This window comes from Mesoplodon densirostris, chromosome 12, assembly GCF_025265405.1.
Source record: "Mesoplodon densirostris isolate mMesDen1 chromosome 12, mMesDen1 primary haplotype, whole genome shotgun sequence".
Lineage (NCBI taxonomy): Eukaryota > Metazoa > Chordata > Mammalia > Artiodactyla > Ziphiidae > Mesoplodon > Mesoplodon densirostris.
Window position 1 is genome coordinate 99,747,753 of NC_082672.1, and position 122,487 is coordinate 99,870,239.

The 122,487-nt window shown below is 38.1% G+C and overlaps 1 pseudogene; it reads left to right on the plus strand.

Annotated features, from left to right (window-relative positions):
* The first annotated feature begins 21,657 nt into the window (after nt 1-21,657).
* Nucleotides 21,658-111,392, plus strand: LOC132499904 (ferritin light chain-like; annotated as a pseudogene).
* The last annotated feature ends 11,095 nt before the right edge of the window (nt 111,393-122,487 follow it).

Here is a 122,487-nt window from a genome sequence, read left to right on the forward strand (position 1 = left end):
TGCCCAATAATCTACTCACTGATGCCTGGCACTTGGTCAACTTTTGTAATTGCTGATTAAAATAAGTCCATCATGTCAATGTCTAGGGGGAAATGTTTCCAAGGGCTCTAAACACTTTGAGCAGTGATAAATGAAATCTCTGAGTTCACCATCTTCTAACTGGAACTAGAATTATTTTTCCAAAAATAAATTTCTTTACACTTATGCACAAAATGAGCCTCTGCCTCCAAGAGACTGTGAGTAGGCTCAAGTATCCACTCGTCCTAATAGCTTTATACTCGTTCTTTTGGTATTTCAATTATCTCAAGTGTTCAGAATCATGAATAAAGTTGGGAGCAATTCGTGATGATGTTAATCAACTATAAATTACTCAACAAGGGCTCCCCTTATTATACTCTCCATGAAGCTCCCTAGAGGATCAGCTCAGGTACTGGCCTCATGCACAGTCTACATTGAGAGGATTTCCAATAATTGATGGTTTTAGCCAAAATTTTGAATTCTACAAATGGATGGAAATTTGGAAATTCTAAATCAATCATAGCAAATTACAAATTATCATCAAGAAAGAATGCATAATAAAAATTTCTAAAGGTTACTGTAGAAATTAAGCTTAAATTCAAATTTAATTCTAAGGTAAATAAAAATATGTACTCCATTTTCTTTTTTTCATTATAAAATTTATAAAACCAGAATTTTCCTTCTAATGTGCGCATCGGGTGTACTTGCTTTTTCTTTCCAAAAAAAGTTTCACTAACTTAAGGACATATACAACATATGGCACCTTAGAATTAAGGAAATATGGGAGAATGATTTTGATTACCTCCTCATGCTACATGAAAACTCATTCCTTCAAACTTTCTTGAACAATTTTTTAAAAGATGCCAGTTATCTAACTCATACAAACAACCATATACATATGTACATCTTTCTTGTTGGGGAACAGACTTATATTAGTGTAAATAAGTGGTCATTAAAGTTAATGTGTTCATTTTATATAGTTATAATTTAAGATATAGTAGAAATTGGTTTGAACATGATATATACCTTTTTAAAATATATTAGAGACTTATAGAACCACCTCACAGTGACTGTATTTGTCCATTATGAGGTTTAGAATATACTTTACTACTTAAATGAGTTGAGTATGATATTTTATCATTATACCTTTGCTTTTATCATATATTGTGGATGTAGAGTCTTTGGTCAGAAACACCCTCTATATTATAAAAACATCATTATAGAAAAATGCAGTATTCTTTTAATATATAATTTAACATGAAACTAGGACAGATTTTCAGCAGGAGAAGGGAGCTGCATATATTTGGCTTTTACTGGCAGGCCTGTTTCTGCCCAGTAACTACCCAGTCTTTACATACATGTTACAGTTCAGTGCTTTTAAGGAAATCCACCTTTCTTTGCTCTCTGATCTTTTCTTCTCACAAAATACTTAGCAAACACATAGCTATTAGCTCCATAGGAAGTGGTTGTATATATCAGGTATTTTTCACAAGCCCACTTAACCAAGGTACCAAGTAATTTGACTAGAATCCAAACCAAATCAGTTGAAGAGCTAAGTGTGCAAAAAATCCTGTAACACACTAGATTCCAATGAGCCACAGTTTTATTAACACTGCATCATTTAGCAAACTCAGATGGGGTCTTTGGGTCTTTAGGTTGAGTTTCTTTAATTGGCAAATGCTTAACAGCACACTTTATTGATTGATTGATTGATTAAAGAATCATCTTTTTTTAAAATTTATTTATTTTGGGCTGTGTTGGGTCTTCATTGCTGTACGTGGACTTTCTCTAGTTGCGGGGAGTGGGGGCTACTGTTCATTGTGGTGCGCGGGCTTCTCATTGCGGTGCCTTCTCTTGTTGCAGAGCACAGGCTCTAGGCACGTGGGCTTCAGTAGTTGTGGCACATGGGCTCAGTAGTTGTGGTGCATGGGCTTAGTTGCTCCACGGCATGTGGGATCCTCCCGGACCAGGGATCGAACCTGTGTCCCCCGCATTGACGGGTGGATTCTTTTTTTTTTTTTTTTTTTTTGCTGTACGCAGGCCTCTCAATGCTGTGGCCTCTCCCGTTGTGGAGCACAGGCTCCGGATGCGCAGGCTCAGCAGCCATGGCTCACGGGCCCAGCCGCTCCCCGGCATGTGGGATCTTCCCGGACCGGGGCACGAACCCGTGTCCCCTGCATCGGCAGGCGGACTCTCAACCACTGTGCCACCAGGGAAGCCCCGACAGGTGGATTCTTAACCACTGTGCCACCAGGGAAGTCCCTAAGAGCCCACTTTAAATGCAGTTACACAATGACATCATGATAAGAAATGCTATAGGAATATAGGCATAGAAAAAAAATTATCATCACTCACATATGCCCTGAGCATTTTCTGCTGAAGAGAGAATCTGAACTCCATAATGAGGGTACTAATACATTACATGCTTCTGATAGTAAGTTCTTATCACTTGAGAAATATCATTAAACATTATATCTCTGCAGCTTAATCCTTCTTAACCTGAAATATACCTTTAGAAATAATATTTTAAGAGTTAGAGAAAATTCAGCTAATACATAGCTATTTATCTAAATATTTACGTGAGATAATTATGGAGGCATTCTATTAATAATTTTGTGAAGACATTGTAATAACAATTTAGTCTTAGAATTTTAGAAGAAAATAAACCAATAAAAAGGTACTTCTTCTGGTTCAAACTGTACAAATGAAAATTCTGAAGCTAAGTAAATTGGGCAAAGTATGTTGCTGTTTCATAAGTTAATGAAAGTAAATTTATTTATTAAATTTTTATTTATTTATAGTTTCATGGGTTTATAACACATAAGGTTCATGTGTATAATATTATATTTTGACATTTATATAAACTACAGTGTGCTCACCACCAAAAGGTTAGTTGTCAACTGTCATCATATTGTTGACCCCCTTTACCCATCTTGCCCTCCCTCCACCCCCTTCTCCTCTGCTAACCACTACTCTGTTCTCTGTATCTATTTGTTTCAGTTTGGTTTCTTCATTCATTCTGTTTTGCTTGTTTTTATATGCCACATATGAGTTAAATCATATGGTATTGGTCTTTCTCCATCTGGTTTATTTCACTTAACCTAATACCCACAAGGTCCATCCATGTTGTCCCAAATGCCAAGATTTCATCTTTTTATGGCTATTATTCCATTGTAAGTGTGTGTGTATCTTCTTTATCCATTCATCCATCAGTGAACACTTAGGTTGTCTCCACATCTTGTCTATTCTAAATAATGCTGTGATGAACACAGGGGTGCATATATCTTTTCAGATTAGTGTTTTTTTATTCCTTGGATAAACACCCACAAGTGGAATAGCTACATCATATGATAGTTCTAGTCTTAATTTTTTGAGGAATCTCCATGTGATTTACCATAGTGGCTGCACTAATTTACATTCCCACCAAAAGTGCACAAGGGTTCCCATTTCTTCACTTCCTCTCCAGCGCTTATTTCTTGTCTTTTTGATAATAGCCATTCTAATGGGTGTGAAGTGATATCTCCCTGTGGTTTTGATTTACATTTCCCTGATAATTAGTGATGTTGAACATTTTTCACATGCTTGTTGGCCATCTATATACCTTCTTTGGAAAAATATCTATTCAGTTTCTCTGCTCGTTTTTTAATTGGATTGTTAGCTTTTTTGTTGTTGAGTTGCTTGAATTCTTTATCTATTTTGGATATTAGATACATGATTTGTATATATCTTCTCCCATTTGGTAGGTTTTCACTTTGTTGATGTTTCCTTTGTTGTACAGAAGCTTTTTAGTTTGATAATAGTCCCATTTGTTTAGTTACGCTTTTGTCTCCTTGCCTGAGGAGGCATATGCAGAAAGATATTGCTAAAACCAAAGTCAAAGCGAATACTGCCTATGTTTTCTTCTAGGAGTTTTATTGTTTCAGATCTTACATTGGAGTCTCTAATCCATTTTGAGTTGATATCTATGCATGGTATAAGATAGTGGTCTAGTCTCATTCTTTTGTGTGTGGCTATCCAGAAAAACTAAATTTAGATGCTCTCCATCCTTTCATCAAATTTTCAACCCATTCAGATTAATCTGCAAAACTTCATCAAGAGGTTTGAAGGTAGAGAACTTTTTACTGTCTAGCTGATTTTTAAGAGTGATTAGGGCAGAGTTATAAATCAAATTACTGCAAAAAACGTTCTGGCTAGTCCATGTCAGTCACTTTCCTAAATTTCAAGGTTATTGACTGCTCAACTTATCTTATGACTTTAAATTTGAAAGCCTCAAATTAGCAACAAGTTTTCATAGGATTCAAAGCAGTAGGGGTTTTACAGAATGATTCTGTTAAATTAATCTTTTCCTCATTTGAAACGTAGATGATTAAGATACATATTAATTTATTCAGAAAAGTCATACATTTTTTCAATGGAAAAAGTCTTCCCTTCTGTGCTCCCTAGGGCTATTTGTGTGCAAAATTTAACAAATATTGTTTCAACTCTTTTTTTTTTCTGATTCAAAACTTCAGCATGAGTGATCATTAGTTGGATGGCTAACGAGACAGTAATCTCCTCAAACATCTTTTAACCCACTTGTACATTCTACATGAAGCAGCAGCTCAGTAACTGTTGAATGAACGAGTGGACAGATCCCACTTACCCAGAAGACTGAATTCTTCTTTAAGAATCTGAGTTTTAATTTTGTGGTCAAATGTTTAGAAATGGAAATAGAACTCAAAGTTCCACTTGACTTATAACGTGACTTCTGTCCTCAGCAGATGGTTAAAAAGGTTAGTTCTACCAGTGGCTTCAGAAAACGTACAAAAGGTGTTAGCAGAACCATGATATTTACGGTATATATTTGATTGTTTCAAGAACTGAGTGAACAGGTATTACTTGTAAGGGCAATCAGGTGCCAGTTTCAATGATCAGGCCTGAACTGCAGGGGTTTCACACTCAGCCCTGCTCCTTGTTAATTCTGACTTAACTCATTATGCTTCCTGATGCTGCCACACAGCTCCTTATTTTGAGGTAACAGGTGATCTGACTATGCTTTTTTGTTTGTTTGTTTTTCTAACGTTACACAGAAAGCTAGAGTCAAAAATTTGTGTGTAGTCTGAGAATGATACTTTGGATATATTGCTATTTATGATAAGCCCAGATTTACATGTTTACCTCGAACTGGAAAAAAATTGCTAACTAGAATTTCCCCCGTAAAAGTAATTACTGACAATGTCTTCCTCCTTAACCACATGGACCTATATCAAGGCTGCTTATCTGTGCAAGATACCAAAGTTGTTACCACAGGACTATGCTATCAGAAGCCGATTTTCTGCCAGTGGGCTGGGCCAGCTTTTGCAAACTACAGGAAACCTGGGTTCCTAAAATAACCTAAGGGACACTCCTGATCTAAACTCAAACAGAATGGGGTTAATACATAAATCCTTGCAGGAAGTTTGGACACTGAAAAGATCTGTCATTGAGGATGGCGATTCAGCTTAACAAATGAGGCAATGAGACTGATGGAATACGCCCTTTCCAAAGAAGTTACAATGATTTCCGTTGATACTATCAGTATTTCCACAGTCCTCTGTTTCCAGGAGGTTATATATAGTATCACAGAAGAACCCTGAGAACAGATAATCAAGCCTTTATAAAGAATCAGAGAAATATATTAAATGTCTCTTAACAAGGAGAATTGAACTATTTTACTAACAATAACCACTATTATCATTATAGAATTATTATATTGTTCTTAATATTTTATTATTAAATAAATATTATCCGCAGGGAAGGCAGATTGGCATCACATAAGTGTTACGTCACTGAAAACTAATCAATACACACACAAAATAATGTGCTAAGGCTACACTAGGGAGTCTCACTTCTGATCTCAAGGTTATGCCAGTTTATCCCAATTTCTCAACAAAACTCTTTATCAAACTCATTGTATCTTATCCCTCACTATATCGGAACTGTTTCAAAAGGGATCTTGTTAGTCATTTTCCTTAAAAAAAAAAGAGAAATCCAAGTCACGCCTTTTCCATGAAGTCTTTGGAGGGTACTCTGACAACGTTATTTGTGGCTCAGCCCACAATTCATATTCTTCAGCTTTTACCCAGAGTCCCCTGGTTCTGCTTGCTAGGTGTCATCTTCCAAGACTCCAAGACATATTGCCAAAGCTTTCTGCAGAGACTGGGATTGGAAAAATGACGGTATTATTAAATGCTGCACTTTACAAAAATCATTTCTATTTTGAGCACCCTAACATAGTTATCTTCATTTTGCATAATCCCTTTTTTTAAACAAGGATGTACATTTTTACATGGTTGCAATTACAGCAAACACAGGGTTTTGTGTTATTCCTTCACCATTTCCAATAACGAAAGCATTTTTCATATATTACAATTGGGGGATTATTTTAATGTTAAAGAATACATGATATTTAATGGATACAATCGATATTTAATTTAATCAGATTCCTATTACTAGCTATTTGTCTTCATTTTTTCCTTATTACAGATAGATTCACAAATAACATTATTATGAATATTTTTTTTCCTCTACAGAATTGTTTCTTTGAATGAGACAGGGGTTATGGTTTGTTTGGCTTGTATTGACAGTATTTATAAAAGTGTAAATCTGAATGTGTTTAGGTGAGGCAAGTACAGTAACCTGTATTCCCATTGCCTTCCCCCAGGCCAACATGGCACATTTAGATTACTTGCTTGACCCTGAAAGCATGTGAATTTTTGACTCCTGGATTACTGGGTCAAAGGTGTAAGTATCTTTATGACTTTCAATAACAATGATCATTTAACTCTTCTAAACCAGTTATACATGTATTTCAATGTCACCAACTTTCATTTATTTGAGTACTTTCCAAACGTTAGGTGCTGTATAGGCATTGGGGACACAATGAGCAAGTAAGACAATGAACAGGGAGTTACAATGCAGTCTGAATTAATAGAACTTAGAAGAGGGTACTAAGGGAACCCATAAGAGAAGCAGAAACAAGTCTTCTCCAAATCGGGTCATTACATGGGGAAGTGGTAGCAAGTAGAAGAACGGAGGAAGGAGAGAAGTCCAGGCAAAGAGAGCACCACATGCAATGGCCTGGAAAAAAAAAAAGCAAGCATATTTTAAGTATTATGAGAATGGAGAGGGTGAGGTTAGTGTTGAAAGACATGAATATATATGAAAAAGCATATATATATGACTTTATAATGTAGTCATCATTAGGTATCATTTAATAATTTTTTGTCAAATTTACTAACTATATAAGCATGTTATACATGTAAAGTAGATTTAGTATGCATCGCATCTAAGAAAATCCAATTCCTGACATAATCAGCAGAATGAAAAGTGACACAGAGATTAGAAAACTCCCCAGCACTTGAGAGAAGAGAGGTTTGTGCAGCTTGATGGCAGCACAGGCCCATGTGTAGGAGAAGGGGAGGTGATGGAGCAGCAGGGATAGGTTAGAACAGTTGGAGTGCCTGGAGGGCCAGGCCAAGGAGTTCACTTTGCATTAACTCAATGGTCAATGAAATTACATAGCCATTTTAGAGGAAACAAAATTATAATTAAAACTGTAGAGGAAACACTCATTCCTTTCACTAAAGCAAAATGCAGAACATCCTGGTGTCAGCACTGGAAAACAATCTCCAGGTAATTGAAGCAGGAAAACCACATCCATGTAGGGGTTCTCTCATTCTCATTATGACTGCTACCACCATAGCAGCCTCTAGGCTTCCATTCTAACACTTTTGTCCAGGTATGGAGCAATCAAAAACATCTTGCTTTGTTTCACTTTAGTACAAATGATATAGAAAAGACATCAAAAGAATTTATTAAGTGATAAGAGAGAATAACTGGGAAACAAAGCGTGTGTATGAAATATATAAACAGTCTAGTTTACAAAGAACTACTTTATTCTTTATAGAACATTGTTAGCCCATAGTCCATGTTATTCTACATTGGACACCAAGTATCTGTTAACCCTATGAAATAATATGTAAGACATTATGTGCACTTATATAGTCTTTGTATACAGGATGTGATGGAAGAGGACCTCTACCAATAGATAGAAAAGAAATTCTTGTAATTGTGTGTTATGCAAGCCAAAAGCGGATGGGGTAATTTGCCAGAAATAATACTATAAGGGATATAAGTAATTTGGTCCAAGTACTCCACTCTCTGGGTTGCATTATTCAAGAGTAAATTTTAGAATGTCTGGAAGCAGAGGTCTTACCCAGTGTTCGAGACATATGAGGTCTCTGAGAATTTCTCTGAAATCACACTGAACATCTTGTGTACATGTATGTGTGTGTGTATATCTCCTGGGAAGTCTTTAAAAGGCTCATAAGCTCTTTTATGGCACTTCTTCAATTCACTTCTGTGCTGGACCTCCCCATTTATGAAAGCAGAAGTTTCAGCTTCTGAGACTTTGGGCACAAGTCAGCAGGTGGTGACAGCTTTCTCTTCCAACACTGCATCTTTTAAGCATTCTTAAGAAAGCAAGCAGCCATCAGTTATGAACATCATTCAGGTGACGTTCTGTATTTATGAACTGTATTTGAGATTAAAAGACGGGAAAGAGATGGGAAGTGAGTAGACATGAGACTATTATAGGGCTCAGGAGAAAAGTGGCAGAATCTAATTACGATGGGATGAGTGGGAATACAGAAATGAGGATGGGCAGAGGATGCACATCTTGGTATTTGGTATATACCGCAGGGTTTTTTTCACCAAGTTGTCATTCTGTGTTTGGAAAACAAAATTGGGGGGAAAATGAAATCAAAGAGTAAGTCAGTGCTTGGCATATAATAGGAATGTAATAAATTTTGGAAAGACTCACACTACCATGGTGAAACTTTTAGTACTAAACATATATTTAGTATTAAACATATATTCATTTGCAGAACAGACAGAAGTTGGACTTTTATATTACTAATGCTTACAATACTTCAACTTCTGGTCATCTTATACAAGTTCATTAGACCACTGAGCGTTGTTGCAATGGAGTTCTGAAAGTTTAATTTTGAGATGTGAATGAGAAATGAGGTCATGGCATAGATGAAGACAGGCAATGAAACTATAAAATTGGTAAGCTTGGTCTATGAGAACCTATATGAGCAAAGAATCTGAAAAAGAATAGATATATGGATATGTATAACTGAATCACTTTGCTGTACACCTAAAACTAACACACTGTAAATCAACTATACTTCAATAAAATTAATTTTTAAAAAATTAATTAGTTAAAATTAAAAAACATTAAGCTTGGTGAAGTGTAGTTGACCTCATTCAGGAAAGTAGAAGTAGGCACTGGTTCTGGAGGATACAGGAGTGGTTTGAATAGAGAGAGGGCCAACTTGACTTCCTAACAGTAAGTTAAAATTAGGGCAATACAGAGATTATAGAATAATAATCAGAAAGTGGCATAAGTGTAAGAAGCAGGCTGGCTCTTCTTATACTAGAGAAAGAGAAAGCTAAATTTGTGGTGGAGATGGTAGGGGAATCATTTGAAACAATCCAGATTTCAATTGAAGTGAAGAGGTCAGAAAATATTAAGGATAAATAAAGCTTAGTTTATTCATTAGGAACATGGAAATTAGGAGCATGGAAGTTAGAGTTAGTAAAAACCAGTCTCAAAATGATAATTCTCTAATTTGATAATTCTGAACTAATCAGAAAAAAATATGAACTATAGTGCACATTAAGTCAATGTTGAGGAAAACGACGTATTTATTGGAGTACAATTCAGTTGTTATTTTACAATGCTTTAACAAAAGTACACACTAAATACATAGAATTTATATATACTATAGTATAAGTATACTTTTTAGCATAGAAAATTACAAAATTATCTAATCACTTAAAAGAAAATAGCATTATCCTTCTCACAAAGTTCTGAAATTAAAGAAAAAAATTATGAAGATATAAACTATTCACTGAAGTTTCTGAAATAATCAGAAAGCTTGAATCAAAGAGAGATTGCATTTAAGGAGGATGTGTTATTGTTTAATTCAATGGTTAAAGAAACAGAAAAATTAAATGGGAACACTTTTCTGTTAAACTTTCCCCTCGGGCAGCTGGTATAAATAAGGGAGCTAGTATGGACCCTCCATTTCCCTTGAACAGGTGTTAACTTCTTCCTGTTTAGAGGGTTTCACTTCATGGTTAAGAGCATGGCCTCTGGGCTCAAATCTTTTGTGCCTGAATCCTGGACATGTCACTTGTTAAGTGTGCAACTTTTGGCAAGTTTCTTACTTTCTCTAAGCCTCAATATTTAACTGTGTAATGTGGATAATATTTGTGAGGGTTAAATGCCACTGACAAACGGTAACTGGTATACATTTAAGCGCTCAATAAATGTGTCTATCAGGAGGAGTTTGGACATAGAGGGAGATGGTAGATAGATTCAGAAGGGAAATGTGAGAATCCGTTTAGAGTGAACAGTTTTGAGGAAGATGACAACTGCAAGGGGGGTCCTCCTTCCCATTCAGCTGCTAGAAAAAGAGGTGTGTTTAACAGAACAGAGAAAGCAGGCTGAAGACTGGTGGCCCTGTGGGCATTGGAGGAGGGGAAGCATGTTAGAAGTGTTTCACACACAGACCGAAGAAGCTAAATACTACACATCCAACAGAGCTGCGGATATCTATTTAAGTATGTCTGTGGGTCTATCTGTACAATGTTTCTCTTGAAAAGTCAGCAAGCGCTGTGAAGATAGAGCTCCAATCCTCTCTGACACTTGTTTAGGGGAGGGGAGGCAGCAGAGAAATCTCAGAGTGGAAGACAACCTACAAAGACCTGCAGGGACATACATGACTACTTTCCACTTTCCTCCTGGTATCAGAAGGCAAACATGCTAGCACCTCTGTCTTGGACTTCCCAGCCTCCAGAACTGTGAGCAATAATTGCTGTTGTTATAATCTACCCAGTTGGTGGTATTTTGTTATAGCAACATGATTGGAGTAAGATAGCATCTTTCTACCTTAGAGGAATAATTCCTAGACGAATTACCTAGTAAAATTTGTGCATTACCTCAACATACACCAAGTGATGCTGGATGAGGTAAAATCCAGAAACAAGGTTGCTGAAGAGTTCTGTCATGATCTACTCTCACATACTATCACATACCTCAGAGATACTACATATTTACTTGTGTTAGGAGCTTCACATGGCAGTGGTTTTCTTCATGGCAGTGTGAACACCAGCATCACTGCTACTTGCTACTCCTAAAGGAGCTTGAATGCCTCACTCCTCTTCCTTGAGAGCTATTCCAGTTTTCACTTGGCTGATCTTCAAGCTACTTATCATAAGTGTCCATTCTCTTGATTTTCAGGAACACTCATTACTATTATATCCCTCAGGGCAATTTTAGAAGTTTAAAGCAATGAAGAGCAGCTTCTTACAATAAGAAAAAAGAATAAGGTGGGTTGTTGTTCATTTATTGATCATTTATGAGTAGCTGTCATATGCCAGGCATTGGGGCATTGTGCTTTTGACGTCAGAAGCAGTCCCTGCTTTCAAGTGGTCTCTGGTAAAGCTGGGAGGAGTTTCAACTGGACAGAATAGTATAACATAATGAGTAGATAAGTGCCAGGACAGGGTGCCAGGGTGGGAAGGAGGACACAGAGAAAGAATGAGTTCATCATGAAATAGTTTTGAAGAACAGGACACCTGATTTGTGTTTTGAAGGAAATGTAGAAGTGTGAAAGACAACAAAAAAGTTTCAGAAGTGAACATTCTAGGCACAGGCTACAGCAAGATTTAAAAAGCAAGAGGGCACAAACCACAGAGCTGATCTCCCTGTGCTACGTGGCTGCTTCCCACTAGCTATCTATTTCACATTTGGTAGTGAGTGTATATATGTCCTGTGACCACCTAGAGGCGTGGGATAGGGAGGGTGGGAGGGAGACGCAAGAGGGACGAGATATGGGGATATATGTACATGTATAGCTGATTCACTTTGTTATAAAGCAGAAACTAACACACCATTGTAAAGCAATTATACTCCAATAAAGATGTTAAAAAATAAAATTAAATTTTAAAAAAGACACGAGGGCATACAGAGCAATGGTGGTCCTAAAGAACTGCCAATAGGTACGTATGACTGGAGTGTAAGATCATTTGAGCAAGTAATGCAAAGGATGCCAAAATGTGCAGTGGATAATCTAAGGTAAGGATATATCACCTTTCTTTTTTTCACCCTAGAAATATTTACTGAGTGACTCTTCTGTGCCAATGATTGTTGTAGGTTCTGCAGTGAAAAAATCATGACTCTACCTGCACGGAATTTGCATTCTACCTAGGGAAGAGACCGAAAATAAACCAATACCCAAATATTGATATATTGTTTGGCAGACGGGAACAAACATATGGAGAAAACTATATCAGAGATGGAATGGAGCATGTGTAGGTTAATGTGTGCACCTGCATGGGGATGCACAACAGCTGTTTTTTATAGGATGATCAAGGTCTCACTGATGTGGTGACATTTGACCAGAGACTTGAAGGTAGTCATATCCTATCTATTATCATAACCTCTAGTATCATATTCTATTTATATGTGTATGGATTACTTTTCTAGAACATTTCCAGAGGATGAAATCGTAAATGCAAGGGCCTTTGGATGGGAGAACGTTGAGTGTTGAAAGTACAAACTAAGAGGCTGGTGTTCCTGGTGTGGAAAGAGTGAGAAGAGCAGTGGATAAACTGGAGAGCTGGTGGTGGCGAAGGGGGTGCAGAAAAGATAGGGCTTTTTAGAGTCTCTTTAAGTACTTGTTCCCTTGTGGCTCCCCACCTCTTAGACAGAATCAAGGAACTGTCTAGTCACAGGCAGTGGAGAATAGGCATTTGATAGTTTTTGCTAAAGAGTTAAGCTTAAAAGCCTAAAATCTTTATGGACAGAGAGAAATTTTGCTAAATTTCTTCTTTACTACATCAGAGTAATAGATGGATAAATCCAAAGAATTTTCCACAAAGGGAAAGCACCATCAGGATTTGCGTATTTTTTGTTTTGTCTTGTTTTTTTAACAAGAGGGAAGGGAAATTACCGTTACTATTTTTAATCTAGAAAGACTGGGGTAAAGAGAGGTTAAATGGCTCATTCACTGCAAACCTGGGCTTAAGAGGACAGTCAAGAGTGTTCAACATGATGCCCTCGGAGGCATCTACTCAGAGGAGGGCCAATTACTTTTTAAATTAAATTAAATTAATTTATTTATTTATATAGCAAGTTCTTATTAGTTATCTATTTTATACATATTAGCGTATACATGTCAATCCCAATCTCCCAATTCATCCCACCACCACCACCCTTGCCCCGCTTTCCCCCCGTGGTGTCCATACGTTTCTTCTCTACATCTACGTCTCTATTTCTGCCTTGCAAACCGGTTCATCTGTACCATTTTTCTAGATTCTACATATGTGTGTTAATATATGATATTTGTTTTTCTCTTTCTGACTTACTTCACTCTGTATGACAGTCCCTAGGTCCATCCACGTCTCTACAAATTACCCAAGTTCATTCCATTTTATGTACGTACTACGTCTTTTTTATCCATTTGTCTGTCAATGGGCATTTAGGTTGCTTCCATGACCTGGCTATTGTAAATAGTGCTGCAATGAACATTGGGGTGCATGTGTCTTTTTGAATTATGGTTTTCTCTGCGTATGTGCCAGTAGTGGGATTGCTGGGTCATATGGTAATTCTATTTTTAGTTTTCTAAGGAACCTCCATACTGTTCTCCATAGTGGTTGTATCAATTTACATTCCCACCAACAGTGCAAGAGGGTTCCCTTTTCTCCACACCCTCTCCAGCATTGGTTGCTTGTAGATCTTCTGACCATGCCCATTCTAATCGGTGTGACTATCAATACGCTTCCCTGGGGCAGTAGTAATTATCTTCCCAATAGCTTGGGCAGATTGGTGAAGAAGATCAGAAGCTGACTTCAGCTTTTCATAGCTCTCCATCTTTCTACTTCCTAAATTCCCATTCCTTTTACTTGAGCAGTGGTTCATCAAATATGTAACAGCAGCAGAAGTTTCTCCTAGAAACTTGTTAGAAATGCAAATTCCCAGCTGAGGCTCTGGAAATCATTGTTTTGACAAGCCTTCTGATTCTAGCTAAAGCTTGAGACCCATTGCTCTTCTTCTGATCTGAGTGGGGGGGGGGAAGAGAGAGAAAGCTCAGGAAAGAATGCTGGAAAGTAAATTCAGAGAGCTTTTTATATGGGGCTTTTACTGTGGTAACTTACAAATAGTTGAAAAACACCCACAAATTGAAACATGTAGCTACTTTAAGGACTCTTTAGCAGAAATCAATCTTATTCCCAATCTATTACTTAATACGTCATTTCCTCATAGGGATGACTAACAGCAATTCAACAGAAAATGCTTTTTATATTTAAATAACACTTTCTGTTCCAAGATGTCAAAATGTTTGACAAGTGGTCAAAATGCAGCTCACTAATATTCTCAACCCCATGGTAGTAAATAACCCACATCTACCATCACTGCTGTTTACTGGTGATTGCTTTTCTGGGAAAGTTGAAGCGCCTTTGCTATCTCTGTAGAAAGTCAATGACTAAAGGAGGAAACGTCCTTCATCTTGGTTCCCATAGGAAACCAAATTGATAAATCACTCACTGACTTCTATTATTGCATCTCAAGGATAGTTAACAATGCTCATCAAGGAAAAATCCCAAAGAACACTCTTGCCCTATCTCTGATTAAACCTGATTTTGGAAAATCATCTGGCTCAATCTACATTTAATTACAATATGAATGCTACTTAATTCCCTATTACTTCTGGTTACACAGGATCAATGCCACTTGAAGAGTAAGAAGCAAAGGTTCACTACATTGGGGTCTCCTTGACAGCCAAGCCTGTGCCTTAGTCATTTTGACTCCCTAGTGACCAGCTTGGTATCTGGAATAGTATATGCGATCAGTAATTATTTCTTGAATGTATGATGTATGAATGAGTCAAGATATTTTGAGAGTTGGAGTCATGGGTCAAGAGGAGAAAACGTGGTTTAAAAAAACCCACTAAATTCTCAGAAGCCGGTGCTGCAATGAATGCTAATAACAACTTGACAATGTCCTCTGTCATTGCAAATAATGTGATACCAACATCTACTAATCAATCAAAAAAAGACTTTCAGAATTCAAATTTGCATAGGATTTTGAGCTGGGGATTCCTCTCACCCACCTTTTCTTATGATAAAACTTGGAACTGTAGTGTCAATAGATAATATGCCAGGTTTTCACTTAAAATTGGAAAATTTAATCTAATTTCGGAGGCATGAAATAAAACTGATGGGCAAATATTAGAATTTCCATCAATGAAAAAGCTTAATTTCTAAAATGCTGAAGGTTAGTTTATCAAAATACTGAAATTCCCTCATATCATAAGTCAAAGCACCCTCTCCTTACTAAATAAGGAGCTACAAAGTTGTACAATTACTGTCAATAATTTTTTTTACTTGGTTTGAAAAAGGTTGCTTGTTTTAAATAAAACAAAGTTCAACTGAAGTGACTATAATATCATCAGTCTTGTAAAACTCCTTGTGTTAGATTTCTTCTATCCCCAAGATGCCAACCATGCATATTAAACGGACTCTTGTTTTTTGCGTATGATTTCTGTACATCTTTCCTATATGAATTTTCATGTTAAGTACCCTTTCTTAGAGTGTGGATTGTAACCACTCTGTTTAAAACTCTATCACCAGTACCTAGAACAGTGCCTGCCACATAAGAAACACTTAATAAAATTTCTAAATTATCTTGATTAAAATCCATACTCATCCTAGCTTTAAGCACATGAAGACAGAAATAGGTTCCAACTGCATAAGAACACGTGACTAATCCAGAGTAAATGTTAACTATAAGTACAAATTATCTGTTGATTAAAATACAGAACGTGTCTGAGATTTGGAATTCCTTCCTAATAACCCTGAGTCAGAGCTGTGGTAAAGGCTTACTGGGGGCATGGTACCATTTTCTGAGGACACACTCAGAAGAGGAAGAAGTTGATGAGACAGCATGCAAGATTTTCCAGGCTCAAAATGGAACTTGACTCATCTGCATGGAACCATCCAGCGAAACACAGAAGAGCTCACTCTTCTGCTGGATTAAGCTCACCCTGGTGGAACGGAATGGAAAAGAAACAAGAGACTGAGGTCTAGGTTTTGAGGATCTTCACTCCACTTACCTGCTTTCACAGAACCAGGCAACGGACAAGAAGAAATGTGGAACTGTTGCTGTGTACCTCTAAACAAATACAGTCACCCTATGTAATAGAATGTGTCCTAAATCTGACCAATTAGAATAATTCCTCCATTCTTGGTGGAGTAGCTCTGATAGAAATGGACAGAGCTGGGCTCGGGGTGGGAAGGGGGTGGTTTCCTTCTGTTACAAGCTCTAAACTTTCTTCAAGTTTCCTATGATATAAGCCTAACTAAAAGTTATGGACTTTTGAAAAAGAGTAGGTACTAAAATTAAATAAGCTGAGAGTGTTGAGGGTGAAAAACATGATAACAAATTTAAGGAAATGTAGAATTATTACTATGAGAATTAACAGAATTGTGTTTGTTCCAAATATGAGCCTGCTATAGCATTTTAATTATGAATAGAATTAAACAGAAATTCACTTGCTGTCACCATCTGATAATATTACCAGAGACTTCCCTTAAGGAAATTTAAAATTATTTCTTCTATGTAAATCTCTACAAGTCCTTATTTTCAACCTTATTATAAGAAATAACACACAGTAGCAACAAGCTGGCAGAATTTTGACAATTCTCCTGCCTCCCTCCATTCCGCCTTCTTTTCCTCTTTCCCTCCCTCCCTTTCCCTCCTCTTCCCTCACTCCCTTTCTTTCCACAAAGCAAGTAAATGGGTACATAGAAAATAGTAGGGGTCACACGCTTTCATTACAGGGGTTGGGAATGTGGACTCTCACAAAAACAGACTTGATTTTAAATACTGTATCTGTGCCTTACTAGCTGTGTGACCATGAATAATTTAATCACTCTGTGCCTCAGTTTGTCCGGCTGTAAAATAGGTGCAAACAGTACCTACCTCTTAGGATTGTTGTCAGGGGGGATTCCAACTGGTTTTAAAATAGTATTTAGCACAGAGGAAGCATAATAATTATTATTTTTCACTTCTCTGAATATATAAAACATTTAGTATTGGGATTCATAGTCTCAAAATCTAACACTCACTGATGTGAATATCTGATTGGCTAAATGGAGAAAAACATTGTTATAGTAATTATTTCTTTAGTTTCTCATTTTGTTTTTTTAACTGAAAACCAGAATCACAATTTCTTGGTATTATCTGTTATCAATGAACAGTATAAGACTGTAATATTATTTTTGACAAGGCACTGAATATTTGAAATGAAGAAAACTAAGAAATAGTAGTAAATAAAACTTTTCTTGTACTAATCCCAAGTGAAAGATGAAATTAATGATGATATATATGTGAAAACTCTGGAGAAGTCATACAGAAAGAACCTCAAGTACTTGAGGCACACTTGAAATTCAAATGACATTAAATGACTAATTCTTAAATCAAGAACCCTTCACTAAAATTAAAAACACAAATGCTTTCTTTTTCTTGATTTCTTGTAGGAAGTGAAAGAGTACCCGGTAGGTGTCAGACTATTTTAAAAAGCAGGTTATAGAGATGATATTTCAGGAGTGTAAAAATACTAAGGCGGATCTCATAAATGATTGGTATATTATTTAATTCAGGTTAGCATCAGAATTGTCAATGTTTGTTTCTTAAGCAATGCAATCCTTTGGGTAGGAAGCATGGTTCTTTGGAGAAGTTGAGAGACACAAGATACACAAACTGGAATATGGTGCAAAAACAGACAGTATCGATTTTTTAAAATTAAACCTAGGAATTATTTAACATGGCCATTTCTTTGGGTTGAAGAAAGAAATTCATATAGATTTTCCTGGTTCAGGCTCCAGGTCTATAGGCAAATTTGAGGTCTATAGGCAAATTTGCAACTAGAGCAAGATTCAGACCTATTTCCATTTTTGTGCTTACCTCTTAAATATGTCCAGTTCCTACAGCATAGAGGAAAGCACTAGATTGGCCATGGCATGAATGGCCAGGTTAGGATTCTGGCCCTGCCACTTAATAACTGTGTACGGCTTAAATAGGCAATTTGCTAAACTTCATGAATTTCAATTCCAACTCTCCAACCCCCACCCTGGGCAAAATGAGTAGAATCTTTTTTCTACCAACTCTAGAGAGTTAGGATGGTCTGAGGAGAAAATGTACATAAAAATGCTTTGAAAATTATTTAATGCTTTAAAAATATTATTTATCATTATTATTTCAAGATGAGGGAAAACTCCCCCTCCACTAATATATTCAGCTTTTTATGGCCACCTAGATCTTCCAGAAAGCTACATAAAAACTGAACATTTTAACAATACTCGGCAATGTTTAGATGTTAAAAAAAATTATCCAAACTGGCACATTTCTTCTTAAACAGTTCTAAAAGTAATACATACATAGTGCAATGAATTTGGAAATACAGAATGAGAACGGGAGGAAGTAAAGGTCACCCTGACTCTCTTATTTCTTCAGTTAACCATGATAAATAATTTTTACATTTTCTTTGGGTCTTTTTTCTCTATGTGCGTGATATTCAAAACCAAGTGGTGAATATGCTGTATTTATTATTTAACATTCTTCTCTTCTCACTTGACATTTTACAAAAAACAATTTTAATTTGTTAACTTCTGTATTGTTTCCGATTCTAAGCATCATAAAATACTTAATAGTGAAGGTTACCTATGAGCTATTATGTAAAAATAAGTTCAGCATCTATAACCTAAATAAATATATTAGAAATTCATATGCATTAAAGCAGTGATCCCCAACTGTTTTGGAGCTAGGGACCGGTTTCGTGGAAGACAATTTTTCCACCAACAGGGTGGGTGGGGGGAGGATAGTTGGTTCAGGCTGTAATGCGAGCGATGGCGAGCTATGGGGAGCAGCAGATGAAACTTCGCTCGCTCGCTTGCTGGCCGCCCACCTCCTGCTGGGCGGCCCATTTCCTCACACAGCCAGGGGGTTGGGGACCCCTGCTTTAAAGGATATCCCTATGTTTTTATGTGATAGACCATTTCAAAAGTTTCATAGACAATTCCACTATTTATATTTAATTAAAGACCATGAAACTTGTTTTTAGTATTTGTAAATAAAAGATAAAGATGACTTCATTTAAAAGCTGATAACAAACCTCTAGAACACTTCCTTCTACTTAAGTGAGGTGTTAGATTAAAAAAGCACTATAGAAATATAGATTATACTTGACTTTAAATAAAAATCTGAATAAATACTATAGAATTGTTATCTCCCCTTTATTCTGTTAATAATTGCTAATAGGAATATTATGGAGAATGATTGAAGCTTAATAGTCATATGTCAATTACCAAGATCACATTTGTGTGGTACAATGAATTTGCAAAGGTAGACTATCAAATGTATTTTATTGTCAAAGGTGGTCTGCCGACCGGCAAGTCATTTCGTAAGTTATGCTCTAAAATATATCATTTACCGATACCCAAGAGACATCTCGGTATGTCATTAATAGTGCAGAAACTCTAAGCCAGGGATATTTTTGTCTTTATAATTAATTTGAGACAGCAGCTAATAAAAACCAGAATAATAACACTAATAACCTTCAAATTAATTTTGACCCTAAGCTATAGCAATTTCAACAGAAGTTAGTATATTTACATACCAAATTAAGATTCCTAAACTTGTATTACAATTGATGCAATGTTTTTATGAAATACTACCTATATAATATTTCATTAAAATAATAAAATGAGAACAATATAGAAATGTCATAAATGTTTGTGTCCTAGAAAGGATTTAGAGGGAATTTCTGGTAGTATAAATTAATACATGATTAATCATATTACTTTTATTTATAAAGCATCCAAACATACACATCTGTAATCTTATATGTCTTTACCATCAAGAGAAATATATTCCAGAATTAATTTTAAAAACACTGCTTTTACTGTGCTTATGTATTCTAGTTGAGAAGTCTGGACTTTAAGCATTTTTAAATTATAGAACTCATCAGAAAGCAGGAGGAAACCAACAATACAACTGATGGCATTTGTTAATATAAACCTTTGTGTAAAAATGTTATGAAACTAAGAATGGAAAAAGAGTAGAATTATTAAGCAACAAATGGCTGTTTTAAAAAATCTAGTTAATAGTATATACTACCTGGGTTATTCTTTTACTTGAAAAAATTACAGTATATTAGGTTGTCCTAATTTGGAACTATGTAACTGCCACTCTCATGTTTCTAGTTTTACTAGAAGAGTGCATTTTTTTGGTATAAGCGTAAGAAAAAAAAAAAAACTGGAACGTTCCATACTGCAGTTTCCTTCCTCCCTTTCCCCAACAGAAAAAAATAAGAAATACTGTACCTAACCAACAGATCTGATGATTCCAAAAGGGACAAGTCTCTATTCTGAAACACTATTCAAGTCAGAACATTCCAAATTATGATTTTGTGAGACACTGGAAAATTATGGCATGAAAAATAGAAGAATATTTCTAATGCACTATAAAATGTATTCCTCAAAGCAAAAGAGCTAATGGAAGGCCAGAGCACTTAATGGATAAAATAGAATCAAATGAAACAGAAGCATGTTCCAAGCTGAAAGGCAACAATCTCACTATTCTCACATAATTGGATAGTAGACATAACCCAGTAAGATCAGGTTTAAAAACATTTAAATATATATAAATACACATATGTATAAATAACATATATAGCACCTGAAGTAAATACATATTCATATTCATATATTAAAGAATCACTTTAAAATTTAAAAATATTGTTTTTAACTATTGAAAAATAAACAGCTAGTGAAAAAATAAGTTTTCTTTGCAAAACTTGACTCTGGAAACAAAGATTCTTCAAATGCTTCTCCAAGAACTTGTCTGTTTATTTTAAATATAACCAAATAAAAAAAATAAAAATAAATAAATAAATAAATATAATCAAATATTTGAAATAGAAGGCAAATGTTCATGAAAGCACACATATATACATGCATTTATATGCATATATACACATAATTGGATAATATAATGAATATATATATAATACACATAAAATACAGATCTTCCTTAACTTACTATGGCACTGCATCCTGATAAACCCATCATCAATTGAAAATATCATAAATTGTAAATGCTTATACTACACCCAATCTACCAACCGTCATAGTTTAGCCTAGTCTAACTTAAATGTGCTCAGAACACTCACATTAGCCTAAAGTTGGGCAAAATCATCTAACACAAAGCCTATTTTATAATAATCTGTTGAATATCTCATTTGTTTTATTGAATACTGTACTGAAGGTGAAAACCAGAACGGTTGTAAGTGTGTCAGTTGTGATCCAGTCGCTGAGTGGGAGGAGTGGCTTGCTGCTGCTGCTGCCCAGCATCACAAGAGAGCATCATGCTGCATATCAGGAGTCTGGGAAAAGTATAGTTTCTACTCTAAATTCAAAGTATACTTTGAAAAAATGAAAAAATTCAAACTATAGTTTCTACTAAACGAGTATCACTTTCGCACCATGGTAAAGTTGAAAAATCGGTAAGTCGAACCATTGTAATTCGGGGAATGTCTGTATATAAATTTTTGTATAATATACGTGTATATGTGTTTGCACGTGTATATTTAAAACTGGAATTTAGACTGTTTGCTACATCTCATCTTAGAAGCAGACTATGCCCAAAATCTATGCCTCAAGCCTTTGGTGAATAGCTAATGAATTCAGTATTCAAACAGGGATTAAACATATTGACTTGGAAATTCAGGACAAACTTACTACTAAAAATGTTTTACACTTTTTACTTAAAAGAACATAGTTAGGTACACATGATTAGACTCTACCAACTAAAATAAATTATTGCCGATTTGGCTAGAGTTGTTGATCACCACAAAATTCTCTCTTGCGGACAACTATGGCTTACATATTAAATGGAAGGCTTTAGGCAGTTTTTGTACTTGTTTCCTTAGACCTAAATGGTCCACATAATGATAAAAAGTCAAATAAGAAAAAAATGTAAAATTATGTGCTTTTCAAGCTCAACAAAATTGTTATCATACTAAAGCTCGCCTGTGTACTAACAGTGCAGTTTTTATAGGCAGGTGTTTCTGCTACTAAAATTTTCACATTAATTGAGGCTCTACTTTTGATTTCAGTTTAAAGGTGTTACTAGTGATTGAATCTACTCAGTAGTGCACTTTTATGAATAAGACTCTGAATATTAAAATTCTTACATGTACTCTCTCAATTCATTGAGATTCAGTCAAATAGAAACATATCATATACCAAGAAGATTCCTTTGTATATGATGTACAATGGAGTAACAGATTAATTTTCCTTTTTGGACAACTTAATGATATTGATTAACATTAAAAAACTTCAACAGTTACATATTAAAAAAAAAAGACTGGGGTACAAGGCAGATAATTAGTAGTATTACCTTTAAAGGCTTTTGTTAGAGGAAGTGAATGTTAACAACTCTTTATAAATTAAAGTTGCCCTCTCCCAGGAACTTCAATACTGTACCAGAAAAAAATAAAATAAAATTGTCAACTATTGCTTTTAAGAAAGGGAACAATTCCCATTTTCTATAACATTACTTCTGAAATCAACACCCTTATTCAACACCCTTGATATCATTTCTGATTATGAGTCAGTGAAAAGAGTGATTAGACAAATGGTACAATTCAGAAAGAAAATAAGATGCAGAAAGAAATTCAGAAAGAAAATAAGATGCCAACTGAGTTTTCCCAGGTCATCCAATCAACTCCTTGCAGAGTTAAAAATAGAAGCTAAGACTAATTCCCACAGCTACTGCCAGATCAGAGCCTGACAACTTTGCATTGTGGTAGCTTCCAACCTCTCCTGCTACTGGGATTCCCTGCATTGAGACATCTTCCTATGAGGTTCAGTCATTTCAAGGTTTGCTTTAAAATGGAGAGGGGTAGGAAAAGGTTCATAATTTTAGGGAAAATCTGTGGTAATGAGATCTCATTGTAAACTGCTCACGAGAATTAGAAAGATAAAAACTGGAAATATTTACTAACCCTTACTATGTCTCAAACACTGCAGTAAGTTCCCTTTTATGTTATCTTCTTTAATCTTCGCAACAACCCTGTGATTTTCCTGTTTTCAATATCCAGAAACAATTCACAGTGGTTAAGTAACTTACCCTAAGTCATAGAGATAGAAAACAATAGAGGTAGGATTCAAACTAGGTGAGGTTCAAAGTTCAAATTCACTTCCTGAAAAACATGATTAGAACATAAATGGTAGCCAAAACTCCCCAAAATAAATTAAAAAATTAAAAGAAAGAGAGAAAGGAGGGGAGGAGGGCCTAGTGATCTGCATACCTTAAAAATAATGTTCAGAACTTTTTGATTGATCTTAAAAATGACCAAAAGCTAGCTGCCTGAGAGCTCTAAGAATAAAATTATTAACAAACTAAACAAAAATTATTGATTTTTATACTCACTCACTTTGAGATCACCCAATTGCTTTCCTTTCATAACATTGTACTGCCATTTTATTTCATTTTCTATTATATTTATTAAGGGATAATTTAAAGACAAGTATTTTGCCTAACAGGTTAATGATTTTTTTTCTTCTTAACGATGACCAAGATGCCGATCCTCCTCCCCTTATTCAATGGACTAATTAGTGTCAGATCATTTTAGTGTCATATTTAATTTCTGTGGTGAAATAGTGATTTCACAAAGCCTGTGAAGATGTTACACATCCACTATAACATGCATGCAGGTGGAAAAAATTTTCAACTGATGTAGATTTTGCTTTCTCTATGATTGTATTCTTCACAATCAATGAGATAGAAAAAGACACAGAGATAAGAGAACTGTTGACTAATATTTTCTTATTAAAATGTGTATCTTGGGCTTCCCTGGTGGTGCAGCAGTTAAGAATCCGCCCGCCAATGCAGGAGACACAGGTTCAAAACTTGGTCTGGGAAGATCCCACATGCCACAAAGCAACTAAGCCCATGGGCCACAACAACTGAGCCTGCGTTCTAGAGCCCGTGAGCCACAACTACTGAGCCCATGCGCTGCAACTACTGAAGCCGGCGTGCCCTAGAGCCCGTGCTGTGCAACAAGAGAAGCCACCGCAATGACAGGCCTGTGCGCCACAACGAAGAGTAGTCCCCACTCCCAGCAACTAGACAAAGCCCAGGCACGGCAACAAAGAACCAACGCTGCCAGAAATAAATAAATTACTTAAGAAAATAAATAAAATCTGTATCTTGCATTTTCAATTTTCTAAAAGTTCAAATCCATGGTGGTTGAAAAAAGAAGAGTAATGTCATATGTTTTCTTGTCCTGGGTAAATGGATTGTGCTTGGTTGAGTGTCTTTTTTGCCAAATTTTTTTTTATTAATTTTATATCTACTATTACTTATTTGAATTCTACTCACTGTTTTTTGTTTTTTCATCTTTATTGGAATACAATTGATTTACAATGGTGTGTTAGTTTCTGCTTTATAACAAAGTCAATCAGTTATACATATACATATGTTCCCATATCTCTTCCCTCTTGCGTCTCCCTCCCTCCCACCCTCCTTTTCCCACCCCTCTAGGTGGTCACAAAGCACCGAGCTGATCTCCCTGTGCTATGTGGCTGCTTCCCACTAGCTATCTATTTTACATTTGGTAGTGTATATATGTCCATGCCACTCTCTCACTTTGTCACAGCTTACCCTTCCCCCTCCCCATATCCTCAAGTCCATTCTCTAGTAGGTCTGTGCCTTTATTCCCATCTTACCCCTAGGTTCTGCATGACCTTTTTTTTTTCTTAGATTCCATGTATATGTGTTAGCATACGGTATTTGTCTTTCTCTTTCTGACTTACTGGTTGAGTGTCTTGAACTGCTCAAACTTTAAGGTCCATCATCTCTAATTTCCACCTTACCAAAACCTCAGACAAGAAACAGGAGAAAGGGTAGTGCCATCCGTAATTCATTCCCACCACACCTACAAAAATAATCACAAGGAACTTGTGTAGAATACCAATTCTTTTGTATTAGGAAGGCAGTTTTCAAAATTAAATGGTATTGGTTCATTTGGTTGTTTAATAAATATCTTGCAGATGCCTATCATAAAGCCAAATACCAAACTGACCATTTAAGTTGCAGGAATTTGTACGGTCTTGATAGTTTACTATTTTAAAGTAACAGTTTACATTTGAGTGCTTACCACAATATGTAATACCAATAAGCTCCTTAGAAATCTAAACATTTATAAAATACACCAGATGCTACTGTCTCATGCCTTGCTTTGCAATCCTGGATTGCTTTCTACTATGGAGATGATGTAAGAAATATAAGCTAGATATCTCTTCTATGGGATCACCAGCCATGTCTCAACTAACTTTTATCAGTGGAGACTCTCAGTACATACATATTTATTTATTATAAAACTCTTTGGTACTGATCATTAGGTAATTCTGGTAAATGTGGGCACGTAATAATAGTTAAGAATGTCAGCCCCATTTCATTTCAGCTTGATCCACTGCAGGAAAGCACAAATTAGATGAAAGCAATTTCCCCAAGAACAACTCACTTCCTTGAGATGAGACATAAACTTGGGTGAACAATGATTTGTCACAATTTATTTTTGAGGGTAGTGGTTTAAAAAAAGTGCTAATGTAATCTTTTCAGAATGAATCCTTTTAAAAATGCATTAATTCTCCAGTGAATATAGCTTATAATTAAAAACCTATACATGTAATTTTACTTTTCTAAATTTTTACATATGACCATATATAATAAATATGGAAATCTCAAAATCTTCATTATCTTTAAAATTTGATGGCCTTTAAATCTGAATTTGGATTTGGTGAGTCTGACGGATTATTCTTAGTGACTCTATTGGGTACCACCAATTCAGATTCAACATTATTTCTGCAAGTCTCAGAAGCATTAAGTTTTGTGAATGGATAGAGGGTATTAACATCCTGGTGGTTTTTCACTACATTGAGATGACCAGAGAACCTGAGTGTGAAAGATCATGGAGAGGAGTGTAAGAAATGGCACTAAAGGTATCACTGACTTCTCTCTATTTACTCAGATTCCGCAGGATACAACAGAAGGAACAAAGCAGGTTGTGTTGCTGCTACTGTTGCAATGACCAAGGATCCTCAGTCTCATAGCCATTGCAGTCCATTGTTTAAGATGTGAGCTTGTTGTTGCTTATTCAGGCAAAAGTCAGAATGCTTATTTGTTTTATGTCTGTTTTTTAATGAGGGTTTGATTAGACAGCAATAGAGACAAAAGTAAATAGGAGAAATGTTTATTAATAGGTCCCTCCATCCCTATCAACCAAAGAAAAGGCATACCTTAAAATACTGTAGTGAAATGTCTAGGGTGTGTCTGTCTGTGTTCTTGCCACCCTTCACCTTTAAGTAGCTTTTCAAAAATATGTTATAAACATGTTGCTTCATCCTTGCCCTTTTAGCCTGTTAATGTCTAACTTAAGTAAAGCAGGATGCAATCCCCAGCAAGTTATCTGTTTCTCCTTTCTTGGACCATGCAAATCAAAACTGTCTTCTTCTAAGGAGGGTGGTGAAAAGTTGTGCCAATTGTGTTCATACTTCAGCTATTCCAACGTTCTTTAGTTTATCTTAAATGAGACATTCTCATCTTTGGGCTTTAATTATTCTGTTTAAAAATAAATTTTAAAAGATACTCTGAAGAGAAACTAAGAAAAAAACAACAAAATAAAAGATTTACCATAATGCAGGTACATACATATGAACTAAAAATACTTTTAAATTAAAAATTAATCTTTTTTATTTTAAAAATTAATCTAATTAAAATTACAGATTAGGCTGGATAGAATTGATCCATTGCTGAAGCTTAAAAACAAACTAGCTATAAATGTTACTAGTTTTCTACACTGCTGTTACAAGACTTGACTGACATCCGTGATGTACTCTGTAATATTTTTGAAATGATGAAATGTGTGATACAGAGACTTGAAATATTTCAATACTTGTGTATAGGAATTTTCTTCCATGAACTAGAAATGAAAAAAGTGAGAATGTTTCCTTCCTCAAATCACATTAAGTGGATTCCCTTACATTACTTGCATTCATTTTTAAGATAGTCATAAATGGTTACATAACATACAGGAATATTATCTGTTGAAGAAGTTGATGGTTTTTAGAGTCAATGTATGTATTCAAATGATAAATGTTTCTGCATAATCTCTGACCCAACAATACCATTCCATGCCACTCCAAGAATTCTTCCATCAAAAGTAAAAGCTCCAGGACATCAAGACATGAACCTCTATGTCCATTACCACATTTCTTGAAATCATAAAACTGTTTGGAACTTAATAAATGTTTATCAATGGGTTTTGACTGAATGAAATTATGGCTCACTCATAGTACACATTACTGGGCATCTACTAAAGGTAATATGGTAGTGATATATGCTAGATATCATTAATATAATAGAAACACAATGTACTAAAAGTGTTTTGCAACTAAAAATCACTATACATTGTATGGCTTTAAAAAGGAATGAAATGCTGCTACATGCTATAACATGGGTAAACTTTGAAAACATTATGTTAAGTGAAAGAAGCCAGACACAAAAGGACAACTATTATATGATTCCACTTATATGAGGTAGTTAGAATAGGCAAATTATAAACCCAGAAAATAGAATAGAGTTAACCAGAGGCTAAGGGGAGGGGAGAAATAAGGGGTTATTGTTTAGTGAGTACAGTTTCTGTTTGGGATAACAAGAAAGGTCTTAAAATGGATAATGGTAATGGTTGCTCAACATTGTGAATGTACTTAATACCAGTAAATGATACACTTAAAAATGGTTAAAATGGTAAATTTTACATTATGGGACATTTTACCAAAATAAAAAAATAAAAATATACTATAAAATAAAGTACAAATTTACCTCATACTAGGCATACTATGAAGTTTGCATAAAATTGCACTTATTTTAGGAGCTTATATGGTTATTATCATATTTGGGGACATGTAAAGAAAGCAACAGCTTAAGTAGTCCTCTTGAGTTCTTTCTCTCCATCTTTCCAACCTGGTGTTTTCTAGATTAATGGTTTTGTCACGCCTCTCTTTGAATACTAGCATCAGTAGGAATGCTAGCTAGTACTGGTTTCCTTAAGTATCAGCTAAAAAGTTTAATGTATTTTTATGCTGGTAATTGTTTTAGAACCTGGGAGGGATGTCATTGTTTTCTTAACTTGCCAAAAGCAAATACAGTACTGTAGACAGCATTACTAGAAAGAAATAGTAACTTTGAAGTAGACATATGTCCATCCCAAGCAAACTGAATATATTTCAAAGCAGACCACACCACTCAACTGCTGGCAATGTTCTTCCACATACTTGGCAGTATACTACTCGAAGTCTGAGAACTGTTTCTTTTTTGTAAAAATGATTTTGATTGGAAAACCCTGAATAAATCCTTTGGAATGTGTAACGTTTAGAGCTCCTTCTGGGATTCCTTTTCCATGAATCAAGGTTCTTTGATTCACTATCCTCCTTGGCACTTGCTTCCTAGTCATCTCAGCAGCCTTTGTGCCAGTGCTAATGAAGAGCTCCCAGTTTAGGTCCTAAAGCAGGGAGAACAATAAAAGGAGAACCTCATTTCAAGTACCAGAAATGTCTGGGCTATAAAGGACACACATATTGTCAAAGTAAGCCCAGAGTGGGGTGACATCACCAAGGTCATTCCTGGCTCCACGTCCCCCACAGGAGGAACAACTAACAATTATTTGGAAACAGGACACTATTTGAGAGAATCCTAGAACATGGAGGTGAGGCTGAAGCACCCCCGTGCACCACAGAGACCAAGACAGACTGCATTAGAAGGGTGAGAAAAGGAGCTTGACCACACTGCCCCTCCCCCAAGCCAGTGGAGCACCATGGGTGAGGTCTCCCCTGAACCTCTGGTTCCTCCAGTAGGGGAAGAGAACTGGGGGACAGCAAGCACCACCACTAGCATTGGGGTTGCTTTGTGGGAGCCACTGCTCTAATCTGCTCCATTGGGATTGCAGGGGAATCTGCAGGGTTTGACCACTAAAAGTTGGACTTTTAGTGATGAAGGGGGAAGGGGCATGCAACAGCCAGCACACGGATTGTGACCGATGGAATTCATACCTGCAGTGCCCAAGTAGTGATCACAACTGGCACCTTTGCTTATCTACAGAGCCAGGTTGGTGGGACACTACAACCGGGGAACTCAGCAGGGTACAGATCCACCTGATATGCATCTGGCCCTTGAACCTGGTTTGCCCATACCCAGGGAAAGAGCAGAGTCACAGCCCACCCACTGTGGAGAGTGTCTTCTGGCCATCTGACCAAAAGGGCTGGCAATAAATCCTGGAAGCTATTTGGCCCAGTCGTGCTCCAGCCAAGAGGCAGGCAGCCAGAGCTCATCACTGGCTCTGGTACAAAGCAGAGCCAGTATCAGGTGTGGAGAGATCCTGTACCATGCACAGGCAGGGAGATTAATTCATATCCAAGGCTGAGAGGAGCTCCCAGCTCCTCCCAACTGGGGAGCCTGTTTGAGAAATTAAGAGTCGCCTGGAGTGGTCCCTCCTCATCCCACCCAGGCAAAGGAACTGGGACTAGCCCCATCCCATCTGCTGTGGAGAGTGTCTTCCTGGCCCATCTGACTAGAAGGATTGGTGACAACTCCTAGAAACTGTGCGGCCCAGCAGTGCTCAAGCCTAGAGAAGGGTAGACAGAGCTGATAGTCTGCAAAGCAAAGCCAGTGGCCTTGTTCAGCCACAGAACGTGGAGTGTGGATCAGCTTGAGTTAAGACAACAAAGAGCTTTACTGGCTTTAGAGCTGCTTCTCCTGCTGCACCCAGGCAGGAAATCTAATTCATAGCCCTACTCATCACTGAATACAGCCTTCAGCACGTCCAACTGGGGAACCTAACCAGAGAACATGGGAAGCTGTACAGCCCATTAAACAGCCCTAGATACAGTGGCACTTGAACAGACAGCACAGCCTGTGGCCTCCCCCTTCTGCAGGGCAAAACCACTGCCCTCACCTGACCAGGGAATTAAGTGCACACTCTGGCCTGATTTGGGTTCCCAAACAATGAACTATACAGGCTCTGGGTCCTGTCCAGAGCCAGGTCCTATACAAGCTCTGATTCTCTGCCAGGAAACTAATTCATAGCCCCATGTACTATTACTACTGAATATAATACCCAGTTAAGTCTGGTGGAAGAGCCCAATTATTCAGATATGCAGATACCAATGTAAGGAATCAAGGATCACAAAAATTAGGCAAATAGGACACCACCAAAGGAAAGTAATAAAACTCCAATAACTGACCTTAAAAAAATGAAGATCTGGGCTTCCCTGGTGGCGCAGTGGTTGAGAGTCCACCTGCCGATGCAGGGGATGCGGGTTCGTGCCCCGGTCCGGGAGGATCCCACATGCCGCAGAGTGGGCTGTGCCCATGAGCCATGGCTGCTGAGCCTGCACGTCCGGAGCCTGTGCTCCGCAATGGGAGAGGCCACAACAGTGAGAGGCCCACACAGCACACACACACACAAAAAAAAGAGAATATCTATGAACTGTCAAAGAATTCAGAATAATCCTCCTAAGGAAGTTTAGTGAACTACAAGAAAGCACAGACAGCTAAGTGAAATTAGGAAAACAATGCATGAACAAGACAAGAAGTTTGACAAGGAAGTAGCAACATCAAAGAAACAGGAACACTAGATTTTAAAAATACAATAACTGAACTGAAGAATTCAATAGAAAGTTTCAAAGGTAGAATCGACCATACAGAAGAAAGAATCAGCAGACTGGAGGACAGGACTTTAGAAATTACCCAGTGAAAGGAACAAAAAGGAAAAGAATAAAAAGAGTGAAGAAAGCCTATGGAAATTATGGGACACAATAAAGTAAACAATGTTCATGTATGGGAATTCCAGAAGAAGAAAAGAGAGAGAGAAAGGGAAAAAAAGTATATTTAAAGCAATAATGGATGAAACCTTCCCAAACCTAGGATGAGAAATGGACATCCATATCCATGAAGTCCAAACAAGCCCAAATAGGTTGAACTCAAATAGGGCTACTCTGAGACACATTGCAATTAAATCATCAAAAGTCGAAAACAAAGAAAGAATTTTAAGACCAGCAAGAGAAAAGAGAGAAGTTACATACAAGGGAACCCTGGGATAATTGGATATTCACATGTAAAAGAATGAAATTGGACCAATATCTTATACCACTCACAAAACTAACTTGAATTGGATTAAAGACTCAAATGTAAGACCTGAAACTATGCAACTGCCAGAAGAAAACATAGGAATAAAGCTCATTACATGGGTTTGGTAATGACTTTTTGGATATGACACTGAAAACACAAACAACAAAATAAAAAATAAACAAATGGAACTACATCAAACTAAAAAGCTTCTGCACAGCAAACGAAAACAAAAACAAATCAACAAAGTGATTGAAAAGACAACCTATAGAATACGAAAAACATATTTGTAAACCATATATCTGATAAGGGTTAATATCCAAAATAAATTAAAAATTCATACAAATCAATAGCAAAAAAAAATACCCAATTAAAAAAATGAGCAAAGGACCCGAATAGACATTCCTCCAAAGAAGACACACGAAAAGCCAACAGGTACATGAAAAGATGCTCAATACCACTAGTCATTAGGGAAATGCACATTAAAACCACATTGAGATATTACCTCACACCTGTTAGAACAGTCATCCTCAAAAATGTCAAGAGATAACAAATGCTCGTGAGGATGTGGAGAAAAGGGAAGCCTTGTGCTGTTGGTGGGATTGTAGATTGGTAAAGCCAGTATGGAAAACAGTATGGAGGATCCTCAAAAATTAAGACTAGAACTACATATATCTAGCAACTCCACTTCTGGGAATATATCCAAAGAAAATGAAAACACTAACTCAAAAAGATATCTGCACCCCCATGTTCATAGCAGCATTATTTATAATAGCCAAGACATGGAAACAATCTAAGTGCCCATTGATGGACAAATGGGTAAAGAGGTTGTTTTATATATTTATAGATATATACGTATTATATGTACACACACACACACACTGAAATAGTATTCATCTGTAAGAAAACAAAGAAATGCTACCATTTGAGACAACAGAAATGGACCTTGAAGGCTTTATGCTAAGTTAAATAAGTCAGAGAAAGAAAGGCAAACACTATATGATCTCACTTATATGTGGAACCTAAAAAAAAAGAAAACAATCATAGAAAAAGAGATCAGACCTGTGGTTACAGGAGACAGAGGGTCAGGGGAGGGGAAATTGGAGGAAGATGGTCAAAGGTACAAGCTTCCAATTGTAAGATAAATACATACTATGGACATCATGTACAACATGATGACTACAGCTAACACTGACGTGTGATATATAGAAAAATCGTTAAGAATAAATTCTAAGCATTCTCTTCACAGAAAAGTATTATTTGATCTCATTTATATAAATTTGTGTGTTTGTGTGAGAGAGGACAGAATACAAAAATGCAAAAAGAAAAGTTGTAAAGTACGAAGCTGCTTAGGTTTATATCTCAATCTATAACAGATAACAATTTGTTTAATTTTAATAGGTACAAAAATAAATATTAAGCATACAACAAGCAAAAAGAAAAACTGAGCCCAGCGTAGATGTCCTTAAAGCATTTGCAAAGGAGGGCTTTATTAGGTCCGCGAACACCTGCAATTACAGGCAAAATTCTATGTGTGTGTGTTGTGTATGTACTTGGGGAGTGGACGCATAGCCTTTATTGAATTATTAAAGGGGATGTTAAGACCCAAAAGTTTAAAAAGCACTGGAAAGCCTGACCACAAAACCATTTTAAACTACTCTGATTATGTTTTTATAGTTTTCCTTCACTCGTTAACACTTCAAAGAACAGCATGTGAATGTGGAAAGAATCTCTGCCATTTAGGTAAGATCTCTGAGTCTCAGTGTAAAATTAGCATATAGTAGAAGGATGAAATTATACACCATAGATGAAAGTACCTAGCAGAGCGCTTTAAGACTAGTACTTATTTATGCAAGACATCTTCCCCTGCTTACTTGTTTTCAGTAGAATGAAAGCATACTGAAAGCTGGTACAATGTCTTCTTTAAAGTTTTCTTTTGTAATGCTTACTATGCTTTTTGATACGGATGAGCCAATATCCACTTAAGGGCATGTAAGCTCACAATAACTTTTGTTGAATATAACTGTTTGAATGTACTTTCACTATATTATTATATAGGGATTTTAAACTAAAATGTACCTGCACACACTATTTAGAGCCTAACTTGGATATTAGAGTAGGTGGATATACACCCCTGGAAAATAATAGCTAATTTCTTCACTAAAATCAAATTGCTGAACATCTACTTTGCATATACATAGCTAGGCACTGTATTATGAGTTTCAGGTAATAAAAAGTTGTTAGTCAAAGACTCTGCTCCCTAGGGTTATTTTACAACAGCAAATCATGTTCAAACTAAAGGATAGACCAAAATAGAAAGTGCCACAGGCATTTAGACAAGGGAGAAACACATCTGAAATGAGAAGGAAGGTGGGTATGGGGAAGGGTTCATGGAAGAGGCAGTGTATGCCGTGAGCAAGGTTTCAACGTGTAGCAGGGTGAGTGAAAGGAACAAATGAAGACATATAGTCGTGATATCATGAGGCACAAACTAGAAATAAACAGCACTTGTTCTAGGCTGGTCATGAGGTAATTTAAGGGGATTAGTGAGAAACTAGATAAAGAGATATCTCTTTATGTATTACTTATTAATAATACTTTTGAACACAAGTATTTAATTTAAAAAAAAGAACAATATAGGGATAGGAGACTAGGAGGTACAAACTATTATTATAAAATGAGCTATAAGGATATACTGCATAGCACAGAAAATATAGCCAATATTTTATAACTATAAATGGAGTATAACCTTTAAGAATCGTGAGTCACTATATTTTACACCTGTAACTTATATAATATTACACATCAACTATACTTCAATTAAAAATGCTATTTTAGTGAATAAAACACTAAGCAGTAAAATTTTTAAAAAAGAACTTAGAAGAGAACTTAAAAATAAAGACATAAAGAGCAGGTTGAAACAGCGCAGAAATCTGGCAATTAAGAGGCCATTGTTAACTTTCAAAATAGCACTTTTTCTACCCATTCTCAGTGGAGGCAAAGCCTTATTAATCCTACTATTTCTTTTTCTGTTTTTCAAAATCTCAGGATAAGTCTATTTCAATTGTAGCTAATGGCAGTAATGCAGCACCAGAAAATGCCTTTTGTAAAGAGAGGGCAACTTTGTGAATCCTAAGTGGGTACTCAAGTCTTAAATTACTGATAACACTGACCACCCACCAGACTAAATGTTTTTTTTTTACGTGATTGGAAAGCAACAGATTGATTTCAATTCTATCTTGTCATATCTACAAAAAAGTTCCTACAGTTCATTTAGCAACTAATAGAATACATCCTTCTATTTGGTATTACTCCTCCTTAACACGGGGCAATTAATTTTTTCTTTCTCTGGGAAACGTTTTTAACAAAGGAAATAGAGTCATAAATTAGTTTTGGTTAGGAAATCATACAAGTATTTCTACCTAGGGCTTGGAATTTAGAAACTTTCCTCAGAAATTGTTTAAATATAACGAAGTCCAAATTCAGAAATACCTTAAATTTAATTATCTTAGTTGCACTAAAATAACAAATTCTATTTTCTATCTTGTTTTCTTTCCTCCCCAGAAGGCTTCTCCAACCCTAATCCATAACTTCATACATTCATCTCACCTATACAATCACTGGCAGGTATGATGCTGGCTTTGGCGGCTCCAGTCCCCTAATCCTGACCCATTTCTTGCCAAAGAACTCAGTTTCTTCAGAAACCAAGTAACAGACATTTCAGTTTCTAACCATCATTAGCATATTTTCATGTACTAATACTCAACATAAAAACACCTTTCAAAATTACAGAAATTTTTACTGTACTTAAGATCAATTGCACTCACCTGTATTTCGTAAACCTTGGGCTACTTTCTAAAAAATGAATTATTATTTTAATATGTTTTTCACTTATTATTCAGAATAATTATTCATAGAATTAAATATTTTACAATTAGGTAAGAAAGCTGGAAAATAGTTTTGCTATTTTTGTTCTTTGTTCTCTCTTCTAGTTGGTGTGCCTGAGCCAAAATTTTAGAATATTGAAAATTTAATATTTCAAACCCAAACCACATTTAAAGATAATAATAACAACCAGCCAAAACAATATCAGTCCAGAGGTTTGCATGGTCCGGGGAACAGTTCTCTGAGGGGGCCATTTGGAGTGGGATTTGCCCACCCCCCTCCACTCCTTCTGCCTCATATACTGAAGATAGAGACAAAGAAACCAACTCAACTCTTTCCAAAGTGTATCTATAAATAGAGAATTTGTAATCAGAAAAACAAGAACGATATATAATAGAAGTAACATGATTTTTCAGAACCAGTATCTTGTTCTAAAGCAATATTTAAAAAAGAAGGTAAGAAGGTTAGCTATAAACCCTGGACCTCTTTTTCATTGGTCTCCTATTTTAATTTGTTAAAATAAAATCCATGGCCTTTTGAGTCAAACTGTCTCTTTAATTTCAGATTTAAAGATAACAAATCTCTTTTTAAATGGAATATTGGCACACAGACACCACACAGTCTGGCTTATTGCAACTGTTCTCTGTTGGTGAAGTGGCACATTTGTAATCCCCACCATAGCAATCTTCACCATTTCACAGAATATCATTCAATTGTACATCCCTAGGTGGGCAACAAGAATCGGCACTTGAGCTCAGCAGCAAAGCGTTTGTGGGGAAATCCTAGGTCAGAACCCCTAAAAGGGGAGACTAACTTGAGGATGCCCAAATAACCTGAGGTTTACCTTGGCCACCTCCCCTGGCTTTCTGACTGCCTGTGGGAAAAGCCTCTCTGGAATCTCTTTTGAGGTTATTGGGGGAATCCTAGGACAAACACACTGCTTGCTTTTGCAGGAGGACTTGCCCCATACCCTACCCAGCTAGGTGTCTCACAACCTAGCTGGACTAAAAAAGCTTCAAGAAAAACGGGACAGACTGACATTTGCATTTCTACTTCCACCTCTTCTTAGGCACGTGGAGCAAAATATGTAGGTATAGCCCTCTTTCTCACACCCCAACAGATTCTGCTGTCCTCGAAACCCATCTGGTAGCTGCAGTGACTACAATGAAGGGAGTTATCGGAAACCATGTTGGTACTGGGTTTAAAGGATTTTTCATGCCATGCATTTTGGGGAAGGACACAGATAATAGTCCAAACATGGTATAAGGCAATGTCCTTTCTGGGTCCTTGAAAAATCAGTCACGGAACAGAGGTGGTGGACAGGAGCTGACAAGAGCTGGCTTGTTAATGAGCACAGCATCCCCGGGGTGGGGGGTGGGGGAATCAATGAAATGATTGACAAGAGAAGATGGTAAATGAAGGGAGAAGTGGGGACAAGTGCTGCTCAACCCAAGCTGAACTCCAGGAGGTAAGTTTCTCCTCTAATTTGAGATTCTGTCTAAAGGTTCAGTATTGAAGTGGGTGTTTGACGTTGAAATGTGCAGACCCATTCTAATAACTGGAAAGGGAGAAGACTGAGGAAGGCAAAAGGAGAGGGAAGATTTCCGATTACTTCTCTAGGCTGCTGACAAGAACCTGCTGCTCGCAAACCAGAAATTAACCAAGCGAAGGTTGAAGGTAGCAACGTAAAAGTGAAACTCAAATTATTTTACATTCTGAATCCTCTTCAATATCGAAGCGAGTGTGGCACAGCAATGGTTGATTATCTTAAGATTACAGAGGCTGACCGCCTTCTTTGTTGGCCCAGTAACACCGCTCCTCCAATAATCTCAAGCACTTGGCTGATTAATATTTCAATTCCAGTTGCTGCTCTTTTTCCCGTTGCAGAAGGCGGCAGGGATATTCCCCTTCTTCCCTCTGTATTACAAACCCCATTACTAACCAAGCAGAAAGCACCGCGCAGTGTGGCCGAGGCTAATAATAGCCGGGCTGCTTACCTTCTCCGGAGGGATCGCATCAGCGCATGTCCCCGCGCCGGCTGCCCCGGGGCCGCAGTGCCGCCGCGCCGGGTCTGTGCTTGGTCAGTTCCCCGGCCCCCACCCCACCTGCCAGCTGCAGCAGCTGCTCCCGCCGCCCCCGCCGCCGAGCTCCGGCCGCGGGAAGTCATCCCCCGCGCCGGGCCGGATCGCCACATTCCGCGCCAGCCGCGGGGGGAGAGGGGCCTCTCCCTGCTGCGGGGACCAGCTCCCGGAAACTGCGCTCAAAGATCGCTACCCTTCCCGGTTGTAGGGTTATTTTCTAGGAATGCTTTTACAGAAGAAGCGTCGCCGGCTGGTGGACCGAGAGAGAAGAGCCAGAGTGACTTTCTCTGCAGAGCGCCTTACCTCTGAGCGCTCCCCTGTCACTCCCGCGGCATGGACAGCTCCATTCCGCGGTGTGGGTTTTCCACCCTCTTCATCTTCCTTATCTGCATTGTTCATTTCGCTGAATTTGAGAGTGGGATTAGCTTTGAAGATATCATTCAAACACTCCGAAAATATTTTAAATTGGCGACTAGTTTTTCTAAGCCCCTGTAGCAAGCTCCACTTTCCCTCAACACACACACACACACACACACACACACACACAGTTACTCGCACGTACACACCCAGCCAAACCACTCACAATTAGGAAAGCTGGGACCTCTCGTCCTCTTGCCTACGTAATGGAACAGGAAACTCCCAAAGGAGTGGGGAAGTAGGACCGGCTAGCGAAAGCACTCGAGGAAAGAGAGAGGGGTCGCCCCAAGATTTTGTTGCTGTTCAGTAGTGTCCTTAGTGGACAGATGTTCCCCCTCTAACCCCCTGGCCCCGCCCCAAGTGGAATGGCTGGTCTGGTGACCGCTGTAACAGTTGGAAACAAAGAAGCTGAAGCCACATTAACAGGTGGCTGCATCTCTTTCTTTCCCGAAGGATTGATCAGAATTGGCTTTAGGAATAATATTAGCATATACGTATATAATAAACCCTTTCCTTCTCTCTTTAAATTGGCACCACCTATTAACAGGTTTCTCTCTCTCTCTCATTTTCCTCCCTCCCTCCTTCCCTCCCTCCCTCTCCTAAGCTGACCAGATCATCAGTTTCCGGACTTAAGGGGGAAAAAAGGCCAAGGATGTGCTCTCTTTACAGCTGAACCAGGGCTTATTTTCCCGGTGTTCAGCCATTCCTAAGTAGAGAGGCTTTTTGACACTAGGGTTCTCTGTGAGTGAACTTCTCACATTCAGCTTGCTTTTGGAATTGCCCATCACTAGGTCCAGGCCAGTTTTATCCTTGGATTTGTCCAGCAATCTAAACAGTATAATTGCACAAGGCCAAGGCAGTACTTTTAATCTAGGAAGAGTTCCCAACTCTCTGTTTAGCAGTTCCAAAATTAGGAGGTAGTGTAGCAAACAGTTTCAACAAGGCTCAGTAAGAATTCTTGACCCTAGAATGCGGGCTTTTTAAAAGCTGGAACAACCTAATTCATCTCTCTGAGTTTCACTTTCATAAAATTAGACCTCACCAAAGAGCAGGGGATTCTTAATATGTATCAAAGTGTATGTGGAATCTGGATGGGAATATTACATCTTTAATTTCACTAACCTCTAGCTGCAATTTAGTATTGAGCATGTCCTTTAAATCTAAATGCAGACAACAAACCACAATAATATTAGGAGTACCTGTGACTATATCCCCAGCAGATACCACAGACAATTTCCTAAGGCAGTTTTTATAGTTATCTCAAAGTATCACTAGTCTGATGTTACAATCAACTCATCATTACCTTTTTTGTTTTATCTAATAGACTATATCTATTTTAGAATGGTTTAGATATACAGAAAAATTAAGGGGATAATACAGAGTTCTTATATATCTCATTCCCAATTTCCTCTATTATTGACACCGTACACTAGTGTGGTACCTTTTTTACAATTAACGAGCCAATATTAATACAATAATATTAACCAGAGTCTGTACTTTATTCAGATTTCCTTGGCTTTTGCCTAGTGTCCTTAATTCCATTTCAGGCTTCCATCCAGGACACCACATTACATTTAGTTATCAAGCCCCCTTAGGCTCCTCTGGGCTGTGGTAGTTTCTCAGGCTTTTCTTGTTTTTGATAACCTTGACAGTTTCTTTTTTAAATGTATTTATTTAATTTATTTATTTTTGGCTGTGTTGGGTGTTCGTTGCTGAGCGTGGGCTTTCTCTAGTTGCGGAAAACGGGGGCTACTCTTGGTTGCAGTGCGCAGGCCTCTCATTTCAGTGGCCTCTCTCGTTGTGGAGCACGGGCTGTAGGCGCGTGGGCCTCCGTAGTTGCAGCACATGGGCTCAGTAGTTGTGGTTCACGGTCTCTAGAGCGCAGGCTCAGTACTTGTGGCGCACGGGTTTAGTTGCTCCCTGGCATGTGGGATCTGCCCAGGCCAGGGCTCGAACCCGTGTCCCCTGCATTGGCAGGCGGACTCTCAACCACTGCGCCACCAGGGAAGCCCCAACCTTGACGGTTTTGAGGAGCAGTGATCAAGTGTTTTGTAGCATACCTCACTAATGTAAACTGTCTAATGCTTTTCTCATGGTAAGACTGGGATTATGGTTTATTGGGAGGACAACCAGATAAAGTGCCTTTTTTATAACATCTTATCAAGGGTACATGCTATCAACGTGATTTGCCTGTTGATGTTGACCTTGATAACCTGGCTGAGGTCGTGTCTCAGATTTCTCCACTGTAAAGTTACTCCTCCACCCCTTCCACACTACACTTGTTGGAAGGAAGTCACTATGTGAAGCACAAACCCAAAGAGTGGAGAGTTATGATCCACCTCCTTGAGGACAGAGTATGTACATAAAGTATTTGGAATTCTTCCACACAGATTTGTCTATTTTCCCCTAAACATTAATTTATTCAATTATTGATATTTATTTATATCAGTATAGACTCATGGATATCTATTTTATCCTTTGGGTTATAATCCAATACTACTTTATTTTGTTGTTTGAATTGTTCCAGCTTTGGCCATTGGGAGCGTTTGCTTTTGGCGCCTGTGCTCCTTTGACATACTCCCTTTGGGGTGTGTGAGTTTGTGTGTGTCTGTGTATCTGCATTTAGCATGCATGTTTGTGTGAGTGTTTAACACTTCCTGACTTTCTGGTACCACAAGATGCTCCAGGCTCATTTTGTGTATTTCCTGCCCCAGTCCTAGAATCAGTCATTTCTCTGAGGAGCCCTGATTCCTTTTATTGGAGAGTAGTAATAGAAACCAAGATCTGGGCTCTAGATGTGCTGTTGCTAATGGGCTATTATTTGATTAGGCTCTCTTAACTGAGAGAACAAAGAAATATATATGTATACTAACCCATGTATATACACATATCCGTAAATATTTCTATATATAACTATCTATATCTATATTGAGCTGAGTGTATACTGATGTCTGCAACTATAATGCATTAACGCTGAGATTAGTTTAGCCTTCTCCTCTTGTTTATCTGTAAATTCATACTTCAATATTGAGAAATGTGGCTACCACCATCCACCATCTATTTATTTAATTGTTCAATTTCAGTACACATGTATCAGAGTTGTGAACCCACCTCCCCAACATCACTATTTTTAAGTATAGTAGTTAATAGAGTCTCTGTTGTATCTCGTTATTTAATGAGTTTAAATACCCATTCGTTTCTATATCACAAATTTGGTTTTGAAAATATTCTAATGACTGCACTTAAAACATAGTAACTCGTTTCTCTTGAGATTCTATGTATTATATTTTATGAATTTAAAAGTGTTATTTTAAGACTCTTTAAATGGGCTACTCCATATTGTCAAAGGGATCCACAGTAAAAAGAAGGTTAGGACCCCAACCTCACAAAGATTATTGTCAGTTTATAATGAGATGATGTGAAATTGTCTGGTGCAAATGTTGGGAGCTCATGCTTGATAAGTGTTAGCTTTGTCCACTTGGGCAGGCTTCTTTCTCCTTTAAAGTTCTAAATACCTTGAAAGAGAGAACATGCTAAACCTTATGGTTAATAATTTATAATGTAGTGGAAGGATTTGCTAGGTATCAGTGTTGGAGGTAAAGGTCCATATAAGGTTGACGGAGGATGAGTGATTCCACTGCAGAAGTTTGTACTTGATATAAATTAATATAAGTGCAAGCAATGTATTTTAAGTTCATTCTAGAGGAGTAGTTCAGAATAGCTTCACAGAGGAGAAGACCTGAGCTATCTTGGGAGATGTTTAAACAGATGAGGAGTGGAGCCGGAGTTGGGAAGGCAAAGGCAGTGTAGCCTTAGAATGCAAATGTTCACAGACATGATCTTGTGGCTTATTCACCATCCTTACCAACCTAATAAGGACACCTGCTGGTAGCTGCATCATCATCATCATCACCATCAACATCATCACCATCATGTTAATAAAGAATGGATATATTTGCCAGGTAGTCAAACAAGCTCTTTGCACGTAGCACCTAGATGTGTTCTACGATCCACCTTATGAGTTCAATCATTGCAATTATTCTCATTTTTCACATAGAAAAATGAAGACTTAGAGAGATTAAGTAATTTGTTCAAATCTTGGTGTGTGCCCTCTCAACTCCATGCTCTTTACCTCTGTGCTTAACAGGCTAGGATGATTTGCCCATATTAAGGGCTCAGATATTGGTTGATAAGTATAATAATCTCATAAAAGGAAAAGTGAAGTAATCTACTTTGATGTTTATGATGCAGTTTGGTGAATGCACTTAAGTGCCAATAGATGAATAATAGAAGTTAGAAACACACAAAAATAGAGAAGAAAAATTCATATGTGTATGTCTGCTGGGAACAAAAAATCCTCCTGAATGTCTAACTTCTTAGTAAATATCAGGATATCACATACACATCATTAGGCAGCATCAATGGAGGATCCTCTGTACCCTGCAAGAGGGCACTGTTATAGATGCACAGAAAGAAAATTCCTATTTCCTGTACATTATAAATAAGGACATACTATGATCACTCTTTAAGAATGAAGTAATTTGAGTTTTTAAATTTTCCTTATCAATTGGTGTATATGAATCATGTTAGGTGAAGAATTATTGGTTGATTGGACATTTTATGTTTTAATTCTTTACAGAAAACAGTAAACAAATCCTTTTAGGCTTAAAATATCACATTCAGCAAATGAGTTATTATACTGAAGAAAGTGTATTCAGTAAAGTGTCTGGAATCTAAAATAAGAAGTAATTGAAGGAACTGGGAATAGATGACATGAAGCAAGACCAGGAGAGAAGTAGGTGGTCGCTCTAAACTATTTTAGGAGTTGTCCTATGAAAAAGGGTTTAGACTGTCCCACACTGAAGATTTTAGACCAAGTAGACAGGTTTAGGTTGATAAAAGGATGAATGTTTTGACAAGTAGAACCTTTCAACTATAAAATGGACTGACTGCATTTTAAACTCAAGAACTCCCTGTTACTGAAGTGCTTTAACAGAGGTTGAAGTTAAGCAGTTGGAAAAGTAAGAGCCTTTACAGTGAGAAAATTCTATGATTCTATGGTTTTCAACTCATAAATTTGTGTAGTTCATCCATTTTACTCATTGTATACACTTAAGTATATTGTTCCTTGAAATGGCCATTCAAAGTTGTTTCCTGTGCCACACACTATGAATGTTAGGGTTGGTCCTGTGTAAATCTTACCCCCATTGAATTAGTATTAACCCTAAACAAGCAGCTTTCTTACATAAGGAAACAAAAGAAGAGGTTCAGAAATGTCCAAACTAAGTTTTTATAAAACTGTGTTATCAAATCTAATTTATCAAAAAACTTCAAACAGGGGCTTCCCTGGTGGCGCAGTGGTTGAGAGTCCACCTGCTGATGCAGGGGACACGGGTTCGTGCCCCAGTCCGGGAAGATCCCACATGCCGTGGAGCAGCTGGGCCCGTGAGCCACGGCCGCTGAGCCTGCGCCTCCGGAGCCTGTGCTCCACAACGGGAGAGGCCACAATGGTGAGAGGCCCGCGTACCGCAAAAAAAAAATAAAAATAAAAGGAAGATGCAGACCTGTATGCTTCAGGATTTTCTCACCAAAACCCCACACAATTTCTTTACTATTCCAGCCAAGTATGGCCTAGCCGTACCCTCATCCCTGTTTTTCTTGGTTTAGTAATAAAGAAAGAGATGGGAATAAAGAAGAGATATCAGGTAGAAAGATATAAAATAGTGGGGAAAATAATATAAGTGAAGTCAAGTACCACCATCATTTACTAGAAGTGAACTTTCAGCACCAGCATTAATATTTTTCCTGTTATATCTGTAAATGATAATAACTAATATGTACATAACAATTTTCAATTTAAACAAATCTCATTTTTATAACTAACTACTTCGCAACAAGTAACATGCTAAGGCAACATCAATAGATGAAAAACGGTAGTCCCTGGCCCCAAGGAATGTTGCCCAGGAGAACACAGATATATGTAAACAACACAATCACAATACAGTGTAGCGAGTGCAACAGTCAGGCATGCAGAAGTGCAAGGGTAGCAAAAAGGAGCATGTGATCACAACACTAAAAAGAAGACTGCACAAAAGACATAATATGTAAACTGAGGTTTGAAAAATGAAGTGGGTTTCCCAGGTGCCCCATAGGGAGAAAGGAGTTCTTGGAGGAGGGAAAAGCATAAATGAAGACTGTGAATTGTTCATATAATCCAGAAGTGAAGTAGGCAATGGCAGGAGAAATGATTGGACACAGGCGTCATGAATACTTGCATGTCTGCATTTTAGCAAGTCCATTCTAAAGGAAACTTTGAGGATCAACTCGGGGGTGGGGGGCCGCTGGGGGGACAGAACTAGTCATTGCTGCCAGAAACACGGGAACCACTTTCTACCAACCCACCAAAATAACGACTTCAAAGGCAACATGGTATCACAGAAAAGGTTTGTTTTTTTGTTTGTTTGTTTTTAGTTCATTAGGTCTCACTTAAAATTCTGATTCCACAATGCACTTGCTTTGGGACCTTGAACAACACTCATAACCTCTGCAAGTTTCAGTGTAGTAAGTTTATGTGATTACCTTCATCTGTAATATCCCTGTGTTGCAATCTTAATGGAAACTCAAGTTCAGGTCAAAGACAAGTTTCTCTGTGACCTCTCCTCTGAATTGATTCAAAAGCCGTCTCGCCCGTCCTCATTTGGCTTCTCTTATGGAATCTCATAAAAACTTCTATGACCTCTTTTGGGTTTTTTTTGTTGTTGTTGTTGTCTGTCTGTTTGTTTTTTAATTTAAGTATAGTTGATTTACAATGTTGTGTTACTTTCAGGTGTACAGCACAGTGATTCCTTTTTCACATTCTTTTCCCTTATAAGTTATTACAAAATATTGAGTAGAGTTCCCTGTGCCAATAAGGAGATCCTTGTTGTATCTATTCTATGCCTTATTTGAATGACCGTAGCACTCGTTGTCTGTATCATTTTTATGTCTCTGGTTGCTTTGTGACTGAAAATGAAAAATTTCTATTTGTTCATTTCCTTCCTTAAAAATGTGTTCATTTATGTATTTCATATTTATTGACTACATCTTAGACACCGTGTTAACTGCTGGTTCTAGATGTTAGTAAAATATAGACCTTCCTGCTCAAAAGGTCACAGTATTTGTGGGAAAACGGAAAAATGAACAACCTATATCTCAAAGAGCTTTGTACTTCCCAAAGAGAACACACCTAGTAGGTACAATAAATACATGTATCATACATAAATGTATAAATAGTTAATGGGATTAAAAACTAGAGATAACTGCTTTTCGATTCTGAGGAAATGATGATTATATTTCACCAGGAGCTCAATACCACTCTGAGAATGAGGGCTTAACCCCCGTCCTGACTCACTGCATTGCTTTTCTGTATAAAAATACACAAGTCTGGGGCCTCCCTGGTGGCGCAAGTGGTTGAGAGTCCGCCTGCCGATGCAGGGGATACGGGTTCGTGCCCCGGTCTGGGAGGATCCCATATGCCACGGAGCGGCTGGACCCGTGAGCCATGGCCGCTGAGCATGCGCGTCCGGAGCCTGCGCGTCCGGAGCCTGTGCTCCGCAACGGGGGAGGCCACAACAGTGAGAGGCCCGCATACCGCAAAAAAAAAAAAAAAAAAAACACAAGTCTGTATATGCGCTCTAGAAAAAGGCTTATCTGGCATGAATTTCAGATAGCAAGAAGAAAACTTCAAGAAGTTCAGAGAAGCATCCAGAAGCTCAGATGATTGGCACTAATACAACTTGCTTGACAGGAAAATTGAGCTGTAAATCTCACAAAACTAGATGATCTTTGAAGAATTTCAAAACCTCCTGCTATTAATTGGAAATCCTAGAAGAACCGCTTCTTTTAAAGCATACTGATAATATGCTTTACAGCTTACTATTCAGAAGCCTATGTTTTGGCTAAGTGAGCTTCAGGAAAGAAGGAAACTTGTGGTTCAGTTCCATCTACTCTGCAACCTCTGGTCAAGACATCTACTTCTGTGCTCAGCCATCTTATCATCTGTAAAATGGAGGCAACTCTAAGAAAACATAGTTACAGAGATGTGGCACAGTTTCATGTGTCATTGTCTTCATTTGTTTCAGAACACCAATAACATCTAAGCTACTACTGCAAAGAGTGCAATGTTACTTGGGGTCATCTAGTGCAGCTCTGTCAAAGTAAAGAAAAGGAAAGGGGCCTAGAATAACTATAATTTTCCCAAGAGCACACTATTATTTTATGGTAACTCTGGGACAAGAACCCTGATCTCTTTGATGCCATTCCATTGTTCTTTCGTTGGGTTCTGAACAACCCAGAGAAAGAAAGAGAAATGAAACTCCTATGTGCTGTGTCACTGGTACAGGACGTAGCCAGATTGGAATTGGAGCACTACATATTAACAGGTATTTGGGGAATTCTTCAAACTAATTAAGATATATACTAGGTACATAAAAAACAGTATGTTTTCTGAAGATGATTCTGTGGCATGAACAGAACTGGTAACTGAAGGTGTCTGTGTGCTGCAGTTCCAAACAGCATGGATGAATGCTTGTTTTCTGGCACCTTGAAGACTCCATCCCAACATACACATTAAAATAAAATTAACATTTCAACTGGGTCATATTTAATTATGCATGCTCTTGTAAGTCAGCAAAATATTCCATATATCATTTAAGTTGTCACTCACTTTCTTTTTTCTTTTTTGCAGTACACGGGCCTCTCACTGTTGTGGCCTCTCCCGTTGCGGAGCACAGGCTCTGGACGTGCAGGCTCAGCGGCCATGGCTCACGGGCCCAGCCACTCCGCAGCATGTGGGATCTTCCCGGTCCGGGGCACGAATCCGTGTCCCCTGCATCGGCAGGCGGACTCTCAACCACTGCGCCACCAGGGAAGCCCCATATCTGATTTTCGTATTACGACTCTTCTAATTTTTTATATATATTGGAAAATAACTGATGTCTTTCTAAGGTGTATATCTTTGATTATGTTTTCTATTTTCATAAAGCTTCTTGTATTCTCTACTCAAAACAGGAGTAAATAATGGCTGCATATAACTAATCATAATCAGCCATTTTGTCCAGATCTTTAGGTGTGTTGGTATAAAGCTACCATAGTATTCTTTTGTAATTAAAAAAAAATTCTCTCAGTTTTATAGCTAGTCCCATCTCTATCATATTTGCCAAATATTGCTTATTTTATGGATCTTTGTAAAGCACAAGCTTTTGGTTTTCTGTGTCACGTTCACTGCTTTTCTTCTCTATTTTTGACCTTCCTCTTGATGACTTTTGTCCTTCCACCCTTTGGCATTTCCCTTGCTCTGTTTCTATGTCTACTGTCCATTTCCTGTGGCTTCAAGAGCCATTTTCCACAACTCAACGAGCTCTGCTGGCTGTATCACGGCCACTTCATCAGACGCCATTAAAACTTAATCTCATACACTGGGTGAAGACTCGGCAGTCTTATTTTGCTTTCACAATTGTTCTATGGCCTTGGATCCTTCTTCTTCTCCTAAATTAGCACTATCATCAGGGAAAATTCTAGTGGGCCTAGAATTCTAGGCTTCCTTTCCTGCAGTTTCATAATCAAAGAAAAAAACATTTCCACCCTTTTTTTGACGTTGATCGAAAATTTAGCAACACTTCTTTGCACTGTATTCAAATCCCCAAATATAAGCAAGCCTTCATGCACACAGGCTCACTGAAATGTCATCACTTTAAGCTATGTATGACCTTGAACAATGACCTTTCCAAATACTCCACACTCTTTCTAGGTGTTCAGACTTTTTCATTCCTACAACATCTTTTACATATGGTCGATTTGTGTCATAAGTTCTTCCTCACTCCCACTTCTGAGTATATATCCAAAGGAAACATCATCATGATTTGAAGAGATATCTGTACTCCCATGTTTATTGTAGCATTATGCACAAGAGCCAAGGTATGGAAACCACCTAAGTGTCCATAGTAGATTAATGGAGAAAGGAAATAGGGTATATATAGAGAATAGAATATTATTGAACCTTAAAAAAGAAGAAAATCCTGTCATTTAAGTCAACATGGATAAAACTGGAGGCCACTATGCTAAGTGAAATAAGACAAAGACAAATAGTGCATGATGTCACTTATATGTGGACTCTAAAAAAATAATGAAATAAATCAACTCTTCCCTCCCTGGACATTTTCCTCAGCAGAATCTAGCAGCCTCTACTATGAGTCTTATCTCTTTTCTTTTTATTGTTTGTACCAGATCACAACCCCAGGGAACCTATGTATTTACTGATGTATATCTACATTATAGTTTACCATTGTTCTTTTCCTTTGTAATTCATTCCTTCCACTTCTGGCCTCAGAACCTCATTTTTACTTTGGAGAAGTCCTTGTGATTCAGGTAGGCTGTGTGTCTCCTTCCTAGGCTGTGTGACTTGGGGCTGGCTAGACACAGTGTTTCACATATACTCTATATGTCTTAAGTACTTATTTCTCTGTTTTCCATCATTTTCCCTCCAAATTTTTGTGTAGTTATTTTTTAATTGACATTTGTATTCCTTTCTTTTGTTTGACTAAGGTACTGTTCAACCAATCTTCTGAGTGCTTAATTTCAACTTTTTTAATTCTAGAAGTTTCTTTTGGTTGCATTTCACAGATAATTTTTGCTTAAATTGTACATGTTGCCCTTCTTTTAATACATTAATCATAATTTTAAATAATAGTTTCATTGAGATATAATTTACTTTCCATATTATTTAAAGTGTACAATTTAATGTGTTATGCATCTACCACCACAATCAATTTTAGAACTTTCATCCACCCACCCAAAGAAAAAGAATCTATTATAGGTCACTCACTCCCCCATTTCTCCAAACCCTAGGCAGCCACTAATATACTTTGTCTCTACAGATTTGTCTAGACTGGACATTGCATACGAATGGAATCATACAATTACTTAGCATGTTTTCAAGGTTCATCCATGTTGTAGCATGCATCAGTACTTGATGTCTTTTTATGGCTGAATAATATTCCATGGTGTGGATATTACTATGTTTCATTTATCCATTCACAGTAAATGGCCATTTGGTTATTTCCACTTTGGGGCTCTTATGAATAATGCTGCTGTGGTTGGATTTACGTGCAAGTTATGTATGCAGGTCTAGATTTGTTTTTTAAATTAACAGACTATTTCAGAGCAGTTTCTGGTTTACAGAAAAATTAAGCAGAAAGGACAGAGTTCTCGTACCTCCTTAGCTCTCTATCCAGTTTCCCCTATTATTAACATCTTACATTAGTGTAAGATGTTTGTTATAGTTAATGAACCCATATTGATACATTATTACTAACTAATGTCCATGGTTTACATTAGACTTCACTCTTTGTTTTGTACATTATATGATTTTTGATAAATGTGCAATAACCTGTATCCACCATTACAGGACCATACACAGGAAGTCTCTTTGCCTTTAAAATTCCGCGCTTCACCCATCCTTTTCTCCCTCCCCGCAACCTCTGGCAACCATTGATCTTTTGACTGTCTCCACACTTTGGCCTTTTCCTAAATTTCATATAGCTGCAATCATATAATATGCATGTAGCCTTTGCAGATTGGCTTTTTTTCACTTAGCAATATGCATTTAAGCTTCTTCCATGTCTTTTCATGGCTTCATAGCATTTTCTCTTTATTGCTCAATGCTATTCCTTTGTACCGATATACCATAGTTTGTTTATCCATTCACCTATTGAAAAACATCTTGGTTGATTTCAAGTTTTGGCAATTATGAAAGAAACTGTTATAAACATCCATGTGCAGGTTTTTACGCGGACATAACTTTTCAGTTCCTATGGGTAAATACCAAAGAGCATGATTACTAGATCACTGTATGGTAAAAGTATGTTTAGTTTTGTAAGAAACTGCCAAGTACCCTGCTAGCAGCAAATGAGAATTTCAGTTGTTCTGCATCATCAACAACTTTGGTATTTCATTATTTGGATTTTAGCTATTTGAATAGGTGTGTAGTGGTATCTCGTTATTCTAATTTAAAATTCCCTGATGACATGGAATGTGTAGCATCTTTTCATATGCTTATTTGCCATGTGTCTATTTTCTTTGTTTAATCAGTTGTTTTCTTTTGTTTTTTAACCAATGCCTACTAACTCTTGTCCTCCTGTGTCTATTTATATTGTCTTTTTTCTTTCTTTCTTTCTCTCTTTTTTGAGCTTTTGATCATTTAGTCTTTTTCCTGGTATGTCCAATTATTTTTTATATTAAATTTGGGCTTAACTTATTTTAGGAAACTATAAAGATACCTCCACATTCTGGATGTTGTTATTGTTCTCTTGAAAAGATTTCCTTTTGCCCATGGCAGACAGTTACTATAGGGACTGGAAACCTTAGTCCATTCTCAGTTGGAGCTCATTCAAAGCCTTTTTTTTCCATCTGTGTGAAGGGTGCTCTATTTCTGTCTTGTCCTTCCTCTACGGGTGGTGTTGCCCTTTGGAATTAACCATGTGAAAGTTTGGATTCTCCCTATTCCCAACTACCCTTGTATTTGTTAGGCTTTAAATGTAATGGTTCCGAGACTTCCGGGTAAGATGGCGGAAGAGTAAGACGCGGAGATCACCTTCCTCCCCACAGATACACCAGAAATACAGCTACACGTGGAAAAACTCCTACAGAACACCTACTGAACGCTGGCAGAAGACCCCAGACCTCCCAAAAGGAGGTGGATCCAAAAAGATATTGCTGCTGTGAAAGAGTGTTCTGCCTGGATTTTCTTCTAAGAGTTTTATTATATCCCATCTTACATTTAGGTCTTTAATGCATTTTGAGTTTATTTTTGTCTGTGGTGTTAGAAAATTGTTCTAATTTCATTTTTTTTACATGTAGTTGTCCAGTTTTCCCAGCACCACTTATTGAAGAGACTGTCTTTTCTCCATTGTATATTCCTGCCTCCTTTGTCATAGATTAATTGACCGTAGTTGTGTGGGTTTATTTCTGGGCTTTCTATTCTGTTCCATTGATCTATATTTCTGCTTTTGTGCAAGTACCATACTGATTACTGTAGCTTTGTAATATAGTCTGAAGACAGTGAGCCTGATTCCTCCAGCTCCATTTTGCTTTCATAGTATGCTTTGGCTATTTGGGGGTTTGTGTTTCTATACAAATTTTAAATTTTTCTGTTCTAGTTCTGTGAAAAATGCCATTGGTGGGGGCTTCCCTGGCGGTCCGGTGGTTGGGACTTCACCTTCCAATGAGGAGGATGCAGCTTCGATCCCTGGTCAGGGATTTGGGATCCCACATGCCATGCAACCAAAAAAAAAAAAAAAAAAAAAAAAAAAAAAAAAAAAAAAAACCAAAAATCAAAGCATAAAACAGAAGCAATATTGTAACAAATTCAATAAAGACTTTAAAAATGGTCCACATGAAAAAAGTCTTAAAAAAATTCCACTGGTAATTTAACAGGGATTGCATTGAATCTGTAGATTGCCTTAAGTAGTATAGTCATTTTGACAGTATTGATTCTTCCAATCCAAGCACATGGTATATCTCTCCATCTGTTTGTGTCACTTTCGATTTCTTTCATCAGCATCTTAGAGTTTTCAGAGTACAGGTCTTTTGTCTCCTTAGGTAGATTTATTCATAGGTATTTTTTTCCTTTTGATGTGATGGTAAATGGGATTCCTTCCATAATTTCTCTTTCTGATCTTTTGTTTTTACTGTATAGGAATGAAAGAGATTTCTGTGTATTAATTTTGTATTCTGTGACTTTACTGAATTCATTGATGTGGTGTATCACACTGATTGATATGTGGATATTGAAAAATCCTTGCATCCTTGGGATAAATCCCACTTGATCATGGTGTCTGATGCTTTTAATGTGTTGTTGGATTCACTTTGCTAGTATTTTGTAAATGATTTTTGAGTCTATGTTCATCAGTGATATTGACTTCTTTTTCTTTTTTTGTAGTACCTTTGTTTGGTTTTGGTATCAGGGTGATTATGGCCTCATAGGATGAGTTTGGGAATGTTTCTTCTTCTGAAATTTTATGAAATAGTTTCAGAAGAACAGGTGTTTAGTGTTCTCTAAATGCTTGAGAGAATTCACCTGTGAAGCCGTCTGATCTTGGACTTCTGTTTGTTGGGAGTTTCTTTTTTTTAAATAAATTTTTTTAAATTTAAAAAAAAATGTAATGGTTCCCACAGCCCTGTGAGACTAAGGATACGTGTAGCTTGTCATTCCATTAGTTATTGCCTTTAGCTTGAGCTCTTGCCGTTTGGCTTCTGTGGTTACAGTCTTTGAACTCCTTGGCTTTTCAGCTCCTAGGCTGTAACATTTGAATCACCAAATGCCCCAAGGAGAAAAGCTGCACCAAATGTCAAGCTTGCATCTGTGTTTCCCTTCTCTCCAGAACTTGGCCCACATGTCTTGGTGTCTCTCTAACATTCGGATGCTGGCGAAGAGATGTTTTCTTACTGTATCCAGGTTTTCTAAAATTTCTTTAGACCTCACCTGATCTTATGTTATTATTGAAGTATCATCTCAATTAGCCCTAGGAAGAAAGTTTACAATTTTATGTTTTTTTTTTTAATTTTCTATATTACCTCAGTTTCTGTAGAGACCTTTTACCTGAGAGTTCAGTCTAGTTCCTGTGTTACCAGTAAGATGGAGATAGGTGGAGGCTAAGAATATTGGGGGGAAAATCACTGATGAATGGTATGGCTCGTTCTTTTGTTTTTCCTCTCCTTATTTACTCTGGCAGCCTACATTTGCCCTTCTTGATTTGACCCAGTTGCCCAGATAAGCAACCCACTCTGGCAAAGACATGACTTTACTCTCATAAATGTCTGCATGTTAGGATAAGTTAGATGATGAACACCATGCCAAAGTTCTTTCTGTGACCAGTCAGAATGGCCATCATCAAAAAATCTACAAACAATAAATGCTGGAGAGGGTGTGGAGAAAAGGGAACCCTCTTGCACTGTTGGTGGGAATGTACATTGATACAGCCACTATTGAGTACAGTATGGAGGTTCCCTAAAAAACTAAAAATAGAACTACTGTACGACCCAGCAATCCCACTACTGGGCATATACCCTAATAAAACCATAATTCGAAAAGAGACATGTACCACCATGTTCATTGTGGCAGTATTTACAATCGCCAGGACATGGAAACAACCTAAGTGTCCATTGACAGATGAATGATAAAGAAGATGTGGCACATATATACAGTAGAATATTACTCAGCCATAAAAAGAAATGCAATTGAGTTATTTGCAGTGAGGTGGATGGACCTAGAGACTGTCATACAGAGTGAAGTAAGTCCGAAAGAGAAAAACAAATACCGTATGCTAACACAGATATGTGGAATCTGAAAAAAAAAATTCTTCTGAAGAACCTAGGGGCAGGACAGGAATAAAGACGCAGACGCAGAGAATGGACTTGAGGACATGGGGAGGGGGAAGGGTAAGGTGGGATGAAGTGACAGAGTGGCTTGGACATATATACACTCCCAAATGTAAAACACAAACTAGTGGGAGGCAGCCACATAGCACAGGGAGATCAGCTCGGTGCTTTGTGACCACCTAGAGGGGTGGGGTAGGGAGGGTGGGAGGGAGACACAAGAGGGAGGAGATATGGGGATATATGTATATGTATAGCTGATTCACTTTGTTATAAAGCAGAAACTAACACAGCATTGTAAAGCAATTCTACTCCAATAAAGATGTTAAAAAAACAAAAAGTCAGAGAGTAAAAAAATTCAAAAGAATTGGCCACACTCCTCCAATAGATTCTCTAACATTTAGCAGAACAGAATTCACACTGAATCTGGTTTATGAGTAAAAGACAAGTCAACTTTAAAGTGGATCAGAGATGACAACATTTCTTTTCCATGTGGCTGCTTTGGAGCCATATTTCTGCTGACCACTCAAAACCTTCCTCTTGAGTATTCTGTGATATATTAGAACCAGGAATAAGGGGTGTTAGTGCTGGAAGGGTCAGACAGTGGTCTGCGATTTAATTCACATATCCTTTCTGCACCAGACTCTTTAAGATCATTGAGTTATCCTAAGAATTTTGAAGCTGTAGAATTCACGACAGTACATTACAATATGCCAATATTACTATTCTCCTGCTCTGACATTCTCCACTGATGGACAGATGAAGGAGAAGGAAGGGCAGTCAGCAGTAACTGAGAGTAAATGAAACTGGAATATTATAATTCAGTATCATTTGAGTGACTGAATTGGCTGGCAGAGTGTTCTCCAGTTAAGGGTGAGGGAAGATTAATTCTGCACATGACACCACTACTGTATTTATACAAGTCTACTGGGACAGTTGTTTGCCTTGATTTGTTTTCTTCATTCATTTCAGTCAGACAGTTGTGTTGACTGATTTTCCTTTTTGATGTATGAAATGACTGTTTGACTGAATTTACCATTTACTTTACACTAGTGCACTGGAAAAATGATACATTCGTCAAATTGGATTGGCAGGTATGAAAATGTTTACCCCAGAACTAGACAGAAATATAATATTGCCTTCTACAGAAATGTAAGTCATATGCCCTGGATTTTGGGGAAATGTTCCAACTTTAACTATTTTGCCAAATTTCAAAAAATGTAGGGTAACTGATCCCATAGTAAAAAGAAGAAGATCTGTGAAGTCCAGATAAAAATAGTTTGGTGTGACTCTGACAATCATATAACACAAAAGAAAAAAGTATTATGAGATAAATTTTAGTGATTTTCATACTTATTAAGAGGTGTTTCTATGTTAAACTTTTTTTTCTATTTTTTTATTAGTTTCTGCTTCATAACAAAGTGAATCAGTCATACATATACATCTGTTCCCACATCCCCTCCCTCATGCATCTCCCTCCCTCCCACCCTCCCCATCCCTCCCCTCCAGGCAGTCACAAAGCACCGAGCTGATCTCCCTCTGCTCTGCGGCTGCTTCCCACTATCTATCTACCCTACGTTTGGTAGTGTATATATGTCCATGCCTCTCTTTCGCTTTGTCACAGCTTACCCTTCCCCCTCCCCATATCCTCAAGTCCATTCTCAAGTAGGTCTGTGTCTTTATTCCCGTTTTACCCCTAGGTTCTTCATGACATTTTTTTTTCTTATATTCCATATATATGTGTTAGCATACGGTATTTGTCTTTCTCTTTCTGACTTACTTCACTCTGTATGACAGACTCTAGGTCTATCCACCTCATTACAAATAGCTCAGTTTCGTTTCTTTTTATGGCTGAGTAATATTCCATTGTATATATGTGCCACATCTTCTTTATCCATTCATCCGATGATGGACACTTAGGTTGTTTCCAGCTCCGGGCTATTGTGAATAGAGCTGCAATGAACATTTTGGTACATGTCTCTTTTTGAATTATGGTTTTCTCAGGGTATATGCCTAGTAGTGGGATTGCTGGATCATATGGTAGTTCTATTTTTAGTTTTTTAAGGAACCTCCATACTGTTCTCCATAGTGGCTGTACCAATTCACATTCCCACCAGCAGAGCAAGAGTGTTCCCTTTTCTCCACACCCTCTCCAGCATTTATTGTTTCTAGATTTCTTGATGATGGCCATTCTGACTGGTGTGAGAGGATATCTCATTGTAGTTTTGATTTGCATTTCTCTAATGATTAATGATGTTGAGCATTCTTTCATGTGTTTGTTGGCAGTCTGTATATCTTCTTTGGAGAAATGCCTATTTAAGTCTTCTGCCCATTTTTGGATTGGGTTGTTTGTTTTTTTGCTATTGAGCTGCATGAGCTGTTTATAAATTTTGGAGATTAATCCTTTGTCAGTTGCTTCATTTGCAAATATTTTCTCCCATTCTGAGGGTTGTCTTTTGGTCTTGTTTATGGTTTCCTTTGCTGTGCAAAAGCTTTGAAGTTTCATTAGGTCCCATGTGTTTATCTTTGTTTTTATTTCCATTTCTCTAGGAGGTGGGTCCAAAAGGATCTTGCTGTGATTGATGTCATAGAGTGTTCTACCTATGTTTTCCTCTAAGAGTTTGATAGTTTCTGGCCTTACATTTAAGTCTTTAATCCATTTTGAGCTTATTTTTGTGTATGGTGTTAGGGAATGATCTAATCTCATACTTTTACATGTCCCTGTCCAGTTTTCCCAGCACCACTTATTGAAGAGGCTGTCCTTTCTCCACTGTACATTCCTGCCTCCTTTATCAAAGATAAGTTGGCCATATGTGCGTGGGTTTATCTCTGGGCTTTCTATCCTGATCCACTGATCTATCTTTCTGTTTTTATGCCAGTACCACACTGTCTTAATTACTGTAGCTTTGTAGTATAGTCTGAAGTCAGGGAGCCTGATTCCTCCAGCTCCTTTTTTCGTTCTCAAGATTGCTTTGGCTATTCGGGGTCTTTTGTTTTTCCAAACAAATTTTGAAATTTTTTGTTCTAGTTCTGTGAAAAATGCCAGTGGGAGTTTGATAGGGATTGCATTGAATCTATAGATTGCTTTGGGTAGTAGAGTCATTTTCACAATATTGATTCTTCCAATCCAGGAGCATGGTATATCTCTCCATCTGTTTGTATCATCTTTAATTTCTTTCATCAGTGTCTTATAATTTTCTGCCTACAGGTCTTTTGTCTCCTTAGGTAGGTTTATTCCTAGATATTTTATTCTTTTTGTTGCAATGGTAAATGGGAGTGTTTTCTTGATTTCATTTTCAGATTTTTCATCATTAGTGTACAGGAATGCCAGAGATTTCTGTACATTAATTTTGTAACCTGCTACTTTACCAAATTCATTGATTAGCTCTAGTAGTTTTTCGGTAGCATCTTTAGGATTCTCTATGTATAGTATCATGTCATCTGCAAACAATGACAGCTTTACTTCTTCTTTTCCGATTTGGATTCCTTTTATTTCCTTTTCTTCTCTGATTGCTGTGGCTAAAACTTCCAAAACTAGGTTGAATAAGAGTGGTGAGAGTGGGCAGCCTTGTCTTGTTCCTGATCTTAGTGGAAATGGTTTCAGTTTCTCACCATTGAGGACAATGTTGGCTGTGGGTTTGTCATATATGGCCTTTATTATGTTGAGGAAAGATCCCTCTATGCCTACTTTCTGCAGGGTTTTTATCATAAATGGGTGTTGAATTTTGTCGAAAGCTTTCTCTGCATCTATTGAGATGATCATATGGTTTTTCTCCTTCAACTTGTTAATATGGTGTATCACATTGATTGATTTGCGTATATTGAAGAATCCTTGCATTCCTGGAATAAACCCCACTTGATCATGGTGTATGATCCTTTTAATGTGCTGTTGGATTCTGTTTGCTAGTATTTTGTTGAGGATTTTTGTATCTATGTTCATCAGTGATATTGGCCTGTAGTTTTCTTTCTTTGTGACATCCTTGCCTGGTTTTGGTATCAAGGTGATGGTGGCCTCGTAGAATGAGTTTGGGAGTGTTCCTTCCTCTGAAATTGTTTGGAAGAGTTTGAGAAGGATGGGTGTTAGCTCTTCTCTAAATGTTTGATAGAATTCGCCTGTGAAGCCATCTGTCCTGGGCTTTTGTTTGATGGAAGATTTTTAATCACAGTTTCAATTTCAGTGCTTGTGATTGGTCTATTTATATTTTCTATTTCTTCCTGAGTCAGTCTTGGCAGGTTGTGCATTTCTAAGAATTTGTCCATTTCTTCCAGGTTGTCCATTTTATTGGCATAGAGTTGCTTGTAGTAATCTCTCATGATCTTTTGTATTTCTTCAGTGTCAGTTGTTACTTCTCCCTTTTCATTTCTAATTCTATTGATTTGAGTCTTCTCCCTTCTTTTCTTGATGAGTCTGGTTAATGGTTTGTCAATTTTGTTTATCTTCTCAAAGAACCAGATTTTAGTTTGGTTGATCTTTGCTATCGTTTCCTTCATTTCTTTTTCATTTATTTCTGATCTGATCTTTATGATTTCTTTCCTTCTGCTAGCTTTGGGGGTTTTTTGTTCTTCTTTCTCTAATTGCTTTAGGTGCAGGGTCAGGTTGTTTACTCGAAATGTTTCCTGTTTCTCAAGGTGGGATTGTATTGCTATAAACTTCCCCCTTAGAACTGCTTTTGCTGCATCCCATAGGTTTTGGGTTGTCGTGTCTCCATTGTCATTTGTTTCTAGGTATTTTTTAATTTCCTCTTTGATTTCTTCAGTGATCACTTCGTTATTGAGTAGTGTATTGTTTAGCCTCCATGTGTTTGTATTTTTTACAGATCTTTTCCTGTAATTGATGTCTAGTCTCATAGCATTGTGGTCGGAAAAGATACTTGATACAATTTCAATTTTCTTAAATTTACCAAGGCTTGATTTGTGACCCAAGATATGATCTATCCTGCAGAATGTTCCATGAGCACTTGAGAAAAAATGTGTATTCTGTTGTTTTTGGATGGAATGTCCTCTAAATATCAACTAAGTCCATCTTGTTTAATGTATCATTTAAAGCTTGTGTTTCCTTATTTATTTTCATTTTGGACGATCTGTCCATTGGTGAAAGTGGGGTGTTAAAGTCCCCTACTATGATTGTGTTACTGTCGATTTCCCCTTTTATGGCTGTTAGTATTTGCCTTATGTATTGAGGTGCTCCTATGTTGGGTGCATAAATATTTACAATTGTTATATCTTCTTCTTGGATCGATCCCTTGATAATTATGTAGTGTCCTTCTTTGTCTCTTCTAATAGTCTTTATTTTAAAGTCTATTTTGTCTGATATAAGAATTGCTACTCCAGCTTTCTTTTGATTTCCATTTGCATGGAATATCTTTTTCCATCCCCTTACTTTCAATCTGTATGTGTCTTTAGGTCTGAGGTGGGTCTCTTGTAGACAGCATATATATGGGTCTTGTTTTTGTATCCATTCAGCCACTCTGTGTCTTTTGGTGGGAGCATTTAGTCCATTTACATTTAAGGTAATTATTGATATGTATGTTACTATTCCCATTTCCTTACTTGCTTTGGGTTCGTTATTGTAGGTATATTCCTTCTGTTGTGTTTCTTGCCTAGAGAAGTTCCTTTAGCATTTGTTGTAAAGCTGGTTTGGTGGTGCTGAACTCTCTCAGCTTTTGCTTGTCTGTAAACGTTTTAATTTCTCCATCAAATCTGAATGAGATCCTTGCTGGGTAGAGTAATCTTGGTTGCAGGTTTCTCTCCTTCATCACTTTAATTATGTCCTGCCACTCCCTTCTGGCTTGTAGAGTTTCTGCTGAGAGATCAGCTGTTAACCTGATGGGGATTCCCTTGTGTGTTATTTGTTGTTTTTCCCTTGCTGCTTTTAATATGATTTCTTTGTGTTTAATTTTTGACAGTTTGATTAATATGTGTCTTGGTGTATTTCTCCTTGGATTTATTCTGTATGGGACTCTCTGTGCCTCCTGGACTTGATTAACTATTTCCTTTCCCATATTGGGGAAGTTTTCAACTATAATCTCTTCAAATATTTTCTCAGTCCCTTTCTTTTTCTCTTCTTCTTCTGGAACCCTTATAATTCGAATGTTGGTGCGTTTAATGTTGTCCCAGAGGTCTCTGAGACTGTCCTCTGTTCTTTTCATTCTTTTTTCTTTATTTTGCTCTGCATCAGTTATTTCCACTATTTTATCTTCCACCTCACTTATCCATTCTTCTGCCTCAGTTATTCTGCTATTGATCCCATCTAGAGTATTTTTCATTTCATTTATTGTGTTTTTAATCGATGCTTGATTCATCTTTAGTTCTTCTAGGTCCTTGTTAACTGTTTCTTGCATTTTGTCTATTCTATTTCCAAGATTTTGGATCATCTTTACCATCATTATTCTGAATTCTTTTTCAGGTAGACTGCCTATTACCTCTTCATTTGTTAGGTCTGGTAGGTTTTTATCTTGCTCCTTCACCTGCTGTGTGTTTTTCTGTCTTCTCATTTTGCTTATGTTACTGTGTTTGGGGTCTCCTTTTTGCAGGCTGCAGATTCGTAGTTCCCGTTGTTTTTCGTGTCTGACCCCAGTGGCTAAGGTTGTTTCAGTAGGTTGTGTAGGCTTCCTGGTGGGGGGGACTAATGCCTGTGTTCTGGTGGTTGAGGCTCGATCTTGTCTTTCTGGTGGACAGGTCCACGTCTGGTGGTGTGTTTTGGGGTGCCTATGGCCTTATTATGTTTTTAGGTAGCTTCTCTGCTAATGGGTGGGGTTGTGTTCCTGCCTTGCTAGTTGATTGGCATAGGGTGACCAGCACTGTAGCTTGCTGGTCGTTGACTGAAGCTGGGTGCTGGTGTTGGGATGGAGATCTCTGGGAGATTTTCGCTGCTTGATATTATGTGGAGCTGGGAGGTCTCTTGTGGACCCGTGTCCTGAAGTTGGCTCTCCCACTTCAGAGGCACAGCACTGGCTCCTGGCTGCAGCACCAAGAGCCTTTCATCCACCCAGCTCAGAATAACAGGGAGAAAAAGCAGAAAGAAAGAATTAGTAGAAGAAAGAAAGAGAGAGGGAAAGAAAGGAAGAAGGGAAGAAAGGAAGGAAGGAAGAAAGAAAGAAAGGAGGGAGGGAGTGAGGAAGGATGGAAAGAAAGAAGGAAAGAAAGGAGGGAGGGAGGGAGCAATGAAAGCAAAAGGAAGAGTGAATGGAAGAAGGGAGGGAGGGAGTGAGGAAGGGAAGGTAGGAAAAAAAGAAAGAGCAGGTAAAGTAAAATAGAATAAAGTATGAAATATAGTAGCGTTATTAAAATTAGAAAGTAATTATTGAAAAAGAAAACAAAAAAACAACAACAACAAAAAAAAAAAAACGGACCGATAGAACCCTGGGACATATGGTGGAAGCAAAGCTATACAGAGAGAATCTTACACAGAAGATTACACATACACATTCACAAAAAGAGAGCAGGGGGAAAAATCAAAAATCTTGCTCTCCAAGCCCACCTCCTCAATTTGGGATAATTCGTTGTAAAAAGAGGAAAAGGGCAAGAAGTCTGAAATCTTGCTCTCTAAGTCCACCTCCTTACTTTGGAATAATTCGTTGTAAAAGGAGGAAAAGGGGGGAAAGTCTTAAATCTTGTCCTCAAAGTCCACTTCCTCAATTTGGGATGATTCGCTGTCCATTCATGCACTCCACAGACGCAGGGCACATCAAATGGACCGTGGAGCTTTAAGCCGCTGCCTCCGAGGCTGCACAGAGAGATTTCCCTGTCTCTGCTCTCACAGCTCCCGGGTCTCAGCCTTGGACCTGGCCCCGTCTCTGTGCGTAGGTCGCCGGAGGGCGTCCGTTCTTCGCTCAGACAGGACGGGTTTAAAGGAGCCGCTGATTTGGGGGCTCTGGCTCACTAAGGCAGAAGGGAGGGAGGGGCGCGCAGTGTGGGGCGGGCCTGCGGTGGCAGAGGCCGGCGTGACGTTGCAGCAGCCCGTGGCGCTCCGTGCGCTTTCCCGGGAAAGCCGTCCCCGGGTCTCGGGACCCCGGCAGTGGCGGGGTGCACAGGTCCCCCGGAAGGCGGGGCGGACAGTGACCCGTGCTCGCACACAGGCCCCGCGGCTGCGGGGAAAAGAAAAAAAGAGAAAAGCTGCACCAAATGTCAAGCTTGCATCTGTGTTTCCCTTCTCTCCAGAACTTGGCCCACATGTCTTGGTGTCTCTCTAACATTCGGATGCTGGCGAACAGATGTTTTCTTACTGTATCCAGGTTTTCTAAAATTTCTTTAGACCTCACCTGATCTTATGTTATTATTGAAGTATCATCTCAATTAGCCCTAGGAAGAAAGTTTACAATTTTATGTTTTTTTTTATTTTCTATATTACCTCAGTTTCTGTAGAGACTTTTTACCTGAGAGTTCAGTCTAGTTCCTGTGTTACCAGTAAGATGGAGATAGGTGGAGGCTAAGAATATTGGGGGGAAAATCACTGATGAATGGTATGGCTCGTTCTTTTGTTTTTCCTCTCCTTATTTACTCTGGCAGCCTACATTTGCCCTTCTTGATTTGACCCAATTGCCCAGATAAGCAACCCACTCTGGCAAAGACATGACTTTACTCTCATAAATGTCTGCATGTTAGGATAAGTTAGATGATGAACACCATGCCAAAGTTCTTTCTGTGACCAGTCAGAATGGCCATCATCAAAAAATCTACAAACAATAAATGCTGGAGAGGGTGTGGAGAAAAGGGAACCCTCTTGCACTGTTGGTGGGAATGTACATTGATACAGCCACTATTGAGTACAGTATGGAGGTTCCCTAAAAAACTAAAAATAGAACTACTGTACGACCCAGCAATCCCACTACTGGGCATATACCCTAATAAAACCATAATTCGAAAAGAGACATGTACCACCATGTTCATTGTGGCAGTATTTACAATCGCCAGGACATGGAAACAACCTAAGTGTCCATCGACAGATGAATGATAAAGAAGATGTGGCACATATATACAGTAGAATATTACTCAGCCATAAAAAGAAATGAAATTGAGTTATTTGCAGTGAGGTGGATGGACCTAGAGACTGTCATACAGAGTGAAGTAAGTCAGAAAGAGAAAAACAAATACCGTATGCTAACACAGATATGTGGAATCTGAAAAAAAATTCTTCTGAAGAACCTAGGGGCAGGACAGGAATAAAGACGCAGACGTAGAGAATGGACTTGAGGACACGGGGAGGGGGAAGGGTAAGGTGGGATGAAGTGACAGAGTGGCTTGGACATATATACACTCCCAAATGTAAAACACAAACTAGTGGGAGGCAGCCACATAGCACAGGGAGATCAGCTCGGTGCTTTGTGACCACCTAGAGGGGTGGGGTAGGGAGGGTGGGAGGGAGACACAAGAGGGAGGAGATATGGGGATATATGTATATGTATAGCTGATTCACTTTGTTATAAAGCAGAAACTAACACAGCATTGTAAAGCAATTCTACTCCAATAAAGATGTTAAAAAAACAAAAAGTCAGAGAGTAAAAAAATTCAAAAGAATTGGCCACACTCCTCCAATAGATTCTCTAACATTTAGCAGAACAGAATTCACACTGAATCTGGTTTATGAGTAAAAGACAAGTCAACATTAAAGTGGATCAGAGATGACAACATTTCTTTTCCATGTGGCTGCTTTGGAGCCATATTTCTGCTGACCACTCAAAACCTTCCTCTTGAGTATTCTGTGATATATTAGAACCAGGAATAAGGGGTGTTAGTGCTGGAAGGGTCAGACAGTGGTCTGCGATTTAATTCACATATCCTTTCTGCACCAGACTCTTTAAGATCATTGAGTTATCCTAAGAATTTTGAAGCTGTAGAATTCACGACAGTACATTACAATATGCCAATATTACTATTCTCCTGCTCTGACATTCTCCACTGATGGACAGATGAAGGAGAAGGAAGGGCAGTCAGCAGTAACTGAGAGTAAATGAAACTGGAATATTATAATTCAGTATCATTTGAGTGACTGAATTGGCTGGCAGAGTGTTCTCCAGTTAAGGGTGAGGGAAGATTAATTCTGCACATGACACCACTACTGTATTTATACAAGTCTACTGGGACAGTTGTTTGCCTTGATTTGTTTTCTTCATTCATTTCAGTCAGACAGTTGTGTTGACTGATTTTCCTTTTTGATGTATGAAATGACTGTTTGACTGAATTTACCATTTACTTTACACTAGTGCACTGGAAAAATGATACATTCGTCAAATTGGATTGGCAGGTATGAAAATGTTTACCCCAGAACTAGACAGAAATATAATATTGCCTTCTACAGAAATGTAAGTCATATGCCCTGGATTTTGGGGAAATGTTCCAACTTTAACTATTTTGCCAAATTTCAAAAAATGTAGGGTAACTGATCCCATAGTAAAAAGAAGAAGATCTGTGAAGTCCAGATAAAAATAGTTTGGTGTGACTCTGACAATCATATAACACAAAAGAAAAAAGTATTATGAGATAAATTTTAGTGATTTTCATACTTATTAAGAGGTGTTTCTATGTTAAACTTTTTTTTCTATTTTTTTATTAGTTTCTGCTTCATAACAAAGTGAATCAGTCATACATATACATCTGTTCCCACATCCCCTCCCTCATGCATCTCCCTCCCTCCCACCCTCCCCATCCCTCCCCTCCAGGCAGTCACAAAGCACCGAGCTGATCTCCCTCTGCTCTGCGGCTGCTTCCCACTATCTATCTACCCTACGTTTGGTAGTGTATATATGTCCATGCCTCTCTTTCGCTTTGTCACAGCTTACCCTTCCCCCTCCCCATATCCTCAAGTCCATTCTCAAGTAGGTCTGTGTCTTTATTCCCGTTTTACCCCTAGGTTCTTCATGACATTTTTTTTTCTTATATTCCATATATATGTGTTAGCATACGGTATTTGTCTTTCTCTTTCTGACTTACTTCACTCTGTATGACAGACTCTAGGTCTATCCACCTCATTACAAATAGCTCAGTTTCGTTTCTTTTTATGGCTGAGTAATATTCCATTGTATATATGTGCCACATCTTCTTTATCCATTCATCCGATGATGGACACTTAGGTTGTTTCCAGCTCCGGGCTATTGTGAATAGAGCTGCAATGAACATTTTGGTACATGTCTCTTTTTGAATTATGGTTTTCTCAGGGTATATGCCTAGTAGTGGGATTGCTGGGTCATATGGTAGTTCTATTTTTAGTTTTTTAAGGAACCTCCATACTGTTCTCCATAGTGGCTGTACCAATTCACATTCCCACCAGCAGAGCAAGAGTGTTCCCTTTTCTCCACACCCTCTCCAGCATTTATTGTTTCTAGATTTCTTGATGATGGCCATTCTGACTGGTGTGAGAGGATATCTCATTGTAGTTTTGATTTGCATTTCTCTAATGATTAATGATGTTGAGCATTCTTTCATGTGTTTGTTGGCAGTCTGTATATCTTCTTTGGAGAAATGCCTATTTAAGTCTTCTGCCCATTTTTGGATTGGGTTGTTTGTTTTTTTGCTATTGAGCTGCATGAGCTGTTTATAAATTTTGGAGATTAATCCTTTGTCAGTTGCTTCATTTGCAAATATTTTCTCCCATTCTGAGGGTTGTCTTTTGGTCTTGTTTATGGTTTCCTTTGCTGTGCAAAAGCTTTGAAGTTTCATTAGGTCCCATGTGTTTATCTTTGTTTTTATTTCCATTTCTCTAGGAGGTGGGTCCAAAAGGATCTTGCTGTGATTGATGTCATAGAGTGTTCTACCTATGTTTTCCTCTAAGAGTTTGATAGTTTCTGGCCTTACATTTAAGTCTTTAATCCATTTTGAGCTTATTTTTGTGTATGGTGTTAGGGAATGATCTAATCTCATACTTTTACATGTCCCTGTCCAGTTTTCCCAGCACCACTTATTGAAGAGGCTGTCCTTTCTCCACTGTACATTCCTGCCTCCTTTATCAAAGATAAGTTGGCCATATGTGCGTGGGTTTATCTCTGGGCTTTCTATCCTGATCCACTGATCTATCTTTCTGTTTTTATGCCAGTACCACACTGTCTTAATTACTGTAGCTTTGTAGTATAGTCTGAAGTCAGGGAGCCTGATTCCTCCAGCTCCTTTTTTCGTTCTCAAGATTGCTTTGGCTATTCGGGGTCTTTTGTTTTTCCAAACAAATTTTGAAATTTTTTGTTCTAGTTCTGTGAAAAATGCCAGTGGGAGTTTGATAGGGATTGCATTGAATCTATAGATTGCTTTGGGTAGTAGAGTCATTTTCACAATATTGATTCTTCCAATCCAGGAGCATGGTATATCTCTCCATCTGTTTGTATCATCTTTAATTTCTTTCATCAGTGTCTTATAATTTTCTGCCTACAGGTCTTTTGTCTCCTTAGGTAGGTTTATTCCTAGATATTTTATTCTTTTTGTTGCAATGGTAAATGGGAGTGTTTTCTTGATTTCATTTTCAGATTTTTCATCATTAGTGTACAGGAATGCCAGAGATTTCTGTACATTAATTTTGTAACCTGCTACTTTACCAAATTCATTGATTAGCTCTAGTAGTTTTTCGGTAGCATCTTTAGGATTCTCTATGTATAGTATCATGTCATCTGCAAACAATGACAGCTTTACTTCTTCTTTTCCGATTTGGATTCCTTTTATTTCCTTTTCTTCTCTGATTGCTGTGGCTAAAACTTCCAAAACTAGGTTGAATAAGAGTGGTGAGAGTGGGCAGCCTTGTCTTGTTCCTGATCTTAGTGGAAATGGTTTCAGTTTCTCACCATTGAGGACAATGTTGGCTGTGGGTTTGTCATATATGGCCTTTATTATGTTGAGGAAAGATCCCTCTATGCCTACTTTCTGCAGGGTTTTTATCATAAATGGGTGTTGAATTTTGTCAAAAGCTTTCTCTGCATCTATTGAGATGATCATATGGTTTTTCTCCTTCAACTTGTTAATATGGTGTATCACATTGATTGATTTGCGTATATTGAAGAATCCTTGCATTCCTGGAATAAACCCCACTTGATCATGGTGTATGATCCTTTTAATGTGCTGTTGGATTCTGTTTGCTAGTATTTTGTTGAGGATTTTTGTATCTATGTTCATCAGTGATATTGGCCTGTAGTTTTCTTTCTTTGTGACATCCTTGCCTGGTTTTGGTATCAAGGTGATGGTGGCCTCGTAGAATGAGTTTGGGAGTGTTCCTTCCTCTGAAATTGTTTGGAAGAGTTTGAGAAGGATGGGTGTTAGCTCTTCTCTAAATGTTTGATAGAATTCGCCTGTGAAGCCATCTGTCCTGGGCTTTTGTTTGATGGAAGATTTTTAATCACAGTTTCAATTTCAGTGCTTGTGATTGGTCTATTTATATTTTCTATTTCTTCCTGAGTCAGTCTTGGCAGGTTGTGCATTTCTAAGAATTTGTCCATTTCTTCCAGGTTGTCCATTTTATTGGCATAGAGTTGCTTGTAGTAATCTCTCATGATCTTTTGTATTTCTTCAGTGTCAGTTGTTACTTCTCCCTTTTCATTTCTAATTCTATTGATTTGAGTCTTCTCCCTTCTTTTCTTGATGAGTCTGGTTAATGGTTTGTCAATTTTGTTTATCTTCTCAAAGAACCAGATTTTAGTTTGGTTGATCTTTGCTATCGTTTCCTTCATTTCTTTTTCATTTATTTCTGATCTGATCTTTATGATTTCTTTCCTTCTGCTAGCTTTGGGGGTTTTTTGTTCTTCTTTCTCTAATTGCTTTAGGTGCAGGGTCAGGTTGTTTACTCGAAATGTTTCCTGTTTCTCAAGGTGGGATTGTATTGCTATAAACTTCCCCCTTAGAACTGCTTTTGCTGCATCCCATAGGTTTTGGGTTGTCGTGTCTCCATTGTCATTTGTTTCTAGGTATTTTTTAATTTCCTCTTTGATTTCTTCAGTGATCACTTCGTTATTGAGTAGTGTATTGTTTAGCCTCCATGTGTTTGTATTTTTTACAGATCTTTTCCTGTAATTGATGTCTAGTCTCATAGCATTGTGGTCGGAAAAGATACTTGATACAATTTCAATTTTCTTAAATTTACCAAGGCTTGATTTGTGACCCAAGATATGATCTATCCTGCAGAATGTTCCATGAGCACTTGAGAAAAAATGTGTATTCTGTTGTTTTTGGATGGAATGTCCTCTAAATATCAACTAAGTCCATCTTGTTTAATGTATCATTTAAAGCTTGTGTTTCCTTATTTATTTTCATTTTGGACGATCTGTCCATTGGTGAAAGTGGGGTGTTAAAGTCCCCTACTATGATTGTGTTACTGTCGATTTCCCCTTTTATGGCTGTTAGTATTTGCCTTATGTATTGAGGTGCTCCTATGTTGGGTGCATAAATATTTACAATTGTTATATCTTCTTCTTGGATCGATCCCTTGATAATTATGTAGTGTCCTTCTTTGTCTCTTCTAATAGTCTTTATTTTAAAGTCTATTTTGTCTGATATAAGAATTGCTACTCCAGCTTTCTTTTGATTTCCATTTGCATGGAATATCTTTTTCCATCCCCTTACTTTCAATCTGTATGTGTCTTTAGGTCTGAGGTGGGTCTCTTGTAGACAGCATATATATGGGTCTTGTTTTTGTATCCATTCAGCCACTCTGTGTCTTTTGGTGGGAGCATTTAGTCCATTTACATTTAAGGTAATTATTGATATGTATGTTACTATTCCCATTTCCTTACTTGCTTTGGGTTCGTTATTGTAGGTATATTCCTTCTGTTGTGTTTCTTGCCTAGAGAAGTTCCTTTAGCATTTGTTGTAAAGCTGGTTTGGTGGTGCTGAACTCTCTCAGCTTTTGCTTGTCTGTAAACGTTTTAATTTCTCCATCAAATCTGAATGAGATCCTTGCTGGGTAGAGTAATCTTGGTTGCAGGTTTCTCTCCTTCATCACTTTAATTATGTCCTGCCACTCCCTTCTGGCTTGTAGAGTTTCTGCTGAGAGATCAGCTGTTAACCTGATGGGGATTCCCTTGTGTGTTATTTGTTGTTTTTCCCTTGCTGCTTTTAATATGATTTCTTTGTGTTTAATTTTTGACAGTTTGATTAATATGTGTCTTGGTGTATTTCTCCTTGGATTTATTCTGTATGGGACTCTCTGTGCCTCCTGGACTTGATTAACTATTTCCTTTCCCATATTGGGGAAGTTTTCAACTATAATCTCTTCAAATATTTTCTCAGTCCCTTTCTTTTTCTCTTCTTCTTCTGGAACCCTTATAATTCGAATGTTGGTGCGTTTAATGTTGTCCCAGAGGTCTCTGAGACTGTCCTCTGTTCTTTTCATTCTTTTTTCTTTATTTTGCTCTGCATCAGTTATTTCCACTATTTTATCTTCCACCTCACTTATCCATTCTTCTGCCTCAGTTATTCTGCTATTGATCCCATCTAGAGTATTTTTCATTTCATTTATTGTGTTTTTAATCGATGCTTGATTCATCTTTAGTTCTTCTAGGTCCTTGTTAACTGTTTCTTGCATTTTGTCTATTCTATTTCCAAGATTTTGGATCATCTTTACCATCATTATTCTGAATTCTTTTTCAGGTAGACTGCCTATTACCTCTTCATTTGTTAGGTCTGGTAGGTTTTTATCTTGCTCCTTCACCTGCTGTGTGTTTTTCTGTCTTCTCATTTTGCTTATGTTACTGTGTTTGGGGTCTCCTTTTTGCAGGCTGCAGATTCGTAGTTCCCGTTGTTTTTCGTGTCTGACCCCAGTGGCTAAGGTTGTTTCAGTAGGTTGTGTAGGCTTCCTGGTGGGGGGGACTAATGCCTGTGTTCTGGTGGTTGAGGCTCGATCTTGTCTTTCTGGTGGACAGGTCCACGTCTGGTGGTGTGTTTTGGGGTGCCTATGGCCTTATTATGTTTTTAGGTAGCTTCTCTGCTAATGGGTGGGGTTGTGTTCCTGCCTTGCTAGTTGATTGGCATAGGGTGACCAGCACTGTAGCTTGCTGGTCGTTGACTGAAGCTGGGTGCTGGTGTTGGGATGGAGATCTCTGGGAGATTTTCGCTGCTTGATATTATGTGGAGCTGGGAGGTCTCTTGTGGACCCGTGTCCTGAAGTTGGCTCTCCCACTTCAGAGGCACAGCACTGGCTCCTGGCTGCAGCACCAAGAGCCTTTCATCCACCCAGCTCAGAATAACAGGGAGAAAAAGCAGAAAGAAAGAATTAGTAGAAGAAAGAAAGAGAGAGGGAAAGAAAGGAAGAAGGGAAGAAAGGAAGGAAGGAAGAAAGAAAGAAAGGAGGGAGGGAGTGAGGAAGGATGGAAAGAAAGAAGGAAAGAAAGGAGGGAGGGAGGGAGCAATGAAAGCAAAAGGAAGAGTGAATGGAAGAAGGGAGGGAGGGAGTGAGGAAGGGAAGGTAGGAAAAAAAGAAAGAGCAGGTAAAGTAAAATAGAATAAAGTATGAAATATAGTAGCGTTATTAAAATTAGAAAGTAATTATTGAAAAAGAAAACAAAAAAACAACAACAACAACAAAAAAAAAACGGACCGATAGAACCCTGGGACATATGGTGGAAGCAAAGCTATACAGAGAGAATCTTACACAGAAGATTACACATACACATTCACAAAAAGAGAGCAGGGGGAAAAATCAAAAATCTTGCTCTCCAAGCCCACCTCCTCAATTTGGGATAATTCGTTGTAAAAAGAGGAAAAGGGCAAGAAGTCTGAAATCTTGCTCTCTAAGTCCACCTCCTTACTTTGGAATAATTCGTTGTAAAAGGAGGAAAAGGGGGGAAAGTCTTAAATCTTGTCCTCAAAGTCCACTTCCTCAATTTGGGATGATTCGCTGTCCATTCATGCACTCCACAGACGCAGGGCACATCAAATGGACCGTGGAGCTTTAAGCCGCTGCCTCCGAGGCTGCACAGAGAGATTTCCCTGTCTCTGCTCTCACAGCTCCCGGGTCTCAGCCTTGGACCTGGCCCCGTCTCTGTGCGTAGGTCGCCGGAGGGCGTCCGTTCTTCGCTCAGACAGGACGGGTTTAAAGGAGCCGCTGATTTGGGGGCTCTGGCTCACTAAGGCAGAGGGGAGGGAGGGGCGCGCAGTGTGGGGCGGGCCTGCGGTGGCAGAGGCCGGCGTGACGTTGCAGCAGCCCGTGGCGCTCCGTGCGCTTTCCCGGGAAAGCCGTCCCCGGGTCTCGGGACCCCGGCAGTGGCGGGGTGCACAGGTCCCCCGGAAGGCGGGGCGGACAGTGACCCGTGCTCGCACACAGGCCCCGCGGCTGCGGGGAAAAGAAAAAAAGAGAAAAGCTGCACCAAATGTCAAGCTTGCATCTGTGTTTCCCTTCTCTCCAGAACTTGGCCCACATGTCTTGGTGTCTCTCTAACATTCGGATGCTGGCGAACAGATGTTTTCTTACTGTATCCAGGTTTTCTAAAATTTCTTTAGACCTCACCTGATCTTATGTTATTATTGAAGTATCATCTCAATTAGCCCTAGGAAGAAAGTTTACAATTTTATGTTTTTTTTTATTTTCTATATTACCTCAGTTTCTGTAGAGACTTTTTACCTGAGAGTTCAGTCTAGTTCCTGTGTTACCAGTAAGATGGAGATAGGTGGAGGCTAAGAATATTGGGGGGAAAATCACTGATGAATGGTATGGCTCGTTCTTTTGTTTTTCCTCTCCTTATTTACTCTGGCAGCCTACATTTGCCCTTCTTGATTTGACCCAATTGCCCAGATAAGCAACCCACTCTGGCAAAGACATGACTTTACTCTCATAAATGTCTGCATGTTAGGATAAGTTAGATGATGAACACCATGCCAAAGTTCTTTCTGTGACCAGTCAGAATGGCCATCATCAAAAAATCTACAAACAATAAATGCTGGAGAGGGTGTGGAGAAAAGGGAACCCTCTTGCACTGTTGGTGGGAATGTACATTGATACAGCCACTATTGAGTACAGTATGGAGGTTCCCTAAAAAACTAAAAATAGAACTACTGTACGACCCAGCAATCCCACTACTGGGCATATACCCTAATAAAACCATAATTCGAAAAGAGACATGTACCACCATGTTCATTGTGGCAGTATTTACAATCGCCAGGACATGGAAACAACCTAAGTGTCCATCGACAGATGAATGATAAAGAAGATGTGGCACATATATACAGTAGAATATTACTCAGCCATAAAAAGAAATGCAATTGAGTTATTTGCAGTGAGGTGGATGGACCTAGAGACTGTCATACAGAGTGAAGTAAGTCAGAAAGAGAAAAACAAATACCGTATGCTAACACAGATATGTGGAATCTGAAAAAAAATTCTTCTGAAGAACCTAGGGGCAGGACAGGAATAAAGACGCAGACGTAGAGAATGGACTTGAGGACACGGGGAGGGGGAAGGGTAAGGTGGGATGAAGTGACAGAGTGGCTTGGACATATATACACTCCCAAATGTAAAACACAAACTAGTGGGAGGCAGCCACATAGCACAGGGAGATCAGCTCGGTGCTTTGTGACCACCTAGAGGGGTGGGGTAGGGAGGGTGGGAGGGAGACACAAGAGGGAGGAGATATGGGGATATATGTATATGTATAGCTGATTCACTTTGTTATAAAGCAGAAACTAACACAGCATTGTAAAGCAATTCTACTCCAATAAAGATGTTAAAAAAACAAAAAGTCAGAGAGTAAAAAAATTCAAAAGAATTGGCCACACTCCTCCAATAGATTCTCTAACATTTAGCAGAACAGAATTCACACTGAATCTGGTTTATGAGTAAAAGACAAGTCAACATTAAAGTGGATCAGAGATGACAACATTTCTTTTCCATGTGGCTGCTTTGGAGCCATATTTCTGCTGACCACTCAAAACCTTCCTCTTGAGTATTCTGTGATATATTAGAACCAGGAATAAGGGGTGTTAGTGCTGGAAGGGTCAGACAGTGGTCTGCGATTTAATTCACATATCCTTTCTGCACCAGACTCTTTAAGATCATTGAGTTATCCTAAGAATTTTGAAGCTGTAGAATTCACGACAGTACATTACAATATGCCAATATTACTATTCTCCTGCTCTGACATTCTCCACTGATGGACAGATGAAGGAGAAGGAAGGGCAGTCAGCAGTAACTGAGAGTAAATGAAACTGGAATATTATAATTCAGTATCATTTGAGTGACTGAATTGGCTGGCAGAGTGTTCTCCAGTTAAGGGTGAGGGAAGATTAATTCTGCACATGACACCACTACTGTATTTATACAAGTCTACTGGGACAGTTGTTTGCCTTGATTTGTTTTCTTCATTCATTTCAGTCAGACAGTTGTGTTGACTGATTTTCCTTTTTGATGTATGAAATGACTGTTTGACTGAATTTACCATTTACTTTACACTAGTGCACTGGAAAAATGATACATTCGTCAAATTGGATTGGCAGGTATGAAAATGTTTACCCCAGAACTAGACAGAAATATAATATTGCCTTCTACAGAAATGTAAGTCATATGCCCTGGATTTTGGGGAAATGTTCCAACTTTAACTATTTTGCCAAATTTCAAAAAATGTAGGGTAACTGATCCCATAGTAAAAAGAAGAAGATCTGTGAAGTCCAGATAAAAATAGTTTGGTGTGACTCTGACAATCATATAACACAAAAGAAAAAAGTATTATGAGATAAATTTTAGTGATTTTCATACTTATTAAGAGGTGTTTCTATGTTAAACTTTTTTTTCTATTTTTTTATTAGTTTCTGCTTCATAACAAAGTGAATCAGTCATACATATACATCTGTTCCCACATCCCCTCCCTCATGCATCTCCCTCCCTCCCACCCTCCCCATCCCTCCCCTCCAGGCAGTCACAAAGCACCGAGCTGATCTCCCTCTGCTCTGCGGCTGCTTCCCACTATCTATCTACCCTACGTTTGGTAGTGTATATATGTCCATGCCTCTCTTTCGCTTTGTCACAGCTTACCCTTCCCCCTCCCCATATCCTCAAGTCCATTCTCAAGTAGGTCTGTGTCTTTATTCCCGTTTTACCCCTAGGTTCTTCATGACATTTTTTTTTCTTATATTCCATATATATGTGTTAGCATACGGTATTTGTCTTTCTCTTTCTGACTTACTTCACTCTGTATGACAGACTCTAGGTCTATCCACCTCATTACAAATAGCTCAGTTTCGTTTCTTTTTATGGCTGAGTAATATTCCATTGTATATATGTGCCACATCTTCTTTATCCATTCATCCGATGATGGACACTTAGGTTGTTTCCAGCTCCGGGCTATTGTGAATAGAGCTGCAATGAACATTTTGGTACATGTCTCTTTTTGAATTATGGTTTTCTCAGGGTATATGCCTAGTAGTGGGATTGCTGGGTCATATGGTAGTTCTATTTTTAGTTTTTTAAGGAACCTCCATACTGTTCTCCATAGTGGCTGTACCAATTCACATTCCCACCAGCAGAGCAAGAGTGTTCCCTTTTCTCCACACCCTCTCCAGCATTTATTGTTTCTAGATTTCTTGATGATGGCCATTCTGACTGGTGTGAGAGGATATCTCATTGTAGTTTTGATTTGCATTTCTCTAATGATTAATGATGTTGAGCATTCTTTCATGTGTTTGTTGGCAGTCTGTATATCTTCTTTGGAGAAATGCCTATTTAAGTCTTCTGCCCATTTTTGGATTGGGTTGTTTGTTTTTTTGCTATTGAGCTGCATGAGCTGTTTATAAATTTTGGAGATTAATCCTTTGTCAGTTGCTTCATTTGCAAATATTTTCTCCCATTCTGAGGGTTGTCTTTTGGTCTTGTTTATGGTTTCCTTTGCTGTGCAAAAGCTTTGAAGTTTCATTAGGTCCCATGTGTTTATCTTTGTTTTTATTTCCATTTCTCTAGGAGGTGGGTCCAAAAGGATCTTGCTGTGATTGATGTCATAGAGTGTTCTACCTATGTTTTCCTCTAAGAGTTTGATAGTTTCTGGCCTTACATTTAAGTCTTTAATCCATTTTGAGCTTATTTTTGTGTATGGTGTTAGGGAATGATCTAATCTCATACTTTTACATGTCCCTGTCCAGTTTTCCCAGCACCACTTATTGAAGAGGCTGTCCTTTCTCCACTGTACATTCCTGCCTCCTTTATCAAAGATAAGTTGGCCATATGTGCGTGGGTTTATCTCTGGGCTTTCTATCCTGATCCACTGATCTATCTTTCTGTTTTTATGCCAGTACCACACTGTCTTAATTACTGTAGCTTTGTAGTATAGTCTGAAGTCAGGGAGCCTGATTCCTCCAGCTCCTTTTTTCGTTCTCAAGATTGCTTTGGCTATTCGGGGTCTTTTGTTTTTCCAAACAAATTTTGAAATTTTTTGTTCTAGTTCTGTGAAAAATGCCAGTGGGAGTTTGATAGGGATTGCATTGAATCTATAGATTGCTTTGGGTAGTAGAGTCATTTTCACAATATTGATTCTTCCAATCCAGGAGCATGGTATATCTCTCCATCTGTTTGTATCATCTTTAATTTCTTTCATCAGTGTCTTATAATTTTCTGCCTACAGGTCTTTTGTCTCCTTAGGTAGGTTTATTCCTAGATATTTTATTCTTTTTGTTGCAATGGTAAATGGGAGTGTTTTCTTGATTTCATTTTCAGATTTTTCATCATTAGTGTACAGGAATGCCAGAGATTTCTGTACATTAATTTTGTAACCTGCTACTTTACCAAATTCATTGATTAGCTCTAGTAGTTTTTCGGTAGCATCTTTAGGATTCTCTATGTATAGTATCATGTCATCTGCAAACAATGACAGCTTTACTTCTTCTTTTCCGATTTGGATTCCTTTTATTTCCTTTTCTTCTCTGATTGCTGTGGCTAAAACTTCCAAAACTAGGTTGAATAAGAGTGGTGAGAGTGGGCAGCCTTGTCTTGTTCCTGATCTTAGTGGAAATGGTTTCAGTTTCTCACCATTGAGGACAATGTTGGCTGTGGGTTTGTCATATATGGCCTTTATTATGTTGAGGAAAGATCCCTCTATGCCTACTTTCTGCAGGGTTTTTATCATAAATGGGTGTTGAATTTTGTCAAAAGCTTTCTCTGCATCTATTGAGATGATCATATGGTTTTTCTCCTTCAACTTGTTAATATGGTGTATCACATTGATTGATTTGCGTATATTGAAGAATCCTTGCATTCCTGGAATAAACCCCACTTGATCATGGTGTATGATCCTTTTAATGTGCTGTTGGATTCTGTTTGCTAGTATTTTGTTGAGGATTTTTGTATCTATGTTCATCAGTGATATTGGCCTGTAGTTTTCTTTCTTTGTGACATCCTTGCCTGGTTTTGGTATCAAGGTGATGGTGGCCTCGTAGAATGAGTTTGGGAGTGTTCCTTCCTCTGAAATTGTTTGGAAGAGTTTGAGAAGGATGGGTGTTAGCTCTTCTCTAAATGTTTGATAGAATTCGCCTGTGAAGCCATCTGTCCTGGGCTTTTGTTTGATGGAAGATTTTTAATCACAGTTTCAATTTCAGTGCTTGTGATTGGTCTATTTATATTTTCTATTTCTTCCTGAGTCAGTCTTGGCAGGTTGTGCATTTCTAAGAATTTGTCCATTTCTTCCAGGTTGTCCATTTTATTGGCATAGAGTTGCTTGTAGTAATCTCTCATGATCTTTTGTATTTCTTCAGTGTCAGTTGTTACTTCTCCCTTTTCATTTCTAATTCTATTGATTTGAGTCTTCTCCCTTCTTTTCTTGATGAGTCTGGTTAATGGTTTGTCAATTTTGTTTATCTTCTCAAAGAACCAGATTTTAGTTTGGTTGATCTTTGCTATCGTTTCCTTCATTTCTTTTTCATTTATTTCTGATCTGATCTTTATGATTTCTTTCCTTCTGCTAGCTTTGGGGGTTTTTTGTTCTTCTTTCTCTAATTGCTTTAGGTGCAGGGTCAGGTTGTTTACTCGAAATGTTTCCTGTTTCTCAAGGTGGGATTGTATTGCTATAAACTTCCCCCTTAGAACTGCTTTTGCTGCATCCCATAGGTTTTGGGTTGTCGTGTCTCCATTGTCATTTGTTTCTAGGTATTTTTTAATTTCCTCTTTGATTTCTTCAGTGATCACTTCGTTATTGAGTAGTGTATTGTTTAGCCTCCATGTGTTTGTATTTTTTACAGATCTTTTCCTGTAATTGATGTCTAGTCTCATAGCATTGTGGTCGGAAAAGATACTTGATACAATTTCAATTTTCTTAAATTTACCAAGGCTTGATTTGTGACCCAAGATATGATCTATCCTGCAGAATGTTCCATGAGCACTTGAGAAAAAATGTGTATTCTGTTGTTTTTGGATGGAATGTCCTCTAAATATCAACTAAGTCCATCTTGTTTAATGTATCATTTAAAGCTTGTGTTTCCTTATTTATTTTCATTTTGGACGATCTGTCCATTGGTGAAAGTGGGGTGTTAAAGTCCCCTACTATGATTGTGTTACTGTCGATTTCCCCTTTTATGGCTGTTAGTATTTGCCTTATGTATTGAGGTGCTCCTATGTTGGGTGCATAAATATTTACAATTGTTATATCTTCTTCTTGGATCGATCCCTTGATAATTATGTAGTGTCCTTCTTTGTCTCTTCTAATAGTCTTTATTTTAAAGTCTATTTTGTCTGATATAAGAATTGCTACTCCAGCTTTCTTTTGATTTCCATTTGCATGGAATATCTTTTTCCATCCCCTTACTTTCAATCTGTATGTGTCTTTAGGTCTGAGGTGGGTCTCTTGTAGACAGCATATATATGGGTCTTGTTTTTGTATCCATTCAGCCACTCTGTGTCTTTTGGTGGGAGCATTTAGTCCATTTACATTTAAGGTAATTATTGATATGTATGTTACTATTCCCATTTCCTTACTTGCTTTGGGTTCGTTATTGTAGGTATATTCCTTCTGTTGTGTTTCTTGCCTAGAGAAGTTCCTTTAGCATTTGTTGTAAAGCTGGTTTGGTGGTGCTGAACTCTCTCAGCTTTTGCTTGTCTGTAAACGTTTTAATTTCTCCATCAAATCTGAATGAGATCCTTGCTGGGTAGAGTAATCTTGGTTGCAGGTTTCTCTCCTTCATCACTTTAATTATGTCCTGCCACTCCCTTCTGGCTTGTAGAGTTTCTGCTGAGAGATCAGCTGTTAACCTGATGGGGATTCCCTTGTGTGTTATTTGTTGTTTTTCCCTTGCTGCTTTTAATATGATTTCTTTGTGTTTAATTTTTGACAGTTTGATTAATATGTGTCTTGGTGTATTTCTCCTTGGATTTATTCTGTATGGGACTCTCTGTGCCTCCTGGACTTGATTAACTATTTCCTTTCCCATATTGGGGAAGTTTTCAACTATAATCTCTTCAAATATTTTCTCAGTCCCTTTCTTTTTCTCTTCTTCTTCTGGAACCCTTATAATTCGAATGTTGGTGCGTTTAATGTTGTCCCAGAGGTCTCTGAGACTGTCCTCTGTTCTTTTCATTCTTTTTTCTTTATTTTGCTCTGCATCAGTTATTTCCACTATTTTATCTTCCACCTCACTTATCCATTCTTCTGCCTCAGTTATTCTGCTATTGATCCCATCTAGAGTATTTTTCATTTCATTTATTGTGTTTTTAATCGATGCTTGATTCATCTTTAGTTCTTCTAGGTCCTTGTTAACTGTTTCTTGCATTTTGTCTATTCTATTTCCAAGATTTTGGATCATCTTTACCATCATTATTCTGAATTCTTTTTCAGGTAGACTGCCTATTACCTCTTCATTTGTTAGGTCTGGTAGGTTTTTATCTTGCTCCTTCACCTGCTGTGTGTTTTTCTGTCTTCTCATTTTGCTTATGTTACTGTGTTTGGGGTCTCCTTTTTGCAGGCTGCAGATTCGTAGTTCCCGTTGTTTTTCGTGTCTGACCCCAGTGGCTAAGGTTGTTTCAGTAGGTTGTGTAGGCTTCCTGGTGGGGGGGACTAATGCCTGTGTTCTGGTGGTTGAGGCTCGATCTTGTCTTTCTGGTGGACAGGTCCACGTCTGGTGGTGTGTTTTGGGGTGCCTATGGCCTTATTATGTTTTTAGGTAGCTTCTCTGCTAATGGGTGGGGTTGTGTTCCTGCCTTGCTAGTTGATTGGCATAGGGTGACCAGCACTGTAGCTTGCTGGTCGTTGACTGAAGCTGGGTGCTGGTGTTGGGATGGAGATCTCTGGGAGATTTTCGCTGCTTGATATTATGTGGAGCTGGGAGGTCTCTTGTGGACCTGTGTCCTGAAGTTGGCTCTCCCACTTCAGAGGCACAGCACTGGCTCCTGGCTGCAGCACCAAGAGCCTTTCATCCACCCAGCTCAGAATAACAGGGAGAAAAAGCAGAAAGAAAGAATTAGTAGAAGAAAGAAAGAGAGAGGGAAAGAAAGGAAGAAGGGAAGAAAGGAAGGAAGGAAGAAAGAAAGAAAGGAGGGAGGGAGTGAGGAAGGATGGAAAGAAAGAAGGAAAGAAAGGAGGGAGGGAGAGAGCAATGAAAGCAAAAGGAAGAGTGAATGGAAGAAGGGAGGGAGGGAGTGAGGAAGGGAAGGTAGGAAAAAAAGAAAGAGCAGGTAAAGTAAAATAGAATAAAGTATGAAATATAGTAGCGTTATTAAAATTAGAAAGTAATTATTGAAAAAGAAAACAAAAAAACAACAACAACAAAAAAAAAAAAACGGACCGATAGAACCCTGGGACATATGGTGGAAGCAAAGCTATACAGAGAGAATCTTACACAGAAGATTACACATACACATTCACAAAAAGAGAGCAGGGGGAAAAATCAAAAATCTTGCTCTCCAAGCCCACCTCCTCAATTTGGGATAATTCGTTGTAAAAAGAGGAAAAGGGCAAGAAGTCTGAAATCTTGCTCTCTAAGTCCACCTCCTTACTTTGGAATAATTCGTTGTAAAAGGAGGAAAAGGGGGGAAAGTCTTAAATCTTGTCCTCAAAGTCCACTTCCTCAATTTGGGATGATTCGCTGTCCATTCATGCACTCCACAGACGCAGGGCACATCAAATGGACCGTGGAGCTTTAAGCCGCTGCCTCCGAGGCTGCACAGAGAGATTTCCCTGTCTCTGCTCTCACAGCTCCCGGGTCTCAGCCTTGGACCTGGCCCCGTCTCTGTGCGTAGGTCGCCGGAGGGCGTCCGTTCTTCGCTCAGACAGGACGGGTTTAAAGGAGCCGCTGATTTGGGGGCTCTGGCTCACTAAGGCAGAGGGGAGGGAGGGGCGCGCAGTGTGGGGCGGGCCTGCGGTGGCAGAGGCCGGCGTGACGTTGCAGCAGCCCGTGGCGCTCCGTGCGCTTTCCCGGGAAAGCCGTCCCCGGGTCTCGGGACCCCGGCAGTGGCGGGGTGCACAGGTCCCCCGGAAGGCGGGGCGGACAGTGACCCGTGCTCGCACACAGGCCCCGCGGCTGCGGGGAAAAGAAAAAAAGAGAAAAGCTGCACCAAATGTCAAGCTTGCATCTGTGTTTCCCTTCTCTCCAGAACTTGGCCCACATGTCTTGGTGTCTCTCTAACATTCGGATGCTGGCGAACAGATGTTTTCTTACTGTATCCAGGTTTTCTAAAATTTCTTTAGACCTCACCTGATCTTATGTTATTATTGAAGTATCATCTCAATTAGCCCTAGGAAGAAAGTTTACAATTTTATGTTTTTTTTTAATTTTCTATATTACCTCAGTTTCTGTAGAGACCTTTTACCTGATAGTTCAGTCTAGTTCCTGTGTTACCAGTAAGATGGAGATAGGTGGAGGCTAAGAATATTGGGGGGAAAATCACTGATGAATGGTATGGCTCGTTCTTTTGTTTTTCCTCTCCTTATTTACTCTGGCAGCCTACATTTGCCCTTCTTGATTTGACCCAGTTGCCCAGATAAGCAACCCACTCTGGCAAAGACATGACTTTACTCTCATAAATGTCTGCATGTTAGGATAAGTTAGATGATGAACACCATGCCAAAGTTCTTTCTGTGACCAGTCAGAATGGCCATCATCAAAAAATCTACAAACAATAAATGCTGGAGAGGGTGTGGAGAAAAGGGAACCCTCTTGCACTGTTGGTGGGAATGTACATTGATACAGCCACTATTGAGTACAGTATGGAGGTTCCCTAAAAAACTAAAAATAGAACTACTGTACGACCCAGCAATCCCACTACTGGGCATATACCCTAATAAAACCATAATTCGAAAAGAGACATGTACCACCATGTTCATTGTGGCAGTATTTACAATCGCCAGGACATGGAAACAACCTAAGTGTCCATCGACAGATGAATGATAAAGAAGATGTGGCACATATATACAGTAGAATATTACTCAGCCATAAAAAGAAATGAAATTGAGTTATTTGCAGTGAGGTGGATGGACCTAGAGACTGTCATACAGAGTGAAGTAAGTCAGAAAGAGAAAAACAAATACCGTATGCTAACACAGATATGTGGAATCTGAAAAAAAAATTCTTCTAAAGAACCTAGGGGCAGGACAGGAATAAAGACGCAGACGTAGAGAATGGACTTGAGGACACGGGGAGGGGGAAGGGTAAGGTGGGATGAAGTGACAGAGTGGCTTGGACATATATACACTCCCAATTGTAAAACACAAACTAGTGGGAGGCAGCCACATAGCACAGGGAGATCAGCTCGGTGCTTTGTGACCACCTAGAGGGGTGGGGTAGGGAGGGTGGGAGGGAGACACAAGAGGGAGGAGATATGGGGATATATGTATATGTATAGCTGATTCACTTTGTTATAAAGCAGAAACTAACACAGCATTGTAAAGCAATTCTACTCCAATAAAGATGTTAAAAAAACAAAAAGTCAGAGAGTAAAAAAATTCAAAAGAATTGGCCACACTCCTCCAATAGATTCTCTAACATTTAGCAGAACAGAATTCACACTGAATCTGGTTTATGAGTAAAAGACAAGTCAACTTTAAAGTGGATCAGAGATGACAACATTTCTTTTCCATGTGGCTGCTTTGGAGCCATATTTCTGCTGACCACTCAAAACCTTCCTCTTGAGTATTCTGTGATATATTAGAACCAGGAATAAGGGGTGTTAGTGCTGGAAGGGTCAGACAGTGGTCTGCGATTTAATTCACATATCCTTTCTGCACCAGACTCTTTAAGATCATTGAGTTATCCTAAGAATTTTGAAGCTGTAGAATTCACGACAGTACATTACAATATGCCAATATTACTATTCTCCTGCTCTGACATTCTCCACTGATGGACAGATGAAGGAGAAGGAAGGGCAGTCAGCAGTAACTGAGAGTAAATGAAACTGGAATATTATAATTCAGTATCATTTGAGTGACTGAATTGGCTGGCAGAGTGTTCTCCAGTTAAGGGTGAGGGAAGATTAATTCTGCACATGACACCACTACTGTATTTATACAAGTCTACTGGGACAGTTGTTTGCCTTGATTTGTTTTCTTCATTCATTTCAGTCAGACAGTTGTGTTGACTGATTTTCCTTTTTGATGTATGAAATGACTGTTTGACTGAATTTACCATTTACTTTACACTAGTGCACTGGAAAAATGATACATTCGTCAAATTGGATTGGCAGGTATGAAAATGTTTACCCCAGAACTAGACAGAAATATAATATTGCCTTCTACAGAAATGTAAGTCATATGCCCTGGCTTTTGGGGAAATGTTCCAACTTTAACTATTTTGCCAAGTTTCAAAAATGTAGGGTAACTGATCCCATAGTAAAAATAAGAAGATCTGTGAAGTCCAGATAAAAATAGTTTGGTGTTACTCTGACAATCACATAACACAAAAGAAAAAAGTACTGTGAGATAAATTTTAGAGATTTTCATACTTATTAAGAGGTGTTTCTATGTTATACTTTTGAGTCTTATTCTAGAAGTTCTTTAGGCACAAACACTTCAAATATATTCATAGAAAACCCTCTTTATTTATAATTCCATTCTTCCAATATTTATAGTTACTATGACAGGCCATTTCTCCACATCCCATCCCATGATTCTCTGCTCCTATTGAACATTTGGAAGTTGGTGGCATGAGCAGGAAAGTGAAGCAGTTTTTGAGATTACTGAATAATGCTGATTTTATAAAGACTGCTTTCTTCCATTGTTGACTAACTTATTATGGTACCGATGGTTGGATACTACTCTTAGAGATGAAAAAGGTCTTAAGGAATCTTCCATATTCCATTCACCAATCTGTGTTCTTGTTCAAAGCAAAATTAATTCCTTTCAAAATTAACATATTAGCTTAATAATAATTTTTAGTCTTAAAATAATCTATCTGGGAGAATGGGAATTTTGGGTGGGAAAAAGTGACAGAAGATGGGACGAAAAGAGAGTTCATAGAAAGACAAAACAGCATTTTTTAAATGGTGGGTACGAACTTCTGTTTCCAACTATATCAGTTTACCTTAGGAAAACATACTAGAAAGGCCAGATAAATCATAAGCAACATTTGACTGTGAGCGTTAGAAAGCTACTGAGGTAGCCATGACCTAGAAAAGTAAAATAGAGAAAGAAACTCACTGAAGTGAGAACAATATTCTGCACATGCTTTTCTAGCCCAGTCATTTAGAAACTACTGATGAAGAGCAAAAGGCTGAGAAACCAAATGTGGCTCCTAAGAGGTAGAAAAGCCAGTAGATCTTAGGACAATGTCATAGGACTAAGGAAACCAGAATTGGAATTGAGAAATAACAAGGCAGCTAGAATTTTAAGGACCAAAATCACAGAGAGAGTAAAGATTCAGAGAACAGAGCTGGATTCAGCAACAGTGTTCCCTTGCAATATTTTCCATGTATAATAGGTAGACAAGGCAAGATGCTAAGAAGTCAAACAAAAGCTAAATGAAGTCAAAGCAAAGACTTAGTTGGTTCATAATGCTGAAGAGACAAAATTGGGGTTCAGAACCTATGAAAGATTTGTGGCCCAATGGTAAACTAATGATATGAATTAGGACATTGAAATCTCTACATGTGTGTGTGTGTGTGTCTGTGTGTGTGTGTGTGTGTGTGTGTGTGTTAGGAAGGTTGAGGCAACATCTACATTGAACCTTATAAAGAAGGAAAATGAGTATGAAGTTGGTCCAGTGACTGAGGTGATCTTCCCCTCTGCTCCCTACCTAAGAATAGGAAATTCTCTCCTCAAGAAAATACAGTTGACCCTTGAACAATGTAGGGGTTAGAGACACTGACTCCCTGTGCAGTCAAAAATCCACATATAACTTTATGGTCGGCCCTTCTTATCTGTGGTTCTGAATCTGAGGATTCAACCAACCACACATCATGTAGTACTGTATTACTTATTGAAAAAAAATCCATGTATAAGTGCATCCGTGCAGTTCAAACCCAGGTTGTTCAAAGGGCAACTGTAATGTCATTCAGATTCTATACAACTTGTCATATCCCAAGTCTGGTATTCGCTGAAGAGCCACCAAGACTACCAAGAAAAGGAGAATTAGAATAAAAAACAAAACAGTATCAGAATCATAGATGACCTAAACATTAAAGTTCATACATATTTTGGTAAATATTATCAAGTTCAAGAAAATAGATGACAAGGTGGAGAACTTAACTTGATGACAAGAAACTATAAACTGATTGAAGTTGAACTGATAGAATTAAAAACTATACGAAATTTAAAACTCGGTACTGGAATGGACACAGGTAAAGAGAGGTAAGTGAACTGGAAGATAGAGTAGTAACAATATTAAGACTAAGGCATGGGAAACGAAAAGAATAAAAAGTAGACAAAAGCACATTTGAGACGCATGGGCCACAGTAAATATTTTTTTATCATATGTGTAAACTGGAGTCCAAGGAAAAAAGGAGAGAGAGATTGGGATGAAAACAATATTTCAGAAATATTAACAGCTGAGAGTTCTCTAAAACTAAAAAGAATATATGGAGCCATAAATTCAATAAGCATTAAAAAATGCAACAAGAACAAATCCAAAGAAAACCACACCTGAGATCACCACAGTACAATTCATGAATAGCAAAGAAAAGCATGACATCTTAAAAGCTGCCTGACGAAAAAGAGAGATTACTTTCAAAGGAACAATAGGATTAAGATTACAGCTTTCTTCTCAACGAAACTGACTGGATACTAGAAAATAATGGAATAACATTTTTAAGTGCTAAAGAAAAGAACTGCCCATTGGGAATTCTAGAGGCAGAGAAAATGTTGTTTGGAAGGAAAGATGAAATAAGGAAATTTGCAGACAAACAAAATTTAGAAAATATGTTCTCATCAGAACTGACTGAATTAAATTATAAAGGGAGACCCGCAGGCTGAAGGAAGATTATCATAGACGAAAATAAGGACTTTATAAAGAATTATGTATAACAGAAGGAATAAATAAGTGGATAAACCTAAATAAAATCTAACAGCACAAAAAAGTAATAATAAAATATATCAAAAATTAAAATGCATTAAAACAAATGGAAGAGAAAAAGTAGTAAAAGATATTTAAGATCTCAGCATTGCTCGAGAAGCAGTAAAAGAGCTAATAAGTCATGGTACATGTGTAACTGCTACTTATGTAAAAATAACAAGCTAATACAAGGGAAAATGGAATTTGAAGAAATCTAAAAGGAAGAAAGAAGAGCAAAAGGAACATAACAAGGTGGGACAGATAGTAAACGAGGAGTAAACGGTCTACAAGAAAATGCCTTAAGTGTAAATACTCAAATTAAAGGACAAGGATTATTAAAACAAAAACCGTAATTCTATGCCACCTACAAGAGACAAGAGTCAGATTGAAAATTAAAGGATTCAAAAATTATGTCCTAACAACAATAAGTAAAATTGAAGAAGATTTTTTAATGTTAACATAAATTTGAAAGAAAAAAGTATCACTGGCGATAAGGCAGGATAATAAAACCCACTGTTACTTTACAAGGAATATATTATAAATCTAAACTTCAATGCAATAGATGAAGGGAAATTCCAAAAAACTAAGTAGAAATAGAAAAATCTAAATTACCTAGAGCAGTAACATAGAACCACAACAACAAATCAGCAGATTAGAGAAGATCTGAATAGCAACATTAAAAACTTTGGCCTAAATTTACATAAAACACTGCAACAACAATGATGGAATATATATATTATGCAGAAAATGTTAGGTGCACATGGCACATTTATAAAATTGACTATATTCCGGTTATAAAACAAGACTCTGAATAAGCAAGAAATTTAAAAATATATAACCAATATTTTACCAAATAGTTGGATATTAAAAACATACTTCTGATCATTATGTAGGTCAAAGATAAAGTCACAATGGGAATTAGAATTTTATTAATTGAATGATAATGAAAATATGCCATAACCAAACCTGTGGGTTGCAAATAAAGCTGTGGCCACAGAGAAGTTTATGTATTCAAATTATATTTTCTAAATGTAAAAGGGAAAGGAATAAAGCAACTAGAAGATAACCTACCACCCTGAGGTAGGCAGCTCCTGAACTGTACCTGGTGGGGAAGGCAGGGCAGAACTTCAGGAGGCCAGCTGAGGGCACGGTGAACACCACGTCAGGAGCAGTCTCCAAGAAAGAGCATTTAATGTACAAAGGGATGACTGAAATATTTTTAAGAGCTAGCACCCTGACTCCTCTTAAGGATGACTTAACTTTGCTGGGGAAAAAACAAGAAGTGCTCGATGTAGAAGGTGAATAGCTTTACAATTCCCAGGAGAATCTTAGTACCAGGACCACACAATGAAGAACTTGGAGTCCCCGTGGCTAATCCAGCAGAGAGAAAAGGAGAAACAGAGACACGAGAGAAACAAAAGGGAACTCTTGGTGCAGTTTGGTGCTGCTGCAGGCCCAAGTCCAGGTATATGCTCTCTAGCTCCCCATCTTAAATAAAAGCCACCATGTTCCTCAGTCTTTCAGGTACTCAGAATTTCTCTTTAGAACCTGAAAATGGGGTCAGGTTTCCTGTCTGCATTGCTACAGTCCAAAATAGAGGCAGGATGTTTGAAATAGTTCTCCATCTGGCAGAGGAGGCCTTGAAGCTGTGAGCCACTCACTGCAAACCAGCAGGACATGAAGGATTCTTGAGCAGATCTGAAGCTACTGGGAGGCCTTTCAGGAGTTAAATCCCTTAGTATATACTGTACCTCCAATTCTCCCTCTCTGTCCAGTCTTCCTCCACTCCCATGGGGGCCCAAAGGGGCTAAATGAGCACTCTTTGACTTGTACTTGGTGGTCCCAGAACTTGACTTGGGCTTGGAGACTTCCATGAAAAGTCTGCCTTCCACCTACTGGCTTGGGGTTCTTGGTCTCTCTGCTCCAGGCTAATCCCTTCAACCTGCTTTTTCCATTTCTGCCAATAATCCCCCTCTCCAGACCTTCCTAATGCTCTTCTGGGGCGGGAGGAGACTTACTGAGGGCAATGTTTATTTCCAGAGGGAGAGGTGACCACATGACCTCACAGTAGCCATCCCCTTGATTCCTCAGTTTCTGTCTAGATTAGTCGTGGGTGTCTGTGCGCCCCAGCCTCACCCCAGGAGGCTGTAGACCACTGTTCTTATCTCAGCCCTGAGCCTCTCTCTATCCTCCTTCCCTCTCTCTCCTTACCCTTCTTTACCCACAGACTCGCAGGCTTTCTGGACCTCTGAGGAAGATAAGCACGTCACAGAACCTCTGCTACAGAACAAAACACACTGAAACAAAGCTATTGAAACAACAGAAAAAGAATACATGAGGATTGTTTTTCCTGAGCGTTCAATTACCTAGGGGACCTTCAGCAAACTTTGATTGATAAATCTAACCTTTCTTTCCTTGGCAATAGTTGATCACACTGTGAGGAAAACAACTTAGAGAATGGAAAAATAATATTTGGATTTCAATGAAATAATAAAGATGCAGGGACTATCTTTGACTTTTGCAAAGTGAGAAGAGAGTTTACATTTTGATTATTGATGGCAGGAATCCCTTTTAAAACAGGGCCAGTCTGCATGATGCATTTAAAAATCAACCTTTTCAAATATAGCCATAACCCCCACAAGATTTCTTGATTTCTCTGGGGTCAGATAAACCATCACATTTCACAGTGGTGCCCTGTATATGAAAGTGATAAACATAATCTGGAAGCATGGCAGTGGCTAAAAATATGGAGCTGGCAACCACACGTTGAAAGGATTTTTTGCTTTTAATTCATTGCATAAAATGCTAATGTCCAAATTCAGGCAGGTAGATCTTACCAACCATCAAGAGCTTCAACCCTGCTAACAGCTAAGTATGCAATTTTAAGCCCTACTTTGACTGCTCCAGAAACTTACTGGGTTTCTTTAATGCCTCTATTACTATTTCCTTCGTGTCATTTTGTTTTTCTTTAAAAACATAGCTGTGTGACCTTGGGGAAGTTGTATTATTTCCTTGAGACTTGGTTGCCTTCTCTGTGAATATCTGGCTATAATTTTAGTATTGCTCAATAGAATTTTTGGTGATAATGAAAATATTCTATATCTGTACTATGCAAAGCAGTATTCAATAGCTACATGGAGCTAATAAACATCTTTGAAATATGGCAAATGCAACTGAGGAACTGAACTTTTAATCTTATTTTAAATTTTGTTTCCATATAAATAATGCCGCATAGCTAGCATCTGTTGACAGTACAGATCTACATAATATTTTAAGGACACTCTCCACTCAAAAACTCTACCATTCATTAACTCAATCTAAATATTTTTGCCCTCGGACAAACAGAAAATAATTTATGCTTCCCTTGAAATTATCTGTCAAGACCTTTATCAGTTTGGGGACATTATATTCTTAAAATTGACTTTGCTTTATAAAACTTTAATAATGTTGGAGCTCCCTGCCCTTGCTATCACCTTTGTGATGATGGGAAATATTGTGGATGATCAAGGACCATTTCAAGAGATCATGGAGAGAAACCTCCTTCTGGATTTCATTTCATTATGACGATGTCAAAATGCTTAATTACTTAAAATAAAACCCATACCGTTTTTATGCTGTTATATTCTACATGTAGCTGGAAAAATGTTAAAAATACTTTTAAAGAACTGCACAACTATTTTTGAAACTGATTTTTCTGTTCAAGGCTTGCTAGCACTTTATCCATCTCAGTACTACTTCACTTAGTAAACAAATGCAGTTGCCATAATTGCTGCATATGTGTCTGTGTTCCCTTCTAGGTTATATGTTTTTGAAGTTAGAAACTATATTTCTATCACAGCCCCTATGTATAGCACAATATCCATTGCTAAATCAGATTGTGTTTTAAGATATGAGACAAAATTTAAGACTTTTATTATAGTCATAAACATCTAGCAAACCAACCAGAAAATAAAAGCTAATTTTCAATTGGTTGGCCAAGAACAAAAAAGAGAGGAATACCTAGTGCAAAACCATATCTCTAATAACTACTGTTGGATTTAGAGCACACACATGCTAAACTTATTTTCAAATATCTTCTTATCAAAGATTTGAGGTTGAACCTGAAAAAATTATATCAGAAGTGAAAATAATTATGTGGTCTGACCAGCCTGGATCACACAAAGTAAGTGTACACTATATATAAAGTAGATAAACTACGAGGTCCTACTCTATAGCACAGGCAACTATATTCAATACCTTGTAATAACCTATAGTGGAAAAGGATCTGAAAAAGAAATATATATATATATATATATATCTGAATCACTTGGCTGTACACCTGAAACACAACACTGTCAATCAACTATACTTCAAGTAAAAAACAAAACAAAACAAAGTAAGTGGAAAGGGAAATATAGTTTTATAAATTCACCTCTGATATCCAATGGACCAACTGAAAGACAACAGAAACTACAACTTTCTAGGAGATAGGACATGGCTAGCAAACCAGGCCGTTACCCTCGGTAATGGTCATACCTGCCAAAAAATATACAGACTTGCCTGCATTCATGAATACATAGGTATTCTTCACTTATCTGGCATTATTAGGCAATGAGGTATTGTATGTTAGGAGAAGTTTTTTTTAAATGACAAATTTAAGAGGAGTTATTTTAACCTTCACTCGGTAATTTTTTCCTAAAATTAAGAAATGTATCCACTGGTGTATCTAATGTTTCCGTGATAACTCGGGGTCATCAGTTCAATCAACGTTTGCATGAATAATGCAAATGGAAACATGACAGGCATGCTTAATGAAACTGAAAATGACATAGCACTGGCTGGAATAACTGATGAGAGAGCAAGAAAAAAACAAAAATGAAAACAAACCGTGATCAAGAAACAATCAGTCAAGTTCTGACTTTCTGTACTTAGTTTCAAAAAGAGACACCACAAATCCCAGCGAGAGACTCCAGCAGCATTAGCTGTCTTTCTCCTTTGTTTCCACCTTCCTTTCCTTTTCCTTCTACCCTAGATTGTTCCAGGAAATGTTTATAGCTGCTTCCAAGACAAATGCTAATACTTACTTTCTCTCACACAAACTTCACAATATGTCACGTGATAAATAGTGTGGAGGTAAAAGACAATTCATCACAGAGACATCTCCTATGAAAATAAAATTAGAAACTAGCTTCTAAACATGCAGAGAGAAGGGCGTGGTGTCAGGCACTAATTTCCTTGCAAATTCCTCTCCATTTCTAATAGACGTTCTTATTTACCAAGATCCCTTTTTATTGGTGTCCTATTCCAGACTGCTCCACTCCGCCCATCCTCATCCTGTAAAATACATTCACACTCTTTTGTGACCCTACCTATTTGCCCATTAAATAATCATTCATAGAACTGTCGGAATTAAATATAACGTGAAATTAAAATACTGGAGTCACTTGGAGGGTTTAAGCAGCTCCACCAGAAAATACTGGACATGGATTTAAAGAGGCTGTGTGGGATGTGCTCTTGTCCAAGTTCTTTCTCAAGAAGTATCTGAAATAAGCCTAACTTCAGAGTTAATCAGATTGGCCTGCTTTCTCAGGTGGACTGGAATTCATTGCTCTTTCCCCTCAACTCCCTGATGTCAGTGGCACTTTCCAGAGATGAGGTGGACTTCTCTGCCTACTGCAGAAGCTCAGGTCCCCCGGGGCCCATTCCCTGTCTGAATCCCACACTTGAGGCCAGGTGCCACCCTTCCCAGAACATTCGTGGTCTCATTTCAGTTTTTGACCTGCTCAGATTGAGTCCCTGTAGACTCTTTCTCAGCTTGAAACCTGATCTTCAACCCCTTTCCCTGACCTCGATGGTTACCTTCCTACTTTAGGTCTCAGGTGCTTTAGCTATAAAATGATATCGTTGCCCTTAATTCTAAAGTCTTCTTTCTAAAGCTCTACAATGTGCTGGCTCCTTGAAAATGTTTCTCTTTGCTGGTTTTAATTTTGTAGAGAATTAAAACCACAGCTACTCTAAAAGACGGTATGTTACATTGGATAAGGGAAGTGTGTTTTTGTAGTTAGATTAACAGGGATGGAAGACGACTTAGTATGTTTTAAGATACTCATGATCCATTCTCGTGAGAGTCAGGAGAAGAAGGGGAAGAGAGTTAATAAAATACCAAACCATTGTGACAAATTAAGTTAACAAAGATGTAGCTGATTAGTTACTACTTGAATAAGCCACACATATCCAATTCAAGTTTTCCTTTATTTTTCTAAGGAGGGATCCCAGTGAACTGAGTCCCATGTTCAGGAACTCCATGTTCAATGGCTTAGTCTTTAAAAACTGTTATGTTGCTGGAAGAAGAAATATTTCCCATCAAGTCCTAATTGATGTTTAGCTATCACGCACATTTGAAATAAATTTATTACTTTGCCTGATCTCGGTGTAATACATTCCAAAGGGGCAAAGAGCACACGAAAATTTATGGAGTCTCCATCTTCTACACTAAAGTGTGCAATAAATTACATAATATTGGGCCGTGAAATTCACAAGCTATAGAAACCACACCATTAGCAATGTATACAGTGGTAAACAGCAGGTAATGATAATGATATAAAACAAAATAGACTGTGTATGTTGGCACTGCTGCCAATAAAGCAATCATTAAATGCATTCATATGCATCTACGCTAGGTAAGCTCTTTGAGGGCAATTGCTATGAATTCTACATACCTGTCAGGATACTATATAGAGGCCAGTTTCTATGGCCTTTATTCAGAGACGCTGAGAAACGGTTACTGTGGGTAAATACAGACCTTTTCTCAATATAGAATTTGGTCAACATGCATTCTGAACAGCAAAATTTCACACTGCTTTCAATTTTCCTACAGTACTTGCCACCTCAACAAATGCAGGATTAAGTATAATGGATTATAAGAAGTTAGAAAGGAAAGATGGAAGAAAAGAAGGAAGGTAGAAAAAAGTTGCGTATGGAGTACATCAACATTTACGTAAAGAGTGGACCTAAAACTAACCTGAGGTTACCCTAAACTATTAGCGTATGATATAGAAGCGTAAATGAAAAAATAAAAAAAAAAACAGCAAGGAAAACTCAAAGATTCTTTGTTTTTTCACTTTACTGCATATACACGTCCGTCTTAAACAATCTATATGCTTATATCCAATAAGAGAGCATTGTTTTGCAAGGCTATTTGGGTTCTATCAGCATGTAAAGGTCGGACAACTCAACTTTAGCAGAGTTAGCCTTCAGGTGAATAATTGCTTCTTTCAGGTTGTGAGCATTTCAATTTTCCAGAAATGTTTCCCAAAAAATGAAAACTAAAAGAGTCCTAGGACAGCATCCTTTAGAAGTTTTATAGTATCAAGGTATTTGGAGGAAGAGTATTCTTGTCGATTATCAACACAATGATTCCAAGCAGGTCAATTTATGCTGAGAATATTATATAACAGAACCCACTTCACCTCCATTATACTGACAATGATCTTCCTTACTTCAACCTTGTGCTTCTTAGTAAAGTTGAAAATACTGAGCCAAGAACAGACAGTGACAATGCCAGAGACTCAGATGTTCCTATAGGTGCCTTCAGACAACATCAGCCACACAGGCTAAAGTCCTAGTTTTAAAACATCCCAACATGAATGAATCTCAAAAACCATAAGCTGAGCAAGTGAAGCCAGATCAAAAGGGCACCTACCGTATTATTCAACTTACATGAAATTCTAAACTGGGCAAAATTCATCTCTAAAGATAAAAATCAGATCCATGGTTGCCTTGGGGTGGGAGATGGGGATAGTTTTGCAAAAGTCTAGGAGGAAACTTTCTAGGGTTTTAGAATTGTTATCGATCTTATGGGGGTGGTAGTTATACAAATGTGTACATTAATTAAAAGTCATTGAACCGTTGACTAAACATGTCTGCATTTTATTGTGTGTAAATGATACCTTAATAAAGTTGATTACAAAATGAACCAAAAACAAAACAAAGAAGAAGAAAAAACTCTCAAGACCTCAAAGGAAATACACTGTTTTCTTCCAGGGTACCAGATTGGAAATGAGGCACTGGTCTGTTCTACCCTCAGATTATCCCGAGGATTATCTAGTCTATTTTAAAGCACTAGAGTCCCCTATCAGAAAAACTCACCCCATGTGTAATTACTTTGATTTCTTCTCTGCCTCTTCTCCCACACGGTGAAGTCATTTACGGAAGAAAAACCAGCTTTTTCCAACTTTGCATCATCACATATTCTTTCCAAAGCTACTATTTATGGAACAAAATTTGGCTACACTTTGTAAAAATCTAGTTTTCTGAGCCTTACATATCTTAACAGTTAACCTATTGCCTCCTTTGGAATTTGGAAAAAAAATTAGTTTGAAAATGAATAGCTGAGATTTGACATTTTTGTGTTTTGTGATTTTCTCTTCCCCTAAGAGAGAAGTGAGTAGGAATGAGAAACACATACATAAAGAAAAAACAAATTATCTTGCTGCCTTTGCATGGTTATAATTTATAGGAGGCCCTTTTCAACAATAATCTATTATCAGAATCAATAAAAATAAGCTCCATGAAGGCCAGGCCAGGATATTTGTCTCTTTTTCAGCAGATTGCAATACAAACCACATTCATGGATATGCTTCTTCATGATCTTTGTAATACTGTAACAGCTGACCATTTCCTCATGCCTCTTCACCTTAACTTAAACCTGGTTTTTCACTAATGACCTCACATTTCCTTCTCTATCACTTGGTTGTCGGCCTCTTTTCCAACTCCAACTCCAACTCGCATTTCACTCTGGAACCAAAGGAAGACTCACACCTTCCTGCTTTTTAGTGGTACCTCAAGGTCATTACCATATTGTGATCAACCTGAAGAACAGCCAGACAATTGTTATTGCAGAGCCATCTGACAGTTTGTAGCTCTAAAAATTAACTAAAGACCACATTTGTCAAAAATACCCTAGTTTAAGATTTTGGTAATATAGCAACAGTAATTCCGAAGTCATTTATGACGATCAGTGTGGGAAGCACCCTCCTTCGGGAAGATCCTTTGCCATACAATACACTTTCCCTGTCAGGTAATAAGGAAGCACGACTGTGGAAATTAAACTTTTGTGGAAAGAAATACGTGGCTTCGAGAAGGCTTGAAGTTCATACATTTTTCTTGAATTAGATTCCCCATTAATTACATTATCCACAGAGAGGTAATTATCAGAATTATGTAAGCAATTAAGGAGATGCTACTCCACATTCTTTCAGCTTGTTGACCTTTCTCACTTTATTTCATGTGGCTATCTGAAACATCAGTGATTTACATGTCTTTCTTTTTTTTAACAGATTTCTCTGTGTGTGTGTGTGTGTCCCCATGATGAAAACATCATGAAAATAAAATATCATGAATAGACTCTTAAGAAGCAGAGTCTACTTAAAGTCCTGGAAAATGTGAAAGCACTAATATTCATGGACAACTCTACACTCTGAACGCTACTCCAAATTTTATTGATCTCTATTTTGTCTAGGAGTTTTTCAAATTTTCTACCATGATCATTTGTTAGTTTTATAATTACATAATAAAGGCATTACATCATACAATCTTTTGTTATCCGTTGCAGTTTTAAAACTATTCCTTTCCTTGTCCTCAGCAGATATGTCATAGATTATTAGTACACAAGCAAAGACTTTCAACGTAACAGTACTTTATAGTGAGAAGAACTATACTGAGCTATCTCTATCCTAAGACAATGCACTAGGAAAGCACTAGGAATTCTTAAGCACTAGGAATACAGAGACAATCAAGGGGCAAGTTCCTTGCCTTCGAGTATACATAATCATTATAGCAAATGCTTAAATAGCACTTAGTATATAACTCACCACAGCAGTCTTATTATACTCCTTTTAAATAGGTGAGCAGAGGAAGCCACAGGGAAGTCATAGGGTAAAGCCAGAATTTGACCCTAGGTAGACTAGTACACTGTCCACGGCTTTAACTACTATGATAATATATATATATATATATATATATGTGTGTGTGTGTCATATATATGTATATATATATATATATATATATATATATATATATAACTCCAAGTATTCTGAAGTTACAAAACACTTATCTACCAAAACTCAAAAAGGAGCACACAAAATTGCATAGAAAATAAACATGTAAAAGGTCATAAATAAACCACAGTATAACCTGCTCCACATAATATACTGACTGCAGTGTCCTGGGCCTCTCCCATCCTTAGGTAGCTGGAAATTACAACAAAATAATACTTTTCACTTTTGGAAGCCACACTATCTCTCATACCAACCAACTAATTACTTCCTTATAGAGAATAGGAAGTTAACCTGAATATCAGAAAAAAACCATATATATATATATATATATATATATATATATATATAGCATTACTGATGTAGAATCTTTATTTAAGACAATAACTTCAATAGCAGAGGGAACTTTACCATTGCAGGCTTCAGATAACCTCTATATTTCTCAGATTTTATGCTAAATCATAAAATGCCATATTGTGTCTGAAGCTATTTTTTCAATAGTCCATTTTCTTAAATGGACTAGCAAAGCAGTAAATACTGAGGAACATTTTGGCTCCCAAATCCTAAAGCCATTCTGATTATGCCTGGGTCATCATGGGGACATCATCGGAACTACCAGAGGACTGGCAGAAATACCAGTGGTCTGGCCAGCTTATAAATTAGAAATTATACAGAATCCAATTTTATTTTTTTGTTAAGTAATTCCTATGAGGTTTTTGGGATGTCAGTGTAAAGTCCTTTGATGTGTAATCTTTATCCATTAGATAGGGGAAAATGCCAATCCCCATCATAAATACGTTCCCAATCTGACACTGAAAATCCACTGTAGGGCATAGGACCTGCAAATAGGATATGAATCACACACATCCATCCACTCATTCAGACAATCCACAAATATTCATTTTTAAGTCTACTATATGCCAATAATGTACCGGGCTCTAAGATGCTAAACCATGCTAAATGCTGAAACAGACATACTCAGTTCTGGCCCTCCTGGAACTTATGACCTACAGAAGTGCCTTCATTGTAAGTGGTCAGGACTCAGCCAATGCTATTATCATCAGCAGGTGACCAAATGATAGAGCTTGCTTTCTAAACAAGCTCCACACTCTTTGCTTTCAACATTTTTGCTTTCCTTCAAGCCACATAATCCAGTGGTCAGTTTCTCCCAGTTAGTGAGGTTTGGGGAAAATGTACCCAGTGAACAATTCCTTGTGGCCTCACTCTTTCCTCACACTCTCCTCTGTGCTCTTGAGCTAAAGAGACCTGGATTCAAGTCACTTGCTCTAACCTTATTATTTTAAAATAGGGCTGCTCCTGCTTTGAGGATTTCCACGGGATCAACACAGTAGCAAAGCAGCACTGAATCAGAAGCAGGTAAATTTCAAAATGACAGCTCTAAAAATATCCACTCTCCTTTTGTTCTCCTCCTATCCCTTTGCTCTGAACACCTCTGCTCTGAGGCTTTGCCTTTACCCTTCTCTGATTACTGCTCCAAAAGGGTTTCCAAGAACCGGGAGTATTTATGGTTTCACTTGCTCCCAAGTCCTTGGTGGAAAAGGATGCTTGCTTTCTGATTCTTACTAATTCCACACTCACATTGTTAACACAAAAATCATCATTAAAAAAAAAATTTCCTCAGCTTCATATTTCATCTGGGCCAACACTGAAAGAATATTTTCAAAGAAACACTATCCTCTCTCCTTTGCTCTTCTGAGTTTCACGTTTTTACCTCCAGTCTCATTTTCAACCCTTATTACGGGATGCATCACCAAAATAGAAGAAAGTTCTTTCTGCTTTCCCTGTACCAGCCAATTATTCTACTTTGTTCTGTCTCTAACGAACAGAATGCGAAATCAACACAAAGCCTGATTATGCGACCTCTTCCAAGGGAAAGGTCTGAGAGTTGTCTATTTACTAATGAAGCTCAGTGTGTATTAAGGGTTGACTGAAGCAATCATCAGGAATTTTCATCCCTTAAATTAGTGTTTTCCACCAGATGCACATCGTTCATTTCAGATAATATAACTTTTAAGTTCAGGATACAACTGGACAAAAGAAAAGAAAAAAAAGTAACCAACACAACATTTGCAGTAATAACACAGTAACAGCTATCATCCTTCCCTGAGGAATTCAGCCTACTTTATGGACACAACTTAGTACAAACTCATAAGAAAGCTAACAAAGCCCAAAACCACTTCACAAGAGTGTAGAGAGGTAAAGGTCAAAACTTATTACTGCCAGGCCCAGCAGACAATGGCACCTACCGGAAAGAGCACAGGACGGGAAAACCTGGAAGCCTGTGTTCCAGTTTTGGTTATTCCTGTAAGCATTGGTATGATCTGAGTGAACTCAGCCTGCCCTGCTTTTTCCGTTTATAAAAACCTACATCATCCTCTCATTAGAAAGAAATGTCACATCTAAAAAGTTGCAGATCTCTTTAGGAAAGAAACAAAACTCAAGTTTCTAACCAAAATGGAATAATTCAGTCAATGGAGACATAATAAAAATCTGCCATAAAGCAACTGTTTACTTGAAATCTATCTTTTGTGGTGTATTTATATGGGTAAGGAGTGTAAGGATATCATAAGTAGAGTTACCAATTCTTCCAGAAATCAAGGTCATTGAGTTCAGATTCCAACTTTGACCTTGACCCAGGCTTACAGAGATGTAACATGTGCCAATACCTCATATCCACCATACATGGGAGAAAAAAGGTATGCAGACGGATCTTCTTCTAAGTATCCCATATGTAGTGGTTTTAATACAGGGTCTCAGATTCGTTGCCATTCTTCACATCCAGATGTGGGCATTTCCCCTTGAATTTGGGCAGGCTTTCCATGGCTTCAAACAATAGAGCAGGGGTCAGTAAATTATGGCTGGTGGACCAAATCTAGGCCTCTACCGGCTTTTATAAATGAAGCTTGATTGGAACACAGCCATGTTCCTTAGTATATGTATTGTTTGTGTCTGTTTTCACATCACAGCAGCGGAGCTAAGTAGTTGCAAAAGAGACTGTATGGCGTGTAAAGCCTAAAATATTGACCGTCTGACACTTTATGGAAAAAGGTCTCCAACGCCTGCAATAGTATAAAGTGATGCTATGTAACATCTAAGACTAGGTCATAAAAGGTCATGCAGCTTTTGCATGATTCTCCTGGAATGCTTCAACCCTGAACGCTCATTCTTGGGATACTCTATCTTGAATCCTAACTACCACGTTATGAGAAGTCCAAGCCACATGGGCAGCCATCTGTAAGCACTCCAGGCAACAGTCCTTGTTGGGCGCAGTGTTCAAGTCATCCCATCTCAAGGGCCAGACATGTGAATTAAAATTATCTAGATGAGGGCTTCCCTGGTGGTGCAGTGGTTGAGAATCTGCCTGCTAATGCAGGGGACACGGGTTCAAGCCCTAGTCTGGGAAGATCCCACATGCCGCGAAGCAACTAGGCCCGTGAGCCACAACTACTGAGCCTGCGCGTCTGGAGCCTGTACTCCGCAACAAGAGAGGCCACGATAGTGAGAGGCCCACGCACCGCGATGAAGAGTGGCCCCCACTTGCCACAATTGGAGAAAGCCCTCGCACAGCAACGAAGAACCAACACAGCAAAAATAAATAAATTAATTAATAATAAAAAAATTATCTAGATGATTGCAGCCCCAGCCATTTGAATCCTAATGAGCTGAGGTTTCAGACATCAGTCACAGAGTAGAGACAAGCCATCTCCTCTGCGTACTGTTTGAATTGCTGACCCACAGAATCTGGGCACATATTAAAATTTTTGTTTATTTCACCACTAAGTTTGGACTTCTTTATTATGTAGCAATAGATAACTACAGCACTGTGTCTGTACACAGGAGATCTACATTTCACAGAGCACATACATTTAGATGTGAATGTTGACTGCTCAGTTTCTCAGAAGAACGTATACACACATATAGGTACAAAATATTTACGTATATGTAAATATTAGACCTATATAAACTAATCTATATTATCCATAAAATGAGGGGCCCTTGATAATGGCTAACATTTCTTTTCAGTATTTATTGTGTTCCAAGAACTGATAAATTCTTGCATTGTATGAATTTTCTTTTTTAACCCTCATAGCAACTCGCTGAGAGAAGTAATGTTATCTCTATATTATAGATGAGAAAACTGAGGCAAAAACAGATAACATGCTCAAGAGTACTCAACAAGTAAATTTTAGAGTCAAGATTGGAACCCAAGTTCTCAAGGTTTAGATCCCTTACTCTTAGTCACTAAGCTATATACTGAGTAAGGAGATGAAAGCTGAAGCCATTACCTCATGCTCAAGAAGTTAGACAGAAACTTAGCAGGCATGGTTGAAAGAAAACAGGACTTGGAGTCGTAAGTCCAGAGCCTGAGTTATGAAATGAATTCTCCTCTCATCTAGATATAGGTTTGTTTTTAGAAAATGAAAAAGATCACTGCATATTTTGATGGTTAATTTCTGTACTTAATGATTACAAAAGAATGGAATTTTACCAGGGAGCTATTTTGCAATGACATAACTTATTGATTCAAAATCAAACCTTTATTATAAATTCTTGATTCAAAAGCAAATCTTTATTAAGTCTCCGTTGCATCAGAAGTCTTTCCCATTCTTCATTTCTTTTAAAACCCTTTCCTGTCTACTCTTGGCCAAAGCTTGAAGCCTAATTTAACATTTGGAAATAAAATAATGAAATAGTCATAACACAGCAATTCCAATGCCTACTGAAATGGAAGCTCTAAATAATTTTTCAGATAATTTAGGAAATTAAAAATATTTACATCATAGATGCAAAGAGAGAAGTTACTTGTGTAATAAAATAAATGGTGAGACAAAAAGTTTCTGGTCAAGTAGATTTGTTTAAATATGAACACTAATTTGAGCTCTATCCCGGTGCTAAAACCCAGTGACAGGTTGCATACAGTTTCTAAAGGGATAGTTCAGTGCATTGGGTCAAATTCATGCCATAAAATGTGGTATTATTAGTAGTACTAGAAGACAGAGTGTGACTGTCTTCTTTGGGACATAGATGAAGACCCCAAGTTAGACAATATCAAGGACAAGTTATGTAGAATAAGATATTATCTCAGTCCTTGGAACATGTCATCCAGGATTGAACAAGAGGTAGATTTATTATGAAGTACATGAAGCCAGAGACAGTAAGCAATGAGTGGTAGTTGGTTAAAATAGACAGGTTTTAGAAGTAGAGGCAGGGATGTAGAAAACAAACTTAGGGTTACCAGGGGATTGTGGTGGGAGGCTAAATTGGGAGATTGGGGCTGAAATATACACACTGCTATACATAAAATAGATAACTAATAAGAACCTGCTCTTCTTATTAGCACAGGGAACTCCACTCAATACTCTGTAACGGGCTATTTGGAAATGACTCTAAAAAAAAACTAAAAGTGGATATATGTATATGTATAACGGATTCACTTTGCTGTACACGTGAAATTAACACAACACTGTAAATCAACTATATTCCAATAAATTTTTTTTTTAAAAATGAGTTTTAAGAACCATAGTCAGGGAGCAGTGTGGATTGGAAAGACCTGGCAAGAAATATTTCTTCATCCTCAGACAATGCTCCCCAAGATGGCTATTGCAAGGGTGAGCATTTAAGAGATCTTTGACCTAAGGAGGACATGAGATTAACAATCAACCCCAATGTGGATGAATTATTCTCCTCTGTGTTATCAGAAATCAGATGGCATCCTAGAGCTAGGGTCAGCAGATCTTTTCTGTAAAGGGTCAGATAGTAAATATTTTGGATGTTGTGTACCATATCTTTCCATTGCAACTGCCTGTCTGCTGCTGTAGCACAGAAACAGCCATGCACCATACGTTAATGAATGGGTGTGGCTGTGTTCAAGCAAAATGTTATGTACAAAACCAGGAGTCAAGCGAGATCTGATCAGTGGGCCAGAGTTTGCGGACCCCACTTCTGGGTCAGTGTTCACAGCTGAATGAGTCATGAGGCCTTAAGTTCCAGTTCTCATTGTACTACTTTCTACCTGGGTGAACTTGGGTTCATCCTTTTATTTATATGGGCCACTATATTAGTCAAGCTTCTCCAGAAAAACAGAACCAACAGCATGTGTATACAATGTGCCCATATATATTGATAGATATAGATATCAATATTGATACCTAGATCTATATCCATATCTATATAAAGATAGAGAAAGAGAGAGAGAGATTTTAAACAATTGGTTCACACAATAATAGAGGCTTGGTCAATTCAAAATCTGCAGGTTAGGCTGTCTAGAGACTCTAGGAAGAGTTGCAGTTCAATTTCTGTAAGTCTTCTGGCAGAATTCCTTTTTGCGACAGGAAGGTCAGTCTTTGTTTTATTAAGAGCTTCAACTGATTGGATGAGGCGCACCCATACTATGGAGGATAATCTGCTGTACTCAAAGTCCAACACCAATTTAAATATGAATTTCATCCAAAAACACCATCACAGAGACTACCCTGGTGGCACAGTGGTTAAGAATCCGCCTGCAAATGCAGGGGACACAGGTTTGAGCCCTGGTCTGGGAAGATCCCATGTGCCGTGGAGCAAATAAGCCCGTGCACCACAGCTACTGAGCCCGTGCACCTAGAGCCCATGCTCTGCAACAAGAGAAGCCACCGCAATGAGAAGCCTGCACACCACAACAAAGAGTAGCCCTCGCTTGCTGCAAATAGAGAAAGCCCACGTGTGACAATGAAGACCCAACGCAGGCAAAAATATAAATAAATAAATAAATAAATAGATAGATAGATAGATAGATAGATAGATAAATAAATAAATAAAATTGTAAATACACGAAAACACCCTCACAGAAATATACAGAATAATATCTGACCAAGTAACTGGGCATGGTGGCCCAGACAAATTGACATAGAAAATTAACCACCTAAGCCCTAGTTTTGTCATCTTTTACTGAGAAATTTGACTTATCTGAACTATTTGGATAACTAAAAGATACCGTCTAGAGGTAACACCCTCAGGTTTTTACATGGTAGGCAGCAGAGGGAAAGAGCCCATTTGTCCAGTCAGATGACACCTAAAGATAAAATTCTGTCTTCTCTTTCCAACCCACAAGGATGAATGCCAAAAATACATCACTTATATCTGCTTTAGCTAACATAGGACAGGTCTGGAACAGACCTATGCTCCCAGTAAGCCTCATGAAATGCTATTTCATTAAGGGGAGACTTTACTTGCTAAGATTAGAAGCAAAAGAGGGTGGTGGATGAAACACTGCCCAAGGATATAAGTTCGTGCAAGGAAGCAGGAGAGAGAATGGGTATCTGAAGATGTGCGCTCTAAGCCAACACTAATTCCACAGCATCAGGTTATAATTCAGGGAGCACAACTGCTGGGGTTTATTCCCCCTCTTTTTTTCCCCCAAAGAGGGACAAATCAAGCATACTGACAAAGGAAGAGCATTAGTCACCACAGATAAATTCCTTTTTAGAGGTGATCTTGCAAATAATTTGGCTCAGTGTAGACTATGATTTGGTTCCAAAAACCATAAGCTAGAGCATTTCATTCCAGGTCCCTCCTCAAATATCCATGATAGGTAGAAATTTGGCATCAGTAGTCCTTGAAATCTCCCCAGGTGATTATAATATGCAACCAGGGCCGAGAATCTGGAGATGTAGAGAGAATTTAAATTGAACTTTAGTTAAACAGTAACACGAGCTCTGACTCTACTGGCTGGAGCTAGAAAAGGGATATGCATTTACTGGGATGAGAAGATAAAGAAAACCAGGGAGTAAATCAAATGCTTTACACCTGTGCTTAGCTAATTGTTACTCAGATAATTCAGACAATCTTACAGCACCTGAACCCTGAAATTCCTTAGTACTGTTTTAAAAAAAAGTAACTCTTCAAGTAACTGAACTCTGAGAATCATGTAAATCATAAAGAAAAAGACGAAATCTTATTTTCTGAATTAGTTGATTTCATATATACTGTTTCACTTTCATGATGTTAACTAGTTAGCTTTCTTTCCATTTTATGTTTGAGGAAAGTAAGGCTTTAAAAATCTCAGTAATTTTCTCAAGGTCACTTGTTAAGGGTGTGGTAGGCAGCATAATGGCTCCTAAAAATGCCCTCACCCTAATCCCTAGAACCTATTAATATGTTACCTTACATGGTGAAGAGGACTTTGCAGATATGACTGAAGTTATAGACCTTGAGATAGAAAGATTATCCTGGATTACCTCATGGAACAAATCTAATTGCATGAGTCCTTAAAAGTAGAAAACCATTCCCAACTGTAGAAAGAGAAAGAGAGAGATGTCCTAATAGAAGCAGAATCAGAGAGATTCAACATTTTGGGTTTTGTAGGTGGAGAAAGGGGACTCTGAGTCAAGGACTACAAGTGACTGCTGGAAGCGGATAAAGTCCAGGGAACAGAAACACCCCTAAGAGCCTCCAGAAAAGACTGTAGCTCTGCCAACACTTTTTTTTCTTTTTTAACCATCTATATTGGAGTATAACTGATTTACAATGGTGTGTTAGTTTCTGCTTCATAACAAAGTGAATCAGCTATACGTATACATATATCCCCATATCTCCTCCCTCTTGCATCTCCCTACCACCCTCCATTCCCGATCACACCCCTGTAGGTGGACACAAAGCACAGATCTGATCTCCCTGTGCTTTGCGGCTGCTTCCCACTAGCTATCTATTTTACATTTGGTAGTGTATATATGTCCATGACACTCTCTCACTTCATCCCAGATTACCCTTCCCCCTCCCTGTGTCCACAAGTCCACTCTCTATGGCTGCATCTTTATTCCTGCCCTGCCCCCTAGGTTCTTCATAACCATTTTTTCTTTTTTTTTAGATTCCATATATATGTGTTAGCATACGGTATTTGTTTTTCTCTTTCTGACTTACTTCACTCCGTATGACAGTCTCTAGGTCAATCCACCTCACTACAAATAACTCAATTTCACTTATTTTTATGGCTAAGTAATATTCCATTGTATATATGTGCCACATCTTTATCCATTCATCTGTCGATCCTGCCAACACTTTTACTTTACTCAATTGAGACCAATGTCAGACTTGTAAGGTAATAAATTGACATTGTTTCGAGTCACTATATTTGTGGTAATTTGTATGAAAGCAATAAAAAACTATTACAGGGGTCCTATAGGAGCCAGGCTATATATTTATACTTAAGTATTTCTGAAATGAATTTAACCTTGTGATTGACAGCAGCTTCCAAGGGATCCCACCACACACCTGAGGCAAAAGCAGCCTAATACAAAGCAGTGACAGCAGCAGGTCACTGCCCCACACTTGGGGTAGAGGGGGACTTGATCTACTGTAGCAGCAGCATAGCCTGAATGGGAACCCATCCTCCTGTGGCACTAGTCCCATCAACATTAGTCTAATCTGCTAGCACCTGCTGCACCAACAGGCCCAACATATACAAACCCTCCAACTCAGCAGCATTAAGTGAGCCAGACTCAGTGTTTCCTGAAACTCATATCCAATGACACTGGAAAGCCCAGATATCACCTAATGTTATGAAAACATTAAAAAAACAATAACAGAAGACTGGGAACTTCAGAAAGAAAAGGGGAACAATGGAATGGGTGAAAACAAATGGGGTATATATAAGAGAATATCATTAGCCTCATGAATTTCTTACATACTATATAATGGTCAAAGCAAATATTATGACACCATCTGATGTGGTTCTCAATGTAGAGAAAGGAAATACTACAGAAAATCATACTTTAAAACTGGGGAATATTAAGAGACTAAATGGAAGTAAAATTTTGGAACTTCACTTGAAGTAATAAAACACTGATTCCAGTAGGCTATGGTAAGTTACATATGTATACTGTGATGCCAAAAGTAAGCACTAAGAAAACTATACAAACAGTATACACAAATGATTATAAATAAATTAAATTAAAATGGACTTATTAAAAAATGTTTAAGTAACCCACCAGGCAAAATAAGAGAAACACAGGATTGAAAAACTAAGGTAAAAGACAAAACAAAAAATTAAATGGTAGACCTAATCTTTAACATAACAATAATTACATTAACTGTAAATGATCTAAATAACCAAGTCAAAGACAGAGATTGGAAGAGTAGATTAAAAATTCACAAGCATGATCCAACTATATACTGTCTATAAGAAGTTTACTTTAAACATCATGATATAGGTAGTTCAAAGTAAAAGGAAGATAATGATATATCATGTGAATGTTAATCAGAAAAAGTAGGAATGGCTATATTAATATCAGATAAAGTAGACTTCAGAGCAAAGGAAATTATTAGGGGCAAACAGGGTCATTACATAAAGATAACAGGAATAATCCACCTAGATGACCTAATGATACTAAATGTGTGTGCACCAAACAACAGAACTTCAAAATACATGAAGCAAACACTGAAAAAAGTAGTAAAAGGAGAAAATTTTAAATCTACAATTATTATTTGAGACTTCAGCACAGCAATTTATAGAACTACCAGAGAGAAAAATCAGCAAGAATATGGAAGAAATGAAAACATCATCAATCAATAGGATATAACTGACATTTAAAGAACATGGGGGCTTCCCTGGTGGTGCAGTGGTTGAGAGTCCGCCTGCCGATGCAGGGGACACGGGTTCGTGCCCCGGTCCGGGAAGATCCCACATGCCGCGGAGCGGCTGGGCCCGTGAGCCATGGCCACTGAGCCTGCACGTCCGGAGCCTGTGCTCCTCAATGGGAGAGGCCACAACAGTGAGAGGCCCGCATACCACAAAAAAATAAAATAAAATAAAATAAAAAATAAATAAAGAACACACTCAGTAACAGCAGAATACATATTCAAGTGTCCATGGAATATTCACTCATATACTATATACTGGGCAATAAAAAGAACCTTAGCAGATTTAAATTGTAATGTGCCTAAGTGTTGGATGCTAAGACTCAGAGGTTTTCTTATTTCTTTCATTTATATATTCATAAAAAAATTATCAGATTTAAAAGAATTAAAATCATAGGGTATGTTCTCTAGCCATAATGGAATCAGACTAGAAATCAATAACGGAAAGACAACAGGAAAGTCTTCAATCACATGAAAACTAAACATCACAGTTCCAAATAACTCATGGGTAAAAAAAAAACAGCATCAAGGAAATATTGTTTAATGCATAGAATAAAAGAAAATGGAGATATAACAGATCAAAGTTTGCAGAATGAAGTGAAAGCAATGCTGAAAGGGAAGTTTATAGCACTAAATTGGGAAAGAAAGTGTTTCAAAGCAATAATCTAATTTTCTATATTACAACAGTAAAAAAGGAAGAGGAAAAGAACACTAAACAAGCAGAAAGAAGGAAATAATAAACATGAAATAGAAATCCATGAAACTGAAAACAGGAAAATAGGGGGGAAAATCAATGAAACAAAAGGCTGGTTCTTGGAAATAAACAATCTAATCAATAAAGATCTAGCAAGACTGATAAAGATAAAAAGATGGATGGCACAAATCACAGGTATCAGAAATGCAACCAGGGATACCATGACATATCCTGCAGGTTAATAAGGGACAAGTTGTTATGAACAAGTCTACACTATAAATTCAAAAATGTAGGTGAAATGGGCCAATGCTTCTACACTCAAAACTACCAAAACTCAGCCAAGATGAAATAGATAATCTCAATTTTCCTGTAACCATTAGAAACACTGGTTTTTCATTTAAAAACTCCCAAAAGGAATAGTCAGGTTTAGATGTTTCACTTTTACCCAAGACATAAAGAATTAACACCAATTTTACATGGAACAGTTCCTAATTAAATTTATGAAGCCAGTATTACCTTGATACCAAAACCGGACAGGGATAGTATAGAAAGAAGAAAACTACAGACCAATATTTTTTATGAAATTGGCTGTAAAAATCCTCTGCCAAATATTAGCAAATTAAATCCAGAAATATATAAAAAGAATAATATACCATGACCAAGTGGCATTTATTCTAGTTATGCAAAGTTGGTTAAATATTTGAAAATCAAACAATATTATCCACCATATCCAATCGATTAAAGGGAAAAGTCATGTGATCCTATCCAATAATGCAGAGAAAGCACTTGACAAAATCCAATCTCATTCATGATTTTAACAAAAGAAGAAAAAAGAACTCCAAGCAAACTAGGAATAGAAAAGGAACATACTGAAACTCATAAAGATGACCTACAAACAACCTATACTGACATTATATTTAACTGTGAAAGACTGAATGTATTCTCTGTAAGATCAGAAACAAGGCACGGATATCTGCTCTCACCACTTTTATTAAATATATTACTGGAGGTTCTAGTAAGAAAATAAAGCAAAAATAAATAAATACATACATTTAAAAGTTAAATTTTTAAAAAGTTCATTTAAAAGATAAAAGGACTATTCCTACTATGTTGAATAGGAAGGAATATATCCTACTGAATGTTGAAGAGTAATATATCCTATTATATTGCCTAAGGAAAAGTAAAACTGTCTGTGTCTGAAGAGGAGATGATAATCTAAATGGAGAAAATACCAAGGAATCCACAAAAAGCTTGAGAAATAATATTAGTTTGTAAATGTTTTAGAGTACAAGATCAACACAATTTTATCACATTATATATTAATAACAAATGTGTAGAAGCTTAAATTAAAATATGTGATGCCATTTACAACTGACCTAAATAAATACTTAAATACAAGCCCAATAAGACATTTATAGGACCTCTATACTGAAAATTACAAAATGCTGATGAAGAAAACATTTAAAGTCCCAAACAAATAGGGAGACATACCTTGTTCATGGATTAGAAAACACAACATAATAAAGATGTCAATTCTCCCCAAGTTAAGAGGCTTAACACAATTACTCTTAAAATGCCCTCAAGGTTTTTGCGGATATAGACAAGCTTTTTCTAAGATTTATATGGTAAGAAGAGGCTGAAGAATAGCTAAAACAATTTGTAAAGGAAGATTAAACTGGGAGGAATTAATCCACCCAATTTCAAGACTTTGCAGTAATTTTGGAGGGTAGATACATAGATCAATGGAATGGAATAGAGAACCCAGAAATAGACTGACATAAATACATTTAACCTGTTTTTGACAGCAGTGCAAAAGCTATCAAGGAAGAATAGACATTTCAAAAAATGGTACTGAAACAGTTGGACATCCCTCGACAAAAACAAACAAAAAATGAACCTTAACCTAAACCTCCACACCTTACACAAAAGTTAAATCAAAGTGGATCATAGTCTTAAATGTAAAAGCAGGACATTTTTAGAAAAAAATATAGGAGAAAATCTTTGGCATCTAGAACTAGGTGAATAATTCTTAGACTTGACACCGAAAGTATGATCAATAAAAGCAAAAACTGATACATTGGATCTCATCAAAATGAGTTAAAAATGCTTCATAGAAGATCCTTTTAAGTGGATGAAAACTCAAATTACACAGTGGGAAAACATATTTGAAAATCCCATATGAGACAGATGACTTGTATCTATAATATACAAAGAACTCTCCAAACAACTTAAAAAAATCCAACTAGAAAATAGGCAGAAGACAGGAACAGACATTTCATGGAAGAGAATATACACATGGCAAAGAAGCACATGAAAAGATGCTCAACATCATTAGCATTAGGGAAATGCAAATTAAGACCATAATGAGATATCAGAGAATAACTAAAATTATAGTGACAACATCAAATGCTGGCGAGTATGTAGAAAAGTTATATCACGTCACTGGTGGAAAAATAAAATGGTTTAGCCACTCTGAGAAACAGCTTGACAGTCTCTTTTAATCCTAAAAGTAGATTCACCCTACAATGCAGTAATTGTACTCTTGAGCATTTATCCAAAAGAAACAAAAACTTAATTAAGTTCCCACAGAAACTTACACATAAATGTTCAGAGCAGTTTTATTTATAATAGCCAATAACTGGCAACTACCCAAATGTCTTTCAATGGATGAATGTTGAAACAAATTGTGATAAAATCTTATGATAGAATACTACCGAGCAACGATAAGGAACAAATTATTAATATATGCAAAAATTAAAATGAACTTCAAGGGAATGATGCTGAAGAAAAAAATTTTAAATCCAATCTCCAAAGATTAAGTAATTCATGATTATGTTTACATATTATTCTTAAAATAACAAAACTGTGGAGATGGAGAACAGATTAGAAGTTGCCAAGGGTTAGAGATGGGGGTAGAAGGTACAGTGGGGAAACTTTGTGAGGTTTTTGTGGTCCCAGTACAAATAATACAGCACTCTTGGTTTTAATCCCTAAAGATGTTTAAAAACAATTCCTAATAAGAGTTGTCCAGATATTTAGCAATGGCAGCAGATTACAGGTATAGCTCCCCAACATGACAACTTCAAAAGAGATTGTACTAATTCAATGCATATGTTAATTTTAAAAAGGCCAGTTACAGTACTTAAATGATATATATCTTAACGATATTATTCTAAGTATCTAGCTATACCAGATGGACTAGCAGGATTTTCTGTACATTCAATCTTATTTAAGACAGTAAATCTTATAATAAGAGAGTTAAAAAAAAAAGAAAAAGAAAAAACAACAAACCTCAACTACAGTTGGATATTCTCATAGGAAGATGAGGTGAAAAAAGTAGCAGTGGTTCAAAAGCTTAAGCAGTGGCACCTAAATTTGGCTGCATATTAGAATCATCTGAAGCACTTTTTAAAAACCCTCACACTGACTGTTGGTCATCCTAGACCAATAAAATAACTTTAAATCTCCTCAGATGATGCCAGTGTCTAGCCAGAACTGAGAACCAGCGGACTAAGCAGAAGGGGATGTTTCTACAAAGAGTTCTTAACAATAAGTCCTTTCACCCAATCAGATTTACCTTCCCACAAAGGGGTAAAGAAGGCTAGATGTTGTCCATACTTGCTTCGCTTTAATTAGCACTTGTGACTTGCCCAAATCCTAGATCATGTTTCCCCTAAATTTCATGTTATTCCCTAAGTTTTTCAAATCCAGGGCTAAGGGGTTTGCCAGGATGAGATTTTAAGTGTTCACACAGGGGAAGTCCCTGGCAAACCAGGAAAGTGGTCACTCTACATTGAATTGTAAAGTATCCTAAATAACCCTGCCACTGCTCCCAGATACTAGTCTGTGCCAACCAGTGGAGAAAAGGCATTCTCCATTACTACCATGGCAAATGCTGCTGTACTTGCCTTGGCTACTCCCTATCTTTTCCAGGCGTCACTCCCCTTCACCTTCTGGTGGACGCTTTGGCAGCTGACAATGCAGATATTTTCAAACTTTAAGGTGAATAAAAATCATCTGGAGGGCCAGTTATAACAGAGATCACTGAGCCCCACTAGAGTTGATGATTCCATAGGGCTGGGATAGGGCCCTAAAACTTGAATATCTGACACATTATCAGGGGACGCTGGTAAAGCTGGTCAGGTTGTTACCGAATGCAGGTTCGTGTGTCTGAAGCACAGTGAGGCCAAACAAACCTAAAGGTTGGAGTCTGGAGAAGAGAAAGGTTTATTGCAGGATCGAGCAAGGAGAGGGGTGGTCCATGTTCCAAAACCCCTGAAATCTCCAAAGGATTTCAGCAAAGCATTTTTAAAGGCCAGGTGAGGGAGGGACATCCCAGGGCATGTGATGAGCTCGTGCACAATCCTCTGATTGGCTGATGTTGAGGCCACAAGGCAGGTAACATTATCCATCCTTAGGTGCCAGAAGTTCTGGGGGCTATGTGCTCATGATCATCAAGGAGTTCATTTCTTCCATTGGGTGGTGGTTTTTCGCATCTGAAAACTCAAGAAATATGCCTGAGATACTATTATCTGAGTACTTCAGAGAGAAACTACAATAGAGGATATGGTGGATGGGTCTGCCCTAGGAAGGCCCCATAGGGTACTGCTTGGTTACAAGGTGACCATACTTTGAGAACCACTTCTCTAGTGGCTTGGAATGTTAAGAAAGCAATGGAAGAATCCCTTCCCAGATCTAGATTCTAGTATCACCAGCTATTTTGGTGGGAGGAAGGGTAAATTTTGTCCTTGCTTGGACTCCTTGTTCATTTATATCAAAGCCTATTTGAGGCAGTGCATTTGGAAGTCCTGCAGATCTGTCTTTTGCTTCAACAGTGTTTGGAATGAACAGTCCCAGGGACGCTCCTTGCTCCAGCCCCCGACCACCCTCCAACCTTTCTTCCTTTCGCAACCTTTGGAATCAGACACTCAGCTATCCTCAGCCTCCAGGACAGGCCAACACCAGTTGTTGAGCTTAGCTCCTTATCAGTGATCAACCACGAGTTCCCAGGTTCGTCAGAATTATTCCACCGAGGTGGAGGCCCCCGTCCACCGCCTGTTCATCTTGCATCTGTGGACACTTACCTCTCTCTGAGCATCTATTTCGACAGCAACAATGGGACTCTGGACAGTATGGGCCACATTTTTTGCCAACTGGCTGAGGAGAAGTGTGAGGGCGCCCAGCGCCTCTTGAAAATGCAAAACCAGTGCTGCGGCCACGCCCTCTTCCAGGATGCGCAGAAGCCTTCTCAGGATGAGTGGGGTAAAACCCAGGATGCTGTGGAAGCCGCCATTCTTAGGGAGAAGAATCTGAACCAGGCACTATCGGATCTGCGTGCCCTGGGTCCTTCCCTTGCAGACTCCCAGCTCTGTGACTTCCTGGAGAGCCGCTTCCTGGAGGAGCAGGTGAAACTCATCCAGAAGATGGGTGACCACCTGACCAACCTCCGCAGGCTGGCTGGTCCGCAGGCTGTGCTGGGCGAGTATCTCTTTGAAAGGCTCACCCTCGAGCCAAACAGGAGTCTCTGAAGTCCAGCCGCATCTGAGGAGACCCTCTGGCGTCAGAGCTTCTGCCTGAAGCCCCGCTCTGCAGCCACTAGGCAGCTTTGTAACCACCCTGGAGCCCTCTCCCAAGCCTTGGACCAAATGGAAACAATAACGCTTTTTGCAGAAGGAAAAAAAAAAGCCTATTTGAAATACAAACAGAATAAAGCGAAAAAAAGGAATATATACATATATTCATGTTCTTTTAACATATGAATTGCCCCACTTTATCTGTGTGAAATAAGTTTGTTCCCATTATTGGGCTGGTTCTCAAGCTTTGCTGCTTGTTTGAATTACCTAAAGAGCTTTGAAGAAAAACATTGGTGTCTGGGTCCCAGCCCCAGAGATTTTGATTCAGTAGGTCTAGGGAGGAGCCTGGGCACGGGGAGGTCTCAGAGTTCCCCAGGTGATTCTAATGTGCAGCAACTTTGTGAACCACCTCTTGGCTTCAATGCAGCTAGTCATCAGATATTAAATCTAAGACACATGGACTACTAGTGCGTGAGCTCTGTTGCTAGGTGTATTCCATTTTCTTCCTCCTGGAAGATTCGTGCCAGGGAAAATGATTGATAGTGGTGTTACTTCTCTGAAATGGATGGAAATTTCCAATTAGCATGAACAGGGGAGGGTGAATGGGTGAATGCAATAAGGTGTATCATTTACGTATTGCCCTATGTGTATGGCTAGAAGCTTTTGCAACTGAGGTCTGCCCTACTTTTCATGCTAATGGTAATGCTTGTCCTCCTAATGCAGCTGTAAACCTTATAAGCCCATAGGTAGACAGCATCACAAAATATTTACCCCTCCCCACTGGCCCACTCTCAAGCTTCACTCCCCTTCCCCAATACACAAATGTACATCACTGTGCTTGAGACCAATATCAACATACTGACCTTCAATTCTTCTACTTTGCAGCTTCCCTCTTATCAGGAGATGTCAGCACATAGTGCAAGGACAAATGCTTGCCTCTTGAGGAGTAATGTAGACAAAGCCTCCAAGAGACAAATAGCCCTCAGGGAGGGGGAAATAGTCTTTCAAACAGGTTGATGCCCAGAGGAGGCATTTTCAGTCATCTCAGCTTAGAGGTCAAATATCCAAAATTAAAAAGGTTAAAAAAAGAAGAAGAAAGCAAGGAAGAAAAGAAGGAAACAATTTTCTTATCTCATAGTAATAAGGCAGTTTTCCTTAAAAAAAAAAAGACTTAAATTCTCTTTCCTAATCAAAATGTGCTTTTCCATCTTTAGACTATTCCTCTTATATCCTGTATTATTCATGATGTTTAATTCTTGAAATAGCACATGGCTGAAAACAGAAGCTAACCTCTTGTTCACTATGAATTAAATCTTCTTTTCCTAGGACCCGTCTACAATGTACAATTTGGGGTTGGCCAACATGATTATTTTCTCTGAAATACGTTACAGCATTTTGCCTTTTCAATATATAGTTATACAATACATTGTTAACACAACATATTTAATATAGTCAATATAGTAAATACAACTATAACACACATGATATGATGCCACTTTGGTGATTTTCTTCATCCATGTAATTCTGAAATTTGACAGTATAGTTTTCATATTCTAATGAGCTGAGTATTACCTTTTCAAGGATAGAAAAATAAAATAAATTCATGATATTCTTGTGTGGTTTGCCCCTGGGGTGGATTACCATAATGGGGGGATATTTGAGCCTTTCCCCAAGTCATTAAAAATCCTCCAGCATGCAGCCGCTTGTCCTCTCCAGGGAGTGGGGGGAAAGGATCTTTAATCATAATAATCCTGGGGGGAGAAATCTCGGAAATAAGACATCTGCTTCTGTGCCTTGTTGTTTTTCAGAATAGCAATGATTGCCTTAGCAGCTTCTATTGCCATATGTATACAATAAGTAAATGAACATAAAATTGAATGAATGCATAAAAGAAAGATAAACCCACCCAGCTTAACAAACCCACTTTCTCACCTGCTGTGCCGCAAAACATGAAAGAAAGAATCACGGGATCATAAGGATTAATAAAATAACAGTCTCTGTTAACAATATTGACAGGAGGTATAAGGATAATTTGTCTGATGTGGGACCAACAGCTTAACTAACTGCTTAATTCTTTTTTTAAGGGCAATTCATTCATTTATTGTTTAAAGATTGCAAGACAACATCTGAATTTTTGTAGCACAATTTAAATGGTTTACTTTTCTGATAAAGCAGAGTATCATAGCAAAAACAATTAGTTTCCGGTAATATCTATATCTCTATTCAGAATTAAGTCTTCCACAGACATGTAACCTGGAAACAAAAGCCTGTTACAATAAGCAAAGCTTCAATGGAGTGGCTACTTTTTGTGCCAGGGAAAGTTTCATCCCTATAGGAGGATGATGTGCTATGTAAAATGGCTGCAAGGTCACAGCCTTGAGGGCGTTGGAAGTCTAGTATCCTATTCCACATTAAGTAGTTCGGGGAACTTCAAACGTCCGTTCATCTGCAACCAAGCTGGCAACCTTTAACTGATATTTCAAGCAGGTAAGAAATAAATGAAAAGAAATCCCTACATTGATGTTCCTTGATTTACACTGTTAAATGGTTCATTAACATGTAATTCTGGCTAAGAATTACATTTGAGACTCCTTGCCCAGATTATGGTTAACAGTACAAATCTTTCAGAAATTCATGTTTTCATTAATCAATAATTTGTCAGCTAGGATACATTCAGGCATCAGCTGCAACTTCAAAATAGGTGCACTGCCTCAGCGCTTTGGAAAGACATAATCTAAAACACTAATAGCAGACAAAATATCTGTTACTAGACAGCATATGTGCAGTACAGCAAGACAAAAACATATTCATATGTGCCACGGACCAGCCTCAGAAAGAGGATTTCACTGCCCAGGGTCAGAAGGGACGGGGTAAGGAACTGAAGTAGCACCGACGAATGGGGTCAAAAGGACCAAGACAACTGATGGTTGCAAGGCAAGTTTTATTATGCTACAGTTGCAGATTATATAGACTAGAAAAGGGAAGGTTGCCAGACGGTGGTTTACATGATCTAATGACTGTCTCGGCTCAAGGTTAACTTCCCTGGGAGAAAACCCATAAACCCAGAATCATCCAAAATAACCTGCACGTGCAGGGTGGAGACAGATTTGCTTGTCTCATTTTACATTCTTTCTGATTTCTGGGCCCTGGTGATTTATCTCCCATGGAATGGAACAAGGAGGGGAACAAGTAGGGACGGTCCCTTCGAGCAGCGGCGGCATGCCTCGCATGTCTGTAGCCTGCTCTCAAGGCTGACTGCTTCCCACAGGTCCCCCTTTTTTATTTTTTAATTTTTGCTGCAAAATAATTCCATGAACCTTAGTGCCGAGAGTAGTATACCGTTGCATGAGGTTACGAAACAGACATGAGAAGATTATTATCAAAAATAGGCAAATTATGGCCAGGGTAATAAATCCTGACAACCCTCTAGTAATCCACGACTAAGGGTTTAACCACTTTAAATGATCCAGTAAACTTTGAATTACATCTTCTGGTGAAATATCGTTAAGATGTGCATTTTGTATATCCTGAATTTCAGCACTTAATTTCTTAAGATCAAGACTAATATTATTATCTGACCAAACACTCAGCAGATGCATTTTTACTTTTTCCCATTCCCAAATACAGTCATTGTACTTGTAAGGAATAACACAAATCCACGTATACTTTGCATGACAAGCTAAACGCATCCTCAATTTTAATGCTGCCATCTGATCTCCAATCCTCAAAATTGCGTTTTTAAATTCATCTAACTTGTTATTAATCTGTAAATCTATGTGACTTTGTAAAGAATAAGCAAGACTGGTATTTTGAGATAATTGATTAGCAAAGTGAGCATGATTAATACTCTGTGAAAGAGCAAGACGGGCAGTAGCCGCGGTAGCAGACAGAGCAGCCAAGGCAAGTAAACTTACTATTAGCCACCCAATAAAGCATCTCCTTCTCTGTAAGGCTTTGGAGAGTTCCACCCATGCCTGTACTCCAGTATCTTCATACCAAGGTTCTCTCAGATGTACAGGCACCATAACATATATGGGTTGCCTTAGTATAAGCACAGATTGTGTTCCTGCAGAAGGGAACATACAACTGCTAAAAATACAATGAACACAGCTAATATTATATCCTCCTTTGGAAGAATTACCAATGTTAATAGAACCAATCAAAAGTGTATATGGAGGAGCAACACAAGTTATAACAGGTGTATTGGAATTAGTTAGAGCTAGTTTCCATATATCCCAGTTCTTTTGAAATGTGATAAACCTATCTATGATGGGAATAGAAGAGAGAAGAATTGACCCCTTGGTATGATCTGTAGTACACCATATTTGGTTAGTATTCCAAGATGCATTGCAACGTTCAAAATTGGATCCAGCAAAGTTAATGGTCATAAAAGGAGGAAATTGAGTTTTTGATTTTCTGTTAAGAATAGTAACCTTATGTCCAACTATAAGTATCCCTTGTCCTCCAAGTAAATGCTTCATACAGAAATAATTTCCTGAATCTTCACCTGGAACCTTGGCTATAGTAATAGCGGAATCCCGAAGTGGTGAGGCATATGAGATTCGACCTCTAATATTAATAGCTTGCCCATTTTTATACCAAATGATGGTATCCTTAAGATCCTCTCATCGGCTGGTAGCCGGGCCTGTAAGAGTAATGTTGGTTCCTGTAAAACGAAGGTTCATGAAAGCAAAACAGTGTAATAAATGAGTGATAACATGTTTAGTAGCTTCTCGGGTCTGTGCTGTAGCACAGAGGAAACCAGAATAAGTATCAATAGTGACATGAACAAATTGTAATTTCCCAAAAGACGGGATATGAGTAACATCCATTTGCCATAAATGACTAGGTAATAATCCACGAGGATTAACACCATAATGTGGAACAGGAAGGTGAGGTAAGCACTGTGGGCATTGCTTAACAATTTGTCGGGCGGCTTCACGAGTAAGGGAAAATTCTTTGTGTAACGTAGCCGCTGACTGATGGTGTAAAGCATGTGATTGCTGTGCTGCTTGTGAAGCAGTTTGATCATAATTTACCATAATATGAGGGTGTCCAGGACATGGACCATGAGTATCAACAGTATGAAGATAATGAATGCAATACCTTAGCCATTCTTGACAGCATGACGAACGGAAAGGAGGAGGACGGTAAATTGGGATATGTCCTGCTTTAGGGAAAAGAGATTGAGGAGGAAGAGTAACTTTAACTTTATTTTTGGGAGGAAAACGCACAGGATAAAGATCACGTTTAGATCGAGTTAAAACATCTGCAGTCGCATTAAGTTTAGACAATGGACCAGGCAAGTTAGAATGAGCACGGATATGCAGAGCTGCAACACGACCATCGTGGGAACGAATAAGCTGTTGAAGCAAACGAAAAGAGGATGATAATTCAGGGTCATTAGTATGTCCTCTGGTCACAGTCTCCAGAAGAAATAATAAGCTGATAAGATATTTACTATCAGAAAACAAATTAAAAGATATAGAAGGCAAATGTTTAAAAGCCATAATGACAGCATACAGTTCAACACGTTGAGCTGAAGTCAAGGAAGTTTGTTTAATGAGTTTGGTTCCGTCGTCAATGATTACAGTAGCCACTCCTGAAGAAGAACCGTCTGTAAAAACCAAAGGTACATGAGGAATAGGCTGTTGCCTAATTATAGAAGGAAAGATGTAACAGTTAACTTTGTCGAATTGGATCAATTTATCAGCAGGGTAATGGCATTCCAAGGTACCTGAAAATCCTGCAAGATCAAGACCCCATTCATTACTATGTTGAAAAAGCCAATTTTGTTGACTAACTGGATAAGGGATAATAATTTGAGAAGGTTCTATACCCAGAAGTTGTAAGCATCTAGTTCTACCTTGCATTATTAGCTTACTACTAAGTTCAAAATAAGGGTTAATAACCTTAGAGGATGTAGTTTTCATATGAATCCATTCAATAATTCCAACAGTTTGCCATAAGTTGGCAGTAGGCACATGAGGTGTTGGACAAGCAATTAAAGAAATTGGCAGGTGAGTATGCATTCGAGTTAATTGTGCAGAGCTGATAGCTCTATTAACTATTTGTAAAGCTTGAAGTGCTTCTGGAGTCATAGAGCGTGAAGTAGAAGGATCTGAGCCACCTTTAAGAATATCAAACAAAGGCTCTAATTGAGCAGTAGTAAGTTTTAAGGAATGCCTTGGCCAATTAATATCTCCAAGTAATTTTTGAAAATCCTTTAATGTTTTTAAATTATCAACTCGAATTTGCAGTTTTTGAGGCCTAATGGTAGTGTTATCAATATATTTTCTCAAATAGAAAAATGGAGATTATCTTTGAATTTTTTCTGAGGCAATGACCAAGCCAAATGATCGTAAGGATTGTTGTAAAAATTGAAAAGCAGTCTCTAATAAAGAAATATTATCTGTGGCTAAAAGTATATCATCCATATAATGTATGAGATATAACGTTGGAAACCTTTTTCTCACAGGAGTTAAGGCCTGAGCCACATAGTTTTGGCATAATGTAGGACTATTTGCCATGCCCTGAGGCAATACTTTCCATTGAAATCTCCTCATGGGTTCCTTAAAATTTAAGGAAGGCAAGCTAAAAGCAAAATGTTTTCTATCTTCAGGAAACAAAGGAATAGTGAAAAAAACAATCTTTTAAATCTATAACTAAAAGATGATAATTGTGTGGTATGGCTGTTGGAGAGGGTAGGCCTGCTTGAAGAGCTCCCATTATTAGCATAGTTTTATTAACAGCTCTTAGATCCGGTAATAACCTATATTTTCCAGATTTTTTCTTGGTAATAAATATAGGAGTATTCCAAGGACTATTGGAAATTTCTAAATGCCCTAATTGTTCCAGTACTAATTGCTCTGCAGCTTCTAATTTCTCCTTTGTGAGGGGCCATTGGCCCACCCATACAGGGTCATCACTCAGCCAAGTAATTGGATCAGCAGTGAGTGGAGGAGAATCCAAGGCCCCTAAGAAAAACCCAAACCTTGTCTATCATTTTTTATTTTCACATCAATAGGATAGACAGTTCCTTGTTGATTTGTCCCCAGTCCTTTTGTGGGAAGAAATCCTTGATCCAACATCATATTAGAGACTTGAGAATTTGGACTATAAAGTAATACTCCCATTTCTTTTAATATATCTCGGCCCCAGAGGTTTAAAGGCAGCCTAGGCAAAACATAAGGCTGGAAGTATCCTGAATGGCCCTCACTATCTTGCCATAATAATAACTGACTACTTTGCATAGGAGAAGAACTCTGTCCTATTCCTTGAAGTTCTGTAATAGTAGGACTAACGGGCCAATGTTTAGGCCAGTGCATCTGCGTCATAGCAGAGACATCAGCTCCAGTGTCTAACAAACCTGAAAAAACCTTTCCATTAATGGTTCATTTCCTTTCTGGACGTTCTTTCCCTATCTTCTGAATCCAGTAGGCAGCATTAGATGATCCAAAAGCCTTTGTGTCTCTCTTTTGATGTTGTAAAATTTGTCCATGAGGTACAAAGGGCAAAAGTAGCAATTGTGCAATTTTATCCCCAGGAGAAATCATTATTATATTTTTAATAGTTTGTGCCATGATTTTTATTTCTCCTTCGTAGTCACAATCTATGACTCCTGGCATAATAGTTAAACCCTTCATGGTGACACTACTTCTTCCCAATAATAGTCCCATCAAACCCTTGGGTAAAGGTCCATAGATGCCCGTAGAGAAGGCCTGAGGACCCATTTCAGGAGTTAATACATATCGGGCGGAGGTACTGTGGTCCAGTCCTGCGCTTCCTGCTGTTTCTCTGGAGAGCAAAGATATTGTATGTTTTTGTTTTTGGTTAATGTCTGATTGATAGTTTGAGGAGGATACACAGACATTGCCCCTATTATCTGTTGGGGCCGGGGAAGGCCCCGGGAGGAGTTTCCCGACAGTGGTGTTCCATCCTTGTGGGTCACTGAGCGACAATCTCCCCTATTGCATTTAGGGCATAAACCAGGGATTTTCTGGCCATCTGGAGGGTTTTGAGTAGGGAAGGAAGGACCAGGGTTACAGTGAAAAGATCTACATTCTCCAGCAAAATGACCTGCCTTTCCGCATTGAAAACTAGTCTTTGTTCTCTTTGGATTGTTTTTAAACCCCACTTTAGTGGGGTTTATGCTGCAGCCATAGCAGCACCCTGTATATAAGCAGGCCCAATGTCTGCACAAAGGCGAATATAATCCTTCAATGTTCCCCGTTTTCTCCAAGGTCGAATCACAGCCTGACATGCATTATTAACATTTTCAAAAGCAAGTTGCTTAACTACAATTGTACCAGTGAGTCCATCCCCAATGAGCCTCCCCACCGGCTGTAACAATCTATCTACAAAATCAGCATATGGTTCATCAGGTCCCTGTCTAATTTTTGAAAGATCCTCAGTTTTGTGTGTAGAAGATAATTTCCTCCAGGCTTGTAATGCCAAATGATTTATTTGAGGATAAGCAACAAAGGGATAAGTTAATCGATCTTGTAAAGCAATATAAGGTCCTTCCCCAATCAGCATATGATAATCAACTGGAATATCATGGGTAGCACTCTTTTCTGCTTGTTCAGCAGCCCGTTCATAAAAATCAAACTTCCATATTAAATAATCTCCACCATTTAAACAAGCTCGTGCAATAGACTGCCAATCAGCAGGGGGAAGAGCTTCTCCTGTAATAGTGTCAACCATAGCAGTAGTAAAAGGAGCAGTGGGCCCATATTGAGCACAAGCAGATTTTAAATCTTTCAAAACTTTAAAAGGAAGAGCCTGATGCTCCCTAATAGCCTGTTGAGGATTATTAGGATCAGGTCTTTCCGTGACAGGACAACAGAAAATAGGATCTTCTCCTCGTTTTATTGCTGCTTGTACAGCACGTTGCAAGGGACTGAGCATTTTTACAGATGGAGAATTTTGAGGAAGACAGTCCTTACTAATTTGCAGCTTTTGCACTGACTTATCTATTATAGCCATTAGAAAATCATCCTCAGGATATTTCTCTCTTTTATGTTTAAAAGCCTCATCTGTTAAGTCAAAATGTTCCTCTTCATCTGAAATATTTAAATTAATTAGCTCTTTCGGTTTAGGAAGTGGCGACACAGTAGCTGATAATACAGTCTTTTCTTCTGTCAGAGGCTTATGTTTTTCTGACTTTACATTCAAATCAACACTATCATGAGAAGAACCTAAACATATTTTTATCAGATTTCACAAACTAAATGTAACAACGGCAGTATGAGTAGGCCCTCGAGACTCATAATAATTTTTTAAATCTTCTCCAACTTTCTGCCAGATTTCTATGTCACAGAGCCGCCATCAGGAAACCAGGGAGATACATCATGGATATGCTGCAAAACTTCAGTCAACTGTGAGGTAGAAACTTTATTACCCCGAGCTTGAAGCATCAAAAGTAAAACCGGAGCAAATAATTCACGCTTCTTTGAGCCCTTTTGCCCCATCTTATTTTACTTCTGACTGTTGCCTTATGCCTCTATTAGTTTCACTTTTACTCGTGTCCACACATATTTTGCATAAGCGTTCTCTTACCTGCACTTTCTTTTTCTTTTCATTGGCTTCACGCTTCAGGTCCCTGTTCGGGTGCCACTTGCCGCGGACTAGCCTCAGAAAGAGGATTTCACCGCCCAGGGTCAGAAGGGACGGGGTAAGGAACTGATGTAGCACCGACGAATGGGGTCAGAAGGACCAAGACAACTGATGGTTGCAAGGCAAGTTTTATTATGCTACAGTTGCAGATTATATAGACTAGAAAAGGGAAGGTTGCCAGACGGTGGTTTACATGATCTAATGACTGTCTCAGCTCAAGGTTAACTTCCCTGGGAGAAAACCCATAAACCCAGAATCATCCAAAATAACCTGCACGTGCAGGGTGGAGACAGATTTGCTTGTCTTATTTTACATTCTTTCTGATTTCTGGGCCCTGGTGATTTATCTCCCGTGGAATGGAACAAGGAGGGGAACAAGTAGGGACAGTCCCTTCGAGCAGCGGCGGCATGCCTGGCATGTCCGTAGCCTGCTCTCAAGGCTGACTTCTTCCCACACATATGTTGGCTTGTTTAAGCCTCAAGCCCTCGATCCTTTGTTGAAATACAATAATTTCATTCCTATGGTTTTCTTTTTTTTTTTTTTTTTTTTTTTTTTTTTATTAGTTTCTGCTTTATAACAAAGTGAATCAGTCATACATATACATCTGTTCCCACATCCCCTCCCTCATGCATCTCCCTCCCTCCCACCCTCCCTATCCCTCCCCTCCAGGCAGTCACAAAGCACCGAGCTGATCTCCCTGTGCTCTGCGGCTGCTTCCCACTATCTTTCTAGCCTACGTTTGGTAGTGTATATATGTCCATGCCTCTCTTTCGCTTTGTCACAGCTTACCCTTCCCCCTCCCCATAACCTCAAGTCCATTCTCAAGTAGGTCTGTGTCTTTATTCCCGTTTTACCCCTAGGTTCTTCATGACATTTTTTTTCTTATATTCCATATATATGTGTTAGCATACGGTATTTGTCTTTCTCTTTCTGACTTACTTCACTCTGTATGACAGACTCTAGGTCTATCCACCTCATTACAAAAAGCTCAGTTTCGTTTCTTTTTATGGCTGAGTAATATTCCATTGTATATATGTGCCACATCTTCTTTATCCATTCATCCGATGATGGACACTTAGGTTGTTTCCAGCTCCGGGCTATTGTGAATAGAGCTGCAATGAACATTTTGGTACATGTCTCTTTTTGAATTATGGTTTTCTCTGGGTATATGCCTAGTAGTGGGATTGCTGGATCATATGGTAGTTCTATTTTTAGTTTTTTAAGGAACCTCCATACTGTTCTCCATAGTGGCTGTACCAATTCACATTCCCACCAGCAGTGCAAGAGTGTTCCCTTTTCTCCACACCCTCTCCAGCATTTATTGTTTCTAGATTTCTTGATGATGGCCATTCTGACTGGTGTGAGATGATATCTCATTGTAGTTTTGATTTGCATTTCTCTAATGATTAATGATGTTGAGCATTCTTTCATG